The 144,179-nt window shown below is 50.7% G+C and overlaps 1 protein-coding gene across 2 annotated transcripts; it reads right to left on the reverse strand.

Moving 5' to 3' along the window:
* Positions 1 to 10,684: 10,684 nt before the first annotated feature.
* Positions 10,685 to 120,059, reverse strand: LOC138663453 (oocyte zinc finger protein XlCOF7.1-like). 2 transcript variants are annotated; one of them, XM_069749661.1, is made up of 7 exons: positions 120,017 to 120,059; positions 52,750 to 52,899; positions 52,441 to 52,620; positions 52,234 to 52,357; positions 52,054 to 52,151; positions 51,764 to 51,854; positions 10,685 to 11,715 (listed from the first exon to the last, which is right to left on the reverse strand). In XM_069749661.1, exons 1-7 carry the CDS (start codon positions 120,041 to 120,043, stop codon positions 10,865 to 10,867), a joined length of 1,521 nt encoding a protein of 506 aa, XP_069605762.1. In that variant the 5' UTR covers positions 120,044 to 120,059; the 3' UTR covers positions 10,685 to 10,864. The 2 variants fall into 2 exon arrangements, with proteins under 2 accessions (XP_069605762.1, XP_069605763.1); XM_069749662.1 differs by lacking the exon at positions 120,017 to 120,059 and adding an exon at positions 53,883 to 54,446.
* Between the last annotated feature and the right edge of the window lie 24,120 nt (positions 120,060 to 144,179).

Raw genomic sequence — 144,179 nt, forward strand, 5'->3', positions numbered from 1 at the left:
ACTAGTGAATAAATCTGGGCCACTGTATTAGAGTATATTTTCTGTGGCAGAAAGTGGCTTGAAGAGATATAACGAAACAAAAAAAAAAGGGACTGTCCTACAATTACTATCTCCCTGCAGTAATCTCAGCAAAGTATGGCAGGCAGCAATAACAAGGAGTGGACTGCTGCACAAAAAAGTCAAAAGTGTGGACAAACAAACAAGAAAGCTGTGCAGAAAGGAAGGAGCAACAGGATTTGTGCTTTGAAAAAAGCAGTTGGTTTGCACAGCGGCATACAAACAGCAATGCAGCTATCAGGGAGCCTTCTAGGGCAGCCCAATGAGCTACAGCGCTGAGGAAAAAAAATGTAGCCTCCACTGTCCCTGCAAACAAAAGGTGTTGTTGCACAGTGGAAATCGCTACAGCACAAGCGGTTTGGGGGTTAATGTACCCTGCCCAACGCTATCCCTGCTTCTGATGAAGCGGCAGCAACCTCTCCCTATGCTCAGATCAGCAGCAGTAAGATGGCGGTCGGCGGGAACGCCCCTGTGATGCCGCAGAAAGCAAGCCAATCACTGCAATGCCCTTCTCTAAGATGGTGGGGACTGAGACCTATGTCATCACGCTGCCCACACTCTGCGTCCACCTTCATTGGCTGAGAAATGGCGCTTTTCGCATCATTGAAACGCGACTTTGGCACGAAAGTCGCGTACCGTATGGCCGACCCCACACAGGGATCGGGTCGGGTTTCATGAAACCCGACTTTGCCAAAAGTCGGCGACTTATGAAAATGACCGACCCGTTTCGCTCAACCCTACTGGGGACTGGTCCTTCACATGTGGATTGTGAAGAAACCAGAAATTCATCAAACTCCAATACATGGCATGGTTATGTTTCGCAAACATTTTGAGGTGATTAATAAGTTTCTCCATTTTAGGGACAATACTGACATCCTTCCCCGCAGTGACCCAAATTTTGATAGACTGTTCAAAATTCGGCCGGTCATCGAACACTTTAGCAACAAGTTTGCTGAAGTGTACATTCCCCAAAGGGAAATTTTTGTGGATGATTCCCTCATCCACTTCAAAGGGAGGCTTCTATTCCGTCAGTACCTGCCCAGTAAGAGGGCGAGGTACGGGATAAAGCTCTATAAGATCTGTGAGAGTACCTCAGGGTACCCTCTCAGCTTTAGAGTTTACCAAGGAAAGGACAGCAGTATCCAGCCCCCAGAATGTCCACCTGCTCTGGGGGTGAGTGGGAAAATAGTGTAGGACTTGGTCCACCCACTGCTTGATAAAGGTTACCATCTGTACATTGATAACGTTTATACAAGCATCCCACTTTTTCAATCCCTCTCTGCCAGAGATACCGCAGCTTGCGGTACTGTGCGCAGAAACCAGAGTGGTCTCCCATTGTCGCTAATTGACCAGCCTCTTCCAAAGGGTGAGATCCGAGCACATTGTAGCGGCAACATGGTTGTGGTCAAGTTCAAAGACAAAAGGGACATCTTTTTCTTGACAACAATCCATGGTCCCGGCACCACGGCCACCACCGTTAGAGGTACCCCAGCACAGGTCCACAGGCTGTGCCCTGGGGTACAACAAACACATGGGGAGAGTTGATCTTTCTGATCAAGTCCTCCAGCCCTATAGTGCCATGCGGAAGGCGAAGGTGTGGTATAAAAAAACTGGCTGTGCACATCTTACAAATGGCACTGTATAACGCATACATGTTATCACGATGTGCAGGCCAGAAAAACATCTTCATTCAATTCCAGGAGGCGGTGATGAAGGCCTTGATGTTTGGAGATGAGGAAGGAGCGGGCTCCAGCACCCCTGGAACTCAAGTTTCCCGTATGGTACAGGTGCAGGAAAGGGGCCTTTATCACGACACAGATTCAGTTATGTTTGTGCAGAGGGAAGGGGAGTTGACTCGGACTTTAGGCGATTACCTGGGAGAATGCTTTAAACATCCTAAAAGGTAGAATTCCACTGAAAGAGCAACAAAAAAGTATACTAAAGAAGTACCCTAAAGCTATAAGAACCCTGAGTGATGGATCACAATCCAAAAAGAAAAAGCAGACCACAGGGATTATACGGCCTCTTTTAGGTTTTGCAATACCGATAATAACAAGTGTCCTCACAGGCAAATAATGGAGCATACAGCGAAAATGTATCTAGTCCTCAAACAAGATCTAACCAAACTAAGACCTCCTATTATAGATAACATATGACGGGGTATTATTCACAGACTTAATGAGATTACGGAGATTTTACAACCCTGTGACATGCCTGATGACATGAAAATTAAGACGTATAATGCCGTCCTACAGAGATACTTGGTTCATGCTAAACACGATGCAAAGGAACCAGCAACTTTACATCTCGCCAGCTCCTGAATCTGATCCACAACAACTGTTAAATTCAGACCCGAATAAAAATCAAGGGGTCACTGGAATTGTCAGCCATGTAAACCAGCGATATAAAAAGGATGAATTTTTACTAAACAGGTTACTGTAGAATGAGACTTTTACAGCATGGAAGGATAAAAGCGAATTTACTTTCAAAGGATCTGTAATACCAGGATCTAACATGCTGGAGTTGGTACGCAGTACAACACAGAGCTGTGCCCTGTCCCGCAGGAATCTACCTCGGGGTTGGGATTCATTTATGGAGGAAATGGCCGAGTTGAATATTCCATCTACAGTTGTGGGTAATCCGCTACTAGACAGCTTTTAGATGGATTCAAAATCTCCATCAATGAAGCCATTGCTGTATCTACACCCCAAACACTACCAAACCGCACTGTGACATTCAATCTTTACACTTTCCATCATTAGGTATCACACAAGGAACTCTGCTACCTAGAAAAAGGTCTCTTCCGATGCTCAAAATCCATGTGGCTCACAATGTAACTGATGTGTAGGATAAATTATTTAGCTGGATTGTAATGCTCTATATTATTCTGTAAGAAATGTAATGATGTATATCATTAATTGCAGTTGTAATGCTTTTTTATATTATTGGATTGTCTTGTGTCTACATAAAGTCTGTTTCTGTACCCATTCAGATGGAGACGTTTATTCTCAGCGAGGTAAGGCAAGTTTAGGACCTGGTATAAGAGAGATGCCATAAAGTGGCTACCAGGTACACATAAAATTGGCCATTTTTATGCGCTAAACGCTCTCGTTTTTCATATTTCTAGTGCAGTAATGCAGTTCAAATTTTGTATTTCAAGTTTGCATGTTCTAGCGCTGCAGTGTGCTGCCTTATTTACTTAACTATATACGAGTTGGCGACTCTAGGTTCAGCACCTGTTCACACTTAGTCTATGTTTGGATGTGCCGGTCAGGTTTTTGAAATGTATTCTTTAGCCTTCTGATCGTGCACTCCGCCTCCTAGCCACAGGTGTTTTAATTACAGCAGGTTCAATACCCCTCCACAGAGAGAGAGAATTTTAGTCTAGAAAGAGGTTTCACATGTACCCATTCAGATGGAGACGTTTATTCTCAGCGAGGTAAGGCAAGTTTAGGACCTGGTATAAGAGAGATGCCGTAAAGTGGCTACCAGGTACACATAAAATTGGCCATTTTTATGCGCTAAACGCTCTCATTTTTCATATTTCTAGTGCAGTAATGCAGTTCAAATTTCGTATTTCAAGTTTGCATGTTCTAGCGCTGCAGTGTGCTGCCTTATTTACTTAACTACATAAAATCTGTGACTGAATCATTCTGAGATGTATTTCCAGGACCATAAAATCTTTTAAAACTTTTAAAATATTGTATCTCTCCTTTTTACAAATGTACAAAACACACACTTGTCAAGGTGATTTGGAAGAGCTAAATAATAGGTTTATGGGCCATATACATAATATGCCCAATCAGTGAGAAACATACTATCAAATGAGAATGACAAATAAATGGTCTGATGGGGATATCAAACTCATATAAAATATTGCATGCATCCTGATTACAGACCCGATCAACGAGAAATATGCTATCAAATACAAATGAAAAATAAATCATCTGATGTGTATATTAAACTTAAAATATAGGGAGATATGAAATATCAAGGTCATATAAAATACAGGGAACAGATGGTCTGAGAGGGGAGGGGGAGTGTGTTTGGAGAGGGACGGGGGGCAGAACACACACTTTCCGATACACTTTGATAGGGGTACGGCACCTCTCAGATTAAGTTTGACTAGTAATATGTAAGCTACACTTATTTTTTTGCAGCCGGGGGTATGGACCCCTAAACTAGCATCCTGCAGAATGACAAATCTGTGTCCCTCTTGTTGGAGCCATGCTGTCTTATAAAGAGTCTCAAGGTTCTTTGGATGTAAATCTATATGGAGGTATATGTTACAGAGGCGCCTATATCCTCTTTTTATAGTTTACAAATATCGTTCAAGCCAGCATCCAGAAGTAAAGGGGAAGAATGGTAATGAGATCAACTCACATTATTTGATTATTTAATCCATTTGAGCTAGCTGGCCTGAGCAATGTGTAATTAACATATCAGCAAACATCATTATTCAATTATTCTGTATCTCTAGTCATCCAGGATAATAGTACAATATGTTACATCAAATGTGAACTTACAAGTCAATATCACAGGTTTATACGAACAAAAATCTGTGTTTTCTTGACCAACCAGAAAAACACAAATTCAAAAGTCAACATATACATAACAGTCAATGTCTCCTGGTAAAATTTATGTAATGCTACACTCCTAAAGGCTTTGCACAAGGTGCAAAGTCACAAAAAAAATATAAGGAGGAACAATCATACACCCTTGAAGGCAACAACTGGAGGGCTTCATTCAAATATTGAACATTAAAAAAACTTTATGTGCTGCTGTCATCTAGTAGTGTGGAAAAATGGGGGCTAAGCCAGGCTTTGTTAATTTTTGAGAGTGAGCCTGTCAGAATTCTCTGTTGACAAGCAAAAGCTCCTGTCTGTTATGACCCTTCCAGTCAGCACTAAGACCCTCTCAGACAAGACCCAAGCAGCAGGGCTGCACAATACCTCCAAGATATAGAGGGAGAGCTCATACCAGGTGTCCAGCTTTGAGACCCAATAATTGAAGGTCACAGAGGAATTATGGAGTATGCTGGTTTGGTCAGCCAGGTACTGCTAGATGATCTTTAAAAATGTTTCTCTGTTAAAAATGCTTGGTCATCAGGCCCTGGATGCTAGGATGGTGTAATGAAATTGGACCAGGCCTTTGACAGTGTACCCCTACCTCTGCTGTGTGTCTCTCTCGCCTCTCTTCCTTGGTTGAGCAAAGAAGCTTGCACCCTGCTGCTAGCATTGTTTGATGGGAATTTTTTCAACATATTTTCCACAATGGTCTTCTGGTATAGCAGCATTTTAGAAGACCTCTCCGCCTCAGGAAGGAAAGATGCAAGTTCTACTTGAAACATGGGTGTAGCAGAGAGAACAACCAGTACTCTTTTTTTGGCCATAAACGGGATTGGGAAGCAACTAGCACAGGAAAAGAGGCAGTGGTGTCAACCGCTTGCACCAATCCAGGCATCAGGTGCTTAGATGACGTGCTTGATCATGCTAATGGTGGTTAGGCTCTTAGTGGTTAGGTCTCAGAACTTTCTTTAAAAAAGTCCCAGACCGGGTAACTCCTAACTCTTTGATGGAGAAATTCACGAGAGTCAGTAATCTACGAAACGGTCGCCTGACTACTTTTTTATTATTTATTTATATAGCACTATTGATTCCATGGTGCTGTCCATGATAAGGGGTTACATACAAATTACAGGTATCACTTACAGGATGCAAACTAACAATTACAAACGGATACAGAGGGGTGAGGACCCTGCCCTTGCAGGCTTACATTCCATAGGATGGATAGGTTGAGGATTGCAGCAGCTTCGTTGTTGGTGAGGCAGTAGCTCCGCTAGTGGTGAGGAGGCAGCAGGGTTAATGCAAGCTGTAGTCTTTCCTGAAGAGGTGGGTTTTCATGTTCCTTCTGAAGGATCTGAATGTGGTTGATAGTCGGACATGTTGGAGCAAAGAATTCCAGAGGATGGGGGACATTCAGGAGAAGTCTTGGAGGCGGTTGGGTGAGGAGCGAATAAGTGTGGAGGAGAGAAGGAGGTCTTGGGAGGACCGGAGATTACATGAGGGAAGATATCAGGAGATTAGTTCAGAGATATATGGAGGAGACAGGTTATGGATGGCTTTGTAGGTCAGTATTAACCCCTTCATGACCTTGCGATTTTCCGTTTTTGTTTTTCGCTACCCTCCTTCCCAGAGCCATAACTTTTTTATTTTTCCGTCAATATGGTCATTTGAGGGCTTATTTTTTGCGGGTCGAGTTGTACTTTTAAACAACATTATTGGTTTTACCATGTCATGTACTAGAAAATGGGAAAAAAATTCCAAGTGCGGTGAAATTGCAAAAAAAAATGCAATCCCATGCGTGTTTTTTGTTTGGCTTTCTAGTTAGCTTCACTAAATGCTAAAACTGACCTGCCATTAGGATTCTCCAGGTCATTACGCATTCATAGACACCAAATATGTCTAGGTTACGTTTTATCTAAGCGGTGAAAAAAAATTCCAAGCTTTGTTAAAAAAAAAATAAAAAAATTGCGTCAATTTCCGATACCCGTAGCGTCTCCATTTTTTGTGATCTGGGGTCAGGTGAGGGCTCATTTTTGCATGCCGAGCTGATGTTTTAGTGATACCATTTTGGTGCAGATACGTTCTTTTGATCGCCCGTTATTGCATTTAATGCAATGTTGCGGTGACCAAAAAAACATAATTTGGGCGTTTAAAATTTTTTTCTCGCTGCGCCATTTAGCAATCAGGTTAATCCTTTTTTTATTGATAGATCGGGCGATTCTGACCGTGGCAATACCAAACATATATATATTTGATTTTATTTTTATTGTTTTATTTTGAATGGGGCAAAAGGGGGGTGATTTAAACTTTTATATTTTTTTTAACTTTTGTCATGCTTCAGTAGCCTAGAGGCTAGAAGCTGGCATAGCCTGATTGGCTCTGCTACATACAGTAGCAGCGATCATCAGATCGCTCCTATGTAGCTTAACTACAGGCTTGCTATGAGCGCCAACCACAGGGTGGCGCTCACATCAAGCCAGTATCAGTAACCATAGAGGTCTCAAGTAGACCTCTGGTTACTATGCCGATGCATCGCTCACACCCAATCATGTGACGGGGGTCTAAGATTGCCTTGTGCAGGCATGTACTACGGAGGACAGAGAATGAACTTCAATCCAATATTGCAGCCAGCATGCAGCCAGCGGGTAAGGAAAGGGTGAATCAAAAACCCCCAAACCCCGCCTCCATGGCTGAAGATTGTTCCCTCCAAATTCAGGTGACAGTGTCCCTTTAATTGCGATAGATAGGTCAGGTAAGGAAGATCTATGAGATGGAGGAAAGATGATGAGTTCAGATTTGTCCACATTGAGTTTGAGGAAGCGAGAGGAGAAGGAGGATATGGCTGATAGACACTCCAGGATTCTGGACAGCAGAGGTGTGACGTCTGGGCCAGAAAGTTAGATCTGAGTGTCATCAGCATAAAAGGTGGTACTGGAATCCATGAGACTTTGAGTTGTTCCAGGCCAAATGTATAGATTGAGAAGAGTAGGGGTCCTAGAAGAGAGCCTTCGGGGACTCCAACAGAGAGAGGGTGGGATGAGAAGGTAGTGTTGGAGTGGGAGACGCTGAATGTGCCGTTGGAAAGGTATGAGGAGATCCAGGTTAGGGAAAGGTCTTTGATAACAAAGGAGAGGATGTGTAGTAGGAGCCAGTGGTCAACTGTGTAGAAAGCAGAGGACAGGTCTAGAAGGAGTACAGAGTATTGTCCGTTCTTCATCTGGTCACCCCACTGCCTCTTTCTGCCTGTTTCAGTGTTGTCGAACTACCACCCTCAGCGCTTCTGGCCTCACTCTGCATGCCATCTTGGCATCCACCGCCTCGTCTTCCACCCTGCATCTTGGTCCGCCTGACTTGTCGACAGCTGTGCCTCATCATCTTCCTCTTTAGACAAAATGTGGGTGCTCTAAATTTTATGCATCACTAAACAGAATGTCCTCTTGTCTCTCTTGGAATATGCAGGTTGGGAGGTCACAATCAAGAAATTATGTTGTAAAGGGCTTCTCTGAGTGTCTTAGTGTGGGATCACTAATCTCCTGGGACTCAAAATGGAGAAAGGATCAGCATGCTAGAAGCATTATCTGCTATCCAACCGACCACCTGGTTGCACTGTTCCGTCTTCAGAAGTGGTGTACCTTACCTTCCTGCAAAGTGGGACAGGAAACTGATGTGGATGGGCGCGGTTCTTGTACTTCAGCAACAGGTGTAGTCACATCTGTCACACGTCCTCGGCATCTACGTGCACCATCATTAGCACCTCCACTTCCCTGTCTCTTACCTTATACGCTATGAATTTTCTAATTGCTAGGTATCTGGAAACCAAGTTTATTTTTGATTTAAAAATACAAAAAATTGGCCACCTGTTTGTATGGATGACAAACTCAATCCAGAAAAATTTCTCAACGCTTATTTGGAGTGTTATATACCACCGAAATGCCCCACAAAGTATGTAATACTTTAACCCTTTCCCGACCTCCGCCGTACTATTACTGCAGAGGTCGGGTCCCCTGCTTTGATGTGGGCTCCGGAGATGAGCCCACCTCAAAGCCGGGACATGTCAGCTGTTTTGAGCAGCTGACATGTGCCCGCAATAGCGGCGGGTGAAATCGCAATTCACCCGCCACTATAAACCAGTTAAATGCCACTGTCAAATGCTGACAGCGGCATTTAACCGGCGCTTCTGGCCGCACAGCCGGAAATGATCGCATCGCCGACCCCCGTCACATGATCGGGGGTCGGCCATGCGTCAGGATGGTAACCATAAAAGTCCTTGAGACCTCTATGGTTACTGATGCCAGCCTGCTGTGAGCGCCACCCTGTGGTCAACGTTCATAGCAAGTCTGCAATTCAGCTTCCTAGCAGCGATCTGATGATCGCTGCTATGTAGCAGAGGCGATCAAGTTGTGCCAGCTTCTAGCCTCCCATGGAGGCTATTGAAGTTGGCAAAAGTTAAAAAAATAAAAAGTTTAAATCACCCCCCTTTCGCCTCAATCAAAATAAAATAAAAAAAATAAAAATATCAAACCTACACATATTTGGCATCACGGCGTTCAGAATCGCCCGATCTATCAATAAAGAAAAGGATTAACTTGATCGCTAAACGGCGTATCAAGAAAAAAATTTGAAATGCCAGAATTCCTTTTTTTTTGTTGCCGCGACATTGCATTAAAATGTAATAACGGGCGATCAAAAGAACGTAACTGCACCAAAATGGTATCATTAAAAACGCCAGCTCGGCACGCAAAAAATAAGCCCTCACCTGAACCCATATCACGAAAAATGGAGACGCTACGGGTAGCGGAAAATTGCACATTTTATTTTTTTTTTTTAGCAAAGTTTAGAATTTTGTTTTACGACTTAGATAAAACGTAACCTAGACATGTTTGTTGTCTATGAACTCGTAATCACCTGGAGAATCAAAATGGCAGGTCAGTTTTAGCATTTAGTTAACCTAGCAAAAAAGCCAAACAAAAAACCAGTGTGGGATTGCACTTTTTTTGCAATTTCACGGAACTTGGAACTTTTTTCCCCGTTTTCTAGTACACGACATGATGTCGCTGAAAAGTGCAACTTGTCCCGCAAAATACAAGCCCTCTCAACCTGTACAACCACTCTCTTCCTCCAATAAGAACTGTCCCTGAACTATGCACTGGCATCAGTGTGCTGAGTGTGGCGACACCTCTTCTTTTATAACCCCTGATTATATAATATGGCCAGCCGATCACAAATCACAGTAATGCCACTGCCGAGATGGCTACAGCATTACAGTGACTGGCAGGCAATCCCATGCATACTTATTGGCTGTGTACCAGACACCAACCATGCAAGGTGGGGAATTTGACCTTCAGATCCGAACAGCAGCTAATGCTCACCGAGTATTTCCAAGCACCCAGATACTCACGTGATATCCAAGTATCACTGAGCACGTTCGCTCATCCCTAGTAATTATCCCCTCTCTTAATTATACGACTGTTATGTTTTTGTGCAATCTGTCAATAACATATGTAGTGTCTCCAAGTTATTTTTGATGGCCAACAAAATACAATTTTCTAGTTATTTTTCACACTTTACTGTAGGTATGATAATGGTTTCTCTCTGTGTGGGATTTTTGTTGTTTAAAGGTGATGCCCACTACTTGGACCAACCCTTCTCATTGGAATGGGAAAGATTGATCCAGCTTCTACTCTACAAATCCACGACATGTTTAAAATGATGAATTCTTTATTTTTTTAAAGTTAAAATATAGTCATATCAAACAGGCTTTTTTTTTTTATTTCTTGGTTGAAACCTGTAGGAAAATGTATTTAAAGATCATAGGGAAAAGACTAATAAAATACCAAATGTGTTTCGAAAGCAAGTGCGTTCTTAAACTTGGTTCACTGTCTCCACTTTTGAACATATCAAACAATAAAAGTCAGGGAGCAGCGGTGGCCCTAGCTTCCTGTTAATGTTCAATACATCCAAAGGCAGGAACAGTGAAGCCAGCGCTGATTTTGTAACAACCTCACGAGCCCCGGGAACGTGAGTGCAAAGACCACTGGAACGAAACTGGCACGGCAAGTGAGTGAGTATGAATATTTTTATTTCAAATAGGCCAAACATGGGGTTGTCCTAGTAATGGACAACCCTTTAAAAAATACATTTTTATGTTAAAACATTTACAACATTCTGAATATGAAAAGCTTCACCCCCTTTGGGACTTTTCTGATGTTAAAGAGTTATTTTAGTGTAAAACATTTCCTACATTAAGAACATGAGAAAAGCTTCTCTGTGTGAATTTTTTGGTGACTAAGAAGATATGATTTCCTTACAAAACATTTCTCACATTCTGAACATGAAAAAGGATTTTGCCCTGTGTGAGTTTTCTGGTGCCTAACCAAAGATGATTTATGGTTAAAACATTTCCCACATTCTGAACATGAAAACGGTTTCTCCCCTGTGTGGGTTCTTTGGTGTCTAACAAGATTGGATTTCTGTTTAAAACCTTTCCCACATTCTGAACATGAAAAAGGTTTCTCCCCTGTGTGGGTTTTTTGGTGTCTAACAAGACTGCTTTTCACACTAAAATAATTCCCACATTCTGAACATGAAAAAGGTTTCTCCCCTGTGTGGGTTCTTTGGTGTCTAACAAGATTGGATTTCTGTTTAAAACCTTTCCCACATTCTGAACATGAAAAAGATTTCTCCCCTGCGTGGATTCTCTGGTGTATAACAAGATGTGATTTGTATTTAAAACATTTTCCACACTTGGAGCAAGAAAATCTTTTCTCCACTGTGTGAATTTTTGGATGTTTAAGAAAAGACTTTTCGATGAGAAAACGGTTTCCATATTCTGGACATGAAAATGGCTTCTTTGATTTAGGAGTATTTCCGTTTTTATTGCTTATTTTGTGACTCTGATTTTCCTTAGTTGTCACTAATGAATCAGAAGACACGACCTGCTTCAAAGGATCAGATGAGATATCTTTGCTGCGAAGGGATGATGGTATATATGGAGTAATGGCATTAACTTCAATTGTATCCAGTGGGATCTCAAAATCATCTGATTTAAAAATTGAAGATGTGAGCTGTTCCTTTGATCTCTGGGTACAGTCATCTGCAAGATATAAACCAATTATTTTTTTTGAATATAACATCCTTAAATGTCATTTAACATTTCTACTTAAACGGTCTGCAAATATTGCAAGTTATGTAAAAATATTGAATTCTTCACCAAGACAATTACAGTTCACAGTCTAATAGAGAATCTCATATGATGAACCAGTGGAGCGTGGTATTTAACTGTTTGTTCATTCTGCCTACAAAACATGGAATAAAAAGCCACAAAGAAACATTAGGTTGACGAACATAATACCAATAAAAACTTCTATTCATCTAACAAAAAAACAAGTCCCCACTCAGGTCCATCAACTGCCAGAGGAAGAACAGGTCTCCACATTAGTGGCCCAAAAGGCTCTTTAAAAGCAAAATGGCTTCCATTAACCAATACAGCAATAACCACTCTGCCAAAGTCAAATTTCCCCCTCGCTTCTGAGCCTTTCAGTGTGCCCAAACCACATGTATTTGGCATTACTATAGTGAGAAGAACCCACTTAATTTATGGTGTGTGTGTGTCTCTCCTGGAGCAGAATCAGAGCACTATGTGTTGGGTAATAAAATGGCATATTTGCAATTTTTTTCTCCCACATACACCATGTGCTAATTTCCAGAAAGTGCCTGTAGAATCTAAAATAGTCACTACTCCAATAGATTAGTTCTCTGAGGGTTATAATTTCCAAAATGGAGTCATTATATGGGGATTTCTTCAGCTCTGCTTTTCTGAAATTTATTCATATTAGGGCTTCTGCAGATGGTGTGTCACATCTCTTCTGGGATCTGCTCCTATGACGTCACCAGGCGAGTCCTTATTCATATGGCAAGGGGCACTGGTAATGGAGTAGATGTTGGAACCAGAAGCTCTGGACGACATAGGCTCGATTCATCCACTAAGATTAGGGTGCCTGAGACAAGTAGTGCCATCCAGTCTGGCAGTATGGGTGCATGTACTGTCCAGCTGAAGTAATCTGCTCCCTGATTCAGCCAATTGGATAGCACCATATTCTACAAAAGCTCGAAGCATATTGAAGGAAGCTGCCAGATACAGCCTTGTTCTCCTTTGGTTCAGTCCTCTTTGCTCAGCTCACAGCTTGTGTATTTGTTTCCTGTTGTGATCCCGGCCTGTTTGCTGACTAATCTTACATCTTCTGATTTTGCATTTTCTCTGCCTTACTGGTTCTGACCCAGCTACCTGACTATTTTTCTTCTCATTTCACACCACCGAACACTGTGACCCAAGCCTAGGGGTCTCTGTGTCAGTCCAGATCCATGTAGAGGTGTTAAATGGTGACCCAAGACAATCCCAGGGATCAGGAAAATGGAGTAGATGGCGCCAAGCCTGTTCGTGGTGGCCATCTTTTGAGCTGCCAAGTGGCCGCAAACACTGCTCCTAATATATCGTGTCTGCAAGCTATTCCAGTTACATCAGTATTCCAATAGCTAAATGGAGATCCTTCCCTTCTCAATCTTGAAATGTGCCCAGAAGACAGTAATGTAAACCGTTTAAGGGTATTGTCGGATACAAGAGAAGTTGTAAAATAATTTGTGAGATCTGTTTGGTATTACCCTTTGTGAAAGTGAAAAAATGAGGCTTCTATTTTGTGAAGAATTCTAAAATTATAACCATATAAAGTGACACATGTCAGATTTGAAAAATGAGCCCTGATTAGGAACACAAAACTGGCTGCAGGTACTGGTTATCCGAGTATTTTGGGAACTAACTACTGTAGTCAAAAACTGTGACTATAGACAGTAACACATCTACTGAAATGAACAAACTCAACAATCTTCATCAGTAAAAAAATGAGTAACTAGTGGTGAAACCTCTCTGGAGTAGTTACAGTATGGGGCTTGGTGGTTCTTGGCAATCTAAATTATCGTAAGGGGCAGGGCCAATATTTTCTGTCAGATCAGTTTCAAAAATAAATATTACCGTATATACTTGAGTATAAGCTGAGATTTTCAGCCCAAATTCTTGGGCTGAAAGTGCCCTTCTCGGCTTATACTCGAGTCATGATCGGCGGTGGGGTTGGCGGGTGAGGGGGAGAGAGGACTGTCATATACTCACCTAGTCCCGGCGCTCCTGTCGCTGTCCCTGCTTGTCCCATGGTCTTCGGGTGCCGCAGCTCTTACTCTGTTCAGCGGTCACATGCTCCCGCTCATTAAAGTTATGAATATGGACACCACTCCCATAGGGGTGGAGCCGCATATTCATTCCTGTAATGAGCGGTGCCAGTGACCGTTGACAGAGGAAGAAGCTGCGGCACCCGAAGACCATCTGTCCGGGATAACGATCCAGGGACGCCGGGAGCAGGTAAGTATCTCATATTTACCTGTCCACGTTCCACCTGCCGGGCGCTGCTCCGTCTTCAGCGTCCTCTTGCAGTGACTGTGCAGGTCAGAGGGCGCGATGACGTACTAATCTGCGCGCCGCCCTCTGCCTGAACAGTCAGTGCGGAGAGACGCCGAGACAGGACGCTGAGGAGCTGCGGGCAGCAAGAGAGGGGAGTATGTCTTTTTTTTATTGCACCAGCAGCATTATATATTGCGCAGCTTTATATGGAGCGTCTATGGGGCCATAATGAACAGTGCAGAGCATTATATATGGTACAGCTTTATATGGAGCATCTATGGGGCCATAAGGAACGGTATGGAGCATCTATTTTTATTTTTGAAATTCACCGGTAGGTGCTGTATTTTCCACCCTAGGCTTATATTAGAGTCAATAAGTTTTCCCAGTTTTTTGTGGCAAAATTAGGGGGGGGGTGGCTTATACTCGAGTATATACGGTAGGTAGTCAAAGATAAGAGTAGAGAATGTATTCGTGCTCCCCATTTCAGTAGAGATTGTCCAGTAATCTGAATTCCTTAGAATTGAAAACATAATGGAATTTATGATGTGGAGTGAATCCATGAAACCAGGGCTTGAGTCATGCCAACATTTTCTGTAGGCATAAATAAATGTATGAGTGGGTACACACTAGCGCTTCACTGGATAAAAAAACAGGGTAGATTAAAATTGCACTAGGGAGAGGGAGCTGGGGGTAAAATAGGGTAAAAATAAGGATACAGCTGCTGGTGAGATGGCAGGGTCTGTGTAACACCCTGTCTATAAATGCAAATGTATAATTAGATGGTTACCACCTGCGCTGAAGAATGTTACTCCTACAAAGGAGTGTATATGTAAATACCAGATTATCACCTGTACTGGGGAAAAAAAAAAAAATTAAAAATTCAATTCAGGGGGTTAAGTGCAGAGCTGACACTTAGAGGCTGTATTAATTACTGTGTGCAGTACTAGTAACCGGGATTAATATCCTCCAATGCAAGAACAATTACGTATATGCAGTCGTGCACTTACTCTTTGTGAAGACGATGATACCCCGGAATAGCAGCATGTGTTAGTCCTCTTCAAGGATAGTTAGTGGGCTCCATAGTACAGGTTTGGGGGTTCCTGCGGAAACGTTTTCCCCAAAAGGGCTCTCCTGGCTTGGTGCTCGGAGCTGAAAAGAACCGCCAGCCTCTAGCATTCCCATATGCGCCCGCCCATTAGCTGTGACGTCACACTACCTGCCACGCCCCCTCTACACTCCGCCACTGCTTCGGCGTCGCTTCCGGCCGGGGCACGCTAGAGGCTGGCGGTTTTTTTCAGCTCCGAACGCCCAGGCAGGAGAGCCCTTTAGGGGAAAATGTTCCCGCAGGAACCCCCAAACTAAGCGATCCTGTACTACGGAGCCCACTACACCTAACTATCATTGAAGAGGACTAACACATCTTGCTATTCCGGGGTATCATCGTCTTCACAAAGAGTAAGTGCACGACTGCATATACGTAATTGTTCTTGCATTGGAGGATATTAATCCCGGTTACTAGTACCGCACACAGTAATACAGCCTCTAAGCAAGTGTCAGCTCTGCACTCAACCCCCTGAATTGAATTTTTTAAATAATTTTTTTTCCCAGTACAGGTGATAATCTGGTATTTACATACACACTCCTTTGTAGGAGTAACATTCTTCAGCGCAGGTAATAACCATCTAATTATAAATAAATGTATATTACAGCCATCAGTCATGCACTGCTTAGAGATATATCATGGGACAAGTGTAATTTTTTTTATGTCGTTTATCACAATCCTCTTTGAAGTTAGTCGTTAGGTTTTAAAAGAAATTGAAAAGTCAGGACAAAGAGAAACTCTGTTATTGTACAGAAATTCACACTTGGCCCTGACTGCACATTTACTGTTGTCGTTCATAAAAGCGACGTTTGGCCAGAAAGACTGGACCTGGTCTTGTAGGGACCATATGAGCACATTCAGCAGCACAGAAGGGGGAGAAGGTAGATTCATCTAATAAGATATCAGGGATCTAGGAAGCCAACAGCTTTGTCTTAGGCCAGGTTCCCATTGCGTTAGGGCAATCCGTTTAGCGCATAGCGCTAACGCAATGTATTTTTTTAGGGGTCGCGTTTAACGTCCCCGCTAGCGCAGATCCCCGATCTGCGAGAGCAGGGAACGGACGCAAGCAGCGTCCGAGGCGCGTCACAAAAGAACGGCACATCGCTAGCGCGTGTCGAAAATGGCACGTGCTAGCGATGCGCGTTAACATTGCTGCCAATGGGTGCGCTAACGGACGCGTTGCACGGCGTTAATTTCGCCGTGCAACGCTCTCCGTTAGCGCTGTCCCATTAACGCAATGGGTACCTAGCCTTACAGGCCCATCATAATTTTTTTATTCAAGTGATTTTCTACGTCATTTGGCTTTCTAGTTTACAGATCTCGGCAGGTAACGGTCAGCGTCTTCTAATCCCAGGGGGAGGTGGATCCTCCAGGTTGTAAGTTCTATAGAAAAGGATTTAACAATTTCACAAAGTAATTTCAACATTTCCAGATGGAGCAGAATGTTGTGGTCTAGAGGCAAAATGGTGATCACACAATTGGGATACGACCGGAAAAGACGATCGATAAAGCAGCCACAGCAGATGACTAGGAAGAATCTGTGACTTCTAAAAATGCGGGAAAATATTTGTGTTGCCACAAAAATATTTTCAGCACGTTAGCAATGATAATGGTAGTACATCATGAGCATTTGGCAGGTGTTTGATGAGGGGAGGGGGTTTGCAGAGCTCAGAAGCGCAGCGTTCTTGTAAGCACAGCATAGCAGTCTCTTTTTTTTTCTTCCTAACTTTATGTGTGCACATTGCAGCTAGCCAACAAATGGGCAGGAAACATCCACAATGTCCTGACACCACGACTTGTGTCATTGCTGCTCAAATCACATGTCCCTCTCCATATAAATAGACCTTTTTTTTTGCGCAATTTTGACACTAACAGTGCAGAGATGCTGCTCCTGACACTGCCACAGTTAACACCAAGATTTCAGCCAGTTAGTTAGGCGATTGTATATTAAACAGATAGTGTTCAGTTTGGCTGTAAAATTAACCTTCTGGATTTTTTTTTTTTTTTTCATTTCGGGGGGGGGGGGGGGGGGGGGAGGGCGGGGGGGAATTACTGAGGTTCACAGACAAAGTCAGCAGGGCCCATGTTGTACAAGTGTGTTGTGCATGGAGCACAATAGGAGCAGTGCACAAGTATAGCATTCTAAATAATATTTTTTGTAGCTAAATGTGAAACGGCCTGCTGTATCCACATTTTAGATAGTTAGCTAGGTGGTTGTATACAAGTCAGATACTGTAGGTAGCTACTCTCGAGTGTGGCTGTTAAATTTACCTTCCAGCCCTTTTTAGTTTTTGGCCATACTGAGGTGCACAAGGAAAGACAGCAAGTCACATGTTGTGCACTGCTTCTATTGTGATCCATGCACAAGTATAGCATTCTAATTAACATTTAGCTAGTGAAAAAATATTAAACAGTCTGCTGTATACCACCTTGTCATTTAGTGCTGTGGTGAAATAAAACTGTCTACAGACCTAAGGCACATTATAGAAAAAATTTATAATATGTCCATTGCAAAAAGTTAGACAACCCGCCGTATCACACTTTGTCATTTGTTTGGGTTGAAATTAAGCTGTAGAGGCCTGATCCAGAGGCCAGAAACAAATTCTTCTGTTGTTAACGTCATACAGTAAGGGTTCTGACTTTAAAATTGTTTGTAGCATAACTTCTTTGTCATACAGGCCTCATCCACACTCCATTCTTTTTTTCTGTGACTAACACGATACAGCACGCCATATTTCAACTTTGAATTTACTGTCGCTGAAATTCAGCTGTTTGCAAAGGTGGTGCAGAGTTCAAAATCTAATTTTTTGTTGCTAATACTGTGCTCCTACCACATTATCTGAACAACATAACTGGGAAAGTCTTAGTTACTCACCGGTTAACGGTGTTTTTCGGAGTCCATGACAGCACCACAGAGAGAGGGGATCCGCCCTTCAGGAACAGGAAACCTACAGATACATAAGGGCGGCACCTCTCCCACGCATCAGTTGGTTTACAGAGCACAAGAGGACCACCAAGGTTAACAGCATAATTTATATACAACGATACTACTGCTAACTATTCACCACGAGTGGATTATATAAAAAAAAAAAAGGGAAGAGGTGTACACCCAGAACTTAAGAAGACGAGAGGGTATGTACGGGTGCTGTCATGGACTCCGAAAAACACCGTTAACCGGTGAGTAACTAAGACTTTATCAGTCGTCCATGACAGCACCACTGAGAGAATTAGAGAGTAAATGTTTAGGGAGGGACTACAGCTTGCAGTACCGTTACACCAAAAGAGAGGTCCGAGGAAGCACCCAGGTTTAATCTATAATGGTTATAGAATGTGTTTGGAGAAGACCAAGTAGCAGCCTTACATATTTGGTCGATCGACACCTCTAACCTATCCGCCCACGAGGCAGCCATAGCTCTAGTGGAATGCGCTCTTGGACCTTCAGGCACCGGCTTGCCCTTTGAGATGTATGCCAGCGAAATAGCCTCCCTGATCCACCTAGCTAGCGTAGATTTTGATGCTCTATGACCTTTCCTACTACCCTGATAGATAACACCCTATTCGTGTCCTATCTTCCAAGGATCAGTCACTGCTAGATACTCTAGGACAGGGGTCCCCAACTCCAGTCTTCAAGGCCCACCAACATTTCATGTTTTCAGGATTTCCTTAGTCTTGCCCAGGTAATAATTGCATCACCTGTGCAATGCAAATGAAATCCTGAAAACATGACCTGTTGGTGGGCCTTGAGGACTGGAGTTGGGGACCTCTGCTCTAGGATACATCTTCTTACGTCTAAAGTGTGTAGTTTCTTTATCATTAATAGGATTAGGGAGGAAAGATGGAAGCACTATCTCCTGTGTTCTATGGAACCTAGACACTACTTTAGAAAGATATGCTGATCAGGGGAAAGTATCACTCTATCATCTCTAAGTTACGTGTAAGGGGGAAGCCTGGATAATGCCTGGATGTCACCTATCCTACGAGCTGACGTTAGGGCCACCAGGAAAGCTACTTTAAGAGATACAAAAGTTATCATGGGTGAGATACAAAAGGTTCCGAATGGAATCTATCCGGTCAGCAGTTCACCTGATAGATCAGAATGCCGTGATGTGCACGCTCAACCTAAAAAGTGCTTACTATCAGGTTCCGGTGCATCCCTCATCAAAGAATCTTCTGAGGTTTGCAGTGGCACTGCCAACCTGGACCTGCCACTATCAGTTTCAGGGCCTCCCCTTTGGGCTGGCATCTGCCCCTCGTATTTTCACAAAACTGGTATCAGATGGTGGCCTTCTTGAGAAGTCAAGGCGTTATAATAATTCCGTACCTGGACGACTTTCTTCTTGTGGCAGGTTCAGTGGAGATCCTAGAGGATCACAGGACTCGGACGATTGCAGTAAGGGAACATCTAGGATGGGTAATAAACTGGCAGAAGTCCGACCTGATACCAGAACAAATTAAGATCTTCCTGGGAGTATGTATGGACTCCAGATGCAAAATATCCCTGCTACCAGAGGTCAAACAAGAGACAATTCGAACGCGAGTCAGGTACCTACTGGAACATCAAATTTCCATAAGGATCGCAATGAAAGTACTAGGCCTGATGACGGCCTGTATTTCCTGTGTCAGATGGGCACAGTCACACTCAAGACCCCTGCAGAGACAAATCCTGTCTGTTTGGGATCGCCGTCAGACATCTATAGATGCCCCCTTGAAGCTGGCGGGTCCTGTTCAGAGATCTCTCCACTGGTGGACACAGGCAGAAAACCTAAGGGTGGGCGTCTTATGGTCCACCTCCCCCTACGTAGTGGTCACCATGGATGCCAGCGCATGGGGCTGGGGAGCCCATCTTCAGGGCAGAATCTTCCAGGGCAAGTGGCCAGCAAGTATCAGAAACAGATCTTTCAACTTCAGAGAACTATATGCCGTATGGGAAGCGTTAAAGCTAAATCGGATCACGCTCTCAGGTCATCATGTCAAAATTTTTTCTGACAATGTGACAACGGTCTCATTCCTGAATCATCAGGGCGGCCCCAGATATCGTCCACTGCAGGATCTAGCGGAAACGATTTTCAACTGGGCAGAAGACTCGGTTCTATCCATAACGGCTTTCACTTAGAGGGTTCTCAGAACGTGATTGTGGACTATCTGAGCAGATGGCAAGTCCAACAGAGTGGGAGCTGAATCAGAATATCTTCCTAAGGTTATGTCATTGGTGGGGAACCCCCAATATAGACCTATTTGCAAACAGAAGAAACTCGAAGGTCTCAAGGTTCTTCTCTCTGAACCCCTCGGAGCTTCCAGACGGGGTAGAAGCACTGAGTCAGCGGTGGGTGGAACCCCTCTCATATGCTTTTCCACCCCTGGCTTTGATTCCAGCCGTTCTATGAAAGATCAAGGAGGATCGAGCAAGGGTCATCTTGATCGTTCCATACTGGCCAAGGAGAAGCTGGTTTCCCCTACTGGGAACCTTAGCGATCGACAACCCAATCGAGTTACCCCTTCAGGGTAGTGAAGTCTGAACGGCGCGCAGTGTGACTTCTTTGCGCCTGATGCAGCTGGTACTCCATTACTGCTGGCTGCTGCTCACACAACCGCTCCAACATATGTAACGTTGTTCCGGAAGGCGGAATCGGCACTGCAGAGCTGCAATGCACGATCTTGCCATGCTGGAACGCCGCAAGTGAGCACACTCTAGGTGGACCTTGTGCAGCAGTGCATCAAGATCCGGATAGTCCCTCAAAAAACTCTGCACGACCAAGTTGAGCACATGTGCCAGACATGGGATGTGAGTGAGGTTGCCTAGGCCCAGAGCTGCCACCAGATTTCGGCCATTATCACACACTACCATGCCTGGCTGGAGATTCGCTGGCACAAACCACACGTCGCTCTCCTGCTTGATGGCATTCCAGAGCTCCTGCGCTGTGTGGCTTCGATTCCCCAAAGAAATTAATTTCGATACGGCCTGTTGAAGTTTGGCCACGGCTGTGCTCATTTCAGTCGGAACAGGTAAGCGTTCACGGGTCCAGGTGGACCGTGACGGCTCCTGCAGCGATGCTTCAGGGGAACTGGAGTATGAGGAGTCAATGTGTACAGACTGGATTCCTGTAATCCTTGGAGTTGGCAGAACACGTAGAGCGCCACTCATGATCTGTACCCGGCTCCACAACATTGGCCCAATGGGCTGTGAGGGAAAGGTATCGTCCCTGTCCATGGTGACTGGTCCACGCATCGGTGGTGAGGTGGACCTTGCTACTGACGGCGTTTAGTAGCGCATGTTTAATGTTTCCTTCCACATGCTTTTGCAGGGCAGGGACGGTTTGCCTGCTGAAATAAAAGCGGCTGGGCACGTTGTATTGTGGGACTGCCAATGCCATCAAGTTATGGAAGCTGTCAGTCTCCACCAGCCTGAATGACAGCATTTCAAGGGACAGTAGTTTTGCAATGCCAGCATTCAGAGCCTGTGCTCGTGGGTGGTTTGCCGAGAATGGCCGCCTTTTCTCCCATGCCTGTGCTACCGATGGCTGTAGACTGGGCTGGGAATGTGAGTGGGCAGATGACTTGGAACGTGGTGCTGTGGGTGGAATTACACTGGGTCTCTGGACAACAATGCCAGAGGTTCTTCCATGGCGATCCTGTGAGGAAGCCGAACCAGCTGTGTGTTAGCTGGAGGAAGAGGCTCCAACACGAGCTGAAGAGGTGGTAGGTGCCGCTGTAGGTTGGCCTAGGTCTTCAGTGTGTTTTTGAAACTCCACCGCGTGCTTGGTCCACACGTTTCCACATATTTGTGGTATTGAGGTTGCTGACACTTTTCCCTCTTTTGACTTTCTGATGACACAGCTTGCATTTGACTAAGCAAATGTCAGCTGCAACTGTGTCAAAAAAGGACCAGGCAGTGCAAGTCTTGGGAGCACCCGTTTTGGCTTTTGGAAGGGGCATGCTCCTAATGGGTGCTGAAGTGGAGGCTACAGGCAACGCAGTCTTCCCCCTCCCTCTTTGGGCCGTTCGGGGAATCCTTTCCTCAGAGCTGCTCCCACCACCTTCCTGTACCTCACGCCATGATGGGTCAAGGATCTCATCATCTACACTACCCTCTTCCAACAACTGCTTCTCCTGGGTAGTCTCGGCAGCACAGTACACACTAGAAAGTGGCACCTGAGTCTCATCATCAGATGCGTACTGAGGTGTGCTGACCGGAGGCACTGGCCCACCCGCCTCTTCAGATTCAGAGAGACAAAGCTGCTGGGCATCACTGCATACTGCCTCTTCTTCAGATTCTAGAATGCTGCTTGGCTGGCCCCCTCTTTCCAAACCAAGAGTTCAGAGAACAGAAGTAGAGATGGCTCCTGTCCTGGGCTCTTTGACTGCCTGGGCAATTTGGCAGGTGGTGAAGAGACAGATGGGTGCTCTTCAGTGCTCTGTGCCTGAGAAGATGTGGCACTAATTGAAGTCGATGCATTAGCTGCCGTTCATCCGACAACGGCTTCAATTTGTTCGTCCTGCAGCAGCGGGGTACGGTGAGCTCCTACAAAGCTGCGCATGAAGGATTGTTCCCTGCTATAACTGTGGGATGATGAGTCACCGGTGCCCGCAGCAGGCACAGAATCCCCACGTCCTCTCCCTGCTCCACGCCCATGCGCCTTACTCCCTGCCTTCTTTATCTTGGTAGACTGATAAAGAGAGGCAGAAAAGTAGTAAGGGCTTAGTGTGCTTATTCCTGAACAGCTGCTAACAGGTATAAGGAACACTAATTTGATAAAGTGTGGACTACACTTTAATATGAGCTAATGTGGCCTACACAACTGCAAAGTGGAGTGTATGGTGAACTTTATTAACTTTTTGTTTGTTTCGCAGAACAGACTACAGAGTGAGCTGCACTCACACAGAGACAGTGCAGACAGCCGTGAACGGCGCTGCAAGGCCAAAAAAAGCTCCTCTATGTACACCTATATAGTGTTTTTCCACAATCTAGCAGGATATGGATGGAAACTCACCAATAGGCTAAAATTTGAAAAAATGTGCAGCAGGCTGAACTAATGCAAAATAGGACAATTGAACAGTAGGAGGCAGTGATGCACCCTGAGCTGACTACAACCGGCTGTGGCAGCAGAACAGACTACGGAGTGAGCTGCACTCACGCACAGACCGTGCAGACAGCCATGAACGGCGCTGCAAGGCCAAGAAAAGCTCCTCTATCTAATCCTATATAGTGTTTTTCCACAGTCTAGCAGGAAACGGATGGAAAACCACTAATAGGATAAATTTGAAAAAATGTGCAGCAGGCTGCACTAATTGCAATAAAGGACAATGGATTCAGCAGTATGAGGCAGTGATGCACCCTGAGCTGACCACAACCGGCTGTGGCTGCAGACAGACTACAGAGTGAGCTGCACTCACACACACACACACAGAGACTTTGCAGACAGCTGTGAACATCGCTGCAAGGCAAAAACAAGGTTCTCACACAGTGGTTGCTAAATTAGCCTGGGTAAAGCACAATGAAGCAAATCGCTATCTCAAAACTGGCCCTCAGTCAGAACACAGCGTCCTGTCCCTAACTAAATTTACAGCAGAGTGAACCCAAAATGGCGGCGGCTTTTACAGGGCATCATGACATCATTTCAGCAGCCAATCACAGCCATGCCAGTAGTTACATGCCTACCATGCAGAACAGGATGTGCCCACATTTCTAATCATTCCTCATTGGCTGAATTAAATGAAACCGGGATTTTGCATTATGGGAACTTCCAATTCCGGTATCCGATATACTGAAAGTATCGGAACTCTGTATCGGAATTCTGATACCGCAAATATCAGCCGATACCCGATACTTGCGGTATCGGAATGCTCAACACTAGTGTTCACACAAATCGTGGAGACGGGATTTCATAAAATCCCCTCCACTATGCTGTAACATATGGACGCTGAGGGTTGAACGCTGCGGTTGTACGCAGCTGATCCAGATGTAATCCGGCCCGTGGACACATACCCTAAAACTAATCCCAAACTGTTCAACTATATCAATAGTAAAAGAATCATAAGTGAAAGTGTAGACCCCTTAAAAAATTGTGAGGAAAGAATGGTTGTAGATGATGAGGAAAAAGCTAATATATTAAACACCTTCTTCTCCACGGTATTAACAGTGGAAAATAAAATGCTAGGTGAAATGCCAAGAGACAAGGAAGCCTTATATTAAGGGCCACCAATCTAACCCAAGAAGAGGTGCAAAAGCGGCTAAATAAGATTAAAATATATAAATCTCCGGGTCCGGATGGCATACACCCATGAGCGCTAAGAGAACTAAGTAATGCAATACACAAACCATTATTTCTTATATTTAGGGACTCTATAGCAACGGGGTCTGTTCCACAGGACTGGCGCATAGCAATTGTGGTACCAATATACAAAAAGGGCTCTAAAAGTGAACCTGGAAATTATAGGCCAGTAAATCTAACCTCTATTGTTGGTAAAATATTTGAAGGATTTCTGAGGGATGTTATTCTGGATTATCTCAATGAAATACATAAGCTACTTACCGGTAGCAGTGTTTTTCAGGAGCCCATGCCAGCACCACGAGAGGGGATCCACCCTTCAGGGACAGGAAACCTACAGACATAAAAGAGCGGCACCTCTCTCCCGCATCAGTTGGTTTACAGAGCATTAGAGGGCCTCCTAGGTTAGTAGCATAAAATCAACTTAATATATGGTACAATTCACCATCTGAGTGAGCTTAGCACTTAAAGAAAAAGAAAGGTGTTGACCCATACGAGAAAATAGGGTAGGGAATATAAGGGTGCTGTCATGGGCTCCTGAAAAACACTGCTACCGGTAAGTAGCTTACGTATTTATTCAGTCGCCATGACAGCACCACGACTTTCAGAAAAGTAAAAAGGACTAGGGAGGGACAACTGCTTCAAGCACCCTTCTCCCAAATGTGAGATCAGAGGAGCTACCAAGATCTAGTCTATAGTGTTTAAAGAAAGTATATGGAGAAGACCATGTGGCCGCCTTACAAATGTCTTCAATCAACACTTCAGATCTCTCCGCCCAGGATGTTGCCACGGCTCGAGTGGAATGAGCTTTAACACCTTCTGAGATCTCCATGCCACCTGCTGTATAAGCCAGAGATATTGCCTCCCTGATCCATCTAGCTAGTGTGTTTTTAGATACTATAAGTCCCTTTCTAACTCCCTGGAAGGATGTAAATAGGGAATTATCTTTTTTCTTTTTTTTTTTCTTAAGCGTTTGTAGCTGAAATATATTTAAGAAGACATCTTTTTTTTTACATCCAAAGTATGAAATTTATGTTCCTTATCATTAGTGGGATTAGGACAAAATGAGGGAAGGACAACCTCTTCTAACCTATGAAATTTTGAGGCTACCTTTGGAAGATAAAGAGGATGAGGTCTCATAATAACTATCTTCCCTAAACTGCATGTACGGAGGCTGTCTGGACAAAGCTTGTATATCACTAATCCTTCTCGCGGATGTAAGCGCAACTAAGAGAGCAGTTTTCAGGGATAGGATTTTAATCGGGGCATCATCAATAAGCTCAAATGGAGCTTGCGTTAAAGCTGAGAGAACAAGATTTAGGTCCCATGGAACTACTTTTTGTTTAATGATTGGTCTAGATCTCGTAACTGCCTTGAAGAATCTGACTATCCAATGATTGCTGGCCAAATTTCTATTGTATAGTGCACCTAGAGCCGATACTTGAACCCTAAGCGTACTTGTGGCTAGGCCCATATCTAACCCTTTTTGCAGGAATTCTAAAATTTGGTTAATACAGGGTTCCTGATCAATCTGTGTTTCTGAAACTGATAAGACTTTTCTCCAAATCCTAACGTAAATGTTTGTTGTAGAGATTTTCCTACATTTGAGTAATGTATTTACCAGGTCCTGCGAAAAACCCCTCCCCCTTAGTAACGATCTTTCAAATTCCACGCCGCTAGATGTAAATTGGCCACTCGTGGATGGAGGATTGGGCCCTGGGAGAGGAGATTTGATATTTCTGGAAGAATCCATGGCTGAGAAATGGACATCTCCCTCAGCCAAGGAAACCATGACCTTCTGGGCCAAAACGGGGCTATCAGGATTATTCAGGCACCGTCTTCCCGTATTTTCCTCAGAACTATTGGGATTAAGTTCAGAGGGGGAAACGCATAGGCGAGATTGAAGTGCCATGGGATTAGAAGAGCGTCTACTGCATACGGATTGTCTCTGGGGTTTAAGGAGCAGAATCAATGTAGCTTTCTCTTTCCTCAGTTGGCAAAGAGATCTATGTCTGGACAACCCCACAATTGTATGATCTGATTGAAGATGGATGAGTTTAGTGTGCAATCTCCCTGTCTGAGTTGGTTGCGGTTTAGATAGTCAGCCATGATATTGTACTTCCCTTTTATGTGAAGAGCCGTGAGTGAGAGGTTTTTCGGCCATCTGAAAAATACGATCCGCGACCTCCATTAATGAACCGGACCGAGTACCTCCTTGATGGTTAATGTAGGCTACGGTTACCTGGTTGTCGGAAAAAGTCTGACATTTCGACCCTGTAGGGGTATAAGAAAACTACTTAAAGCGCGTTCTACTGCTAATAACTCCTTTAGATTGGATGGCAAACTCTGTTCGGACTCAGACCACAGCCCTAGGACCCAACTACTTTCCAAGTGTGCGCCCCATCCCCTGGGGCTAGCATCTGTAGTTATTATCCGAGTTATATGATTTGTCCAGGGTACCCAAATTTGGTACGTGTGTCCACCAATGTAGTGATTGAATAAATTCAATGGACAATGAAAATTTACTGTCAAGATGAGCTTTCAGGCAACGGGAATTTTGTAAAAAGGTCCCACTGTAGTGTGCTGGTATGATATTGAACCCAGAGAACCGCCGGAATACACGATTTGAGTGAATCCAATAGTGACATAACCCCTCTTACAGAGACTGATGGATTATTAAATCATTCTGGTTGCTAGTCGCTGGATACCATCCACTTTTGAATCCGGGAGACTACATTCCTGCCAAATGGAGTCTATGGTAAGACCCAGAAACTCCTGAACTTTTAAAGGTTGTAGACGAGATTTTTTTAAATTAATAATCCATCCTGTTTTGTGTGACACGTATGTCACCTTCTCCAATTGGTTTTTGCAATGTGACTCTGAATGTCCCACAATCAATAAGTCATCTAGGTTGGGAACTATTAATATGTCCTGTTCGAGAAGGTGTGCCATAACTTTAGTAAAAACCCGGGGTGCAACCGCGACTCCTTAGGGTAGTGCACGATATTGTAAGTGCTGTACTGAGCAGTTTAGTGAAACCACCACCTTAAGGAACTGTTGGTGATCTACGTGTATCGGGACGTGATAATAGGCGTCTTTCAGATCTAGGACAACCATAAAGCAATTGTTAAAGAGAAGTTTTATTGCCGTCTTTACAGATTCCATTTTAAAAGATGGGACCAGCAAAAAATTATTCAGGCCTTTCAAATTAATGATGGTACGAAAAGATCCGTCAGGTTTTTTGACAAGAAAGAGACGGGAGTAGAACCCTTTACCTCTTTGTACCGCGGGCACTTTGATCAGAACCCCTTTTTTCTGAAGTTCCTGAACTTCCGACTCTAGTGCCATTTATTCTACAGAAGAAGAACGGATGGGTGTTAAAGTAAATTTATCATGAGGAATCCTTTGGAACTCAACCTTTAGTCCAATTTCAATAACGCTGAGAATCCATGGACAGTTGAAAATTTGTAACCAGGCAGGATAGAAGGCTGAAAGCCTACCCCCTACCTGGTCCGGCAGTCATTGAGGTTTTTTCTAGTCCTGAGAGGTAACATAGTAACATAGTTAGTAAGGCCGAAAAAAGACATTTGTCCATCCAGTTCAGCCTATATTCCATCATAATAAATACCCAGATCTACGTCCTTCTACAGAACCTAATAATTGTATGATACAATATTGTTCTGCTCCAGGAAGACATCCAGGCCTCTCTTGAACCCCTCGACTGAGTTCGCCATCACCACCTCCTCAGGCAAGCAATTCCAGATTCTCACTGCCCTAACAGTAAAGAATCCTCTTCTATGTTGGTGGAAAAACCTTCTCTTCTCCAGACGCAAAGAATGCCCCCTTGTGCCCGTCACCTTCCTTGGTATAAACAGATCCTCAGCGAGATATTTGTATTGTCCCCTTATATACTTATACATGGTTATTACATCGCCCCTCAGTCGTCTTTTTTCTAGACTAAATAATCCTAATTTCGCTAATCTATCTGGGTATTGTAGTTCTCCCATCCCCTTTATTAATTTTGTTGCCCTCCTTTGTACTCTCTCTAGTTCCATTATATCCTTCCTGAGCACCGGTGCCCAAAACTGGACACAGTACTCCATGTGCGGTCTAACTAGGGATTTGTACAGAGGCAGTATAATGCTCTCATCATGTGTTTCCAGACCTCTTTTAATGCACCCCATGATCCTGTTTGCCTTGGCAGCTGCTGCCTGGCACTGGCTGCTCCAGGTAAGTTTATCATTAACTAGGATCCCCAAGTCCTTCTCCCTGTCAGATTTACCCAGTGGTTTCCCGTTCAGTGTGTAATGGTGATATTGATTCCCTCTTCCCATGTGTATAACCTTACATTTATCATTGTTAAACCTCATCTGCCACCTTTCAGCCCAAGTTTCCAACTTATCCAGATCCATCTGTAGCAGAATACTATCTTCTCTTGTATTAACTGCTTTACATAGTTTTGTATCATCTGCAAATATCGATATTTTACTGTGTAAACCTTCTACCAGATCATTAATGAATATGTTGAAGAGAACAGGTCCCAATACTGACCCCTGCGGTACCCCACTGGTCACAGCGACCCAGTTAGAGACTATACCATTTATAACCACCCTCTGCTTTCTATCACTAAGCCAGTTACTAACCCATTTACACACATTTTCCCCCAGACCAAGCATTCTCATTTTGTGTACCAACCTCTTGTGCGGCACGGTATCAAACGCTTTGGAAAAATCGAGATATACCACGTCCAATGACTCACCGTGGTCCAGCCTATAGCTTACCTCTTCATAAAAACGGATTAGATTGGTTTGACAGGAGCGATTTCTCATAAACCCATGCTGATATGGAGTTAAACAGTTATTCTCATTGAGATAATCCAGAATAACATCCCTCAGAAACCCTTCAAATATTTTACCAACAATAGAGGTTAGACTTACTGGCCTATAATTTCCAGGTTCACTTTTAGAGCCCTTTTTGAATATTGGCACCACATTTGCTATGCGCCAGTCCTGCGGAACAGACCCTGTCGCTATAGAGTCACTAAAAATAAGAAATAGTGGTTTATCTATTACATTACTTAGTTCTCTTAGTACTCGTGGGTGTATGCCATCCGGACCCGGAGATTTATCTATTTTAATCTTATTTAGCCGGTTTCGCACCTCTTCTTGGGTTAGATTGGTGACCCTTAGTATAGGGTTTTCATTGTTTCTTGGGATTTCACCTAGCATTTCATTTTCCACCGTGAATATCGTGGAGAAGAAGGTGTTTAATATGTTAGCTTTTTCCTCGTCATCTACAACCATTCTTTCCTCACTATTTTTTAAGGGGCCTACATTTTCAGTTTTTATTCTTTTACTATTGATATAGTTGAAGAACAGTTTGGGATTAGTTTTACTCTCCTTAGCAATGTGCTTCTCTGTTTCCTTTTTGGCAGCTTTAATTAGTTTTTTAGATAAAGTATTTTTCTCCCTATAGTTTTTTAGAGCTTCAATGGTGCCATCCTGCTTTAGTAGTGCAAATGCTTTCTTTTTACTGTTAATTGCCTGTCTTACTTCTTTGTTTAGCCACATTGGGTTTTTCCTATTTCTAGTCCTTTTATTCCCACAAGGTATAAACCGCTTACACTGCCTATTTAGGATGTTCTTAAACATTTCCCATTTATTATCTGTATTCTCATTTCTGAGGATATTGTCCCAGTCTACCAGATTAAGGGCATCTCTAAGCTGTTCAAACTTTGCCTTCCTAAAGTTCAATGTTTTTGTGACTCCCTGACAAGTCCCCCTAGTGAAAGACAGGTGAAACTGCACAATATTGTGGTCGCTATTTCCTAAATGCCCAACCACCTGCAGATTTGTTATTCTGTCAGGTCTATTAGATAGTATTAGGTCTAAAAGTGCTGCTCCTCTGGTTGGATTCTGCACCAATTGTGAAAGATAATTTTTCTTGGTTATTAGCAGAAACCTGTTGCCTTTATGGGTTTCACAGGTTTCTGTTTCCCAGTTAATATCCGGGTAGTTAAAGTCCCCCATAACCAGGACCTCATTATGGGTTGCAGCTTCATCTATCTGCTTTAGAAGTAGACTTTCCATGCTTTCTGTTATATTTGGGGGTTTGTAACAGACCCCAATGAGAATTTTGTTACCATTTTTCCCTCCATGAATTTCAACCCATATGGACTCGACATCCTCATTCCCTTCGCTAATATCCTCCCTTAAAGTGGACTTTAGACAAGACTTTACATAGAGACAAACCCCTCCTCCTCTCCGATTTTTACGATCCTTTCTAAACAGACTGTAACCCTGTAAGTTAACTGCCCAGTCATAGCTTTCATCTAACCATGTCTCGGTTATTCCCACTATGTCAAAGTTACCTGTAGATATTTCTGCTTCTAGTTCTTCCATCTTGTTTGTCAGGCTTCTGGCGTTTGCGAGCATGCAGTTTAGAGGATTTTGTTTTGTTCCAATCTCCTCACTGTGGATTGTTTTAGAAATGTTCTTACCTCCCTTCAGAGTATGTTTTCCTGGGTCGTCTTTGTTCGAGTCTAATGTTTTTCTTCCCGTCCCCTCTTCTTCTAGTTTAACGCCCTCCTGATGAGTGTAGCGAGTCTTCTGGCGAATGTGTGTTTCCCAGGTTTGTTGAGGTGTAGTCCGTCTCTGGCGAGGAGTCCATCATACCAGGTATTAAACATATATCCTCTACCTTTCCTTCTATTATCATATCTGGGTCTCTCTCTATTCGACCTTCTGCAGCTAAACCATTCTTTATTTTAATCCCGTCTATAAGAGGGTCTTCGTAGGTAAGGGAACCGTTTCTTATTATCGCCCGCCTTTTCCAATAGTTCATAAAGATCTGGTCCAAATAAATGTGCCCCTTCACAGGGAATTCTACACAGTTTTGATCTGGTTTGCAAATCTCCTGGCCAACATTTAATCCATAGAGGTCTACGGGCTGCGTTAGAAAGGGCTGCAGATCTGGCGGCTAATTTAACAGAATCTGCTGACACGTCTGACAGAAAAGCTGTTGCCTCCTGAATTATAGGTAGGGAGGATAGGATCTCATTCCTGGGAGCCTTATTCTTGAGTTGATCCTCTAAGCGGTCAAGCCACACTATCAATGACCGTGCTGTGCAAGTGGCTGCAATCGCTGGTCTTAGGGATCTTGCTGATGTTCCCCCTTTCAGGAAAAACTTCATCTTTCCTATATAGTGGATCTTTTAGATTTCCTAGATCTTCAAATGGAAGAGAGGTCCTTTTACACGCCTTAGCCACTGCTGCGTCTAGTTTCGGAGCCTTGTCCCATGAGGATGAAGCTTCCTCCTCGAATGGATATCTCCTCTTAAATGCCGGTGGAAGTGAACCTTCCCTTTCGGGTTTTTTCCACTCCTTTGTAATCAATGTATTTATCTTATCCACCACCGGAAAAGACCTTTGGGATTTTCGATCTAGGCCTTTAAACATAATGTCCTGCATGGAGCATTCTGCCTGGGTCTCCTCAATCCCCATTGTGTTGTTTACCGCTTTAACAAAATGGTTCACTCTCTCCAGCGGCAAGCAGGAGTGACCGGACTCGGTCTCTATAGATGAAGAGGATGACGGAAAGGAATCAGAGCTCAGTTCACCCGAGTCCGACCCCAAATCTGAAATTGGGGACCTAATATGTTTGCTTCTCCTGACATCCGTTTTCTTGCGACATGGATTTAATAGAACCTTTAACTTCCTGTCTAACCATATCCCTTAGAGTGGAAGTAAGTCAGGGGGCTTCTTCCTCAATTAAGCGTTGTATGCAGGGTTTACATAGCTTTCTGTCATGGCCATCTGGGAGTGGCTCCCCACATTCGGCGCACTCCCTATGTTTGGCTTTGGCGGAACATTTTCTCCTCTAACAAGGAGAGGGAATATAAGGAGGAACAGGAAATCACCAAGTGAACTTTCACGTAGATCACTTACCCAAACGTGCAGTGATTGGTACCGTAATCAGTGGGGGGGGGGGGGGGTCCTTCCTAGCTGGCGATGTTTTACAGCTTGAGGACTTGCTTTGCCTCGATTTTTGGGTATTCTTGCCTCCACCAGCGGAACTACTGCCACTAGATCACCGCTGGGATATAATTCGAGGCTCCTCAATGGGCTGAATCTGCTGCGGCTTGTCAGGCAGTGGTGCTCCCTGCTCCAGCGACTCCATCATTACAATGAGTCAGAAGCACTCAGCAGTCGTCAGACTCCTCATTAAATACCCCCAAGGTACCGCCCCTTGATGGGGGTCAGCAGGCTCCAGGTGATCTGCCCGCTACCATGATTAAATGTTGGAGTGCCTCCCCTATGGCCGCGCCCCGGACCGACCATAAACAGACCTCCGCCCCCCGGAAGGCCCATCCGCAAACCTGTCCCCCATCGCATAATCGTCGGGTACCAGGATCAGGTGAGGACGTGATAGTGATGTCATCGGCCGGCGCGGTCCCACTGCGCATATCCCGCCGCGTCATCAGGCCGCGCCACCAGCCACGTGGTCCGGACACGCCTCTTCCGGTCGCGACCGCGGTGAGCGAGCCGACGCGCGGTCGAGGAAGTCAGCGCCGCCAGGCCGACTTGCACATCACCACCAGGCCGCGGACAGACCCCGGGAGGACCCCCGGGTGCAGCCATGGCAGAAGACCCCATATACTCACCTGGTACCTGACGGTGATGGATCACTTAAGAGGCAAGCATTTAGATAAAAGCTGCCCCTCTCTGCTGACACCGACACCAGCAGTTCTCCTGCCGTGTGGTGCTTCCGGCGTCCTGGACAGACCGAGGTAGGGGACCCCTGCTACCTGAATCGGCTTGCCAGGACTAGGTTATCTTTGTTTCTTCATCCTTCTTCATAAGGCCTGTCTGAAGAGGTTCCCCTGTCAGGGACAGGAAACCAACTGATGCAGGAGAGAGGTGCCACCCTTTTATGTAGGTTTCCTGTCCCTGAAGGGCGGATCCCCTCTCGTGGTGCAGTCATGGTGACTGAATAAAATATCTGTGTAACTCCATATCAGCATGGGTTTATGAGGAATCGCTCCTGTCAAACCAATCTAATCAGTTTTTATGAAGAGGTAAGCTATAGACTGGACCAAGGTGAGTAATTGGACGTGGTATATCTTGATTTTTCCAAAGCGTTTGATACCGTGCCACACAAGAGGTTGGTACACAAAATGAGAATGCTGGGTATGGGGGAAAATGTGAGTAAATGGGTAAGTAACTGGCTTAGTGATAGAAAGCAGAGGGTGGTTATAAATGGTATATTCTCTAACTGGGTTGCTGTGACCAGTGGGGTACCACAGGGGTCAGTGTTGGGACCTGTTGTCTCCAACATATTTATTAACGATCTGGTAGAAGGTTTAGGCCACATTCACACGTTCCTTTTTGTCCCGCGGGTTTTCCCGCAGTGGATTTGATAAATCTGCAGGGCAAACCCGCTGCGGTTATCCCTGCAGATTTATCGCGGTTTGTCCTGCGGGTTCCGCTGCGGGATTTACCCCTACTATTGATTCTGCATATGCAGCAATATGCAGCATCAATAGTAGTGTTAAAAATAATAAAATCATGGTATACTCACCCTCTGACGTCCCGATCTCCTGGGCGCTGCAGGCGGCGGTCCGGTTCCAAAGATGCTGTGCGACCAGGACCTTCGGTGACGTCACGGTCATGTGACCGCGACGTCACCGAAGGTCCTGGTCGCATAGCAAACCTGAGACCGGACGGCCGCGTGCAGCGCTGAGACTTCCGAGGTGAGTATACATGATTTTTTATTTTAATTCTTTTTTTTTTAATACAAATATGGTTCCCGGGGCCTGGAGGAGAGTCTCCTCTCCTCCACCCCGGGTATAACCCGCACATTATCCGCTTACTTCCCGCATGGTGTGCACAGCCCCATGCGGGAAGTAAGCGGATCAATGCATTTCTATGGGTGCAGAATCGCTGCGATTCTGCACAAAGAAGTGACATGGTCCTTCTTTTTTTCCGCAGCAATTCTGCGCGGTTTTTTTTCGGGGTTTTCCGCATCATGTGCACTGCGGTTTCTGTTTTCCATAGGGTAACATTGTACTGTACCCTGCATGGAAAACAGCTGCGGACCCGCAGCGGCAAAATCGCCGCGGTTCCGCAGTAAAAACCGCATAGTGTGAACATGGCCTTACACAGCAAAATATCGTTATTTGCAGATGATACAAAACTATGTAAAGCAGTCAATACAAGAGAAGATAGTATTCTGCTACAGATGGATCTGGATAAATTGGAAACTTGGGCCGAGATGTGGCAGATGAGGTTTAACAATGATAAATGTAAGGTTATACACATGGGAAGAAGGAATCCATATCACCATTACACACTGAACGGGAAACCACTGGGTAAATCTGACATGTAGAAGTCATTGGGGATCCTAGTTAATGATAAACTTACCTGAAGCAGCCAGTGCCAGGCAGCGGCTGCCAAGGCAAACAGGATCATGGGGTGCATTAAAAGAGGTTTGGATACACATGATGAGACCATTATACTGTCTTTGTACAAATCCCTGGTTAGACCGCACATGGAGTACTGTGTACAGTTTTGGGCACAGTGCTCAGGAAGGATATAATGGAACTAGAGCGAGTACAAAGGAGGGCAACAAAATTAATAAAGGAGGATGGGGAAAGTACAATACCCAGAGAGATTACCAAAATACCGAATTACTTACCGGTAATGGTCTTTTATAGAGCCCACGACAGTACCCACTTGAGAGAGGGGATCTGCCCCTAGGAACAGGAAACCTACAGAGAGATAAAAGGGGCGGCCCCCTCGCTCCTCTGTTGCATTACAGAGAATAGAAGGAACCGCCGCCAGGCTTTAGTTAAAAAGCTCAATAATATATACATATTTACAATCTTATCCTATATCGTTCTACTAATACCTCCCCACCAAGGCACCTCGTGCAATTATATAATAATGGAGGGATGTGAGTGGGTGCTGTCGTGGGCTCTATAAAAGAGCATTACCGGTAAGTAATCCACTTGAGAGATTTACAGAGACTATAACTTGGGTGGGTTCACCGTGTCAAGGACCGATATTCCAAAGGTTAGATCAGAGGAGGGAGATAAGCACTATAGGTTAGACCTATAAAAAGTACTAGGTGAAGACCAGGTTGCGGCCTTACTTATAAGGTCTATTGGAACATCTACCATCTCCGCCCAGGAAGCTGACAAAGCCCTTGTAGAGTGTGCTCCCACATGTGGTGGTGGATCTCTTCCTTTAGCCTTATATGCCAGGATTATGGCATCTCTAATCCAGCGGGATAACGTATTCTGTGACTCTGGAGCCTTTCTTTTTACCCTGGAAAGATACAAAGAAAGCCCTACTCTTTCTCTAGTCTCTGGTCCTGTCTAAGTAGGCCAGAACAGTCCCCTTTACATCCAAGGCATGAAGTTTCTCTTCTTCTGGGGTCGAGTGGTCTTCATAAAAAGTAGATAGGAAGATCTCTTGGGATCTATAAAATTTAGTAGCCACTTTGGGAATTAGGACGGGTCCATTTTTAAAATTCTGTCAGGTCTTACTGATAAAAAAACGGAGGGTCTATCGACAAAACTTGGAGATCGCTCACTCTCCTAGCAGATACCAAAGCTACTAATTATACTGTATTTAATGAGATATGTTTTAAAGAGGCTGTATGAAGAGGCTTAAAAGGGTTTTTTGTTAATGCGCCCAGGACTAAACTTAGATCCCATTGTGGGACCTGTGGTATATGGACCAGTTTTGACCATTCACATGCAGACATAAAACGGGATATCCATCTATTGCCCGCTATATCATAATTGAAGAGAGCTCCTAGGGCTGAAATTTGAACTTTTAGAGTGCTTTCAGAGAGACCTAACTCAAGTCCCTTCTGCAGAAACTCTAATATTGGAAATATGGGTATTTCAGAAGAAAACTGTGCTGTGTGGAACTCGAGAAACTTTCTCCAGAGTCTGGCATAAATTTTTGTAGTGGATGGCTTTCTACTTTTCATGAGGGCATCTATCAACCCTTTAGAGAATCCTCTAAGATTCAATAATTGCCTCTCAAATTCCAAACTGTCAAGTTCATACCCTTTACCTGAGGGTGGAAGTAGGGCCCCTGAGACAGTAGGTCTTTGGTCTGAGGAAGTATCCAATGGTCGGTAATCGACATTGCCCTGAGCCATGAAAACCATGGCCTTTTGGGCCAAAATGGAGCGATCAACAATACTCTTGCCCCATCTTCTCTTATCTTTCTGATCACTATGGGAAGAAGATTCCATGGAGGAAAGGAATAACCCAGACTGAATGTCCATGGAACCTGTAGGGCATCGAATACGTCTGGATTGTCCTGTCTGAACAACGAGGCAAATGTCGGTTAGACCTTGTTGAAAATAAGTCTGAGGTACTCCCCATCGGGCAGCTATCAGTCTGAAAATCCGTTTGTTGAGCATCAATTCTCCTTGATGAAGGGTGCGGCGGCTGAGAAAATCGGCACAAAAATGGTCTATACCCCTGATATGTACTGCTGACAGGGGCAAAAGATGATTTTCGGCTAGATTCATGATGTCTGATGTAACGCTCATGAGAGTGTCTGACCGCGTACCTCCCTGATGGTTTAGGTAGGCTACAGAGGTGTTGTCAGAAAAGATCCTTGTATGTGAGCCTCGCGGCTGCGGAAGAAAGTGGAGTATGGCATAATATATTGCCTTTAATTCTTTTACATTAGAAGAGTCGCTAGATTCTGATCTAGACCAAAGACCCTGTACCATCTGCTCCTGAAAATGTGCACCCCAACCCCCCGGACTAGCGTCTGTGGTCACTATGTTCGAAGGAGTTATCACCCAAAGAACTCCGCCCAAGAGATTTGTATGGTCCAGCAACCATGTAAGGGAGCGAACTACATCTAATGTTAGAGATATTGTCCGATCTAAATGTCCCTGTTTTCTAATGTCCTCCTCTAATACGAATCTCTGCAGTTGTCTAGTATGAAACTGTGCCCATTGTACCTCAGGAATACACGAAGTTAATGAACTTAGCAAGGGCATGGCGCTTATTAATGACATATTACGCTTCTCAACCTCTAGGCTCACTTATTAATTATGGATGATTTCTTATCCTCAGGAAGCAGACATTTCTGGCTTACTGAGTTTAGAAGAAATCCAAGAAAGCTTTGACACGTTACCGGTTGGAGTCTGGATTTTTCCCAATTGATAATCCAGCCAAGTTTTTGCAGAGAAACAACAACTTCCTCCAACCTCTGCTCATACTGCATGGGGGATCTCCCTACTATTAGTAGGTCATCTAGGTACGGAATAACCAGTGTGTATCTTTTACCCGTAGATAGGATATCACCTCCAATAATAATTTGGTAAAAACTCTGGGAGCCATAGACAACCCAAAGGGCATTGCTCTAAATTGCAGATGACAAATCTGGCCATTCATTACTACCGCCACCCTGAGGAATTGCTGGTGTGATTGGTGTATAGGAAGATGATAATATGCATCTTTAAGATCCAAGACCACCATATAGCAACCAGGAAACAGATTTTTTTATAGCTGAATGTATAGACTCCATCTTAAAGGTCTTGGATCTTAAAATGGTGTTTAAATTTATTATAGTCCTGAATGATTCATCAGGTTTGGTAATCAGAAACAAGGGGGAGTAAAATCCCTTCCCTATTTGAGATGACGGAACTTCTATTAACACCTGTTTGGTTAAGAGAGACTTAATTTCAAGCTCTAGTGCCGCCTGCTGTGGTTTAGATTTTAAAGAAGTCAAAAGGAAGGAATCCGGAGGTTTTCGGATAAGGTCTAAGGTCAGGCCTGATGACACTTTATCTATGGCCCAAGAATTAGTTATTTCCTTCCATTGTTTAGTGAAATTTAGCAATCTACCTCCTACTGGCAGAATAGGACTAGCAGGATCTATCAGCCGATTTGAAGGGACGTTTATTAAATAGGTTCCCCTTTTGTCTGAACTCCTTGTTATTCCAACGGTCCTAAAAGTCTTTTCTCCTGCCAAATGGTGGCCTTCTGAATGCCCTTCTGTAAGAAGGAATAAAAGGATTAGAAAGCCCTTTTTTCCTCTCACCTGCTTTGGTTAGGATATGATCCAGAACAGTCCCAAAAAGGTACTCACCCTGACAGGGTATGGCACACAGCTTAGATCTGGACTGAGCATCCCCCTTCCAATTTTTTAACCATAATGCTCGCCGAGCTGTATTGGTTAGATTAGCCGTTCTGGCTGCCAAAAGGAGAGAGTCTATTGAGGCATCCGACAAAAAGGCCGCAGCACCTTTATCGAGGGAATAGAGGTACGCAATTTTTCTCTAGACATACCATTCTTAATATTCTGGTCCAGCTGGTCTAGCCAAACCAGCATAGACCTGCCAGTACATGTGGCCGAAATCGCTGGCTTGAATGCAGTGATACAAGCTTCCCATGACCTCTTTAGAAGCACATCGGATTTCCTATCCATTGGATCAGATAGAGTTCTTGCGTCCTCTACAGGCAAGAAGGAACAGCGAGAAGTGGAGGCTACAGCCGCATCTACTTTAGGCACCTTAGCCCAGGTGCCCAAGTCCTCGTCATCAAAAGGGTGACGCCTTTTACAAGATATGGGCACAAACCCCTTCTGACCCTGCTTATTCCATTCCTTTTACCAAGGTCTTTAAAGGGACACTGTCACCTGGATTTGGAGGGAACAATCTTCAGCCACGGAGGCGGGGTTTTTGGGTTTGTGATTCACCCTTTTCTTACCCGCTGGCTGCATGCTGGCTGCAATATTGGATTGAAGTTCATTCTCTGTCCTCCATAGTACACACCTGCGCTGTGCAAGATTGCCTTGTGCAGGCATGTACTACAGAGGACAGAGAATGAGCTTCAATCCAATATTGCAGCCAGCATGCAGCCAGCGGGTAAGAAAAGGGTGAATCAAAAACCCCAAAACCCCGCCTCCGTGGCTGAAGAGTCTTCCCTCCAAATTCAGGTGACAGTGTCCCTTTAATGGTCTGAATTACAGGGAATACATGACCTTTTTGCTGGGAGAGACCTGCAAACATAACCTCTTGCGGCGTCTGAGGTTCTTTGGATTCAGATAACCCTATTGTGTTTCTTACAGATTTTACCAAATTATAAACTCCATCAGTAGGAAAACATACACAGTCCCCTTCTTCTGAGGAACCCGAAGCCTGTGAAACATCAGAATCAATTTCCCCACTTTCCGCAGACGTGTCTGCTCTAGGTGAGGGTGCTCTTCTGCCTCTCCTCTCTATATTCATAGAAGGGCCACCACTTAAGGACTGAAGCTCCTGACGGATAATTAGACAAATATCGACCATTTTGACAGATCCCTTTGTATAGGAATCAGGCAGGGGTTCAGTACATACTGCCTAGGTTTAGTTTTTCCATTTTTTTCCCTATAAAAATAGAAACAGAAGAGACTACCATGAGCTTCAGTGAAGCTTTAATAAAACTCACCCAGATTTATGATCATATACCGGCTGTAGGGTTGTTTGGCTGGCCTGGGGTGCAGAACGGGTCGATCCTGTTTTTCCCTGATTTTTCAGTGGAGTCACTCACTTTTGAGTGTCCACTACCTTTTCTCCTAGTATCACCAACTGGTAATATTACCTCCTTCAGTGGGCACTCAACAATATCTTCTTGGGACGACATGTTTGCGCACACTCTACCCACTACAAATGCATTATATAGTGGAGGCATTCATACACCCCGCACAAACACACCCCTCTTTTTTTTTTTTACCTGTGATTCCCTCCAAGGGGGAAAGGCATTGCAGACAGGAACGCGCCAGACCCCACCGATCACAGCACAAATGGCGTCCAAAGAAGGAAACGCCATCCCCCAACCTCGCGCTCCTGGAAGTACAGCTAACAGTTTCCGGGACGCTGCTGCTATCGCGCATGCGCGCATCCACGCTGTCTCTCCGGCCATGCCGAGGATGTAAGCGCTGCTCCCGCAGCCCACTGCGGCTGATACTGCAGCCACTTACCGGCTTTTGTGAGGAATGCTGTAACTGTTCGGTGGACCATGCAAACAGTGTCCCAGCCGGGAGACTGTTGGCAACATAAGGCATCCATTCTAATGTGACCAGAGGAGGGGGGAGCCAGCAGGAACATTCCCCCGACTGTTACCCGCTCTGGAGCCCCTGCCGCTCAGCAGTCGTACAGGCGGCAATCCAGGCGGGTGTTCCTCTTCAACATAAGTCTTCAGAGAATCTTCTCTGTAGGTTCCCATCTAGGAACAGGAAACCAACTGAGGAGCGAGCGGGGGAGCCGCCCCTTTTCTTTCTCTGTAGGTTTCCTGTTCCTAGGGGCGGATCCCCTCTCTCAAGTGGGTGCCGTCGTGGCGAATAGAAAATTAGGATTATTTAGTCTAGAAAAAAGAAGACGGAGGGGCGATCTAATAACCATGTATAAGTATATAAGGGGACAATACAAATATCTCTAAGAGGATCTGTTTAAACCAAGGAAGGTGACGGTCACAAGGGAGCATTCTCTCCGTCTGGAGAGAAGGTTTTTCCACCAACATAGAAGAGGATTCTTTACTGTTAGGCCAGTGAGAATCTGGAATTCCTTGCCTGAGGAGGGGGTGATGGCGAACTCAGTCAAGGGTTTCAGGAGAGGCCTGGATGTCTTCCTGGATAGTAACAACAATCCAAACAGAACCAAGGACTCAGGATAAACAATAATTAAGAAAATACTCAAATATGAGGACAAAGGGAAGTATAAAAATGATGCCTTTATTAAAGTATATATGGCAATGGCACCCACTTGGAAACAAACGATGTATGAATAAAATACTAGAATTGATATAAAAACATATATGTTTACTGGAGGACGGACTAGTAAAATAGGACTTAAATAGACTAGGGCACACAAAGAACCAGAGGGAAGAAATACAAAAAAGCACAAATATATAGGCTAAATACCGACCAGAAGTATTAGTTCACTATGCAAAAAAAGTGCATAGTGCATATAAAATAATAATCATATCCCCTTCATAGAGGGACCACATAAAAGAAAAAAATGTGCAAAAATATGCAAAAATTATTAACATTAAAGTGCAATATATATCTGCAACTGTACAAAAAAAGAGAAAAAGGAAGTGAGGGTGAAAATATTCAAAAGAAAATACACTCACAAAAATATAATGTGTTATATATGAATAAAATGTGTATAACAAAGTTGTGTGAATAATGTAAGGTGATAACAACAAATAGGGAGATACTAAAAACTAACACTGGTGGAAGGCATGAAGGTATGACGCTTCAGAGTAAAGACTAATAGGGTCTGCCCCTAAGGGTGAAATAACGCTAGACACCTATATGAGAGAACGCTAGACACCTTTATGCGGTATCAAGAGACTGTGTGCCAGAGAAAGGTGAGGCTGAAAATCGCCATGTATAAAAAACAATAGGTACCTGAACCAGTCCGTCCACACCAAGATACAGGACACCCCGACACGTGTTTCGGACGTTAGTCCTTCGTCAGGGGGTGATGTATCCGTGGAACCGAAGCGGTTTAAATAAGACGCCGATTAGAGGAGGCAGGAGCGCTGGCGGCGCATGCGCCGTCAGGAGGAACCGGAAGTAAACATAACCCGCGTCATACGCCAGAGGACAGAATATTGTCATGGCAACACTGACGCGAGATGTACAACTCCCGGGACACAGACTACGCAGGCGCACCGCCCCAGCAACCTCGAATAGACGAGCAGAACGGAGAGTGTAAGTAAGGGGAGGGGATGAATGAGAAAGTGAGATACGGAGACAAAAATGAAAAAAGATCAGTAATGCGTAAATGCAGGGGATGAATGATGAAGAAAAAAATAAGACGGGGAAGGTAAAAATAATAATTAGGGGAGGACAATATTCTATAAATATATATAGGCATGTGTATATATACTGATAAGTGTAACGCACAAAAGAAGATAGAAATAAAAAAACAGTGCACTAAACATTATTAAAGTACATTAAAAATTTAAGTGCGCAAAATATATAAATATATAATATATACAATATACATATATATACGTACATACATGGTACAGGTATGTTACAAAGAACAAATAGCACATTTGGTGTGAATGAATGAACAAAAATTATAAATATATTTACCCGCTCTGGAGCCCCTGCCGCTCAGCAGTCGTACAGGCGGCAATCCAGGCGGGTGTTCCTCTTCAACATAAGTCTTCAGAGAATCTTCTCTGTAGGTTCCCATCTAGAAACAGGAGACCAACTGAGGAGCGAGCGGGGAGCCGCCCCTTTTCTTTCTCTGTAGGTTTCCTGTTCCTAGGGGCGGATCCCCTCTCTCAAGTGGGTGCAGTCGTGGCGAATAGAAAATTAGGATTATTTAGTCTAGAAAAAAGAAGACTGAGGGGCGATCTAATAACCATGTATAAGTATATAAGGGGACAATACAAATATCTCTAAGAGGATCTGTTTAAACCAAGGAAGGTGACGGTCACAAGGGAGCATTCTTTGCGTCTGGAGGAGAGAAGGTTTTTCCACCAACATAGAAGAGGATTCTTTACTGTTAGGCCAGTGAGAATCTGGAATTCCTTGCCTGAGGAGGTGGTGATGGCGAACTCAGTCAAGGGTTTCAGGAGAGGCCTGGATGTCTTCCTGGAGCAGAACAATATTGTATCATACAGTTATTAGGTTCTGTAGAAGGACGTAGATCTGGGGATTTATTATGATGGAATATAGGCTGAACTGGATGGACAAATGCCTTTTTTTTGCCACCTGAGTGTGCCTCAGTATGAAAGCAGCTAAATATAAATTTCACCGCACTCTCACAGGGAATATAATGCAAAATTTTTATAAATTTATTCAATATGTTCTGGGAGCATAACAGAATATTTTTTTGTATAAATCATTTTATTGGTCACAGCAATAAAGATTAAAGGTAAACATTACAAACTGGTAAATCTGTGCAATGGTAGGCGGTAATTACAAGTCGAACAAGAGGAGCAATGTTGCATCAATTAAATCTTATACTTTAACTGTCTGGTTAATAATGCTATTGGCTGTCCCGAGAATATGAGATAATAATAATAGAAAACATCCGGGATAGTTGGTAACCATTGATATGTTCTTTTGTATTCATTTAAAATTATATATATATATATATATATATATATATATATATATATATATATATATATATATATATATATATATATATATATATATATATATATATATATATATATATAATCAAACTGGATATGGGGAAGACAAACATAGAAAGTCAGAAAAGGGGAAAGGAAGAAGGACAAGAAGAAGAAGGGAGGGATGGAAGAGGGTGGGGGAAATTCGGGGAAGGAGTGTGGCTGCCTCCGTACCCCAGCGGACAGAACACACGTCAAGAAACGGCCCGGATGTACACGAGAACAAGCTATACAATGTGTCGGGTTCTGGAAACCCAGAGGTCTAGTTCAGGAGTTTCCCTAAAAGCGATCCAGGGGGCCCATATGTTGAAGGTTTTTTCTGCGTTACCTGGTGACTGGTTTATCAACTGCTCCATTCTATAGATGTTATTAAGTTCTGCCACAAATTCTGTACGGGAAGGAAATTTTTCTTGTTTCCAAAACCGAGGAATTAGATTTCTGACTGCAGTAAGATTTCTGACTGCAGTAAGAAAGTGTCTAAGGATACCCTTCTTGAACCTAGATATTGACAAGTCGCATAGAGACAACAATGCTATACTTGGTGAAGGTTGGATCTGTATGATAGACAGCTTGTTATGAAGTTCAAAGACAGCCAACCACAAATCCTTTATGGGGGGGCAGTCCCACCAGATATGCATGTAAGAGCCAGTCTCCTTTAGACATCTCCAGCAGGTGTCAGGGGTCGTGGGGAACACCGCATGCACCATGGAGGGGCATCTGTACCATCTTGCTAGAATCTTATAGCTCCTCTCCTGTGATACCGCGCACAATGACGATCTAGACGAGAAGAGAAGAATTTTTCCCCTGTCTTCAGATGACAAGGGCCTTCCCAGATCGCCCTCCCATTTCGAGAAAAACAATGGCCAAACCCTGCAGTGGAGCCCTCCCCTCTTGGAAGATTTTATACAGCAGCGAGACAGTATGATCCGGGGGATTTGCTGAAATACAAAGCATCTCAAAGGGAGTTAGCGGCCTGCTAATATTGGCTTGTTTAGAGATTGAGTGGCTATAACTTTTTAGTTGTTCATAGAAGAACCAATCAACAGAGTGTGATTCCTCCTCTGGGAATAATTCCCGAAGGGACTTCATCCCAGTTTCTTTTAAGTATTCATGGATGATGGGATTGGAATCTTTTCTCTTATGTAGAAATGTCTCTCTATTCAGCCCCGCCGGAAAAGCAGAATTGTCATAAATTGGAATTAAGGGGCCCGGGAGAGTTGTGATCTGAAGGTCTTTGTTTCGGTTTTTAATAAGAAGCAGAATGTTTCGTGTGAGGAAGGGTATGTAAGTGCCTGATCCTAGCCCCCTGCCTCCTGTCCAAAGAACAACTCGGGAGTCGCATCTGTTAACCCCTTAATGACCGCCAATACGCCTTTTAACTGACCTGACATATAAGAGAATGGCCTCCCCATACAGGTAACAATCCAGCATCTGTTGGTTGTACACTATAGCTGACAACTTGCTGTATCAGCCATGATCAGTATTTGCACCGTCCAAATCTGTTTAACCCCTTAGATGCTGATGTCAATAGTGACTACTTCATTATAAATGGTTAACAGAGTGTGGGGGCTTCTTCTTTATCCCAATTGGTGCACTTAGATCATGATTTTGTGGTCTTGATGTTTGCGATGGCAATTCATGACCAAATAGTGGCCTTAGAGTCTGACGGCTGTAGTAATCTGTTTAGAAGTTAGCAACATTTAGGTGGTAAAAATACACATTTTCATTTCTGTCATGTCACTTTGCATTAATTCCTGTAAAGCACCTGAAGGGTTAATAAACTACCTGACAGCAGTTTTCAATATGTTTAGGGGTGCTGTTTTTAAAATGGTATCACGTTTGGGGGTTTCCCAATATATGGGACCCCTACAGTCACTTCAAACATGGATAAGTCCCTAAAAAAATAAATGTGGTAAATTTCTTTGAAAAAATGAAAAATTGCTGCTACATTTTTAAACCTCCTAAAATGCTAACAAAATAAAATAACATTTTACAAATGGTGCTGATGTAAAGCCGACATGTGGGAAATGTTATTTATTAATGGTTTGCTGTTGTATGACTATCTGGATTAAAGGGATTATCATTCAAATTTAGAAAATTGCTAATTTTTTAACATTTTTCTCAAATTTTTTATATTTTTTATAAATAAACACAAAAAATGTTGAACTAAATTTACCATTATCATAAAGTATAATGTGTCACGAAAAAACAATCTCAAAATCACTGGGATTTGTTGAAGCATTGCAGAGTTATTACCACATAAAGTGACACTGGTCAGATTTCAAAAATTTGGCTCGGTCACTAAGGGGTTAAGATCGTTTTCTAGGTTTACCCATTTTTTGTTGTTTTTACTGTGATAAAGGTCTAGAATACAAGTTCCCATTGATGCGTAACTATAAATTGCGAGATCCGGGAGACCCAATCCACCCGTCAGTTTAGATCTACTTAATGTTGTATATGAAATACGTGCCCGATTATGAGACCAAATAAAACGAGTAATCATTTGTTTGAGGCGGGAAAAGAAAGAGGCCGGTAGGTATAGGGGGATTGTTTGAAAAAAATATAAGAGGCGAGGCAGGAGGTCCATCTTAACTGCATTGATCCTACCCAGCCAGGACAATTGGAGCCTGTGCCATTTCTCTAAATCTGAGTTTGTTTTCTGTAGGGTTGGTGCCAGGTTGGTTTCGAACAGCTTAGATGTTTTGCTTGTAATTTTGATACCTAAATAAGTAAGGGAATCAAAGCACCATTTAAATGGGAAGGTCTTCCTAAGATGATCTACCAAAGGGAGTTGGAGTGAAATGTTTAGGATTTCGGATTTATGAGAATTTATTTTGAAGTTGCTTAGAAATCCGAATTTATGTAGCTCCGAAATGATGTTTGGTAGACTCGTAGAGGGGGCCATAATATATAACAGGATGTCATCTGCAAAAAGCGCTAGCTTATGTTCTTCGGAACGAAGTTTTATACCAGTGATTGATGGGTTGTTTCTCAAGGCCACAGCTAAATGCTCCATTGTTAGAATATATAAGAGGGGAGAGAGAGGGCACCCCTGCCTTGTACCATTCCTGACCGGGAACATTTCCGATAATGTGCCATTTACCTTGACCTGAGCACTAGGGGAAGAATACAGGGCGGAGATCCTACGCAGCATGTTCTCTTTTAGGCCAATTTCCTCTAGAGTCTGAGAAATAAATTCCCAATGGACCCAGTCAAAAGCCTTTTCAGCGTCAATTGACATGATACACAGGGGGTCCCCCTCTCTGCCCGCTCTGTCAATTAGAGAGATGGTTCGGATTGTGTTGTCTCTCGCCTCTCGCCCTGGAACGAAGCCTACCTGGTCCTGGTTTATTAGTTTCGGTAAAAGGGGACATATTCTATTGGCTAACATTTTTGCATATATTTTAATGTCTAGGTTTATTAAGGAAATCGGACGGTAGTTGTCGCATGTAGAAGGATCCTTGCCCGGCTTAGGGAGAACTGTTATGTGAGCGATGAGTGCCTGTGTAGGGAACGAGCCCCCAAGAGAGACATAATTACATGCCTTCAGGAATATTGGACTAAGCAGTGAGTTGAATGACTTGTAAAAGCCTGCTGAGTATCCATCAGGGCCCCGGCTCTTGCCCTGTTTCAGGGCGCTGATGGTTTCAGACACCTCCTCCACTGAGAATTCCTTTTCAAGATCAAGTAGATCACCTTCAGGCAGAGTGGGTAGTTTATGTTCCTGTAAATATGATTTGATTTTATTACGGAGAAAATGTAATGGAGCCTCTTTATAGTGTCCTGCTATGTTATATAGAGATTTGTAGTATTCGCTGAAGTTGGAAAGAATATCTCTGGTATTAAAAACTTTCTTCCCCTCTTTGTTTTTAATAAAAGGGATGTAAGTATTGGGATTGCGTTGATTGAGAGCTCTGGCCAAGAGTCTACCACTTTTATTGCCGAGCTGGTAGAAGCGGCTTTTAAGTCTTTCTCTGAGGCATTTGGATTTTTGGTCTATTATAGATAGCAGTTTTTGTCTGGCCGAGGAGAGCCTAGCAAATGTGCTGGCCTCAAGGTCTCGTTTATGTTTGTTTTCTAATTGGTGTATTTGTTCTGTTAAGCTAAGTATTTCCGCCGCTCTTTCTTTTTTTAGCCTAGCGCCATGAGAAATGAGGACGCCTCTTATTACACTTTTCAACGCCTCCCATTTTACAGTGGGGGACGTGGTGTCTTCCTCGTGGTCAGACAGGAAATCTGTGATTGTTTGATCAATCTTGGATTTACATATGGGATCTTGTAACAGGTTTTCATTCAAGCGCCAAGAGAAACCTGGTCTTGAGGCAGAATGAAGTGAGATTGTTAAGTAAATAGGAGCGTGATCCGACCACAATATCGACCCCACGTCCGCCTTTACCTGCATGTCAAGCAACCTATGAGAAACGAAAAAGTAATCTATTCTACTGTAGGTGTTATGTATTTTTGAGAAGAAACTATACTCCTTGGTTGTTGGATTAAGAACCCTCCAGACATCTACCAGTCTCATGCTGCGCAGCTGGGATCTTATTTTTTTAATAGAAGATGCAGGATATGAAGACTTACCCGAAGAGACATCCACCGCAGGGTTCATAGGAATATTAAAGTCGCCCCCAAGTATCACAGGAGAGGACCAGCAAACTCCTCGAGGCGTCTTTTGCATTCGGCTCCAAACTTCTGTTGCCCTTGGTTTGGAAAATAAAACGTTAGCGATTACAAGTTTATGAGCTGCCCATGTGATGAGTAGGAAGATATATCTGCCATTTTTGTCAATTTGTGAATCTAAGATCTCAGGCACAAAGGACTTGTGGAAGGCTATTGAGACACCTTTTGACTTTGAAAATGGGTTTGGGCAGTGATACCATTTAGGGTAATTTTTGTGATACAGTGTGGTACCACACCAGTTTTGAAATGTGTCTCTTGGAGCAGTAACACAGATACCCTCTGTTTGTGACTATCAAATAGGACCCGTCTTCTTTTTTCCGGTATGTTTAGCCCCTTAACGTTGAAGGAGCAAAATGTAATTTCATCCATTATCAAATACCTTTACGCCATTCCGTAATACCATGCGCCCCATCCGCCAGAACACTCGACAGCCATGGGAAGTAGGGAGGAAACAATAGGAAGGAAGGGAAAAAGGCAGGGTAGAGAAGAGATAATAGAACATGGAAAACATAAAAAGAAGGTGCGTTGGGATTGACGCACCGGGTCATACTTTACATCTGTGTAGTTAGGGCAAAAGAATGGAGGAGAGGTCTCCTCCTCTCCCTTCACCCGTGCACCTTAGGTGAGTAAGGGAAGCCAAGGGAAACACTAACCCCCCCAGCCCCCCCGAACCTGGTAGGTCCCATAAACGAGAACTTGTAAACACGTAACGTTTGGTTAAACATAGTAATAGTCTCTGCACCGGCGAGATGTCCCGCATGCCATCAGCGAATACAAAAAAAAAAAAAAAGAAAAAAAAAAAAAGGAAGGGGGGGGGGGGGGGGGAAGGGAGGGAAGGGGTGGGAATTTAGGGGGGAGGGAAGGACAAATTCACCGATGACAGGCAGGACACCACGCGCCCAGGTGCTTAAAGAATAGAATCAAACCTCCAAGGCGAGCCCATGGTAAGACAAGCCGCCCCACCAGGAGACTCATCCGTTTAACAATAAATGTTCATGAGACTACTCAACTGCAGTAGAGTATCTAGATGCATTGCAGCAATGAATAAAAACTACTTGGAACTAAGAAGAAACTGAAACAAGAAAAGGGAAAAAAACTTCATGGAGGCTCTGAGGAGCCTTCGGTAGTATGACGATTCTTGGAACGGGGAACCTTGAGCTTATGGGTTGCCCAGAAGTCTTCTTAGTTTTACCCATATATGTCTGCTGCTATTAATCGCCCGTGGTAGAGTTCAGGGGAACATGGGGGTGCAGCGATCACCGCATCAGGCAGAGCCCCCCATTGGCAAGCCCCCTCCGAGGTGCATTTAATTATAATCTTTAAGTTAGTGGGGCATATACAATGTCCCGAGCCAGAAAAAGGAACCTTCCCTCTCCTAGTGTATCCTCACCCACCCCCTGCAGACTGTGAGCCCTCGCGGGCAGGGTCCTCCCTCCTTATGTACTCGTGTGCCTTGTTATCTGCTAATGTATTTGTCTATATTTGCCCCGTATTCACATGTAAAGCGCCATGGAATAAATGGCGCTATAAAAATGGATAATAATAATAATAATAGATGTGATAAACAGTTCCAGCACTAGGTGTCACCAGAGGTCTAAGTTCGTAAATTATAAGCTTGTTAGGTAGAGTGCTGAGGTTCTGTTTTCTGATGTAATGTAGCTAAGGCACAATGACAGCCCAGTAAGGGGCTATGGTAGAGTGACTGCTCCGCTTCTGCAGCAAGGATGGTATGCAGGGTAAGATGCAGCAGTGCCGAGTATCTTAGGTGTGCCTGCCCTGATATGGTGCTTCTCTATGAGGTGCTCCGTCCCCAAGATGGCGTCTACCCTCCCAGTGGCGGGAAAACAGTCGGCACTGACGGAGCAAAGGCGCACTCGCAGCAATCTCACTGATGGTGCTTCAGGGGATCAAAGGATGGGACTGCCTCTCCCTCAACACCCCCGTGGCTCGGCGGGGGGTCTGCAGACTTTTTACTGCCGCCGCTCTCCTCACCACGCGCCGCCTGCCTGCAGGGGTTCCGGGTAAGCACACCTGCGATGCTCTCTCTGTGGGTGTCGCGGGGAATGCAGGGGCGGGAGGGTCTCTCCTTCACTACCCCCTTAGCTTGGCGGGGGGTCCGCAGACTTTTTGCTGCCGCCACTCTCCTCACCACGCGCCGCCTGCCTGCAGGGGATCCGGGTGTGCACGCTCGCGGTGTTCTCTCTGTGGGTGCCGCGGGGAATACAGGGGCGGGAGGGTCTCCCCTTCACTACCCCCTTAGCTCGGCGGGGGTCCGCAAACTGCTTGCTGCCGCCGCTCACCTCGTCACACGTCGCCCGCCGGGCCTCCCTGAGCCGTTAGCTGAGCCTGGGGAGTCTTCTCTGTGCCGGCCTATGCTCGATGCGCTGTGCTGCAGAGCCTCTCTGTGCCTGCGGATCCGGTGTAACTTCTCCGGGGCACAGCTGGGGGTCTCTCTTAATCCAGGCTCGTTGCTAGGGAATTTCGGGTGGTCTGTGATGGATTAAGGTCTAGGGGAAGACCTTTTATCTCCTTTTTACTGGAGGAGCTCTCCACCATGCGTCCTTCTTCTTCGGCTGTTAGACACGCCCCCCATAACAGAATATTTTAACAAGCGATAAGAGACGTTTTGGCTCCACCGGAGCCTTCATCATACTCGCTTATTCACATAGATAGAACGTATAGGGAAGATAGGGATAAGGATCCCGGTGATGCTATAGTTACGTGGTGCCCAGGCGTAATTGCGCAATATGGGAATAGCTGTCGATCTGTGTAGGTAACGTGGATAGCGGCGCTCCCGTGCCTAGCTGCAGTGATGAACATATTGAATAAATTTATAAAAATTTTGCATTATATTCCCTGTGAGAGTGCGGTGAAATTTATATTTGGCTGTTTACGTGACCATATGATCCGTTACACCTGCACCCCAAACCTCTGACAGAGTGCACGCTATATTTATTACCTCAGTATGAAAGCAGGTAGACGTGTAGCATGTGGCATCAGGGCTCCAAGCAAAGGGGCTCTACACCGATCCCTAACCCACCTCGTCTTACAGTGACGTTCAATTGCAAAGACATGCTGGAAGGGAATTTAGATTGTGAGCCCCAACGTGGACAGCGATGATGTGTGCAAATTGTAAAGCACTGTGGAATATGTTAGCGCTATATACTATTAAGATGATTATTATTATTATTATAAAGCTGTAAATGCTGTCCCAGACCACGACACCTCATGCCTGGCTGATACAGTAGCTGCAGTTTGTACTGTGGTTGAATTGATGCAACTTTCCTGGTTTCTGTCACTCATTTGATGTGTTTTGGCAGCCGTTATAAGGTGTTGTGCATGCGTTTATTTTTGCCTCCCATTGATGAGAATGGCGTTCGGTAATGTTCGGCGAATATTCCAAATTCGGCGAATGTAATCCGAACCGAACATTGAAATATTCATTCATCTCTAGTCACTACTCACCTGGGTAGTCATATGTAGGAATCTCCTCTTTACACCACTCATCACCCCTCACATATTTCTCTGTAGTATTAATATGGGTCAGATCTTCATCCTGAAACAAATATTGTAAAAGTCACAGACAGATGGAGAAAGTCACATCTATGATCAGCTCTAATCCTGCCATCTCCACCGTTCTCATGAAACCAGTATGAAACATATAATACTGGGGGATAAAACAAGACTGAGTACAAGACCTTCACAGCCATCTACACATCATAGGGGAGATCTCATGACACCTTCTCTCCATCTACCTGATGATCCTGAGGAACATCAAGATTTTCTTGCTTACAGCCCTGTGGAAGAAGAGGATAGGGACATCTGTCTGGTGTTGTCCTCTTACTGCATAGATCTGGAGGAAACACATACAGGGACTGAATTCATTTTTTACATACAGATAATTATAGGTCGTGTGTATTTAGTCCTGTCTATACCTGGTGATGTGAGCGGCTGGAGAACCTCCATCTTGATGCCCTTGTACAGATCTTTATGTCCTTCTAAATACTCCCACTCCTCCATGGAGAAATAGACAGTGACATCCTGACACCTTATAGGAACCTGACACATACAATGATGCCATCATCCCCCCGATCCCTTCATAGTGTTACTGTATAATGTCCCAGCATTCCCAGCAGTGTCACCTCTCCAGTCAGCAGCTCAATCATCTTGTAGGTGAGTTCTAGGATCTTCTGGTCATTGATGTCCTCATATACCAGGGGGTTACCTGAAGGACTTGAGACTGGGCTCAGGGGTATTCCCCACCCTTCAGACACAGGGTCCTGACAGCGTTCACTAGAGGTCTTCTTCACTACTGTGTAATCCTGGTTATGGAGAGACACATTAATAAATCTCTCTACAGACATTTCCAGAGTCCTCACCTCTCCAGTTCTGTCCATCTGTTATTCCCATAGATTAGAATGATGTAATGTGACGTCATCAGAATCTCTCACCTCTCCAGTAAGGTGGAAGAGGATCTCTAGGGTGAGGTGTAATATCCTCTCCGCCATCTTGTCTCTGGCCATATCCATCTTTGATGGGTAAATCTGGAAAATTCTCTTAAACAGAAAATCTTCACTGAGAGGATCTGATATTGTAGAAACCTGAATGAGAAGATGAGCCGATGTAACATCATAAAAATCCTGTGTAATAATACAATTACTGGAGATATTAAGGTAAACATATGAGGAAATAGATCGTGTAGATGTTGTATTCGATTGTATGGACTGGAACACAAGATGAATTGTTGACTAAGACATCTCCTCCATGCTCCAATCTCTAGCTATGTTACTCACTGCTTCATCAACTGAGTGACTATAGTAATTACAAGTTCGTTGGGAATCACCAAGAAATACAGAGACCGGTGGGGACCCAAGCAGTAATGGTATTTTTATTATTTTACTACATACCACGTTCTTCCCTGACATCTACTAATAAAACCTATATGTTTAGGCCACAGACAACAAGCAGTTTCTTCCTCGGAGTCGGCAGCTGAATACGTTTCTCATAGACTCATCTTCCATAACGCTAATTCTCGTCTCATTTACCGACCCTGGAATCGGCATTAGCAATACTGCAGGAGATATTCATTACACGTGACAGGAGAAATAACTACTTCATGATGAGGATGACATCTTCATCTTCTACTACGGCTCTAGAAACAGATTTGTCCATCACTGACTCCATCACCACCGGCCGTCTGTATGAAGATTTCCCGACAATACTGTGTACAAGCCCAGTGTACTATGAGAGTAATACATGTTTCTTGGTTCCCGTCTTTCATAGTTGGGTCGTTTGTATTTATCAGCGGAAAAGGAACAAAACCATTGTGATTCTTATAAGGAGACAACACAAACCCCCTAAATATAACATTTTATAACAACCCCACAATCTGTGACTCTTCAGGGGAAATCGCTCTCTCCCCATTGGATTAGAGCTGATACTATGAAGCTAAAGGGACTAAACAGACTTTCTGTCACCTCCATAAAGGGGCACTTTACTGTGTTTGTCAGAACTGTCCGAGGATTATTAGAGGTGATAGTTTCCCCCAATTAGAAGGGACACCTGTGGATATTGGGTTCTTTACCTGCTACAGTTCTGGTGTGTGGACCCTTCACCTGCAGAGCCGCACTCCACATAGAGAATAATGGAGTCTCCAGCACCGAGATCCACCCGCAGAGCCGCACTCCACATAGATATACCTTCAAAAAGAACCTGAAGACTCATCTCTTCCGACAAGCCTACAGCCTGCAGTGATCCTCAACCTACTGAACAGCCGTACAGCCAGCTCTTCCCTCTCCTAGTGTATCCTCACCCACCCCCTGCAGACTGTGAGCCCTCGCGGGCAGGGTCCTCCCTCCTTATGTACTCGTGTGCCTTGTTATCTGCTCATGTTTAATGTATTTGTCTATATTTGCCCCGTATTCACATGTAAAGCGCCATGGAATAAATGGCGCTATAAAAATGTATAATAATAATAATAATAGAGAATAATGGAGCCTCCAGCACCGACCTCCACCCGCAGAGCCGCACTCCACATAGAGAATAATGGAGTCTCCAGCACCGACCTCCACCCGCAGAGCCGCACTCCACATAGAGAATAATGGAGTCTCCAGCACCGAGATCCACCCGCAGAGCCGCACTCCACATAGAGAATAATGGAGCCTCCAGCACCGACCTCCACCCGCAGAGCCGCACTCCACATAGAGAATAATGGAGCCTCCAGCACCGACCTCCACCCGCAGAGCCGCACTCCACATAGAGAATAATGGAGCCTCCAGCACCGACCTCCACCCGCAGAGCCACACTCCACATAGAGAATAATGGAGCCTCCAGCACAGACCTCCACCCGCAGAGCCGCACTCCACATAGAGAATAATGGAGCCTCCAGCACCTACCTCCACCCGCAGAGCCGCACTCCACATAGAGAATAATGGAGCCTCCAGCACCGACCTCCACCCGCAGAGCTGCACTCCACATAGAGAATAATGGAGCCTCCAGCACCTACCTCCACCCGCAGAGCCGCACTCCACATAGAGAATAATGGAGCCTCCAGCACCGACCTCCACCCACAGAGCCACACTCCACATAGAGAATAATGGAGCCTCCAGCACCGACCTCCACCCGCAGAGCCGCACTCCACAGAGAATAATGGAGCCTCCAGCACCGACCTCCACCCGCAGAGCCGCACTCCACATAGAGAATAATGGAGCCTCCAGCACCGACCTCCACCCACAGAGCCGCACTCCACAGAGAATAATGGAGCCTCCAGCACCGACCTCCACCCGCAGAGCCGCACTCCACATAGAGAATAATGGAGCCTCCAGCACCGACCTCCACCCGCAGAGCCCCACTCCACATAGAGAATAATGGAGCCTCCAGCACCGACCTCCACCCGCAGAGCCGCAATCCACATAGAGAATAATGGAGCCTCCAGCACCGACCTCCACCCCCAGAGCCGCACTCCACATAGAGAATAATGGAGTCTCCAGCACCTACCTCCACCCCCAGAGCCGCACTCCACATAGAGAATAATGGAGCCTCCAGCACCGACCTCCACCCGCAGAGCCGCACTCCACATAGAGAATAATGGAGCCTCCAGCACCGACCTCCACCCGCAGAGCCGCACTCCACATAGAGAATAATGGAGCCTCCAGCACCGACCTCCACCCCCAGAGCCGCACTCCACATAGAGAATAATGGGGCCTCCAGCACCGACCTCCACCCGCAGAGCCGCACTCCACATAGAGAATAATGGAGCCTCAGGCACCGACCTCCACCCGCAGAGCCGCACTCCACATAGAGAATAATGGAGCCTCCAGCAACGACCTCCACCCGCAGAGCCGCACTCCACATAGAGAATGGAGCCTCCAGCACCGACCTCCACCCGCACTCCACATAGAGAATAATGGAGCCTCCAGCACCGACCTCCAGCCACAGAGCCACACTCCACATAGAGAATAATGGAGCCTCTGGCACCGACCTCCACCCGCAGAGCCACACTCCACATAGAGAATAATGGGGCCTCCAGCACCGACCTCCACCCGCAGAGCCGCACTCCACATAGAGAATAATGGGGCCTCCAGCACCGACCTCCACATAGAGAATAATGGAGCCTCCAGCACCGACCTCCACCCGAAGAGCCGCACTCCACATAGGGAATAATGGAGCCTCCAGCACCGACCTCCACCCACAGAGCTGCACTCCACATAGAGAATAATGGAGCCTCCAGCACCGACCTCCACCCGCAGAGCCGCACTCCACATAGAGAATAATGGAGCCTCCAGCACCGACCTCCACCCGCACAGCCGCACTCCACATAGAGAATGGAGCCTCCAGCACCGACCTCCACCCGCAGAGCCGCACTCCACATAGAGAATAATTGAGCCTCCAGCACCGACCTCCACCCCCAGAGCCGCACTCCACATAGAGAATAATGGAGCCTCCAGCACCGACCTCCACCCGCAGAGCCGCACACCACATAGAGAATAATGGAGCCTCCAGCACCGACCTCCACCCCCAGAGCCGCACTCCACAAAGAGAATAATGGAGCCTCCAGCACCGACCTCCACCCGCAGAGCCGCACTCCACATAGAGAATAATGGAGCCTCCAGCACCGACCTCCACCCGCAGAGCCGCACTCCACATAGAGAATAATGGAGCCTCCAGCACCGACCTCCACCCCCAGAGCCGCACTCCACATAGAGAATAATGGAGCCTCAGGCACCGACCTCCACCCGCAGAGCCGCACTCCACATAGAGAATAATGGAGCCTCCAGCAACGACCTCCACCCGCAGAGCCGCACTCCACATAGAGAATGGAGCCTCCAGCACCGACCTCCACCCGCACTCCACATAGAGAATAATGGAGCCTCCAGCACCGACCTCCAGCCACAGAGCCACACTCCACATAGAGAATAATGGAGCCTCTGGCACCGACCTCCACCCGCAGAGCCACACTCCACATAGAGAATAATGGGGCCTCCAGCACCGACCTCCACCCGCAGAGCCGCACTCCACATAGAGAATAATGGGGCCTCCAGCACCGACCTCCACATAGAGAATAATGGAGCCTCCAGCACCGACCTCCACCCGAAGAGCCGCACTCCACATAGGGAATAATGGAGCCTCCAGCACCGACCTCCACCCACAGAGCTGCACTCCACATAGAGAATAATGGAGCCTCCAGCACCGACCTCCACCCACAGAGCCGCACTCCACATAGAGAATAATGGAGCCTCCAGCACCGACCTCCACCCGCAGAGCCGCACTCCACAGAGAATAATGGAGCCTCCAGCACCGACCCCACCTGCAGAGCCGCACTCCACATAGAGAATAATGGAGCCTCCAGCACCGAGCTCCACATAGAGTATAATGGAGCCTCCAGCACCGACCTCCACCCGCACTCCACATAGAGAATAATGGAGCCTCCAGCACCGACCTCCACCCACAGAGCCGCACTCCACATAGAGAATAATGGAGCCTCCAGCACCGACCTCCACCCACAGAGCCGCACTCCACATAGAGAATAATGGAGCCTCCAGCACCGACCTCCACCCGCAGAGCCGCACTCCACATAGAGAATAATGGGGCCTCCAGCACCGACCTCCACATAGAGAATAATGGAGCCTCCAGCACCGACCTCCACCCGCACTCCACATAGAGAATAATGGAGCCTCCAGCACCGACCTCCACCCACAGAGCCGCACTCCACATAGAGAATAATGGAGCCTCCAACACCTACCTCCACCCACAGAGCCGCACTCCACATAGAGAATAATGGGGCCTCCAGCACCGACCTCCACCCGCACTCCACATTTAGAATAATGGAGCCTCCAGCACCGATCTCCACCCGCAGAGCCGCACTCCACATAGAGAATAATGGGGCCTCCAGCACCGACCTCCACCCGCAGAGCCGCACTCCACATAGAGAATAATGGAGCCTCCAGCACCGACCTCCACCCGCAGAGCCGCACTCCACATAGAGAATAATGGGGCCTCCAGCACCGACCTCCACCCGCAGAGCCGCACTCCACATAGAGAATAATGGAGCCTCCAGCACCGACCTCCACCCGCAGAGCCGCACTCCACATAGAGAATAATGGGGCCTCCAGCACCGACCTCCACCCGCAGAGCCGCACTCCACATAGAGAATAATGGGGCCTCCAGCACCGACCTCCACCCCCAGAACCGCACTCCACATAGAGAATAATGGAGCCTCAAGCACCGACCTTCACCCACAGAGCCGCACTCCACATAGAGAATAATGGAGCCTCCAGCACCGATCTCCACCCGCAGAGCCGCACTCCACATAGAGAATAATGGAACCTCCAGCACCGACCTCCACCCGCAGAGCCGCACTCCACATAGAGAATAATGGAGCCTCCAGCACCGACCTCCACCCGCAGAGCCGCACTCCACATAGAGAATAATGGAGCCTCCAGCACCGACCTCCACCCGCAGAGCCACACTCCACATAGAGAATAATGAAGCCTCCAGCACCGACCTCCACCCGCAGAGCCGCACTCCACATAGAGAATAATGGAGCTTCCAGCGCCGACCTCCACCCGCAGAGCCACACTCCACATAGAGAATAATGGAACCTCAGGCACCGACCTCCACCCGCAGAGCCGCACTCCACATAGAGAATAATGGAGCCTCAGGCACCGACCTCCACCCGCAGAGCCGCACTCCACATAGAGAATAATGGGGCCTCCAGCACCGACCTCCACCCGCAGAGCCGCACTTCACATAGAGAATAATGGAGCCTCCAGCACCGACCTCCACCCGCAGAGCCGCACTCCACATAGAGAATGGAGCCTCCAGCACCGACCTCCACCCGCAGAGCCGCACTCCACATAGAGAATAATGGAGCCTCCAGCACCGACCTCCACCCGCACTCCACATAGAGAATAATGGAGCCTCCAGCACCGACCTCCACCCCCAGAACCGCACTCCTCATAGAGAATAATGGAGCCTCCAGCACCGACCTCCACCCGCAGAGCCGCACTCCTCATAGAGAATAATGGAGCCTCCAGCACCGACCTCCACCCGCCCGCAGAGCCACACTCCACATAGAGCATAATGGAGCCTCCAGCACCGACCTCCACCCCCAGAACCGCACTCCACATAGAGAATAATGGAGCCTCCAGCGCCGACCTCCACCCGCAGAGCCACACTCCACATAGAGAATAATGGAGCCTCAGGCACCGACCTCCACCCGCAGAGCCGCACTCCACATAGAGAATAATGGAGCCTCAGGCACCGACCTCCACCCGCAGAGCCGCACTCCACATAGAGAATAATGGAGCCTCCATCACCGACCTCCACCCGCACTCCACATAGAGAATAATGGAGCCTCCAGCACCAACCTCCAGCCGCAGAGCCGCACTCCACATAGAGAATAATGGAGCCTCCAGCACCGACCTCCACCCGCAGAGCCACACACCACATAGAAAATAATGGAGCCTCCAGCACCGACCTCCACCCCCAGAGCCGCCCTCCACATAGAGAATAATGGAGCCTTCGGCACCGACCTCCACCCCCAGAGCCGCCCTCCACAGAGGATAATGGAGCCTCCAGCGTCGACCTCCACCCCCAGAACCGCACTCCACATAGAGAATAATGGAGCCTCCAGCACCGACCTCCACCCGCAGAGCCGCACTCCACATAGAGAATAATGGAGCCTCCAGCACCTACCTCCACCCGCAGAGCCGCACTCCACATAGTGAATAATGGAGCCTCCAGCACCGACCTCCACCCGCAGAGCCGCACTCCACATAGAGAATAATGGAGCCTCCAGCACCGACCTCCACCCCCAGAACCGCACTCCACATAGAGAATAATGGAGCCTCCAGCACCGACCTCCACCCGTAGAGCCGCACTCCACATAGAGAATAATGGGGCCTCCAGCACCGACCTCCACCCGCAGAGCCGCACTCCACATAGAGAATAATGGAGCCTCCAGCACCAACCTCCACCCGAAGAGCCGCACTCCACATAGGGAATAATGGAGCCTCCAGCACCGACCTCCACCCACAGAGCCGCACTCCACATAGAGAATAATGGAGCCTCCAGCACCGACCTCCACCCGCAGAGCCGCACTCCACATAGAGAATAATGGAGCCTCCAGCACCGACCTCCACCTGCACAGCCGCACTCCACATAGAGAATAATGGGGCCTCCAGCACCGACCTCCACCCGCACTCCACATAGAGAATAATGGAGCCTCCAGCACCGACCTCCACCCACAGAGCCGCACTCCACATAGAGAATAATGGAGCCTCCAGCACCGACCTCGACCCACAGAGCCGCACTCCACATAGAGAATAATGGAGCCTCCAGCACCGACCTCCACCCACAGAGCCGCAATCCACATAGAGAATAATGGAGCCTCCAACACCTACCTCCACCCGCAGAGCCGCACTCCACATAGAGAATAATGGAGCCTCCAGCACCGACCTCCACCCTCACTCCACATAGAGAATAATTGAGCCTCCAGCACCGACCTCCACCCGCAGAGCCGCACTCCACATAGAGAATAATGGAGCCTCCAGCACCGACCTCCACCCGCAGAGCCGCACTCCACATAGAGAATAATGGAGCCTTCAGCACTGACCTCCACCCGCAGAGCCGCACTCCACATAGAGAATAATGGAGCCTCCAGCACCGACCTCCACCCGCAGAGCCGCACTCCACATAGAGAATAATGGAGCCTTCAGCACTGACCTCCACCCGCAGAGCCGCACTCCACATAAAGAATAATGGAGCCTCCAGCACCGACCTCCACATAGAGAATAATGGAGCCTCCAGCACCGACCTCCACCCACAGAGCCGCACTCCACATAGAGAATAATGGAGCCTCCAGCACCGACCTCCACCCACAGAGCCGCACTCCACATAGAGAATAATGGAGCCTCCAGCACCGACCTCCACCCACAGAGCCGCACTCCACATAGAGAATAATGAAGCCTCCAGCACCGACCTCCACCCGCAGAGCCGCACTCCACATAGAGAATAATGGAGCTTCCAGCGCCGACCTCCACCCGCAGAGCCACACTCCACATAGAGAATAATGGAACCTCAGGCACCGACCTCCACCCGCAGAGCCGCACTCCACATAGAGAATAATGGAGCCTCAGGCACCGACCTCCACCCGCAGAGCCGCACTCCACATAGAGAATAATGGGGCCTCCAGCACCGACCTCCACCCGCAGAGCCGCACTTCACATAGAGAATAATGGAGCCTCCAGCACCGACCTCCACCCGCAGAGCCGCACTCCACATAGAGAATGGAGCCTCCAGCACCGACCTCCACCCGCAGAGCCGCACTCCACATAGAGAATAATGGAGCCTCCAGCACCGACCTCCACCCGCACTCCACATAGAGAATAATGGAGCCTCCAGCACCGACCTCCACCCCCAGAACCGCACTCCTCATAGAGAATAATGGAGCCTCCAGCACCGACCTCCACCCGCAGAGCCGCACTCCACATAGAGAATAATGGAGCCTCCAGCACCGACCTCCACCCGCACTCCACATAGAGAATAATGGAGCCTCCAGCACTGACCTCCACCCGCAGAGCCACACTCCACATAGAGAATAATGGGGCCTCCAGCACCGACCTCCACCCGCAGAGCCGCACTCCACATAGAGAATAATGGGGCCTCCAGCACCGACCTCCACATAGAGAATAATGGAGCCTCCAGCACCGACCTCCACCCGAAGAGCCGCACTCCACATAGGGAATAATGGAGCCTCCAGCACCGACCTCCACCCACAGAGCTGCACTCCACATAGAGAATAATGGAGCCTCCAGCACCGACCTCCACCCGCAGAGCCGCACTCCACATAGAGAATAATGGAGCCTCCAGCACCGACCTCCACCCGCACAGCCGCACTCCACATAGAGAATGGAGCCTCCAGCACCGACCTCCACCCGCAGAGCCGCACTCCACATAGAGAATAATTGAGCCTCCAGCACCGACCTCCACCCCCAGAGCCGCACTCCACATAGAGAATAATGGATTCTCCAGCACCTACCTCCACCCCCAGAGCCGCACTCCACATAGAGAATAATGGAGCCTCCAGCACCGACCTCCACCCGCAGAGCCGCACACCACATAGAGAATAATGGAGCCTCCAGCACCGACCTCCACCCCCAGAGCCGCACTCCACATAGAGAATAATGGAGCCTCCAGCACCGACCTCCACCCGCAGAGCCGCACTCCACATAGAGAATAATGGAGCCTCCAGCACCGACCTCCACCCGCAGAGCCGCACTCCACATAGAGAATAATGGAGCCTCCAGCACCGACCTCCACCCCCAGAGCCGCACTCCACATAGAGAATAATGGAGCCTCAGGCACCGACCTCCACCCGCAGAGCCGCACTCCACATAGAGAATAATGGAGCCTCCAGCAACGACCTCCACCCGCAGAGCCGCACTCCACATAGAGAATGGAGCCTCCAGCACCGACCTCCACCCGCACTCCACATAGAGAATAATGGAGCCTCCAGCACCGACCTCCAGCCACAGAGCCACACTCCACATAGAGAATAATGGAGCCTCTGGCACCGACCTCCACCCGCAGAGCCACACTCCACATAGAGAATAATGGGGCCTCCAGCACCGACCTCCACCCGCAGAGCCGCACTCCACATAGAGAATAATGGGGCCTCCAGCACCGACCTCCACATAGAGAATAATGGAGCCTCCAGCACCGACCTCCACCCGAAGAGCCGCACTCCACATAGGGAATAATGGAGCCTCCAGCACCGACCTCCACCCACAGAGCTGCACTCCACATAGAGAATAATGGAGCCTCCAGCACCGACCTCCACCCACAGAGCCGCACTCCACATAGAGAATAATGGAGCCTCCAGCACCGACCTCCACCCGCAGAGCCGCACTCCACAGAGAATAATGGAGCCTCCAGCACCGACCCCACCTGCAGAGCCGCACTCCACATAGAGAATAATGGAGCCTCCAGCACCGAGCTCCACATAGAGTATAATGGAGCCTCCAGCACCGACCTCCACCCGCACTCCACATTTAGAATAATGGAGCCTCCAGCACCGATCTCCACCCGCAGAGCCGCACTCCACATAGAGAATAATGGGGCCTCCAGCACCGACCTCCACCCGCAGAGCCGCACTCCACATAGAGAATAATGGAGCCTCCAGCACCGACCTCCACCCGCAGAGCCGCACTCCACATAGAGAATAATGGGGCCTCCAGCACCGACCTCCACCCGCAGAGCCGCACTCCACATAGAGAATAATGGAGCCTCCAGCACCGACCTCCACCCGCAGAGCCGCACTCCACATAGAGAATAATGGGGCCTCCAGCACCGACCTCCACCCGCAGAGCCGCACTCCACATAGAGAATAATGGGGCCTCCAGCACCGACCTCCACCCCCAGAACCGCACTCCACATAGAGAATAATGGAGCCTCAAGCACCGACCATCACCCACAGAGCCGCACTCCACATAGAGAATAATGGAGCCTCCAGCACCGATCTCCACCCGCAGAGCCGCACTCCACATAGAGAATAATGGAACCTCCAGCACCGACCTCCACCCGCAGAGCCGCACTCCACATAGAGAATAATGGAGCCTCCAGCACCGACCTCCACCCGCAGAGCCGCACTCCACATAGAGAATAATGGAGCCTCCAGCACCGACCTCCACCCGCAGAGCCACACTCCACATAGAGAATAATGAAGCCTCCAGCACCGACCTCCACCCGCAGAGCCGCACTCCACATAGAGAATAATGGAGCTTCCAGCGCCGACCTCCACCCGCAGAGCCACACTCCACATAGAGAATAATGGAACCTCAGGCACCGACCTCCACCCGCAGAGCCGCACTCCACATAGAGAATAATGGAGCCTCAGGCACCGACCTCCACCCGCAGAGCCGCACTCCACATAGAGAATAATGGGGCCTCCAGCACCGACCTCCACCCGCAGAGCCGCACTTCACATAGAGAATAATGGAGCCTCCAGCACCGACCTCCACCCGCAGAGCCGCACTCCACATAGAGAATGGAGCCTCCAGCACCGACCTCCACCCGCAGAGCCGCACTCCACATAGAGAATAATGGAGCCTCCAGCACCGACCTCCACCCGCAGAGCCACACTCCACATAGAAAATAATGGAGCCTCCAGCACCGACCTCCACCCGCAGAGCCACACTCCACATAGAGAATAATGGAGCCTCCAGCACTGACCTCCACCCCCAGAACCGCACTCCTCATAGAGAATAATGGAGCCTCCAGCACCGACCTCCACCCGCAGAGCCGCACTCCTCATAGAGAATAATGGAGCCTCCAGCACCGACCTCCACCCCCAGAACCGCACTCCTCATAGAGAATAATGGAGCCTCCAGCACCGACCTCCACCCGCAGAGCCGCACTCCTCATAGAGAATAATGGAGCCTCCAGCACCGACCTCCACCCGCCCGCAGAGCCACACTCCACATAGAGAATAATGGAGCCTCCAGCACCGACCTCCACCCCCAGAACCGCACTCCACATAGAGAATAATGGAGCCTCCAGCGCCGACCTCCACCCGCAGAGCCACACTCCACATAGAGAATAATGGAGCCTCAGGCACCGACCTCCACCCGCAGAGCCGCACTCCACATAGAGAATAATGGAGCCTCAGGCACCGACCTCCACCCGCAGAGCCGCACTCCACATAGAGAATAATGGAGCCTCCATCACCGACCTCCACCCGCAGAGCCACACACCACATAGAAAATAATGGAGCCTCCAGCACCGACCTCCACCCCCAGAGCCGCCCTCCACATAGAGAATAATGGAGCCTTCGGCACCGACCTCCACCCCCAGAGCCGCCCTCCACAGAGGATAATGGAGCCTCCAGCGTCGACCTCCACCCCCAGAACCGCACTCCACATAGAGAATAATGGAGCCTCCAGCACCGACCTCCACCCGCAGAGCCGCACTCCACATAGAGAATAATGGAGCCTCCAGCACCTACCTCCACCCGCAGAGCCGCACTCCACATAGTGAATAATGGAGCCTCCAGCACCGACCTCCACCCGCAGAGCCGCACTCCACATAGAGAATAATGGAGCCTCCAGCACCGACCTCCACCCCCAGAACCGCACTCCACATAGAGAATAATGGAGCCTCCAGCACCGACCTCCACCCGTAGAGCCGCACTCCACATAGAGAATAATGGGGCCTCCAGCACCGACCTCCACCCGCAGAGCCGCACTCCACATAGAGAATAATGGAGCCTCCAGCACCAACCTCCACCCGAAGAGCCGCACTCCACATAGGGAATAATGGAGCCTCCAGCACCGACCTCCACCCACAGAGCCGCACTCCACATAGAGAATAATGGAGCCTCCAGCACCGACCTCCACCCGCAGAGCCGCACTCCACATAGAGAATAATGGAGCCTCCAGCACCGACCTCCACCTGCACAGCCGCACTCCACATAGAGAATAATGGGGCCTCCAGCACCGACCTCCACCCGCACTCCACATAGAGAATAATGGAGCCTCCAGCACCGACCTCCACCCACAGAGCCGCACTCCACATAGAGAATAATGGAGCCTCCAGCACCGACCTCGACCCACAGAGCCGCACTCCACATAGAGAATAATGGAGCCTCCAGCACCGACCTCCACCCACAGAGCCGCAATCCACATAGAGAATAATGGAGCCTCCAACACCTACCTCCACCCGCAGAGCCGCACTCCACATAGAGAATAATGGAGCCTCCAGCACCGACCTCCACCCGCAGAGCCGCACTCCACATAGAGAATAATGGAGCCTTCAGCACTGACCTCCACCCGCAGAGCCGCACTCCACATAGAGAATAATGGAGCCTCCAGCACCGACCTCGACCCACAGAGCCGCACTCCACATAGAGAATAATGGAGCCTCCAGCACCGACCTCCACCCACAGAGCCGCAATCCACATAGAGAATAATGGAGCCTCCAACACCTACCTCCACCCGCAGAGCCGCACTCCACATAGAGAATAATGGAGCCTCCAGCACCGACCTCCACCCTCACTCCACATAGAGAATAATTGAGCCTCCAGCACCGACCTCCACCCGCAGAGCCGCACTCCACATAGAGAATAATGGAGCCTCCAGCACCGACCTCCACCCGCAGAGCCGCACTCCACATAGAGAATAATGGAGCCTTCAGCACTGACCTCCACCCGCAGAGCCGCACTCCACATAGAGAATAATGGAGCCTCCAGCACCGACCTCCACCCGCAGAGCCGCACTCCACATAGAGAATAATGGAGCCTTCAGCACTGACCTCCACCCGCAGAGCCGCACTCCACATAAAGAATAATGGAGCCTCCAGCACCGACCTCCACATAGAGAATAATGGAGCCTCCAGCACCGACCTCCACCCACAGAGCCGCACTCCACATAGAGAATAATGGAGCCTCCAGCACCGACCTCCACCCACAGAGCCGCACTCCACATAGAAAATAATGGAGCCTCCAGCACCGACCTCCACCCACAGAGCCGCACTCCACATAGAGAATAATGAAGCCTCCAGCACCGACCTCCACCCGCAGAGCCGCACTCCACATAGAGAATAATGGAGCCTCCAGCAACGACCTCCACCCGCAGAGCCACACTCCACATAGAGAATAATGGAGCCTCCAGCACCGACCTCCACCCCCAGAACCGCACTCCACATAGAGAATAATGGAGCCTCCAGCGCCGACCTCCACCCGCAGAGCCACACTCCACATAGAGAATAATGGAGCCTCAGGCACCGACCTCCACCCGCAGAGCCGCACTCCACATAGAGAATAATGGAGCCTCAGGCACCGACCTCCACCCGCAGAGCCGCACTCCACATAGAGAATAATGGAGCCTCCATCACCGACCTCCACCCGCACTCCACATAGAGAATAATGGAGCCTCCAGCACCAACCTCCAGCCGCAGAGCCGCACTCCACATAGAGAATAATGGAGCCTCCAGCACCGACCTCCACCCGCAGAGCCACACACCACATAGAAAATAATGGAGCCTCCAGCACCGACCTCCACCCCCAGAGCCGCCCTCCACATAGAGAATAATGGAGCCTTCGGCACCGACCTCCACCCCCAGAGCCGCCCTCCACAGAGGATAATGGAGCCTCCAGCGTCGACCTCCACCCCCAGAACCGCACTCCACATAGAGAATAATGGAGCCTCCAGCACCGACCTCCACCCGCAGAGCCGCACTCCACATAGAGAATAATGGAGCCTCCAGCACCTACCTCCACCCGCAGAGCCGCACTCCACATAGTGAATAATGGAGCCTCCAGCACCGACCTCCACCCGCAGAGCCGCACTCCACATAGAGAATAATGGAGCCTCCAGCACCGACCTCCACCCCCAGAACCGCACTCCACATAGAGAATAATGGAGCCTCCAGCACCGACCTCCACCCGTAGAGCCGCACTCCACATAGAGAATAATGGGGCCTCCAGCACCGACCTCCACCCGCAGAGCCGCACTCCACATAGAGAATAATGGAGCCTCCAGCACCAACCTCCACCCGCAGAGCCGCACTCCACATAGAGAATAATGGAGCCTCCAGCACCAACCTCCACCCGAAGAGCCGCACTCCACATAGGGAATAATGGAGCCTCCAGCACCGACCTCCACCCACAGAGCCGCACTCCACATAGAGAATAATGGAGCCTCCAGCACCGACCTCCACTCGCAGAGCCACACTCCACATAGAGAATAATGGAGCCTCCAGCACCGACCTCCACCCGCAGAGCCGCACTCCACATAGAGAATAATGGAGCCTCCAGCACCGACCTCCACCTGCACAGCCGCACTCCACATAGAGAATAATGGGGCCTCCAGCACCGACCTCCACCCGCACTCCACATAGAGAATAATGGAGCCTCCAGCACCGACCTCCACCCACAGAGCCGCACTCCACATAGAGAATAATGGAGCCTCCAGCACCGACCTCGACCCACAGAGCAGCACTCCACATAGAGAATAATGGAGCCTCCAGCACCGACCTCCACCCACAGAGCCGCACTCCACATAGAGAATAATGGAGCCTCCAACACCTACCTCCACCCGCAGAGCCGCACTCCACATAGAGAATAATGGAGCCTCCAGCACCGACCTCCACCCTCACTCCACATAGAGAATAATTGAGCCTCCAGCACCGACCTCCACCCGCAGAGCCGCACTCCACATAGAGAATAATGGAGCCTCCAGCACCGACCTCCACCCGCAGAGCCGCACTCCACATAGAGAATAATGGAGCCTTCAGCACTGACCTCCACCCGCAGAGCCGCACTCCACATAGAGAATAATGGAGCCTCCAGCACCGACCTCCACCCGCAGAGCCGCACTCCACATAGAGAATAATGGAGCCTTCAGCACTGACCTCCACCCGCAGAGCAGCACTCCACATAAAGAATAATGGAGCCTCCAGCACCGACCTCCACATAGAGAATAATGGAGCCTCCAGCACCGACCTCCACCCACAGAGCCGCACTCCACATAGAGAATAATGGAGCCTCCAGCACCGACCTCCACCCACAGAGCCGCACTCCACATAGAGAATAATGGAGCCTCCAGCACCGACCTCCACCCACAGAGCCGCACTCCACATAGAGAATAATGGAGCCTCCAACACGTACCTCCACCCGCAGAGCCGCACTCCACATAGAGAATAATGGAGCCTCCAGCACCGACCTCCACCCTCACTCCACATAGAGAATAATGGAGCCTCCAGCACTGACCTCCACCAGTAGAGCCGCACTCCACATAGAGAATAATGGAGCCTCCAGCACTGACCTCCACCAGTAGAGCCGCACTCCACATAGAGAATAATGGAGCCTCCAGCACCGACCTCCACCCGCAGAGCCGCACTCCACATAGAGAATAATGGAGCCTCCAGCACCGACCTCCACCCGCAGAGCCGCACTCCACATAGAGAATAATGGGGCCCCCAGCACCGACCTCCACCCGCAGAGCCGCACTCCACATAGAGAATAATGGAGCCTTCAGCACTGACCTCCACCCGAAGAGCCGCACTCCACATAGAGAATAATGGAGCCTCCAGCACCGACCTCCACCCGCAGAGCCGCACTCCACATAGAGAATAATGGAGCCTTCAGCACCGATCTCCACCCGTAGAGCCGCACTCCACATAGAGAATAATGGAGCCTCCAGCACCGACCTCCACCCGCACTCCACATTTAGAATAATGGAGCCTCCAGCACCGACCTCCACCCGCAGAGCCGCACTCCACATAGAGAATAATGGAGCCTCCAGCACCGATCTCCACCCGTAGAGCCGCACTCCACATAGAGAATAATGGAGCCTCCAGCACCGACCTCCACCCGCAGAGCCGCACTCCACATAGTGAATAATGGAGCCTCCAGCACCGATCTCCACCCGTAGAGCCGCACTCCACATAGAGAATAATGGGGCCTCCAGCACCGACCTCCACTCGCAGAGCCGCACTCCACATAGAGAATAATGGAGCCTCCAGCACCGACCTCCACCCGCAGAGCCGCACTCCACATAGAGAATAAATGGGCCTCCAGCACCGACCTCCACCCGCAGAGCCGCACTCCACATAGAGAATAATTGAGCCTCCAGCACCGACCTCCACCCGCAGAGCCACACTCCACATAGAGAATAATGGAGCCTCCAGCACCGACCTCCACCCGCAGAGCCGCACTCCACATAGAGAATAATGGAGCCTCCAGCACCGACCTCCACCCGCAGAGCCGCACTCCACATAGAGAATAATGGAGCCTCCAGCACCGACCTCCACCCCCAGAACCGCACTCCTCATAGAGAATAATGGAGCCTCCAGCACCGACCTCCACCCGCAGAGCCACACTCCACATAGAGAATAATGGAGCCTCCAGCACCGACCTCCACCCGCAGAGCCAAACTCCACATAGAGAATAATGGAGCCTCCAGCACCGACCTCCACCCCCAGAACCGCACTCCTCATAGAGAATAATGGAGCCTCCAGCACCGACCTCCACCCGCAGAGCCGCACTCCACATAGAGAATAATGGAGCCTCAGGCACCGACCTCCACCCCCAGAACCGCACTCCACATAGAGAATAATGGGGCCTCCAGCACCTACCTCCACCCGCACTCCACATAGAGAATAATGGAGCCTCAGGCACCGACCTCCACCCGCAGAGCCGCACTCCACATAGAGAATAATGGAGCCTCAGGCACCGACCTCCACCCGCAGAGCCGCACTCCACAGAGAATAATGGAGCCTCGGGCACCGACCTCCACCCGCAGAGCCGCACTCCACATAGAGAATAATGGAGCCTCCAGCACCGACCTCCACCCCCAGAACCGCACTCTACATAGAGAATAATGGAGCCTCCAGCGCCGACCTCCACCCGCAGAGCCACACTCCACATAGAGAATAATGGAGCCTCAGGCACCGACCTCCACCCGCAGAGCCGCACTCCACATAGAGAATAATGGAGCCTCAGGCACCGACCTCCACCCGCAAAGCCGCACTCCACATAGAGAATAATGGGGCCTCCAGCACCTACCTCCACCCGCACTCCACATAGAGAATAATGGAGCCTCAGGCACCGACCTCCACCCGCAGAGCCGCACTCCACATAGAGAATAATGGAGCCTCAGGCACCGACCTCCACCCGCAGAGCCGCACTCCACAGAGAATAATGGAGCCTCGGGCACCGACCTCCACCCGCAGAGCCACACTCCACATAGAGAATAATGGAGCCTCCGGCACCGACCTCCACCCGCAGAGCCGCACTCCACATAGAGAATAATGGAACCTCCAGCACCGACCTCCACCCGCAGAGCCGCACTCCACATAGAGAATAATGGAGCCTCCAGCACCGACCTCCACCCGCAGAGCCACACTCCACATAGAGAATAATGGAGCCTCCAGCACCGACCTCCACCCGCAGAGCCGCACTCCACATAGAGAATAATGGAGCCTCCAGCACCGACCTCCACCCGCAGAGCCGCACTCCACATAGAGAATAATGGAGCCTCCGGCACCTACCTCCACCCGCAGAGCCACACTCCACATAGAGAATAATGGAGCCTCCGGCACCGACCTCCACCCGCAGAGCAGCACTCCACATAGAGAATAATGGAGCCTCCGGCACCGACCTCCACCCGCAGAGCAGCACTCCACATAGAGAATAATGGAGCCTCCCTCACCGACCTCCACCCGCAGAACCACTCTCCACAGAGAATAATGGAGCCTCCAGCACCGACCTCCAGCCACAGAGGCACACTCCACATAGAGAATAATGGAGCCTCCGGCACCAACCTCCACCCGCAGAGCCGCACTCCACATAGAGAATAATGGAGCCTCAGGCACCGACCTCCACCCGCAGAGCCGCACTCCACATAGAGAATAATGGAGCCTCCAGCACCGACCTCCACCCCCAGAGCCGCCCTCCACATAGAGAATAATGGAGCCTTCGGCACCGACCTCCACCCCCAGAGCCGCACTCCACATACAGAATAATGGAGCCTCCAGCACCGAGCTCCACCCGCACTCCACATAGAGAATAATGGAGCCTCCACCACCGACCTCCACCCACAGAGCCGCACTCCACATAGAGAATAATGGAGCCTCCAGCACCGACCTCCACCCGCAGAGCCGCACTCCACATAGAGAATAATGGGGCCTCCAGCACCGACCTCCACATAGAGAATAATGGAGCCTCCAGCACCGACCTCCACCCGCACTCCACATAGAGAATAATGGAGCCTCCAGCACCGACCTCCACCCACAGAGCCGCACTCCACATAGAGAATAATGGAGCCTCCAGCACCGACCTCCACCCGCAGAGCCGCACTCCACATAGAGAATAATGGAGCCTCCAGCACCGACCTCCACCCGCAGAGCCGCACTCCACATAGAGAATAATGGAGCCTCCAGCACCTACCTCCACCCGCAGAGCCGCACTCCACATAGAGAATAATGGAGCCTCCAGCACCGACCTCCACCCGCACTCCACATAGAGAATAATGGAGCCTCCAGCACCGACCTCCACCCACAGAGCCGCACTCCACATAGAGAATAATGGAGCCTCCAACACCTACCTCCACCCACAGAGCCGCACTCCACATAGAGAATAATGGGGCCTCCAGCACCGACCTCCACCCGCACTCCACATTTAGAATAATGGAGCCTCCAGCACCGACCTCCACCCGCACTCCACATAGAGAATAATGGAGCCTCCAGCACCGACCTCCACCCACAGAGCCGCACTCCACATAGAGAATAATGGAGCTTCCAGCGCCGACCTCCACCCGCAGAGCCACACTCCACATAGAGAATAATGGAACCTCAGGCACCGACCTCCACCCGCAGAGCCGCACTCCACATAGAGAATAATGGAGCCTCAGGCACCGACCTCCACCCGCAGAGCCGCACTCCACATAGAGAATAATGGGGCCTCCAGCACCGACCTCCACCCGCAGAGCCGCACTTCACATAGAGAATAATGGAGCCTCCAGCACCGACCTCCACCCGCAGAGCCGCACTCCACATAGAGAATGGAGCCTCCAGCACCGACCTCCACCCGCAGAGCCGCACTCCACATAGAGAATAATGGAGCCTCCATCACCGACCTCCACCCGCACTCCACATAGAGAATAATGGAGCCTCCAGCACCGACCTCCACCCCCAGAACCGCACTCCTCATAGAGAATAATGAAGCCTCCAGCACCGACCTCCACCCGCAGAGCCGCACTCCTCAGAGAATAATGGAGCCTCCAGCACTGACCTCCACCCGCCCGCAGAGCCACACTCCACATAGAGAATAATGGAGCCTCCAGCACCGACCTCCACCCGCAGAGCCGCACTCCACATAGAGAATGGAGCCTCCAGCTCCGACCTCCACCCGCAGAGCCGCACTCCACATAGAGAATAATGGAGCCTCCATCACCGACCTCCACCCGCACTCCACATAGAGAATAATGGAGCCTCCAGCACCGACCTCCACCCCCAGAACCGCACTCCTCATAGAGAATAATGGAGCCTCCAGCACCGACCTCCACCCGCAGAGCCGCACTCCTCATAGAGAATAATGGAGCCTCCAGCACCGACCTCCACCCGCCCGCAGAGCCACACTCCACATAGAGAATAATGGAGCCTCCAGCGCCGACCTCCACCCGCAGAGCCACACTCCACATAGAGAATAATGGAGCCTCAGGCACCGAGCTCCACCCGCAGAGCCGCACTCCACATAGAGAATAATGGAGCCTCAGGCACCGACCTCCACCCGCAGAGCCGCACTCCACATAGAGAATAATGGAGCCTCCATCACCGACCTCCACCCGCACTCCACATAGAGAATAATGGAGCCTCCAGCACCAACCTCCAGCCGCAGAGCCGCACTCCACATAGAGAATAATGGAGCCTCCAGCACCGACCTCCACCCGCAGAGCCACACACCACATAGAGAATAATGGAGCCTTCGGCACCAACCTCCACCCCCAGAGCCGCACTCCACAGAGGATAATGGAGCCTCCAGCGTCGACCTCCACCCCCAGAACCGCACTCCACATAGAGAATAATGGAGCCTCCAGCACCGACCTCCACCCGCAGAGCCGCACTCCACATAGAGAATAATGGAGCCTCCAGCACCTACCTCCACCCGCAGAGCCGCACTCCACATAGTGAATAATGGAGCCTCCAGCACCGACCTCCACCCGCAGAGCCGCACTCCACATAGAGAATAATGGAGCCTCCAGCACCGACCTCCACCCCCAGAACCGCACTCCACATAGAGAATAATGGAGCCTCCAGCACCGACCTCCACCCGTAGAGCCGCACTCCACATAGAGAATGGGGCCTCCAGCACCGACCTCCACCCGCAGAGCCGCACTCCACATAGAGAATAATGGAGTCTCCAGCACCGACCTCCACCCGCAGAGCCGCACTCCACATAGAGAACAATGGAGCCTCCAGCACCGACCTCCACCCGCAGAGCCGCACTCCACATAGAGAATAATGGAGCCTCCAGCACCGACCTCCACCCGCAGAGCCACACTCCACATAGAGAATAATGGAGCCTCCAGCACAGACCTTCACCCGCAGAGCCGCACTCCACATAGAGAATAATGGAGCCTCCAGCACCTACCTCCACCCGCAGAGCCGCACTCCACATAGAGAATAATGGAGCCTCCAGCACCGACCTCCACCCGCAGAGCCGCGCTCCACATAGAGAATAATGGAGCCTCCAGCACCGACCTCCACCCACAGAGCCACACTCCACATAGAGAATAATGGAGCCTCCAGCACCGACCTCCACCCGCAGAGCCGCACTCCACATAGAGAATAATGGAGCCTCCAGCACCGACCTCCACCCGCAGAGCCGCACTCCACATAGAGAATAATGGAGCCTCCAGCACCGACCTCCACCCGCAGAGCCGCACTCCACATAGAGAATAATGGAGCCTCCAGCACCGACCTCCACCCCCAGAGCCGCACTCCACATAGAGAATAATGGAGTCTCCAGCACCTACCTCCACCCCCAGAGCCGCACTCCACATAGAGAATAATGGAGCCTCCAGCACCGACCTCCACCCGCAGAGCCGCACACCACATAGAGAATAATGGAGCCTCCAGCACCGACCTCCACCCCCAGAGCCGCACTCCACATAGAGAATAATGGAGCCTCCAGCACCGACCTCCACCCGCAGAGCCACACTCCACATAGAGAATAATGGAGCCTCCAGCACAGACCTTCACCCGCAGAGCCGCACTCCACATAGAGAATAATGGAGCCTCCAGCACCTACCTCCACCCGCAGAGCCGCACTCCACATAGAGAATAATGGAGCCTCCAGCACCGACCTCCACCCGCAGAGCCGCGCTCCACATAGAGAATAATGGAGCCTCCAGCACCGACCTCCACCCACAGAGCCACACTCCACATAGAGAATAATGGAGCCTCCAGCACCGACCTCCACCCGCAGAGCCGCACTCCACATAGAGAATAATGGAGCCTCCAGCACCGACCTCCACCCGCAGAGCCGCACTCCACATAGAGAATAATGGAGCCTCCAGCACCGACCTCCACCCGCAGAGCCGCACTCCACATAGAGAATAATGGAGCCTCCAGCACCGACCTCCACCCCCAGAGCCGCACTCCACATAGAGAATAATGGGGCCTCCAGCACCGACCTCCACCCGCAGAGCCGCACTCCACATAGAGAATAATGGAGCCTCAGGCACCGACCTCCACCCGCAGAGCCGCACTCCACATAGAGAATAATGGAGCCTCCAGCAACGACCTCCACCCGCAGAGCCGCACTCCACATAGAGAATGGAGCCTCCAGTACCGACCTCCACCCGCACTCCACATAGAGAATAATGGAGCCTCCAGCACCGACCTCCAGCCACAGAGCCACACTCCACATAGAGAATAATGGAGCCTCTGGCACCGACCTCCACCCGCAGAGCCACACTCCACATAGAGAATAATGGGGCCTCCAGCACCGACCTCCACCCGCAGAGCCGCACTCCACATAGAGAATAATGGGGCCTCCAGCACCGACCTCCACATAGAGAATAATGGAGCCTCCAGCACCGACCTCCACCCGAAGAGCCGCACTCCACATAGGGAATAATGGAGCCTCCAGCACCGACCTCCACCCACAGAGCTGCACTCCACATAGAGAATAATGGAGCCTCCAGCACCGACCTCCACCCGCAGAGCCACACTCCACATAGAGAATAATGGAGCCTCCAGCACCGACCTCCACCCGCAGAGCCGCACTCCACATAGAGAATAATGGAGCCTCCAGCACCGACCTCCACCCGCACAGCCGCACTCCACATAGAGAATGGAGCCTCCAGCACCGACCTCCACCCGCAGAGCCGCACTCCACATAGAGAATAATGGAGCCTCCAGCACCGACCTCCACCCCCAGAGCCGCACTCCACATAGAGAATAATGGATTCTCCAGCACCTACCTCCACCCCCAGAGCCGCACTCCACATAGAGAATAATGGAGCCTCCAGCACCGACCTCCACCCGCAGAGCCGCACACCACATAGAGAATAATGGAGCCTCCAGCACCGACCTCCACCCCCAGAGCCGCACTCCACATAGAGAATAATGGGGCCTCCAGCACCGACCTCCACCCGCAGAGCCGCACTCCACATAGAGAATAATGGAGCCTCCAGCACCGACCTCCACCCGCAGAGCCGCACTCCACATAGAGAATAATGGAGCCTCCAGCACCGACCTCCACCCGCAGAGCCGCACTCCACATAGAGAATAATGGAGCCTCCAGCACCGACCTCCACCCCCAGAGCCGCACTCCACATAGAGAATAATGGAGCCTCCAGCAACGACCTCCACCCGCAGAGCCGCACTCCACATAGAGAATGGAGCCTCCAGCACCGACCTCCACCCGCACTCCACATAGAGAATAATGGAGCCTCCAGTACCGACCTCCAGCCACAGAGCCACACTCCACATAGAGAATAATGGAGCCTCTGGCACCGACCTCCACCCGCAGAGCCACACTCCACATAGAGAATAATGGGGCCTCCAGCACCGACCTCCACCCGCAGAGCCGCACTCCACATAGGGAATAATGGAGCCTCCAGCACCGACCTCCACCCACAGAGCTGCACTCCACATAGAGAATAATGGAGCCTCCAGCACCGACCTCCACCCACAGAGCCGCACTCCACATAGAGAATAATGGAGCCTCCAGCACCGATCTCCACATAGAGAATAATGGAGCCTCCAGCACCGACCTCCACCCGAAGAGCCGCACTCCACATAGGGAATAATGGAGCCTCCAGCACCGACCTCCACCCACAGAGCTGCACTCCACATAGAGAATAATGGAGCCTCCAGCACCGACCTCCACCCACAGAGCCGCACTCCACATAGAGAATAATGGAGCCTCCAGCACCGACCTCCACCCACAGAGCTGCACTCCACATAGAGAATAATGGAGCCTCCAGCACCGACCTCCACCCGCAGAGCCGCACTCCACAGAGAATAATGGAGCCTCCAGCACCGACCCCACCTGCAGAGCCGCACTCCACATAGAGAATAATGGAGCCTCCAGCACCGAGCTCCACATAGAGTATAATGGAGCCTCCAGCACCGACCTCCACCCGCACTCCACATAGAGAATAATGGAGCCTCCAGCACCGACCTCCACCCACAGAGCCGCACTCCACATAGAGAATAATGGAGCCTCCAGCACCGACCTCCACCCACAGAGCCGCACTCCACATAGAGAATAATGGAGCCTCCAGCACCGACCTCCACCCGCAGAGCCGCACTCCACATAGAGAATAATGGGGCCTCCAGCACCGACCTCCACATAGAGAATAATGGAGCCTCCAGCACCGACCTCCACCCGCACTCCACATAGAGAATAATGGAGCCTCCAGCACCGACCTCCACCCACAGAGCCGCACTCCACATAGAGAATAATGGAGCCTCCAACACCTACCTCCACCCACAGAGCCGCACTCCACATAGAGAATAATGGGGCCTCCAGCACCGACCTCCACCCGCACTCCACATTTAGAATAATGGAGCCTCCAGCACCGATCTCCACCCGCAGAGCCGCACTCCACATAGAGAATAATGGGGCCTCCAGCACCGACCTCCACCCGCAGAGCCGCACTCCACATAGAGAATAATGGAGCCTCCAGCACCGACCTCCACCCTCAGAGCCGCACTCCACATAGAGAATAATGGAGCCTCCAGCACCGACCTCCACCCGCAGAGCCGCACTCCACATAGAGAATAATGGGGCCTCCAGCACCGACCTCCACCCGCAGAGCCGCACTCCACATAGAGAATAATGGAGCCTCCAGCACCGACCTCCACCCCCAGAACCGCACTCCACATAGAGAATAATGGAGCCTCCAGCACCGACCTCCACCCGCAGAGCCACACTCCACATAGAGAATAATGAAGCCTCCAGCACCGACCTCCACCCGCAGAGCCGCACTCCACATAGAGAATAATGGAGCTTCCAGCGCCGACCTCCACCCGCAGAGCCACACTCCACATAGAGAATAATGGAACCTCAGGCACCGACCTCCACCCGCAGAGCCGCACTCCACATAGAGAATAATGGAGCCTCAGGCACCGACCTCCACCCGCAGAGCCGCACTCCACATAGAGAATAATGGGGCCTCCAGCACCGACCTCTACCCGCAGAGCCGCACTTCACATAGAGAATAATGGAGCCTCCAGCACCGACCTCCACCCGCAGAGCCGCACTCCACATAGAGAATGGAGCCTCCAGCACCGACCTCCACCCGCAGAGCCGCACTCCTCATAGAGAATAATGGAGCCTCCAGCACCGACCTCCACCCGCACTCCACATAGAGAATAATGGAGCCTCCAGCACCGACCTCCACCCCCAGAACCGCACTCCTCATAGAGAATAATGGAGCCTCCAGCACCGACCTCCACCCGCAGAGCCGCACTCCTCATAGAGAATAATGGAGCCTCCAGCACCGACCTCCACCCGCCCGCAGAGCCACACTCCACATAGAGAATAATGGAGCCTCCAGCACCGACCTCCACCCCCAGAACCGCACTCCACATAGAGAATAATGGAGCCTCCAGCGCCGACCTCCACCCGCAGAGCCACACTCCACATAGAGAATAATGGAGCCTCAGGCACCGACCTCCACCCGCAGAGCCGCACTCCACATAGAGAATAATGGAGCCTCAGGCACCGACCTCCACCCGCAGAGCCGCACTCCACATAGAGAATAATGGAGCCTCCATCACCGACCTCCACCCGCACTCCACATAGAGAATAATGGAGCCTCCAGCACCGACCTCCACCCGTAGAGCCGCACTCCACATAGAGAATAATGGAGCCTCCAGCACCAACCTCCAGCCGCAGAGCCGCACTCCACATAGAGAATAATGGAGCCTCCAGCACCGACCTCCACCCGCAGAGCCACACACCACATAGAAAATAATGGAGCCTCCAGCACCGACCTCCACCCCCAGAGCCGCCCTCCACATAGAGAATAATGGAGCCTTCGGCACCGACCTCCACCCCCAGAGCCGCCCTCCACATAGAGAATAATGGAGCCTTCGGCACCAACCTCCACCCCCAGAGCCGCACTCCACAGAGGATAATGGAGCCTCCAGCGTCGACCTCCACCCCCAGAACCGCACTCCACATAGAGAATAATGGAGCCTCCAGCACCGACCTCCACCCGCAGAGCCGCACTCCACATAGAGAATAATGCAGCCTCCAGCACCTACCTCCACCCGCAGAGCCGCACTCCACATAGTGAATAATGGAGCCTCCAGCACCGACCTCCACCCGCAGAGCCGCACTCCACATAGAGAATAATGGAGCCTCCAGCACCTACCTCCACCCGCAGAGCCGCACTCCACATAGTGAATAATGGAGCCTCCAGCACCGACCTCCACCCGCAGAGCCGCACTCCACATAGAGAATAATGGAGCCTCCAGCACCGACCTCCACCCCCAGAACCGCACTCCACATAGAGAATAATGGAGCCTCCAGCACCGACCTCCACCCGTAGAGCCGCACTCCACATAGAGAATGGGGCCTCCAGCACCGACCTCCACCCGCAGAGCCGCACTCCACATAGAGAATAATGGAGTCTCCAGCACCGACCTCCACCCGCAGAGCCGCACTCCACATAGAGAACAATGGAGCCTCCAGCACCGACCTCCACCCGCAGAGCCGCACTCCACATAGAGAATAATGGAGCCTCCAGCACCGACCTCCACCCGCAGAGCCACACTCCACATAGAGAATAATGGAGCCTCCAGCACAGACCTTCACCCGCAGAGCCGCACTCCACATAGAGAATAATGGAGCCTCCAGCACCTACCTCCACCCGCAGAGCCGCACTCCACATAGAGAATAATGGAGCCTCCAGCACCGACCTCCACCCGCAGAGCCGCGCTCCACATAGAGAATAATGGAGCCTCCAGCACCGACCTCCACCCACAGAGCCACACTCCACATAGAGAATAATGGAGCCTCCAGCACCGACCTCCACCCGCAGAGCCGCACTCCACATAGAGAATAATGGAGCCTCCAGCACCGACCTCCACCCGCAGAGCCGCACTCCACATAGAGAATAATGGAGCCTCCAGCACCGACCTCCACCCGCAGAGCCGCACTCCACATAGAGAATAATGGAGCCTCCAGCACCGACCTCCACCCCCAGAGCCGCACTCCACATAGAGAATAATGGAGTCTCCAGCACCTACCTCCACCCCCAGAGCCGCACTCCACATAGAGAATAATGGAGCCTCCAGCACCGACCTCCACCCGCAGAGCCGCACACCACATAGAGAATAATGGAGCCTCCAGCACCGACCTCCACCCCCAGAGCCGCACTCCACATAGAGAATAATGGAGCCTCCAGCACCGACCTCCACCCGCAGAGCCGCACTCCACATAGAGAATAATGGAGCCTCCAGCACCGACCTCCACCCGCAGAGCCGCACTCCACATAGAGAATAATGGAGCCTCCAGCACCGACCTCCACCCCCAGAGCCGCACTACACATAGAGAATAATGGGGCCTCCAGCACCGACCTCCACCCGCAGAGCCGCACTCCACATAGAGAATAATGGAGCCTCAGGCACCGACCTCCACCCGCAGAGCCGCACTCCACATAGAGAATAATGGAGCCTCCAGCAACGACCTCCACCCGCAGAGCCGCACTCCACATAGAGAATGGAGCCTCCAGCACCGACCTCCACCCGCACTCCACATAGAGAATAATGGAGCCTCCAGCACCGACCTCCAGCCACAGAGCCACACTCCACATAGAGAATAATGGAGCCTCTGGCACCGACCTCCACCCGCAGAGCCACACTCCACATAGAGAATAATGGGGCCTCCAGCACCGACCTCCACCCGCAGAGCCGCACTCCACATAGAGAATAATGGGGCCTCCAGCACCGACCTCCACATAGAGAATAATGGAGCCTCCAGCACCGACCTCCACCCGAAGAGCCGCACTCCACATAGGGAATAATGGAGCCTCCAGCACCGACCTCCACCCACAGAGCTGCACTCCACATAGAGAATAATGGAGCCTCCAGCACCGACCTCCACCCGCAGAGCCACACTCCACATAGAGAATAATGGAGCCTCCAGCACCGACCTCCACCCGCAGAGCCGCACTCCACATAGAGAATAATGGAGCCTCCAGCACCGACCTCCACCCGCACAGCCGCACTCCACATAGAGAATGGAGCCTCCAGCACCGACCTCCACCCGCAGAGCCGCACTCCACATAGAGAATAATGGAGCCTCCAGCACCGACCTCCACCCCCAGAGCCGCACTCCACATAGAGAATAATGGATTCTCCAGCACCTACCTCCACCCCCAGAGCCGCACTCCACATAGAGAATAATGGAGCCTCCAGCACCGACCTCCACCCGCAGAGCCGCACACCACATAGAGAATAATGGAGCCTCCAGCACCGACCTCCACCCCCAGAGCCGCACTCCACATAGAGAATAATGGAGCCTCCAGCACCGACCTCCACCCGCAGAGCCGCACTCCACATAGAGAATAATGGAGCCTCCAGCACCGACCTCCACCCCCAGAGCCGCACTCCACATAGAGAATAATGGAGCCTCCAGCAACGACCTCCACCCGCAGAGCCGCACTCCACATAGAGAATGGAGCCTCCAGCACCGACCTCCACCCGCACTCCACATAGAGAATAATGGAGCCTCCAGTACCGACCTCCAGCCACAGAGCCACACTCCACATAGAGAATAATGGAGCCTCTGGCACCGACCTCCACCCGCAGAGCCACACTCCACATAGAGAATAATGGGGCCTCCAGCACCGACCTCCACCCGCAGAGCCGCACTCCACATAGAGAATAATGGGGCCTCCAGCACCGACCTCCACATAGAGAATAATGGAGCCTCCAGCACCGACCTCCACCCGAAGAGCCGCACTCCACATAGGGAATAATGGAGCCTCCAGCACCGACCTCCACCCACAGAGCTGCACTCCACATAGAGAATAATGGAGCCTCCAGCACCGACCTCCACCCACAGAGCCGCACTCCACATAGAGAATAATGGAGCCTCCAGCACCGACCTCCACCCACAGAGCTGCACTCCACATAGAGAATAATGGAGCCTCCAGCACCGACCTCCACCCGCAGAGCCGCACTCCACAGAGAATAATGGAGCCTCCAGCACCGACCCCACCTGCAGAGCCGCACTCCACATAGAGAATAATGGAGCCTCCAGCACCGAGCTCCACATAGAGTATAATGGAGCCTCCAGCACCGACCTCCACCCGCACTCCACATAGAGAATAATGGAGCCTCCAGCACCGACCTCCACCCACAGAGCCGCACTCCACATAGAGAATAATGGAGCCTCCAGCACCGACCTCCACCCACAGAGCCGCACTCCACATAGAGAATAATGGAGCCTCCAGCACCGACCTCCACCCGCAGAGCCGCACTCCACATAGAGAATAATGGGGCCTCCAGCACCGACCTCCACATAGAGAATAATGGAGCCTCCAGCACCGACCTCCACCCGCACTCCACATAGAGAATAATGGAGCCTCCAGCACCGACCTCCACCCACAGAGCCGCACTCCACATAGAGAATAATGGAGCCTCCAACACCTACCTCCACCCACAGAGCCGCACTCCACATAGAGAATAATGGGGCCTCCAGCACCGACCTCCACCCGCACTCCACATTTAGAATAATGGAGCCTCCAGCACCGATCTCCACCCGCAGAGCCGCACTCCACATAGAGAATAATGGGGCCTCCAGCACCGACCTCCACCCGCAGAGCCGCACTCCACATAGAGAATAATGGAGCCTCCAGCACCGACCTCCACCCGCAGAGCCGCACTCCACATAGAGAATAATGGAGCCTCCAGCACCGACCTCCACCCGCAGAGCCGCACTCCACATAGAGAATAATGGGGCCTCCAGCACCGACCTCCACCCGCAGAGCCGCACTCCACATAGAGAATAATGGAGCCTCCAGCACCGACCTCCACCCCCAGAACCGCACTCCACATAGAGAATAATGGAGCCTCCAGCACCGACCTCCACCCGCAGAGCCACACTCCACATAGAGAATAATGAAGCCTCCAGCACCGACCTCCACCCGCAGAGCCGCACTCCACATAGAGAATAATGGAGCTTCCAGCGCCGACCTCCACCCGCAGAGCCACACTCCACATAGAGAATAATGGAACCTCAGGCACCGACCTCCACCCGCAGAGCCGCACTCCACATAGAGAATAATGGAGCCTCAGGCACCGACCTCCACCCGCAGAGCCGCACTCCACATAGAGAATAATGGGGCCTCCAGCACCGACCTCCACCCGCAGAGCCGCACTTCACATAGAGAATAATGGAGCCTCCAGCACCGACCTCCACCCGCAGAGCCGCACTCCACATAGAGAATGGAGCCTCCAGCACCGACCTCCACCCGCAGAGCCGCACTCCTCATAGAGAATAATGGAGCCTCCAGCACCGACCTCCACCCGCACTCCACATAGAGAATAATGGAGCCTCCACCACCGACCTCCACCCCCAGAACCGCACTCCTCATAGAGAATAATGGAGCCTCCAGCACCGACCTCCACCCGCAGAGCCGCACTCCTCATAGAGAATAATGGAGCCTCCAGCACCGACCTCCACCCGCCCGCAGAGCCACACTCCACATAGAGAATAATGGAGCCTCCAGCACCGACCTCCACCCCCAGAACCGCACTCCACATAGAGAATAATGGAGCCTCCAGCGCCGACCTCCACCCGCAGAGCCACACTCCACATAGAGAATAATGGAGCCTCAGGCACCGACCTCCACCCGCAGAGCCGCACTCCACATAGAGAATAATGGAGCCTCAGGCACCGACCTCCACCCGCAGAGCCGCACTCCACATAGAGAATAATGGAGCCTCCATCACCGACCTCCACCCGCACTCCACATAGAGAATAATGGAGCCTCCAGCACCAACCTCCAGCCGCAGAGCCGCACTCCACATAGAGAATAATGGAGCCTCCAGCACCGACCTCCACCCGCAGAGCCACACACCACATAGAAAATAATGGAGCCTCCAGCACCGACCTCCACCCCCAGAGCCGCCCTCCACATAGAGAATAATGGAGCCTTCGGCACCGACCTCCACCCCCAGAGCCGCCCTCCACATAGAGAATAATGGAGCCTTCGGCACCAACCTCCACCCCCAGAGCCGCACTCCACAGAGGATAATGGAGCCTCCAGCGTCGACCTCCACCCCCAGAACCGCACTCCACATAGAGAATAATGGAGCCTCCAGCACCGACCTCCACCCGCAGAGCCGCACTCCACATAGAGAATAATGCAGCCTCCAGCACCTACCTCCACCCGCAGAGCCGCACTCCACATAGTGAATAATGGAGCCTCCAGCACCGACCTCCACCCGCAGAGCCGCACTCCACATAGAGAATAATGGAGCCTCCAGCACCGACCTCCACCCCCAGAACCGCACTCCACATAGAGAATAATGGAGCCTCCAGCACCGACCTCCACCCGTAGAGCCGCACTCCACATAGAGAATAATGGGGCCTCCAGCACCGACCTCCACCCGCAGAGCCGCACTCCACATAGAGAATAATGGAGCCTCCAGCACCAACCTCCACCCGAAGAGCCGCACTCCACATAGGGAATAATGGAGCCTCCAGCACCGACCTCCACCCACAGAGCCGCACTCCACATAGAGAATAATGGAGCCTCCAGCACCGACCTCCACTCGCAGAGCCACACTCCACATAGAGAATAATGGAGCCTCCAGCACCGACCTCCACCCGCAGAGCCGCACTCCACATAGAGAATAATGGAGCCTCCAGCACCGACCTCCACCTGCACAGCCGCACTCCACATAGAGAATAATGGGGCCTCCAGCACCGACCTCCACCCGCACTCCACATAGAGAATAATGGAGCCTCCAGCACCGACCTCCACCCACAGAGCCGCACTCCACATAGAGAATAATGGAGCCTCCAGCACCGACCTCGACCCACAGAGCCGCACTCCACATAGAGAATAATGGAGCCTCCAGCACCGACCTCCACCCACAGAGCCGCACTCCACATAGAGAATAATGGAGCCTCTAACACCTACCTCCACCCGCAGAGCCGCACTCCACATAGAGAATAATGGAGCTTCCAGCGCCGACCTCCACCCGCAGAGCCACACTCCACATAGAGAATAATGGAACCTCAGGCACCGACCTCCACCCGCAGAGCCGCACTCCACATAGAGAATAATGGAGCCTCAGGCACCGACCTCCACCCGCAGAGCCGCACTCCACATAGAGAATAATGGGGCCTCCAGCACCGACCTCCACCCGCAGAGCCGCACTTCACATAGAGAATAATGGAGCCTCCAGCACCGACCTCCACCCGCAGAGCCGCACTCCACATAGAGAATGGAGCCTCCAGCACCGACCTCCACCCGCAGAGCCGCACTCCTCATAGAGAATAATGGAGCCTCCAGCACCGACCTCCACCCGCACTCCACATAGAGAATAATGGAGCCTCCACCACCGACCTCCACCCCCAGAACCGCACTCCTCATAGAGAATAATGGAGCCTCCAGCACCGACCTCCACCCGCAGAGCCGCACTCCTCATAGAGAATAATGGAGCCTCCAGCACCGACCTCCACCCGCCCGCAGAGCCACACTCCACATAGAGAATAATGGAGCCTCCAGCACCGACCTCCACCCCCAGAACCGCACTCCACATAGAGAATAATGGAGCCTCCAGCGCCGACCTCCACCCGCAGAGCCACACTCCACATAGAGAATAATGGAGCCTCAGGCACCGACCTCCACCCGCAGAGCCGCACTCCACATAGAGAATAATGGAGCCTCAGGCACCGACCTCCACCCGCAGAGCCGCACTCCACATAGAGAATAATGGAGCCTCCATCACCGACCTCCACCCGCACTCCACATAGAGAATAATGGAGCCTCCAGCACCAACCTCCAGCCGCAGAGCCGCACTCCACATAGAGAATAATGGAGCCTCCAGCACCGACCTCCACCCGCAGAGCCACACACCACATAGAAAATAATGGAGCCTCCAGCACCGACCTCCACCCCCAGAGCCGCCCTCCACATAGAGAATAATGGAGCCTTCGGCACCGACCTCCACCCCCAGAGCCGCCCTCCACATAGAGAATAATGGAGCCTTCGGCACCAACCTCCACCCCCAGAGCCGCACTCCACAGAGGATAATGGAGCCTCCAGCGTCGACCTCCACCCCCAGAACCGCACTCCACATAGAGAATAATGGAGCCTCCAGCACCGACCTCCACCCGCAGAGCCGCACTCCACATAGAGAATAATGCAGCCTCCAGCACCTACCTCCACCCGCAGAGCCGCACTCCACATAGTGAATAATGGAGCCTCCAGCACCGACCTCCACCCGCAGAGCCGCACTCCACATAGAGAATAATGGAGCCTCCAGCACCGACCTCCACCCCCAGAACCGCACTCCACATAGAGAATAATGGAGCCTCCAGCACCGACCTCCACCCGTAGAGCCGCACTCCACATAGAGAATAATGGGGCCTCCAGCACCGACCTCCACCCGCAGAGCCGCACTCCACATAGAGAATAATGGAGCCTCCAGCACCAACCTCCACCCGAAGAGCCGCACTCCACATAGGGAATAATGGAGCCTCCAGCACCGACCTCCACCCACAGAGCCGCACTCCACATAGAGAATAATGGAGCCTCCAGCACCGACCTCCACTCGCAGAGCCACACTCCACATAGAGAATAATGGAGCCTCCAGCACCGACCTCCACCCGCAGAGCCGCACTCCACATAGAGAATAATGGAGCCTCCAGCACCGACCTCCACCTGCACAGCCGCACTCCACATAGAGAATAATGGGGCCTCCAGCACCGACCTCCACCCGCACTCCACATAGAGAATAATGGAGCCTCCAGCACCGACCTCCACCCACAGAGCCGCACTCCACATAGAGAATAATGGAGCCTCCAGCACCGACCTCGACCCACAGAGCCGCACTCCACATAGAGAATAATGGAGCCTCCAGCACCGACCTCCACCCACAGAGCCGCACTCCACATAGAGAATAATGGAGCCTCTAACACCTACCTCCACCCGCAGAGCCGCACTCCACATAGAGAATAATGGAGCCTCCAGCACCGACCTCCACCCTCACTCCACATAGAGAATAATGGAGCCTCCAGCACCGACCTCCACCCGCAGAGCCGCACTCCACATAGAGAATAATGGAGCCTCCAGCACCGACCTCCACCCGCAGAGCCGCACTCCACATAGAGAATAATGGAGCCTTCAGCACTGACCTCCACCCGCAGAGCCGCACTCCACATAGAGAATAATGGAGCCTCCAGCACCGACCTCCACATAGAGAATAATGGAGCCTCCAGCACCGACCTCCACCCACAGAGCCGCACTCCACATAGAGAATAATGGAGCCTCCAGCACCGACCTCCACCCACAGAGCCGCACTCCACATAGAGAATAATGGAGCCTCCAGCACCGACCTCCACCCACAGAGCCGCACTCCACATAGAGAATAATGGAGCCTCCAACACGTACCTCCACCCGCAGAGCCGCACTCCACATAGAGAATAATGGAGCCTCCAGCACCGACCTCCACCCTCACTCCACATAGAGAATAATGGAGCCTCCAGCACTGACCTCCACCAGTAGAGCCGCACTCCACATAGAGAATAATGGAGCCTCCAGCACTGACCTCCACCAGTAGAGCCGCACTCCACATAGAGAATAATGGAGCCTCCAGCACCGACCTCCACCCGCAGAGCCGCACTCCACATAGAGAATAATGGAGCCTCCAGCACCGACCTCCACCCGCAGAGCCGCACTCCACATAGAGAATAATGGGGCCCCCAGCACCGACCTCCACCCGCAGAGCCGCACTCCACATAGAGAATAATGGAGCCTTCAGCACTGACCTCCACCCGCAGAGCCGCACTCCACATAGAGAATAATGGAGCCTCCAGCACCGACCTCCACCCGCAGAGCCGCACTCCACATAGAGAATAATGGAGCCTTCAGCACCGATCTCCACCCGTAGAGCAGCACTCCACATAGAGAATAATGGAGCCTCCAGCACCGACCTCCACCCGCACTCCACATTTAGAATAATGGAGCCTCCAGCACCGACCTCCACCCGCAGAGCCGCACTCCACATAGAGAATAAATGGGCCTCCAGCACCGACCTCCACCCGCAGAGCCACACTCCACATAGAGAATAATGGAGCCTCCAGCACCGACCTCCACCCCCAGAACCGCACTCCACATAGAGAATAATGGAGCCTCCAGCACCGACCTCCACCCGCAGAGCCACACTCCACATAGAGAATAATGGAGCCTCCAGCACCGACCTCCACCCCCAGAACCGCACTCCACATAGAGAATAATGGAGCCTCAAGCACCGACCTTCACCCACAGAGCCGCACTCCACATAGAGAATAATGGAGCCTCCAGCACCGACCTCCACCCACAGAGCCGCACTCCACATAGAGAATAATGGAACCTCCAGCACCGATCTCCACCCGCAGAGCCGCACTCCACATAGAGAATAATGGAACCTCCAGCACCGACCTCCACCCGCAGAGCCGCACTCCACATAGAGAATAATGGAGCCTCCAGCACCGACCTCCACCCGCAGAGCCACACTCCACATAGAGAATAATGGAGCCTCCAGTACCGACCTCCACCCGCAGAGCCGCACTCCACATAGAGAATAATGGAGCCTCCAGCACCGACCTCCACCCGCAGAGCCGCACTCCACATAGAGAATAATGGAGCCTCCAGCACCGACCTCCACCCGCAGAGCCGCACTCCACATAGAGAATAATGGAGCCTCCAGCACCGACCTCCACCCCCAGAACCGCACTCCTCATAGAGAATAATGGAGCCTCCAGCACCGACCTCCACCCGCAGAGCCACACTCCACATAGAGAATAATGGAGCCTCCAGCACCGACCTCCACCCGCAGAGCCGCACTCCACATAGAGAATAATGGAGCCTCCAGCACCGACCTCCACCCCCAGAACCGCACTCCTCATAGAGAATAATGGAGCCTCCAGCACCGACCTCCACCCGCAGAGCCGCACTCCACATAGAGAATAATGGAGCCTCAGGCACCGACCTCCACCCCCAGAACCGCACTCCACATAGAGAATAATGGGGCCTCCAGCACCTACCTCCACCCGCACTCCACATAGAGAATAATGGAGCCTCAGGCACCGACCTCCACCCGCAGAGCCGCACTCCACATAGAGAATAATGGAGCCTCAGGCACCGACCTCCACCCGCAGAGCCGCACTCCACAGAGAATAATGGAGCCTCGGGCACCGACCTCCACCCGCAGAGCCGCACTCCACAGAGGATAATGGAGCCTCCAGCGTCGACCTCCACCCCCAGAACCGCACTCCACATAGAGAATAATGGAGCCTCCAGCACCGACCTCCACCCGCAGAGCCGCACTCCACATAGAGAATAATGCAGCCTCCAGCACCTACCTCCACCCGCAGAGCCGCACTCCACATAGTGAATAATGGAGCCTCCAGCACCGACCTCCACCCGCAGAGCCGCACTCCACATAGAGAATAATGGAGCCTCCAGCACCGACCTCCACCCCCAGAACCGCACTCCACATAGAGAATAATGGAGCCTCCAGCACCGACCTCCACCCGTAGAGCCGCACTCCACATAGAGAATAATGGGGCCTCCAGCACCGACCTCCACCCGCAGAGCCGCACTCCACATAGAGAATAATGGAGCCTCCAGCACCAACCTCCACCCGAAGAGCCGCACTCCACATAGGGAATAATGGAGCCTCCAGCACCGACCTCCACCCACAGAGCCGCACTCCACATAGAGAATAATGGAGCCTCCAGCACCGACCTCCACTCGCAGAGCCACACTCCACATAGAGAATAATGGAGCCTCCAGCACCGACCTCCACCCGCAGAGCCGCACTCCACATAGAGAATAATGGAGCCTCCAGCACCGACCTCCACCTGCACAGCCGCACTCCACATAGAGAATAATGGGGCCTCCAGCACCGACCTCCACCCGCACTCCACATAGAGAATAATGGAGCCTCCAGCACCGACCTCCACCCACAGAGCCGCACTCCACATAGAGAATAATGGAGCCTCCAGCACCGACCTCGACCCACAGAGCCGCACTCCACATAGAGAATAATGGAGCCTCCAGCACCGACCTCCACCCACAGAGCCGCACTCCACATAGAGAATAATGGAGCCTCTAACACCTACCTCCACCCGCAGAGCCGCACTCCACATAGAGAATAATGGAGCCTCCAGCACCGACCTCCACCCTCACTCCACATAGAGAATAATGGAGCCTCCAGCACCGACCTCCACCCGCAGAGCCGCACTCCACATAGAGAATAATGGAGCCTCCAGCACCGACCTCCACCCGCAGAGCCGCACTCCACATAGAGAATAATGGAGCCTTCAGCACTGACCTCCACCCGCAGAGCCGCACTCCACATAGAGAATAATGGAGCCTCCAGCACCGACCTCCACATAGAGAATAATGGAGCCTCCAGCACCGACCTCCACCCACAGAGCCGCACTCCACATAGAGAATAATGGAGCCTCCAGCACCGACCTCCACCCACAGAGCCGCACTCCACATAGAGAATAATGGAGCCTCCAGCACCGACCTCCACCCACAGAGCCGCACTCCACATAGAGAATAATGGAGCCTCCAACACGTACCTCCACCCGCAGAGCCGCACTCCACATAGAGAATAATGGAGCCTCCAGCACCGACCTCCACCCTCACTCCACATAGAGAATAATGGAGCCTCCAGCACTGACCTCCACCAGTAGAGCCGCACTCCACATAGAGAATAATGGAGCCTCCAGCACTGACCTCCACCAGTAGAGCCGCACTCCACATAGAGAATAATGGAGCCTCCAGCACCGACCTCCACCCGCAGAGCCGCACTCCACATAGAGAATAATGGAGCCTCCAGCACCGACCTCCACCCGCAGAGCCGCACTCCACATAGAGAATAATGGGGCCCCCAGCACCGACCTCCACCCGCAGAGCCGCACTCCACATAGAGAATAATGGAGCCTTCAGCACTGACCTCCACCCGCAGAGCCGCACTCCACATAGAGAATAATGGAGCCTCCAGCACCGACCTCCACCCGCAGAGCCGCACTCCACATAGAGAATAATGGAGCCTTCAGCACCGATCTCCACCCGTAGAGCAGCACTCCACATAGAGAATAATGGAGCCTCCAGCACCGACCTCCACCCGCACTCCACATTTAGAATAATGGAGCCTCCAGCACCGACCTCCACCCGCAGAGCCGCACTCCACATAGAGAATAAATGGGCCTCCAGCACCGACCTCCACCCGCAGAGCCACACTCCACATAGAGAATAATGGAGCCTCCAGCACCGACCTCCACCCCCAGAACCGCACTCCACATAGAGAATAATGGAGCCTCCAGCACCGACCTCCACCCGCAGAGCCACACTCCACATAGAGAATAATGGAGCCTCCAGCACCGACCTCCACCCCCAGAACCGCACTCCACATAGAGAATAATGGAGCCTCAAGCACCGACCTTCACCCACAGAGCCGCACTCCACATAGAGAATAATGGAGCCTCCAGCACCGACCTCCACCCACAGAGCCGCACTCCACATAGAGAATAATGGAACCTCCAGCACCGATCTCCACCCGCAGAGCCGCACTCCACATAGAGAATAATGGAACCTCCAGCACCGACCTCCACCCGCAGAGCCGCACTCCACATAGAGAATAATGGAGCCTCCAGCACCGACCTCCACCCGCAGAGCCACACTCCACATAGAGAATAATGGAGCCTCCAGTACCGACCTCCACCCGCAGAGCCGCACTCCACATAGAGAATAATGGAGCCTCCAGCACCGACCTCCACCCGCAGAGCCGCACTCCACATAGAGAATAATGGAGCCTCCAGCACCGACCTCCACCCGCAGAGCCGCACTCCACATAGAGAATAATGGAGCCTCCAGCACCGACCTCCACCCCCAGAACCGCACTCCTCATAGAGAATAATGGAGCCTCCAGCACCGACCTCCACCCGCAGAGCCACACTCCACATAGAGAATAATGGAGCCTCCAGCACCGACCTCCACCCGCAGAGCCGCACTCCACATAGAGAATAATGGAGCCTCCAGCACCGACCTCCACCCCCAGAACCGCACTCCTCATAGAGAATAATGGAGCCTCCAGCACCGACCTCCACCCGCAGAGCCGCACTCCACATAGAGAATAATGGAGCCTCAGGCACCGACCTCCACCCCCAGAACCGCACTCCACATAGAGAATAATGGGGCCTCCAGCACCTACCTCCACCCGCACTCCACATAGAGAATAATGGAGCCTCAGGCACCGACCTCCACCCGCAGAGCCGCACTCCACATAGAGAATAATGGAGCCTCAGGCACCGACCTCCACCCGCAGAGCCGCACTCCACAGAGAATAATGGAGCCTCGGGCACCGACCTCCACCCGCAGAGCCGCACTCCACAGAGGATAATGGAGCCTCCAGCGTCGACCTCCACCCCCAGAACCGCACTCCACATAGAGAATAATGGAGCCTCCAGCACCGACCTCCACCCGCAGAGCCGCACTCCACATAGAGAATAATGCAGCCTCCAGCACCTACCTCCACCCGCAGAGCCGCACTCCACATAGTGAATAATGGAGCCTCCAGCACCGACCTCCACCCGCAGAGCCGCACTCCACATAGAGAATAATGGAGCCTCCAGCACCGACCTCCACCCCCAGAACCGCACTCCACATAGAGAATAATGGAGCCTCCAGCACCGACCTCCACCCGTAGAGCCGCACTCCACATAGAGAATAATGGGGCCTCCAGCACCGACCTCCACCCGCAGAGCCGCACTCCACATAGAGAATAATGGAGCCTCCAGCACCAACCTCCACCCGAAGAGCCGCACTCCACATAGGGAATAATGGAGCCTCCAGCACCGACCTCCACCCACAGAGCCGCACTCCACATAGAGAATAATGGAGCCTCCAGCACCGACCTCCACTCGCAGAGCCACACTCCACATAGAGAATAATGGAGCCTCCAGCACCGACCTCCACCCGCAGAGCCGCACTCCACATAGAGAATAATGGAGCCTCCAGCACCGACCTCCACCTGCACAGCCGCACTCCACATAGAGAATAATGGGGCCTCCAGCACCGACCTCCACCCGCACTCCACATAGAGAATAATGGAGCCTCCAGCACCGACCTCCACCCACAGAGCCGCACTCCACATAGAGAATAATGGAGCCTCCAGCACCGACCTCGACCCACAGAGCCGCACTCCACATAGAGAATAATGGAGCCTCCAGCACCGACCTCCACCCACAGAGCCGCACTCCACATAGAGAATAATGGAGCCTCTAACACCTACCTCCACCCGCAGAGCCGCACTCCACATAGAGAATAATGGAGCCTCCAGCACCGACCTCCACCCTCACTCCACATAGAGAATAATGGAGCCTCCAGCACCGACCTCCACCCGCAGAGCCGCACTCCACATAGAGAATAATGGAGCCTCCAGCACCGACCTCCACCCGCAGAGCCGCACTCCACATAGAGAATAATGGAGCCTTCAGCACTGACCTCCACCCGCAGAGCCGCACTCCACATAGAGAATAATGGAGCCTCCAGCACCGACCTCCACATAGAGAATAATGGAGCCTCCAGCACCGACCTCCACCCACAGAGCCGCACTCCACATAGAGAATAATGGAGCCTCCAGCACCGACCTCCACCCACAGAGCCGCACTCCACATAGAGAATAATGGAGCCTCCAGCACCGACCTCCACCCACAGAGCCGCACTCCACATAGAGAATAATGGAGCCTCCAACACGTACCTCCACCCGCAGAGCCGCACTCCACATAGAGAATAATGGAGCCTCCAGCACCGACCTCCACCCTCACTCCACATAGAGAATAATGGAGCCTCCAGCACTGACCTCCACCAGTAGAGCCGCACTCCACATAGAGAATAATGGAGCCTCCAGCACTGACCTCCACCAGTAGAGCCGCACTCCACATAGAGAATAATGGAGCCTCCAGCACCGACCTCCACCCGCAGAGCCGCACTCCACATAGAGAATAATGGAGCCTCCAGCACCGACCTCCACCCGCAGAGCCGCACTCCACATAGAGAATAATGGGGCCCCCAGCACCGACCTCCACCCGCAGAGCCGCACTCCACATAGAGAATAATGGAGCCTTCAGCACTGACCTCCACCCGCAGAGCCGCACTCCACATAGAGAATAATGGAGCCTCCAGCACCGACCTCCACCCGCAGAGCCGCACTCCACATAGAGAATAATGGAGCCTTCAGCACCGATCTCCACCCGTAGAGCAGCACTCCACATAGAGAATAATGGAGCCTCCAGCACCGACCTCCACCCGCACTCCACATTTAGAATAATGGAGCCTCCAGCACCGACCTCCACCCGCAGAGCCGCACTCCACATAGAGAATAAATGGGCCTCCAGCACCGACCTCCACCCGCAGAGCCACACTCCACATAGAGAATAATTGAGCCTCCAGCACCGACCTCCACCCGCAGAGCCACTCTCCACATAGAGAATAATGGAGCCTCCAGCACCGACCTCCACCCCCAGAACCGCACTCCACATAGAGAATAATGGAGCCTCAAGCACCGACCTTCACCCACAGAGCCGCACTCCACATAGAGAATAATGGAGCCTCCAGCACCGACCTCCACCCACAGAGCCGCACTCCACATAGAGAATAATGGAACCTCCAGCACCGATCTCCACCCGCAGAGCCGCACTCCACATAGAGAATAATGGAACCTCCAGCACCGACCTCCACCCGCAGAGCCGCACTCCACATAGAGAATAATGGAGCCTCCAGCACCGACCTCCACCCGCAGAGCCACACTCCACATAGAGAATAATGGAGCCTCCAGTACCGACCTCCACCCGCAGAGCCGCACTCCACATAGAGAATAATGGAGCCTCCAGCACCGACCTCCACCCGCAGAGCCGCACTCCACATAGAGAATAATGGAGCCTCCAGCACCGACCTCCACCCGCAGAGCCGCACTCCACATAGAGAATAATGGAGCCTCCAGCACCGACCTCCACCCCCAGAACCGCACTCCTCATAGAGAATAATGGAGCCTCCAGCACCGACCTCCACCCGCAGAGCCACACTCCACATAGAGAATAATGGAGCCTCCAGCACCGACCTCCACCCGCAGAGCCGCACTCCACATAGAGAATAATGGAGCCTCCAGCACCGACCTCCACCCGCAGAGCCGCACTCCACATAGAGAATAATGGAGCCTCCAGCACCGACCTCCACCCCCAGAACCGCACTCCTCATAGAGAATAATGGAGCCTCCAGCACCGACCTCCACCCGCAGAGCCACACTCCACATAGAGAATAATGGAGCCTCAGGCACCGACCTCCACCCGCAGAGCCGCACTCCACATAGAGAATAATGGAGCCTCAGGCACCGACCTCCACCCGCAGAGCCGCACTCCACATAGAGAATAATGGAGCCTCCATCACCGACCTCCACCCGCACTCCACATAGAGAATAATGGAGCCTCCAGCACCAACCTCCAGCCGCAGAGCCGCACTCCACATAGAGAATAATGGAGCCTCCAGCACCGACCTCCACCCGCAGAGCCACACACCACAGAAAATAATGGAGCCTCCAGCACCGACCTCCACCCCCAGAGCCGCCCTCCACATAGAGAATAATGGAGCCTTCGGCACCGACCTCCACCCCCAGAGCCGCCCTCCACATAGAGAATAATGGAGCCTTCGGCACCAACCTCCACCCCCAGAGCCGCACTCCACAGAGGATAATGGAGCCTCCAGCGTCGACCTCCACCCCCAGAACCGCACTCCACATAGAGAATAATGGAGCCTCCAGCACCGACCTCCACCCGCAGAGCCGCACTCCACATAGAGAATAATGCAGCCTCCAGCACCTACCTCCACCCGCAGAGCCGCACTCCACATAGTGAATAATGGAGCCTCCAGCACCGACCTCCACCCGCAGAGCCGCACTCCACATAGAGAATAATGGAGCCTCCAGCACCGACCTCCACCCCCAGAACCGCACTCCACATAGAGAATAATGGAGCCTCCAGCACCGACCTCCACCCGTAGAGCCGCACTCCACATAGAGAATAATGGGGCCTCCAGCACCGACCTCCACCCGCAGAGCCGCACTCCACATAGAGAATAATGGAGCCTCCAGCACCAACCTCCACCCGAAGAGCCGCACTCCACATAGGGAATAATGGAGCCTCCAGCACCGACCTCCACCCACAGAGCCGCACTCCACATAGAGAATAATGGAGCCTCCAGCACCGACCTCCACTCGCAGAGCCACACTCCACATAGAGAATAATGGAGCCTCCAGCACCGACCTCCACCCGCAGAGCCGCACTCCACATAGAGAATAATGGAGCCTCCAGCACCGACCTCCACCTGCACAGCCGCACTCCACATAGAGAATAATGGGGCCTCCAGCACCGACCTCCACCCGCACTCCACATAGAGAATAATGGAGCCTCCAGCACCGACCTCGACCCACAGAGCCGCACTCCACATAGAGAATAATGGAGCCTCCAGCACCGACCTCCACCCACAGAGCCGCACTCCACATAGAGAATAATGGAGCCTCTAACACCTACCTCCACCCGCAGAGCCGCACTCCACATAGAGAATAATGGAGCCTCCAGCACCGACCTCCACCCTCACTCCACATAGAGAATAATGGAGCCTCCAGCACCGACCTCCACCCGCAGAGCCGCACTCCACATAGAGAATAATGGAGCCTCCAGCACCGACCTCCACCCGCAGAGCCGCACTCCACATAGAGAATAATGGAGCCTTCAGCACTGACCTCCACCCGCAGAGCCGCACTCCACATAGAGAATAATGGAGCCTCCAGCACCGACCTCCACATAGAGAATAATGGAGCCTCCAGCACCGACCTCCACCCACAGAGCCGCACTCCACATAGAGAATAATGGAGCCTCCAGCACCGACCTCCACCCACAGAGCCGCACTCCACATAGAGAATAATGGAGCCTCCAGCACCGACCTCCACCCACAGAGCCGCACTCCACATAGAGAATAATGGAGCCTCCAACACGTACCTCCACCCGCAGAGCCGCACTCCACATAGAGAATAATGGAGCCTCCAGCACCGACCTCCACCCTCACTCCACATAGAGAATAATGGAGCCTCCAGCACTGACCTCCACCAGTAGAGCCGCACTCCACATAGAGAATAATGGAGCCTCCAGCACTGACCTCCACCAGTAGAGCCGCACTCCACATAGAGAATAATGGAGCCTCCAGCACCGACCTCCACCCGCAGAGCCGCACTCCACATAGAGAATAATGGAGCCTCCAGCACCGACCTCCACCCGCAGAGCCGCACTCCACATAGAGAATAATGGGGCCCCCAGCACCGACCTCCACCCGCAGAGCCGCACTCCACATAGAGAATAATGGAGCCTTCAGCACTGACCTCCACCCGCAGAGCCGCACTCCACATAGAGAATAATGGAGCCTCCAGCACCGACCTCCACCCGCAGAGCCGCACTCCACATAGAGAATAATGGAGCCTTCAGCACCGATCTCCACCCGTAGAGCAGCACTCCACATAGAGAATAATGGAGCCTCCAGCACCGACCTCCACCCGCACTCCACATTTAGAATAATGGAGCCTCCAGCACCGACCTCCACCCGCAGAGCCGCACTCCACATAGAGAATAAATGGGCCTCCAGCACCGACCTCCACCCGCAGAGCCACACTCCACATAGAGAATAATTGAGCCTCCAGCACCGACCTCCACCCGCAGAGCCACACTCCACATAGAGAATAATGGAGCCTCCAGCACCGACCTCCACCCCCAGAACCGCACTCCACATAGAGAATAATGGAGCCTCAAGCACCGACCTTCACCCACAGAGCCGCACTCCACATAGAGAATAATGGAGCCTCCAGCACCGACCTCCACCCACAGAGCCGCACTCCACATAGAGAATAATGGAACCTCCAGCACCGATCTCCACCCGCAGAGCCGCACTCCACATAGAGAATAATGGAACCTCCAGCACCGACCTCCACCCGCAGAGCCGCACTCCACATAGAGAATAATGGAGCCTCCAGCACCGACCTCCACCCGCAGAGCCACACTCCACATAGAGAATAATGGAGCCTCCAGTACCGACCTCCACCCGCAGAGCCGCACTCCACATAGAGAATAATGGAGCCTCCAGCACCGACCTCCACCCGCAGAGCCGCACTCCACATAGAGAATAATGGAGCCTCCAGCACCGACCTCCACCCGCAGAGCCGCACTCCACATAGAGAATAATGGAGCCTCCAGCACCGACCTCCACCCCCAGAACCGCACTCCACATAGAGAATAATGGAGCCTCCAGCACTGACCTCCACCCGCAGAGCCGCACTCCACATAGAGAATAATGGAGCCTCCAGCACCGACCTCCACCCGCAGAGCCGCACTCCACATAGAGAATAATGGAGCCTCCAGCACCGACCTCCACCCCCAGAACCGCACTCCACATAGAGAATAATGGAGCCTCCAGCACCGACCTCCACCCGCAGAGCCGCACTCCTCATAGAGAATAATGGAGCCTCCAGCACCGACCTCCACCCGCAGAGCCACACTCCACATAGAGAATAATGGAGCCTCCAGCACCGACCTCCACCCGCAGAGCCGCACTCCACATAGAGAATAATGGAGCCTCCAGCACCGACCTCCACCCCCAGAACCGCACTCCTCATAGAGAATAATGGAGCCTCCAGCACCGACCTCCACCCGCAGAGCCGCACTCCACATAGAGAATAATGGAGCCTCAGGCACCGACCTCCACCCCCAGAACCGCACTCCACATAGAGAATAATGGGGCCTCCAGCACCTACCTCCACCCGCACTCCACATAGAGAATAATGGAGCCTCAGGCACCGACCTCCACCCGCAGAGCCGCACTCCACATAGAGAATAATGGAGCCTCAGGCACCGACCTCCACCCGCAGAGCCGCACTCCACAGAGAATAATGGAGCCTCGGGCACCGACCTCCACCCGCAGAGCCGCACTCCACATAGAGAATAATGGAGCCTCCAGCACCGACCTCCACCCGCAGAGCCACACTCCACATAGAGAATAATGAAGCCTCCAGCACCGACCTCCACCCGCAGAGCCGCACTCCACATAGAGAATAATGGAGCTTCCAGCGCCGACCTCCACCCGCAGAGCCACACTCCACATAGAGAATAATGGAACCTCAGGCACCGACCTCCACCCGCAGAGCCGCACTCCACATAGAGAATAATGGAGCCTCAGGCACCGACCTCCACCCGCAGAGCCGCACTCCACATAGAGAATAATGGGGCCTCCAGCACCGACCTCCACCCGCAGAGCCGCACTTCACATAGAGAATAATGGAGCCTCCAGCACCGACCTCCACCCGCAGAGCCGCACTCCACATAGAGAATGGAGCCTCCAGCACCGACCTCCACCCGCAGAGCCGCACTCCTCATTGAGAATAATGGAGCCTCCAGCACCGACCTCCACCCGCACTCCACATAGAGAATAATGGAGCCTCCAGCACCGACCTCCACCCCCAGAACCGCACTCCTCATAGAGAATAATGGAGCCTCCAGCACCGACCTCCACCCGCAGAGCCGCACTCCTCATAGAGAATAATGGAGCCTCCAGCACCGACCTCCACCCGCCCGCAGAGCCACACTCCACATAGAGAATAATGGAGCCTCCAGCACCGACCTCCACCCCCAGAACCGCACTCCACATAGAGAATAATGGAGCCTCCAGCGCCGACCTCCACCCGCAGAGCCACACTCCACATAGAGAATAATGGAGCCTCAGGCACCGACCTCCACCCGCAGAGCCGCACTCCACATAGAGAATAATGGAGCCTCAGGCACCGACCTCCACCCGCAGAGCCGCACTCCACATAGAGAATAATGGAGCCTCCATCACCGACCTCCACCCGCACTCCACATAGAGAATAATGGAGCCTCCAGCACCAACCTCCAGCCGCAGAGCCGCACTCCACATAGAGAATAATGGAGCCTCCAGCACCGACCTCCACCCGCAGAGCCACACACCACATAGAAAATAATGGAGCCTCCAGCACCGACCTCCACCCCCAGAGCCGCCCTCCACATAGAGAATAATGGAGCCTTCGGCACCGACCTCCACCCCCAGAGCCGCCCTCCACATAGAGAATAATGGAGCCTTCGGCACCAACCTCCACCCCCAGAGCCGCACTCCACAGAGGATAATGGAGCCTCCAGCGTCGACCTCCACCCCCAGAACCGCACTCCACATAGAGAATAATGGAGCCTCCAGCACCGACCTCCACCCGCAGAGCCGCACTCCACATAGAGAATAATGCAGCCTCCAGCACCTACCTCCACCCGCAGAGCCGCACTCCACATAGTGAATAATGGAGCCTCCAGCACCGACCTCCACCCGCAGAGCCGCACTCCACATAGAGAATAATGGAGCCTCCAGCACCTACCTCCACCCGCAGAGCCGCACTCCACATAGTGAATAATGGAGCCTCCAGCACCGACCTCCACCCGCAGAGCCGCACTCCACATAGAGAATAATGGAGCCTCCAGCACCGACCTCCACCCCCAGAACCGCACTCCACATAGAGAATAATGGAGCCTCCAGCACCGACCTCCACCCGTAGAGCCGCACTCCACATAGAGAATGGGGCCTCCAGCACCGACCTCCACCCGCAGAGCCGCACTCCACATAGAGAATAATGGAGTCTCCAGCACCGACCTCCACCCGCAGAGCCGCACTCCACATAGAGAACAATGGAGCCTCCAGCACCGACCTCCACCCGCAGAGCCGCACTCCACATAGAGAATAATGGAGCCTCCAGCACCGACCTCCACCCGCAGAGCCACACTCCACATAGAGAATAATGGAGCCTCCAGCACAGACCTTCACCCGCAGAGCCGCACTCCACATAGAGAATAATGGAGCCTCCAGCACCTACCTCCACCCGCAGAGCCGCACTCCACATAGAGAATAATGGAGCCTCCAGCACCGACCTCCACCCGCAGAGCCGCGCTCCACATAGAGAATAATGGAGCCTCCAGCACCGACCTCCACCCACAGAGCCACACTCCACATAGAGAATAATGGAGCCTCCAGCACCGACCTCCACCCGCAGAGCCGCACTCCACATAGAGAATAATGGAGCCTCCAGCACCGACCTCCACCCGCAGAGCCGCACTCCACATAGAGAATAATGGAGCCTCCAGCACCGACCTCCACCCGCAGAGCCGCACTCCACATAGAGAATAATGGAGCCTCCAGCACCGACCTCCACCCCCAGAGCCGCACTCCACATAGAGAATAATGGAGTCTCCAGCACCTACCTCCACCCCCAGAGCCGCACTCCACATAGAGAATAATGGAGCCTCCAGCACCGACCTCCACCCGCAGAGCCGCACACCACATAGAGAATAATGGAGCCTCCAGCACCGACCTCCACCCCCAGAGCCGCACTCCACATAGAGAATAATGGAGCCTCCAGCACCGACCTCCACCCGCAGAGCCGCACTCCACATAGAGAATAATGGAGCCTCCAGCACCGACCTCCACCCGCAGAGCCGCACTCCACATAGAGAATAATGGAGCCTCCAGCACCGACCTCCACCCGCAGAGCCGCACTCCACATAGAGAATAATGGAGCCTCCAGCACCGACCTCCACCCCCAGAGCCGCACTCCACATAGAGAATAATGGAGCCTCCAGCAACGACCTCCACCCGCAGAGCCGCACTCCACATAGAGAATAATGGAGCCTCCAGCACCGACCTCCACCCGCACAGCCGCACTCCACATAGAGAATGGAGCCTCCAGCACCGACCTCCACCCGCAGAGCCGCACTCCACATAGAGAATAATGGAGCCTCCAGCACCGACCTCCACCCCCAGAGCCGCACTCCACATAGAGAATAATGGATTCTCCAGCACCTACCTCCACCCCCAGAGCCGCACTCCACATAGAGAATAATGGAGCCTCCAGCACCGACCTCCACCCGCACAGCCGCACTCCACATAGAGAATGGAGCCTCCAGCACCGACCTCCACCCGCAGAGCCGCACTCCACATAGAGAATAATGGAGCCTCCAGCACCGACCTCCACCCCCAGAGCCGCACTCCACATAGAGAATAATGGATTCTCCAGCACCTACCTCCACCCCCAGAGCCGCACTCCACATAGAGAATAATGGAGCCTCCAGCACCGACCTCCACCCGCAGAGCCGCACACCACATAGAGAATAATGGAGCCTCCAGCACCGACCTCCACCCCCAGAGCCGCACTCCACATAGAGAATAATGGGGCCTCCAGCACCGACCTCCACCCGCAGAGCCGCACTCCACATAGAGAATAATGGAGCCTCCAGCACCGACCTCCACCCGCAGAGCCGCACTCCACATAGAGAATAATGGAGCCTCCAGCACCGACCTCCACCCGCAGAGCCGCACTCCACATAGAGAATAATGGAGCCTCCAGCACCGACCTCCACCCCCAGAGCCGCACTCCACATAGAGAATAATGGAGCCTCCAGCAACGACCTCCACCCGCAGAGCCGCACTCCACATAGAGAATGGAGCCTCCAGCACCGACCTCCACCCGCACTCCACATAGAGAATAATGGAGCCTCCAGTACCGACCTCCAGCCACAGAGCCACACTCCACATAGAGAATAATGGAGCCTCTGGCACCGACCTCCACCCGCAGAGCCACACTCCACATAGAGAATAATGGGGCCTCCAGCACCGACCTCCACCCGCAGAGCCGCACTCCACATAGAGAATAATGGAGCCTCTGGCACCGACCTCCACCCGCAGAGCCACACTCCACATAGAGAATAATGGGGCCTCCAGCACCGACCTCCACCCGCAGAGCCGCACTCCACATAGAGAATAATGGGGCCTCCAGCACCGACCTCCACATAGAGAATAATGGAGCCTCCAGCACCGACCTCCACCCGAAGAGCCGCACTCCACATAGGGAATAATGGAGCCTCCAGCACCGACCTCCACCCACAGAGCTGCACTCCACATAGAGAATAATGGAGCCTCCAGCACCGACCTCCACCCACAGAGCCGCACTCCACATAGAGAATAATGGAGCCTCCAGCACCGACCTCCACCCACAGAGCTGCACTCCACATAGAGAATAATGGAGCCTCCAGCACCGACCTCCACCCGCAGAGCCGCACTCCACAGAGAATAATGGAGCCTCCAGCACCGACCCCACCTGCAGAGCCGCACTCCACATAGAGAATAATGGAGCCTCCAGCACCGAGCTCCACATAGAGTATAATGGAGCCTCCAGCACCGACCTCCACCCGCACTCCACATAGAGAATAATGGAGCCTCCAGCACCGACCTCCACCCACAGAGCCGCACTCCACATAGAGAATAATGGAGCCTCCAGCACCGACCTCCACCCACAGAGCCGCACTCCACATAGAGAATAATGGAGCCTCCAGCACCGACCTCCACCCGCAGAGCCGCACTCCACATAGAGAATAATGGGGCCTCCAGCACCGACCTCCACATAGAGAATAATGGAGCCTCCAGCACCGACCTCCACCCGCACTCCACATAGAGAATAATGGAGCCTCCAGCACCGACCTCCACCCGCACAGCCGCACTCCACATAGAGAATGGAGCCTCCAGCACCGACCTCCACCCGCAGAGCCGCACTCCACATAGAGAATAATGGAGCCTCCAGCACCGACCTCCACCCGCAGAGCCACACTCCACATAGAGAATAATGGAGCCTCCAGCACCGACCTCCACCCCCAGAGCCGCACTCCACATAGAGAATAATGGAGCCTCCAGCACCGACCTCCACCCGCACAGCCGCACTCCACATAGAGAATGGAGCCTCCAGCACCGACCTCCACCCGCAGAGCCGCACTCCACATAGAGAATAATGGAGCCTCCAGCACCGACCTCCACCCCCAGAGCCGCACTCCACATAGAGAATAATGGATTCTCCAGCACCTACCTCCACCCCCAGAGCCGCACTCCACATAGAGAATAATGGAGCCTCCAGCACCGACCTCCACCCGCACTCCACATAGAGAATAATGGAGCCTCCAGTACCGACCTCCAGCCACAGAGCCACACTCCACATAGAGAATAATGGAGCCTCTGGCACCGACCTCCACCCGCAGAGCCACACTCCACATAGAGAATAATGGGGCCTCCAGCACCGACCTCCACCCGCAGAGCCGCACTCCACATAGAGAATAATGGGGCCTCCAGCACCGACCTCCACATAGAGAATAATGGAGCCTCCAGCACCGACCTCCACCCGAAGAGCCGCACTCCACATAGGGAATAATGGAGCCTCCAGCACCGACCTCCACCCACAGAGCTGCACTCCACATAGAGAATAATGGAGCCTCCAGCACCGACCTCCACCCACAGAGCCGCACTCCACATAGAGAATAATGGAGCCTCCAGCACCGACCTCCACCCACAGAGCTGCACTCCACATAGAGAATAATGGAGCCTCCAGCACCGACCTCCACCCGCAGAGCCGCACTCCACAGAGAATAATGGAGCCTCCAGCACCGACCCCACCTGCAGAGCCGCACTCCACATAGAGAATAATGGAGCCTCCAGCACCGAGCTCCACATAGAGTATAATGGAGCCTCCAGCACCGACCTCCACCCGCACTCCACATAGAGAATAATGGAGCCTCCAGCACCGACCTCCACCCACAGAGCCGCACTCCACATAGAGAATAATGGAGCCTCCAGCACCGACCTCCACCCACAGAGCCGCACTCCACATAGAGAATAATGGAGCCTCCAGCACCGACCTCCACCCGCAGAGCCGCACTCCACATAGAGAATAATGGGGCCTCCAGCACCGACCTCCACATAGAGAATAATGGAGCCTCCAGCACCGACCTCCACCCGCACTCCACATAGAGAATAATGGAGCCTCCAGCACCGACCTCCACCCACAGAGCCGCACTCCACATAGAGAATAATGGAGCCTCCAACACCTACCTCCACCCACAGAGCCGCACTCCACATAGAGAATAATGGGGCCTCCAGCACCGACCTCCACCCGCACTCCACATTTAGAATAATGGAGCCTCCAGCACCGATCTCCACCCGCAGAGCCGCACTCCACATAGAGAATAATGGGGCCTCCAGCACCGACCTCCACCCGCAGAGCCGCACTCCACATAGAGAATAATGGAGCCTCCAGCACCGACCTCCACCCGCAGAGCCGCACTCCACATAGAGAATAATGGAGCCTCCAGCACCGACCTCCACCCGCAGAGCCGCACTCCACATAGAGAATAATGGGGCCTCCAGCACCGACCTCCACCCGCAGAGCCGCACTCCACATAGAGAATAATGGAGCCTCCAGCACCGACCTCCACCCCCAGAACCGCACTCCACATAGAGAATAATGGAGCCTCCAGCACCGACCTCCACCCGCAGAGCCACACTCCACATAGAGAATAATGAAGCCTCCAGCACCGACCTCCACCCGCAGAGCCGCACTCCACATAGAGAATAATGGAGCTTCCAGCGCCGACCTCCACCCGCAGAGCCACACTCCACATAGAGAATAATGGAACCTCAGGCACCGACCTCCACCCGCAGAGCCGCACTCCACATAGAGAATAATGGAGCCTCAGGCACCGACCTCCACCCGCAGAGCCGCACTCCACATAGAGAATAATGGGGCCTCCAGCACCGACCTCCACCCGCAGAGCCGCACTTCACATAGAGAATAATGGAGCCTCCAGCACCGACCTCCACCCGCAGAGCCGCACTCCACATAGAGAATGGAGCCTCCAGCACCGACCTCCACCCGCAGAGCCGCACTCCTCATAGAGAATAATGGAGCCTCCAGCACCGACCTCCACCCGCACTCCACATAGAGAATAATGGAGCCTCCAGCACCGACCTCCACCCCCAGAACCGCACTCCTCATAGAGAATAATGGAGCCTCCAGCACCGACCTCCACCCGCAGAGCCGCACTCCTCATAGAGAATAATGGAGCCTCCAGCACCGACCTCCACCCGCCCGCAGAGCCACACTCCACATAGAGAATAATGGAGCCTCCAGCACCGACCTCCACCCCCAGAACCGCACTCCACATAGAGAATAATGGAGCCTCCAGCGCCGACCTCCACCCGCAGAGCCACACTCCACATAGAGAATAATGGAGCCTCAGGCACCGACCTCCACCCGCAGAGCCGCACTCCACATAGAGAATAATGGAGCCTCAGGCACCGACCTCCACCCGCAGAGCCGCACTCCACATAGAGAATAATGGAGCCTCCATCACCGACCTCCACCCGCACTCCACATAGAGAATAATGGAGCCTCCAGCACCAACCTCCAGCCGCAGAGCCGCACTCCACATAGAGAATAATGGAGCCTCCAGCACCGACCTCCACCCGCAGAGCCACACACCACATAGAAAATAATGGAGCCTCCAGCACCGACCTCCACCCCCAGAGCCGCCCTCCACATAGAGAATAATGGAGCCTTCGGCACCGACCTCCACCCCCAGAGCCGCCCTCCACATAGAGAATAATGGAGCCTTCGGCACCAACCTCCACCCCCAGAGCCGCACTCCACAGAGGATAATGGAGCCTCCAGCGTCGACCTCCACCCCCAGAACCGCACTCCACATAGAGAATAATGGAGCCTCCAGCACCGACCTCCACCCGCAGAGCCGCACTCCACATAGAGAATAATGCAGCCTCCAGCACCTACCTCCACCCGCAGAGCCGCACTCCACATAGTGAATAATGGAGCCTCCAGCACCGACCTCCACCCGCAGAGCCGCACTCCACATAGAGAATAATGGAGCCTCCAGCACCGACCTCCACCCCCAGAACCGCACTCCACATAGAGAATAATGGAGCCTCCAGCACCGACCTCCACCCGTAGAGCCGCACTCCACATAGAGAATAATGGGGCCTCCAGCACCGACCTCCACCCGCAGAGCCGCACTCCACATAGAGAATAATGGAGCCTCCAGCACCAACCTCCACCCGAAGAGCCGCACTCCACATAGGGAATAATGGAGCCTCCAGCACCGACCTCCACCCACAGAGCCGCACTCCACATAGAGAATAATGGAGCCTCCAGCACCGACCTCCACCTGCACAGCCGCACTCCACATAGAGAATAATGGGGCCTCCAGCACCGACCTCCACCCGCACTCCACATAGAGAATAATGGAGCCTCCAGCACCGACCTCCACCCACAGAGCCGCACTCCACATAGAGAATAATGGAGCCTCCAGCACCGACCTCGACCCACAGAGCCGCACTCCACATAGAGAATAATGGAGCCTCCAGCACCGACCTCCACCCACAGAGCCGCACTCCACATAGAGAATAATGGAGCCTCTAACACCTACCTCCACCCGCAGAGCCGCACTCCACATAGAGAATAATGGAGCCTCCAGCACCGACCTCCACCCTCACTCCACATAGAGAATAATGGAGCCTCCAGCACCGACCTCCACCCGCAGAGCCGCACTCCACATAGAGAATAATGGAGCCTCCAGCACCGACCTCCACCCGCAGAGCCGCACTCCACATAGAGAATAATGGAGCCTTCAGCACTGACCTCCACCCGCAGAGCCGCACTCCACATAGAGAATAATGGAGCCTCCAGCACCGACCTCCACATAGAGAATAATGGAGCCTCCAGCACCGACCTCCACCCACAGAGCCGCACTCCACATAGAGAATAATGGAGCCTCCAGCACCGACCTCCACCCACAGAGCCGCACTCCACATAGAGAATAATGGAGCCTCCAGCACCGACCTCCACCCACAGAGCCGCACTCCACATAGAGAATAATGGAGCCTCCAACACGTACCTCCACCCGCAGAGCCGCACTCCACATAGAGAATAATGGAGCCTCCAGCACCGACCTCCACCCTCACTCCACATAGAGAATAATGGAGCCTCCAGCACTGACCTCCACCAGTAGAGCCGCACTCCACATAGAGAATAATGGAGCCTCCAGCACTGACCTCCACCAGTAGAGCCGCACTCCACATAGAGAATAATGGAGCCTCCAGCACCGACCTCCACCCGCAGAGCCGCACTCCACATAGAGAATAATGGAGCCTCCAGCACCGACCTCCACCCGCAGAGCCGCACTCCACATAGAGAATAATGGGGCCCCCAGCACCGACCTCCACCCGCAGAGCCGCACTCCACATAGAGAATAATGGAGCCTTCAGCACTGACCTCCACCCGCAGAGCCGCACTCCACATAGAGAATAATGGAGCCTCCAGCACCGACCTCCACCCGCAGAGCCGCACTCCACATAGAGAATAATGGAGCCTTCAGCACCGATCTCCACCCGTAGAGCAGCACTCCACATAGAGAATAATGGAGCCTCCAGCACCGACCTCCACCCGCACTCCACATTTAGAATAATGGAGCCTCCAGCACCGACCTCCACCCGCAGAGCCGCACTCCACATAGAGAATAAATGGGCCTCCAGCACCGACCTCCACCCGCAGAGCCACACTCCACATAGAGAATAATTGAGCCTCCAGCACCGACCTCCACCCGCAGAGCCACACTCCACATAGAGAATAATGGAGCCTCCAGCACCGACCTCCACCCCCAGAACCGCACTCCACATAGAGAATAATGGAGCCTCAAGCACCGACCTTCACCCACAGAGCCGCACTCCACATAGAGAATAATGGAGCCTCCAGCACCGACCTCCACCCACAGAGCCGCACTCCACATAGAGAATAATGGAACCTCCAGCACCGATCTCCACCCGCAGAGCCGCACTCCACATAGAGAATAATGGAACCTCCAGCACCGACCTCCACCCGCAGAGCCGCACTCCACATAGAGAATAATGGAGCCTCCAGCACCGAGCTCCACCCGCAGAGCCACACTCCACATAGAGAATAATGGAGCCTCCAGTACCGACCTCCACCCGCAGAGCCGCACTCCACATAGAGAATAATGGAGCCTCCAGCACCGACCTCCACCCGCAGAGCCGCACTCCACATAGAGAATAATGGAGCCTCCAGCACCGACCTCCACCCGCAGAGCCGCACTCCACATAGAGAATAATGGAGCCTCCAGCACCGACCTCCACCCCCAGAACCGCACTCCTCATAGAGAATAATGGAGCCTCCAGCACCGACCTCCACCCGCAGAGCCACACTCCACATAGAGAATAATGGAGCCTCCAGCACCGACCTCCACCCGCAGAGCCGCACTCCACATAGAGAATAATGGAGCCTCCAGCACCGACCTCCACCCCCAGAACCGCACTCCTCATAGAGAATAATGGAGCCTCCAGCACCGACCTCCACCCGCAGAGCCGCACTCCACATAGAGAATAATGGAGCCTCAGGCACCGACCTCCACCCCCAGAACCGCACTCCACATAGAGAATAATGGGGCCTCCAGCACCTACCTCCACCCGCACTCCACATAGAGAATAATGGAGCCTCAGGCACCGACCTCCACCCGCAGAGCCGCACTCCACATAGAGAATAATGGAGCCTCAGGCACCGACCTCCACCCGCAGAGCCGCACTCCACAGAGAATAATGGAGCCTCGGGCACCGACCTCCACCCGCAGAGCCGCACTCCACATAGAGAATAATGGAGCCTCCAGCACCGACCTCCACCCCCAGAACCGCACTCCACATAGAGAATAATGGAGCCTCCAGCGCCGACCTCCACCCGCAGAGCCACACTCCACATAGAGAATAATGGAGCCTCAGGCACCGACCTCCACCCGCAGAGCCGCACTCCACATAGAGAATAATGGAGCCTCAGGCACCGACCTTCACCCACAGAGCCGCACTCCACATAGAGAATAATGGAGCCTCCAGCACCGACCTCCACCCACAGAGCCACACTCCACATAGAGAATAATGGAGCCTCAGGCACCGACCTCCACCCGCAGAGCCGCACTCCACATAGAGAATAATGGAGCCTCAGGCACCGACCTTCACCCACAGAGCCGCACTCCACATAGAGAATAATGGAGCCTCCAGCACCGACCTCCACCCACAGAGCCGCACTCCACATAGAGAATAATGGAACCTCCAGCACCGATCTCCACCCGCAGAGCCGCACTCCACATAGAGAATAATGGAACCTCCAGCACCGACCTCCACCCGCAGAGCCGCACTCCACATAGAGAATAATGGAGCCTCCAGCACCGACCTCCACCCGCAGAGCCACACTCCACATAGAGAATAATGGAGCCTCCAGTACCGACCTCCACCCGCAGAGCCGCACTCCACATAGAGAATAATGGAGCCTCCAGCACCGACCTCCACCCGCAGAGCCGCACTCCACATAGAGAATAATGGAGCCTCCAGCACCGACCTCCACCCGCAGAGCCGCACTCCACATAGAGAATAATGGAGCCTCCAGCACCGACCTCCACCCCCAGAACCGCACTCCTCATAGAGAATAATGGAGCCTCCAGCACCGACCTCCACCCGCAGAGCCACACTCCACATAGAGAATAATGGAGCCTCCAGCACCGACCTCCACCCGCAGAGCCGCACTCCACATAGAGAATAATGGAGCCTCCAGCACCGACCTCCACCCCCAGAACCGCACTCCTCATAGAGAATAATGGAGCCTCCAGCACCGACCTCCACCCGCAGAGCCGCACTCCACATAGAGAATAATGGAGCCTCAGGCACCGACCTCCACCCCCAGAACCGCACTCCACATAGAGAATAATGGGGCCTCCAGCACCTACCTCCACCCGCACTCCACATAGAGAATAATGGAGCCTCAGGCACCGACCTCCACCCGCAGAGCCGCACTCCACATAGAGAATAATGGAGCCTCAGGCACCGACCTCCACCCGCAGAGCCGCACTCCACAGAGAATAATGGAGCCTCGGGCACCGACCTCCACCCGCAGAGCCACACTCCACATAGAGAATAATGGAGCCTCCGGCACCGACCTCCACCCGCAGAGCCGCACTCCACATAGAGAATAATGGAGCCTCCGGCACCAACCTCCACCCGCAGAGCCGCACTCCACATAGAGAATAATGGAGCCTCCGGCACCTACCTCCACCCGCAGAGCCACACTCCACATAGAGAATAATGGAGCCTCCGGCACCGACCTCCACCCGCAGAGCAGCACTCCACATAGAGAATAATGGAGCCTCCGGCACCGACCTCCACCCGCAGAGCAGCACTCCACATAGAGAATAATGGAGCCTCCCTCACCGACCTCCACCCGCAGAACCACTCTCCACAGAGAATAATGGAGCCTCCAGCACCGACCTCCAGCCACAGAGGCACACTCCACATAGAGAATAATGGAGCCTCCGGCACCAACCTCCACCCGCAGAGCCGCACTCCACATAGAGAATAATGGAGCCTCAGGCACCGACCTCCACCCGCAGAGCCGCACTCCACATAGAGAATAATGGAGCCTCCAGCACCGACCTCCACCCCCAGAGCCGCCCTCCACATAGAGAATAATGGAGCCTTCGGCACCGACCTCCACCCCCAGAGCAGCACTCCACATACAGAATAATGGAGCCTCCAGCACCGAGCTCCACATAGAGTATAATGGAGCCTCCAGCACCGACCTCCACCCGCACTCCACATAGAGAATAATGGAGCCTCCAGCACCGACCTCCACCCACAGAGCCGCACTCCACATAGAGAATAATGGAGCCTCCAGCATCGACCTCCACCCACAGAGCCGCACTCCACATAGAGAATAATGGAGCCTCCAGCACCGACCTCCACCCGCAGAGCCGCACTCCACATAGAGAATAATGGGGCCTCCAGCACCGACCTCCACATAGAGAATAATGGAGCCTCCAGCACCGACCTCCACCCGCACTCCACATAGAGAATAATGGAGCCTCCAGCACCGACCTCCACCCACAGAGCCGCACTCCACATAGAGAATAATGGAGCCTCCAGCACCGACCTCCACCCGCAGAGCCGCACTCCACATAGAGAATAATGGAGCCTCCAGCACCGACCTCCACCCGCAGAGCCGCACTCCACATAGAGAATAATGGAGCCTCCAGCACCTACCTCCACCCGCAGAGCTGCACTCCACATAGAGAATAATGGAGCCTCCAGCACCGACCTCCACCCGCACTCCACATAGAGAATAATGGGGCCTCCAGCACCGACCTCCACATAGAGAATAATGGAGCCTCCAGCACCGACCTCCACCCGCACTCCACATAGAGAATAATGGAGCCTCCAGCACCGACCTCCACCCACAGAGCCGCACTCCACATAGAGAATAATGGAGCCTCCAACACCTACCTCCACCCACAGAGCCGCACTCCACATAGAGAATAATGGGGCCTCCAGCACCGACCTCCACCCGCACTCCACATTTAGAATAATGGAGCCTCCAGCACCGACCTCCACCCGCACTCCACATAGAGAATAATGGAGCCTCCAGCACCGACCTCCACCCACAGAGCCGCACTCCACATAGAGAATAATGGAGCCTCCAACACCTACCTCCACCCACAGAGCCGCACTCCACATAGAGAATAATGGAGCTTCCAGCGCCGACCTCCACCCGCAGAGCCACACTCCACATAGAGAATAATGGAACCTCAGGCACCGACCTCCACCCGCAGAGCCGCACTCCACATAGAGAATAATGGAGCCTCAGGCACCGACCTCCACCCGCAGAGCCGCACTCCACATAGAGAATAATGGGGCCTCCAGCACCGACCTCCACCCGCAGAGCCGCACTTCACATAGAGAATAATGGAGCCTCCAGCACCGACCTCCACCCGCAGAGCCGCACTCCACATAGAGAATGGAGCCTCCAGCACCGACCTCCACCCGCAGAGCCGCACTCCACATAGAGAATAATGGAGCCTCCATCACCGACCTCCACCCGCACTCCACATAGAGAATAATGGAGCCTCCAGCACCGACCTCCACCCCCAGAACCGCACTCCTCATAGAGAATAATGGAGCCTCCAGCACCGACCTCCACCCGCAGAGCCGCACTCCTCATAGAGAATAATGGAGCCTCCAGCACCGACCTCCACCCGCCCGCAGAGCCACACTCCACATAGAGAATAATGGAGCCTCCAGCACCGACCTCCACCCGCAGAGCCGCACTCCACATAGAGAATGGAGCCTCCAGCACCGACCTCCACCCGCAGAGCCGCACTCCACATAGAGAATAATGGAGCCTCCATCACCGACCTCCACCCGCACTCCACATAGAGAATAATGGAGCCTCCAGCACCGACCTCCACCCCCAGAACCGCACTCCTCATAGAGAATAATGGAGCCTCCAGCACCGACCTCCACCCGCAGAGCCGCACTCCTCATAGAGAATAATGGAGCCTCCAGCACCGACCTCCACCCGCCCGCAGAGCCACACTCCACATAGAGAATAATGGAGCCTCCAGCGCCGACCTCCACCCGCAGAGCCACACTCCACATAGAGAATAATGGAGCCTCAGGCACCGACCTCCACCCGCAGAGCCGCACTCCACATAGAGAATAATGGAGCCTCAGGCACCGACCTCCACCCGCAGAGCCGCACTCCACATAGAGAATAATGGAGCCTCCATCACCGACCTCCACCCGCACTCCACATAGAGAATAATGGAGCCTCCAGCACCAACCTCCAGCCGCAGAACCGCACTCCACATAGAGAATAATGGAGCCTCCAGCACCGACCTCCACCCGCAGAGCCACACACCACATAGAAAATAATGGAGCCTCCAGCACCGACCTCCACCCCCAGAGCCGCCCTCCACATAGAGAATAATGGAGCCTTCGGCACCAACCTCCACCCCCAGAGCCGCACTCCACAGAGGATAATGGAGCCTCCAGCGTCGACCTCCACCCCCAGAACCGCACTCCACATAGAGAATAATGGAGCCTCCAGCACCGACCTCCACCCGCAGAGCCGCACTCCACATAGAGAATAATGGAGCCTCCAGCACCTACCTCCACCCGCAGAGCCGCACTCCACATAGTGAATAATGGAGCCTCCAGCACCGAGCTCCACCCGCAGAGCTGCACTCCACATAGAGAATAATGGAGCCTCCAGCACCGACCTCCACCCCCAGAACCGCACTCCACATAGAGAATAATGGAGCCTCCAGCACCGACCTCCACCCGTAGAGCCGCACTCCACATAGAGAATGGGGCCTCCAGCACCGACCTCCACCCGCAGAGCCGCACTCCACATAGAGAATAATGGAGCCTCCAGCACCGACCTCCACCCGAAGAGCCGCACTCCACATAGGGAATAATGGAGCCTCCAGCACCGACCTCCACCCACAGAGCTGCACTCCACATAGAGAATAATGGAGCCTCCAGCACCGACCTCCACTCGCAGAGCCGCACTCCACATAGAGAATAATGGAGCCTCCAGCACCGACCTCCACCCGCAGAGCCGCACTCCACATAGAGAATAATGGAGCCTCCAGCACCGACCTCCACCTGCACAGCCGCACTCCACATAGAGAATAATGGGGCCTCCAGCACCGACCTCCACCCGCACTCCACATAGAGAATAATGGAGCCTCCAGCACCGACCTCCACCCACAGAGCCGCACTCCACATAGAGAATAATGGAGCCTCCAGCACCGACCTCGACCCACAGAGCCGCACTCCACATAGAGAATAATGGAGCCTCCAGCACCGACCTCCACCCACAGAGCCGCACTCCACATAGAGAATAATGGAGCCTCCAGCACCGACCTCCACCCACAGAGCCGCACTCCACATAGAGAATAATGGAGCCTCCAGCACCGACCTCCACCCACAGAGCCGCACTCCACATAGAGAATAATGGAGCCTCCAACACCTACCTCCACCCGCAGAGCCGCACTCCACATAGAGAATAATGGAGCCTCCAGCACCGACCTCCACCCTCACTCCACATAGAGAATAATGGAGCCTCCAGCACCGACCTCCACCCGCAGAGCCGCACTCCACATAGAGAATAATGGAGACTCCAGCACCGACCTCCACCCGCAGAGCCGCACTCCACATAGAGAATAATGGAGCCTCCAGCACCGACCTCCACCCGCAGAGCCGCACTCCACATAGAGAATAATGGAGCCTCCAGCACCGACCTCCACATAGAGAATAATGGAGCCTCCAGCACCGACCTCCACCCACAGAGCCGCACTCCACATAGAGAATAATGGAGACTCCAGCACCGACCTCCACCCGCAGAGCCGCACTCCACATAGAGAATAATGGAGCCTCCAGCACCGACCTCCACATAGAGAATAATGGAGCCTCCAGCACCGACCTCCACCCACAGAGCCGCACTCCACATAGAGAATAATGGAGCCTCCAGCACCGACCTCCACCCACAGAGCCGCACTCCACATAGAGAATAATGGAGCCTCCAGCACCGACCTCCACCCACAGAGCCGCACTCCACATAGAGAATAATGGAGCCTCCAACACCTACCTCCACCCGCAGAGCCGCACTCCACATAGAGAATAATGGAGCCTCCAGCACCGACCTCCACCCTCACTCCACATAGAGAATAATGGAGCCTCCAGCACTGACCTCCACCAGTAGAGCCGCACTCCACATAGAGAATAATGGAGCCTCCAGCACCGACCTCCACCCGCAGAGCCGCACTCCACATAGAGAATAATGGAGCCTCCAGCATCGACCTCCACCCGCAGAGCCGCACTCCACATAGAGAATAATGGAGCCTTCAGCACTGACCTCCACCCGCAGAGCCGCACTCCACATAGAGAATAATGGAGCCTCAGGCACCGACCTCCACCCGCAGAGCCGCACTCCACATAGAGAATAATGGAGCCTCAGGCACCGACCTCCACCCGCAGAGCCGCACTCCACATAGGGAATAATGGGGCCTCCAGCACCGACCTCCACCCGCACTCCACATTTAGAATAATGGAGCCTCCAGCACCGACCTCCACCCGCAGAGCCGCACTCCACATAGAGAATAATGGAGCCTCCAGCACCGATCTCCACCCGTAGAGCCGCACTCCACATAGAGAATAATGGAGCCTCCAGCACCGACCTCCACCCGCAGAGCCGCACTCCACATAGTGAATAATGGAGCCTCCAGCACCGATCTCCACCCGTAGAGCCGCACTCCACATAGAGAATAATGGGGCCTCCAGCACCGACCTCCACCCGCAGAGCCGCACTCCACATAGAGAATAATGGAGCCTCCAGCACCGACCTCCACCCGCAGAGCCGCACTCCACATAGAGAATAAATGGGCCTCCAGCACCGACCTCCACCCGCAGAGCCGCACTCCACATAGAGAATAATGGAGCCTCCAGCACCGACCTCCACCCGCAGAGCCACACTCCACATAGAGAATATTGGAGCCTCCAGCACCGACCTCCACCCCCAGAACCGCACTCCACATAGAGAATAATGGAGCCTCAAGCACCGACCTTCACCCACAGAGCCGCACTCCACATAGAGAATAATGGAGCCTCCAGCACCGACCTCCACCCACAGAGCCGCACTCCACATAGAGAATAATGGAGCCTCCAGCACCGACCTCCACCCGCAGAGCCGCACTCCACATAGAGAATAATGGAGCCTTCAGCACTGACCTCCACCCGCAGAGCCGCACTCCACATAAAGAATAATGGAGCCTCCAGCACCGACCTCCACATAGAGAATAATGGAGCCTCCAGCACCGACCTCCACCCACAGAGCCGCACTCCACATAGAGAATAATGGGGCCTCCAGCACCGACCTCCACCCGCAGAGCCGCACTCCACATAGAGAATAATGGAGCCTCCAGCACCGACCTCCACCCGCAGAGCCGCACTCCACATAGAGAATAAATGGGCCTCCAGCACCGACCTCCACCCGCAGAGCCGCACTCCACATAGAGAATAATGGAGCCTCCAGCACCGACCTCCACCCGCAGAGCCACACTCCACATAGAGAATAATGGAGCCTCCAGCACCGACCTCCACCCCCAGAACCGCACTCCACATAGAGAATAATGGAGCCTCAAGCACCGACCTTCACCCACAGAGCCGCACTCCACATAGAGAATAAATGGGCCTCCAGCACCGACCTCCACCCGCAGAGCCGCACTCCACATAGAGAATAATGGAGCCTCCAGCACCGACCTCCACCCGCAGAGCCACACTCCACATAGAGAATAATGGAGCCTCCAGCACCGACCTCCACCCGCAGAGCCGCACTCCACATAGAGAATAATGGAGCCTCCAGCACCGACCTGCACCCACAGAGCCGCACTCCACATAGAGAATAATGGAGCCTCCAGCACCGACCTCCACCCACAGAGCCGCACTCCACATAGAGAATAATGGAGCCTCCAACACCTACCTCCACCCACAGAGCCGCACTCCACATAGAGAATAATGGAGCCTCCAGCACCGACCTCTACCCTCACTCCACATAGAGAATAATGGAACCTCCAGCACCGACCTCCACCCGCAGAGCCACACTCCACATAGAGAATAATGGAGCCTCCAGCACCGACCTCCACCCGCAGAGCCGCACTCCACATAGAGAATAATGGAGCCTCCAGCACCGACCTCCACCCGCAGAGCCGCACTCCACATAGAGAATAATGGAGCCTCCAGCACCGACCTCCACCCGCAGAGCCGCACTCCACATAGAGAATAATGGAGCCTCCAGCACCGACCTCCACCCCCAGAACCGCACTCCTCATAGAGAATAATGGAGCCTCCAGCACCGACCTCCACCCGCAGAGCCACACTCCACATAGAGAATAATGGAGCCTCCAGCACCGACCTCCACCCGCAGAGCTGCACTCCACATAGAGAATAATGGAGCCTCCAGCACCGACCTCCACCCCCAGAACCGCACTCCTCATAGAGAATAATGGAGCCTCCAGCACCGACCTCCACCCGCAGAGCCGCACTCCACATAGAGAATAATGGAGCCTCAGGCACCGACCTCCACCCCCAGAACCGCACTCCACATAGAGAATAATGGGGCCTCCAGCACCTACCTCCACCCGCACTCCACATAGAGAATAATGGAGCCTCAGGCACCGACCTCCACCCCCAGAACCGCACTCCACATAGAGAATAATGGGGCCTCCAGCACCTACCTCCACCCGCACTCCACATAGAGAATAATGGAGCCTCCAGCACCGACCTCCACCCGCAAAGCCGCACTCCACATAGAGAATAATGGAGCCTCAGGCACCGACCTCCACCCGCAGAGCCGCACTCCACAGAGAATAATGGAGCCTCCGGCACCGACCTCCACCCGCAGAGCCGCACTCCACATAGAGAATAATGGAGCCTCCGGCACCAACCTCCACCCGCAGAGCCGCACTCCACATAGAGAATAATGGAGCCTCCAGCACCGACCTCCACCCGCAGAGCCACACTCCACATAGAGAATAATGGAGCCTCCGGCACCGACCTCCACCCGCAGAGCAGCACTCCACATAGAGAATAATGGAGCCTCGGGCTCCGACCTCCACCCGCAGAGCAGCACTCCACATAGAGAATAATGGAGCCTCCCTCACCGACCTCCACCCGCAGAACCACTCTCCACAGAGAATAATGGAGCCTCCAGCACCGACCTCCAGCCACAGAGGCACACTCCACATAGAGAATAATGGAGCCTCCGGCACCAACCTCCACCCGCAGAGCCGCACTCCACATAGAGAATAATGGAGCCTCAGGCACCGACCTCCACCCGCAGAGCCGCACTCCACATAGAGAATAATGGAGCCTCCGGCACCGACCTCCACCCCCAGAGCCGCCCTCCACATAGAGAATAATGGAGCCTTCGGCACCGACCTCCACCCCCAGAGCCGCACTCCACATAGAGAATAATGGAGCCTCCGGCACCGACCTCCACCCCCCGAGCCGCCCTCCACATAGAGAATAATGGAGCCTCCAGCACCGACCTCCACCCGCAGAGCCGCACTCCACAGAGAATAATGGGGCCTCCAGCACCGACCTCCACCCGCAGAGCCGCACTCCACATAGAGAATAATGGAGCCTCCAGCACCGACCTCCACCCGCAGAGCCACACTCCACATAGAGAATAATGGAGCCTCCAGGACCGACCTCCACCCGCAGAGCCACACTCCACATAGAGAATAACGGAGCCTCGAGCACCGACCTCCACTCGCAGAGCCGCACTCCACATAGAGAATAATGGGGCCTTCAGCACCGACCTCCACCCGCAGAGCCGCACTCCACATAGAGAATAATGGGGCCTCCAGCCTCGACCTCCACCCACAGAGCCGCACTCCACATAGAGAATAATGAAGCCTCCAGCACCGACCTCCACCCGCAGAGCCGCACTCCACATAGAGAATAATGGAGCCTCCAGCACCGACCTCCACCCGCAGAGCCGCACTTCACATAGAGAATAATGGAGCCTCCAGCACCGACCTCCACCCCCAGAGCCGCACTCCACATAGAGAATAAAGGAGCTTCCAGCACCGACCTTCACCCGCAGAGCCGCACTCCACATAGAGAATAATGGAGCCTCCAGCACCGACCTCCACCCGCAGAGCCGCACTCCACATAGAGAATAATGGAGCCTCCAGCACCGACCTCCACCCCCAGAGCCGCACTCCACATAGAGAATAATGGAGCTTCCAGCACCGACCTCCACCCGCAGAGCCGCACTCCACATAGAGAATAATGGAGCCTCCAGCACCTACCTCCACCCGCAGAGCCGCACTCCACATAGAGAATAATGGAGCCTCCAGCACCGACCTCCACCCGCAGAGCCGCACTCCACATAGAGAATAATGGAGCCTCCAGCACCGACCTCCACCCGCAGAGCCGCACTCCACATAGAGAATAATGGAGCCTCCAGCATCGACCTCCACCCGCAGAGCCGCACTCCACATATAGAATAATGGAGCCTCCAGCACCGACCTCCACCCGCAGAGCCGCACTCCACATATAGAATAATGGAGCCTCCAGCACCTACCACGACCCGCAGAGTCGCATTCCACATATATGGCAGTTCTGTGCGCACAGGACCTGTGATGAGGTCACATGAGGGGAGGAGTCAGGGGTCACATGATCAGGGGCCTCAGTGTATGCAGGACTCTGCTGTGCTGGTTGTCATGGTGCTGGATGAGGGGAAGTTAAGTGTGAGGTCAGGAGAGGTTTACAGTGTGAATGTAGCAGAGCCGTTTGTGTACGAGGTGTACGGAGCGGAGCCATGATTATAATCAGCCTTTGGGGGATAAATGGTTTTCTATCCTTGACCTTAGAGGGATTTTTCCATCAACTGTAGTGGTGATAAGCAGCTGTGAGGGTGACATCCCTGGGGATGCCTCAACATCTGAGATGCTGTATAACAGGAAGCGCCCCCTGCGGCGCACAGGTGAGGCAGCTCATTGCTGAGGTAAAACAGTTTACCTCAGGTCTGATTTACTTGCATTTAAAACATATATTTTCTGACTTTCACGCTGCATTCGAGTGCGGGAAACACTTCCACATGGAGCAGTACGTAGAAGCCATTCCTTGACCGCATATATTTGAAGTTATCTACTGTTAAAAGTTTGTGTTTAGAGCTCGGTATGGATGTACCTTTTAGCGGGATTTTATGACTGCAGCAGGAGTGACATTTATATTTCTGTTGCCCCCATAGCCACAAATGGACACCACTTACTTGCCCCAAATGCCACAGAGTAACCAAATATATGTCCACGCATTTGAAAAGCGTATGCCTGAGAACCAAGAGTGATTCTGAGATACAACATGCCTTAGCTACCGCCAAGGATACCCTTAAATGTATTGCGGAAAAGGGCACAAAAAATCCAGTTCAGCAAGCTCAAGCCTCTCAAATCCCTGTGGGAGACTGTCTCATTTGTGGAAGGTCGCGGCTTCTTAAGGCCGGCGTCACACTAGCGAGTTTTACGGACGTAAGAGCGCAGAAACTACGTCCGTAAAACTCGCAAAAAATACGGCACAATTATTCTCTATGCCCCTGCTCCTATCTGCCGTATTTTACTGATCAGTATTATACGGCTTTCTAGGGCTGTACAAAATCGCAGCATGCTGCGTTTGTCACCGTACTGCGCAAGAAATACGCCAATGAAAGTCTATGGAAGCGTGAAAAATACGGATTACACACGGACAAGCAGTGTGACTTGCGAGAAATACGCAGCGCTGTTAGAGAGAAAAGCCGGTAATTCAGTGCGGTGTACAGTAAAATCACACTGACAGCTTACAGTAGAATAGGTAGAATAAATGTGTACACATAGAATAGGTATATATATATATATGTCAGTAGACACATATATGTATATATATTATTATTTATTCCAGCGCTATACAGCTTGAAAGCCGGTAATTCAATTACCGGCTTTTTCTTTCTCCTTCCTAAAACCCGACATGATTTGAGACCTGGTTTACATACAGTAAACCATGTCTTCTCTCCATTTTTTTTGCAGATTCCACACTACTAATGTCAGTAGAGTGTATCTGCAAAATTTGGCCGTTCTAGCTCTTAAAATAAAGGGTTAAATGGCGGAAAAAATTGGCGTGGGCTCCCGCGCAATTTTCTCCGCCAGAGTAGTAAAGCCAGTGACTGAGGGCAGATATTAATAGCCTGGAGAGGGTCCATGGTTATTGGCCCCCCCCTGGCTAAAAACACCTGCCCCCAGCCACCCCAGAACAGGCACATCTGGAAGATGCGCCTATTCTGGCACTTGGCCACTCTCTTCCCATTCCCGTGTAGCGGTGGGATATGGGGTAATGAAGGGTTAATGCCACCTTGCTATTGTAAGGTGACATTAAGCCTAATTAATAATGGAGAGGCGTCAATTATGACACCTATCCATTATTAATCCAATTGTAGTAAAGGGTTAAATAAAACACAAACACATTATTTAAAATTATTTTAATGAAATAAAAACAATGGTTGTTGGAGTATTTTATTCTACGCCCAATCCAGTCACTGAAGACCCTCGTTCTGTGAAAGAAAAAACATAATAAACCAACAATATACTTACCCTCCGCAGATCTGTAACGTCTAACGATGTAAATCCTTCTGAAGGGGTTAAAACATTTTGCAGCAAGGAGCTTTGCTAATGCAGGCTGCTCCTCGCTGCAAAACCCCGGGGAATGAGTCTAAATATAGATCAATGAGCTATATTTAGCTTCATTTGGGGTGAGGCGCCCTCTGCTGGATGTTCATAGATCGTGGGAACTTTCCTAGAAAGCCTGGGAGCTTTCTAGGTAAGTTCCCACGATCTATGAACATCCAGCAGAGGGCGCCTCACCGCAAATGAAGCTAAATATAGCTCATTGATCTATATTTAGACTCATTCCCCGGGGTTTTGCAGCGAGGAGCAGCCTGCATTAGCAAAGCTCCTTGCTGCAAAATGTTTTAACCCCTTCAGAAGGATTTACATCGTTGGACGTTACAGATCTGCGGAGGGTAAGTATATTGTTGGTTTATTATGTTTTTTCTTTCACAGAACGAGGGTCTTCAGTGACTGGATTGGGCGTAGAATAAAATACTCCAACAACCATTGTTTTTATTTCATTAAAATAATTTTAAATAATGTGTTTGTGTTTTATTTAACCCTTTACTACAATTGGATTAATAATGGATAGGTGTCATAATTGACGCCTCTCCATTATTAATTAGGCTTAATGTCACCTTACAATAGCAAGGTGGCATTAACCCTTCATTACCCCATATCCCACCGCTACACGGGAATGGGAAGAGAGTGGCCAAGTGCCAGAATAGGTGCATCTTCCAGATGTGCCTGTTCTGGGGTGGCTGGGGGCAGGTGTTTTTAGCCAGGGGGGGGCCAATAACCATGGACCCTCTCCAGGCTATTAATATCTGCCCTCAGTCACTGGCTTTACTACTCTGGCGGAGAAAATTGCGCGGGAGCCCACGCCAATTTTTTCCGCCATTTAACCCTTTATTTTAAGAGCTAGAACGGCCAAATTTTGCAGATACACACTACTGACATTAGTAGTGTGGAATCTGCAAAAAAAATGGAGAGAAGACATGGTTTACTGTATGTAAACCATGTCTCAAATCATGTCGGGTTTTAGGAAGGAGAAAGAAAAAGCCGGTAATTGAATTACCGGCTTTCAAGCTGTATAGCGCTGGAAAAAATATTAATATATATACATATATGTGTCTAATGACATATATATATATATATATATATATATATATATATATATATATATATATATAGACAGTATATATATATTTTTTTTTTCTTTTTGGGACACATGGATCATTTCTATAGCGGTATGTTGGTTTTGCAAGCCTGCGAGAAAACCACGCAGTACGGATGCCATACGGATTACATACGGAGGATGCCATGCGCAAAAAACGCTGACACACCCTGCCTACGGAGGAGCTACGGACTACGATTTTCGGGACTTTTCAGCGTATTACGGCCGTAATATACGGACCGTATTGTTTTACGCTGTGTGTGACGCCGGCCTAACAGTAAAGAAGCCGAGTTTTGAGTCGCACGACACGCCATTAACCTCTGAAGGGCCCGCTCAGGAACAAACAGACAGTTTGGAGCCCTGCGCCATGCCCCTGGTGGAGCCAGATACACATTTGGCGGACACGCCTGTTCCTTTACAGCCAGCAGGCGGGTTTAAGGGAGACCCATGCCCAGAGCCTGAACACACAGGGAGCTTATCTGATCACAGACGATGAGGAGATCGTGGATAGCAGTGCTTTAAGGATTCAGGCTACGCAGTGGAAAATCATACAATGCCTGGCTACAAAGACCGTCGGCTTGTATAAGTGCCATTCGATGGATCCCCCCCTACTGAAGGGGTTCCAGTCTTATCTTTCGGTTACACTTGGGGTCCCCGACTGCCAACAGGAGGTATCGAACTTGGCCTGTTCTTTATCAACCCAAAAGCTCTTACTCTGGAGTATGTTACAAGGCCTAGCAGAGTAAATGAATATTTTGAAAAGCTTAGAAGCCTTCGACTATCGAGCCAGTCCTCCCTCAGGATACTGAAGCATATTCGGAGATTCACCACCTATCAGATGAGAGGCACACGGCTGAGCACACAGGAACCTCAACTGTACCGAGCCTGCGAGGTTTTCATGGAGTTTACAACAGACCTACAAAAGTCACTGTACAGGGGAGTCTGCAGGGAGTCGGTCACCAAAAGGTACCCGATTGAAATGATCCACATATGTGCATGAATATTACTCACAATAACCGTGAATTTCTTCTTCCCACACAGGTACGAAACACTGATGGAGCCCTCAAAGACACCGAAGGACTACCAGAGAATACTGGAGAAGGCAAGGCCTAGATTTCTGGCGTGCATAGCGGCTGTGCAAGATGGGGGATCAGACCTGCAGTGAAATCCTACTGTACCTCCAGGCCCTTCTAATTCTAAGAAATCTCAAAAGACCGAGCGTTGTTCGTAACATGACGGTAAGCCGTCAGACTCAGTGGGTCAGCGGTCTTGGCTGAACCAGTACAATTTTTTCCACATTTTCATTTCTTAGGTTTCAGAGTGGGATAGGAGGACCCATCACCTGTACTTCGGCAGTCGCAGGACTATTGTCGGTGTGAAGACACACAAGTGTGCCTCAACTCAAGTAGCATCGTTCATGCTTTCAGACGAAGAGGAATCGGTAAGTTTTCACCAAGCCAGGGTACCCAGGCAACCCCACTCCACATGGGAACAAACCCCTCTCTTGTCCCCATGTTAAATCTGTTGGAGAGGTGCACTCTGGCTTGAGATAAACATGTCTTTTTTTTCCTTTTTCAGTGGTTCAAAGTGTATATAACATATGTCAGACCTGCCCTTACCGCTGGCCAACAGATCTCAAACTTTTTTGTGACATCTACCGGGAAGGTCGTTGTTAATCCATCCACTGCCCTCAGACAGTACCACAATCAGTAAGACAGTATCCACATCAAGCGATGTGTAGTAATAGGTACTGACAATATTATACTCTCCACAGTTACAGACTACCAGATCGCACAACGTGTATGCGAGACATGGACTCTGTCACAATACTCCGATTCCGAAAAGCACCCCTTTGCCCGATACTTGGCACATACGAACGACATGGCTGAGAGAGTTTACCGAGAGAAGACCCTGACAGATATGTGTCATGCCCACAAGTTGGTAGTGAATACAGGCAAGGCTGACGAGGCTGACTGCCAGCTACCAGCATTGGCTAAACCCCGTCTTTCGGAGAACCATCAGGGAGACAACACGGAAAGGGCCCCAGTCAGTAGAACCAGGTCCGCCACCACGTAGAACCAGTGCTGCTGCGAAACTGGCAAACATGTACACTCATTAATAACATCATTCAACTGCACGTATGACTCTGCATATCTGTTCAGGCATGTGGGGTACAAAGTCAGAAAAGTATCCACCCTCCTGGAGCCTCTCTCCGCCCGAGGCCTGCAGTCACCCTCCACCGACTTCCACAGGCTGACTATTAAGCCCTCCGCCAACCTCCACAGGCCGACTATTAAGCCCTCCGCCGACTTCCACAGGGGCAACTATTAAGCTCCCCTCCGACTATTAAGCCCCCCTCGGAGTCCACTCAGCCAGTGACTGAGCCGTGGCGGGTGGGGTGTGCGCACCCCGGCTGCGCCCAAAGTGCTCTGCCACAGTCATGGCTGTCGCCACTGAAGAAGGTCCATGTTTGTTCTGGCCAGGCCTCCGGATCCTCTCCCTGACTCGGGACACACGACCAGCCAATGTCCGCAGGGAATGCCCGACAGAGAAACACCAAGCCTGCTCTAGGGGGACAAAGGCAGAAGGGCGTCCGCCTTTCGAGAGCCCTCCTCTGTGTGAGGACTCAAGATATGCCCTTCTGACAGCCATCGCTTCCAGAGAACCAGGACCCGCGTGGGGAGGGTCCTTTCAGGCTCAACTAAACCAGAATCACCTCTCACTTGGGACGCACGACCAGCCCATGCCCGCAGGGGACTTCCGACAGGGAAACACCGAGCCTGCTCTGTTGGGACAAAGGTAGAAGGGCGTCCGCCTTCCGAGAGCCCTCCTCCTCTGGGTGAGGACTCCAGATTTGCCCTTCTGACACCCATCGCCTCCAGAGAACCAGAACCTGCGTGTGGAGGGTCCTTTCAGGCTCAGGTAACCCAGGAAATGCGTCTCTGACTTGGGACAGACGACCGGCAAAAGTCCCCCCTGGAGCCGCGGAAGCTTGGTCTCGACACAAATGCGAACTTCCATGCAAACTGTGTACTCGCCAAACCGCCTACTCGACTCGAGGAACCACGACAACAACAGATATTAGTCGGGGCCGAGAGATAGCGCTCTCCCATATATCTTAATGCATTAACCTAACGATCCCTGTGTGGCCTATTTAGAAAAAAAAAAAAATCAGGTTCCTCGCATTATGTTCTCATTCACTTTATGCAGTTAATAGCCCTCTGTATCTGTACTGATACATACTTAGGCAGTTAACTGGTTCATGCAGCTTTACATGAACACCCGAGCCTTACACTATGGCCGGTCCGAATAACTAAAGCAATTGTTACCATCCACCTCTCGTGTCTCCCCTTTTCCTCATAGTTTGTAAGCTTGCGAGCAGGGCCCTCATTCCTCCTGGTATCTGTTTTGAACTGTATTTTTGTTATGCTGTAATTTCTGTTATGCTGTAATGTCTATTGTCTGTACAAGTCCCCTCTATAATTTGTAAAGCGCTGCGGAATATGTTGGCGCTATATAAATAAAAATTATTATTATTATTATTATCTTGCAGCTGGTGTGCAAAACTGGGTATTTGCATGGTGAAACACTGACCCCCACTTTAAGGGACCAAAGTCAAAAAGTGTCCGACCTCCTGGAGCTATGCGGCAGCCAGAAATTCCCTCATTCCGGTTCTATTTTTTTTTTTTTTTTCAATTTTGCAAAATTTGGCGGCTAGGCGGCGTAGCTGAGACCTGGAATAACTCTAAACACCTCTAACTGGTGAGCGGAATGAATTTCCCAAAGTTCTACGGCTCCTGGAAGCCAAAACACCTCCCTGGAAAATTTCAAAGTCCCAAGGACTCTTTCTTGAAAATCAGTCCGGGGGCCAAGGTAGTGTCCTCGGTACAGCTTTAGAGCTTTCCCCCGCCTGGAAGTCTGAAAGTTCTGTGTTTGTTCTCAAAGTTTATAAAAAAAACAAACGCTTTTTTTCAGTTTTCCACCCGTCAGACCAAAACTTCACCCACACTTAGGTCACTGTCTTGGGGTACTTTACAACATATTGATGCCCCCCTGGGGTGGAGGTAGAGGAAAGGCGATTGTTACCATCCACCTCTCGTGTCTCCCCTTTTCCTCATAGTTTATAAGCTTGCGAGCAGGGCCCTTACTCCTCTTGGTATCTATTTTGAACTGTGATTTCTGTTATGCTGTAATGTCTATTGTCTGTACAAGTCCCCTCTATAATTTGTAAAGCGCTGCGGAATATGTTGGCGCTATATAAATAAAATTATTATTATTATTATTAAGGCGAGATTTTTCACAAAATCGGAATTTTCTCAAAATTTGTCAAGGACACTTCCAGAAAAGCTTCCCCAGGCTCCTGGAAGCCTCCTCGGTACAGCTCCAGCGGTTTCCCCCGCCTGGAAGTCTGACACAAGTCAGAAAATTTCTAAGTCCAAAAATTCCAGAAAAAAACGACTAAGTCCCAAGGACTCATTCTGAAAATCGCACCCGGGGCCCTGGAAGTGTGCTTGGTACAGCTGATGAGCTGTTAAACATATTTTTCCCTTTCAGCAACACTCACTGGTCCTGTGTGGTCTGAGTCTTTATTTAGAAGATTACAACCATCGTATCTTCACGGCGTCGGGATACAAACGAAGGGGGAAACGGCCGTCGTCACATCCTGCTCACCTCCCCCTTCGTTTGTATCCCGACGCCATGAAGATACGATGGTTGTAATCTTCTAAATAAAGACTCAGACCACACAGGACCGGTGAGTGTTGCCGCTTCTTTCTACACAGTAACAGTGGTTTGACTTGTCTCCTGCGTGCACCTCTACCTGGCGGTTGGATCCAAGATAAGTGATACATGCATCGCTTACATCGCCCATGTGTAAGGAACAGCTGTGCGGCGGTTTCGTTCTAGATTGCGATATTTTTCCCTTTCTATGTCTTTCCTCATGTATGTAGTGGTGTAAGAAATACATCTATGACGGGATAGAGTGCGTCTATTAGATGAGTGACAAGTATATTCCTTCATCTTAGGATGACGCAGCCTCCATAGATCTAGCCACCTACTACCCTTTATGAACAGTGCTAGCTGAGATGAAGATGGAGAAGGGGTCCCTCCATCCAGCCTAAGTCTGTCAACACAATTGTCCATGACTAAATTAGTCTACCATGCATATAACGTGCGCATCCGGATAATTTAAAGCAAAGCTCATTGCCATTTGAAGAACTGAGACATTGGCTGGGGGACGATTATAAACACACAATATAACGTACCTACTTGAATTTATCAATGTATATACAAAAATAAAGCGGCCCTCAGGGTCTTTCTGAGCCTCCTTGACCTCCCACCTAACATCTCTATGTATCAATAATGATACCCCCCTTGAATAACTAGTATGGTATGTGTGAATGAACCATTGCACCCATGGCTTCTGTACGCGCCGAGCTGAATCTCTGGTTAGGTGCGTTTCAACCAAAGCCACAATATAAGGGTGATAACGCTTAATCTGGGAAAATACCTTAACTCTCTTTCGAGATTTGAGACCCCTCACATTCCAAGTCATACATATAATTTCAGAACCTGTTTTCTCATCCAAATATGATATACATTATAGCACATGTAAAATTTAAAGGCAAAGTGCATTTTGTTCCAAAAAGCACTTTCCAGTAAACTCATTAGTAACACAAGCTGGTGTTGGGACCTGCATCTTCTCTTCTGTGAAGAAGTGCATTTTCACTGTCAGATCCCTGACAAATTTATTAATGTATTTTAAAGTAGAAAAAATATTTAGATCTGTGTTTGTCGGAGCAAAGTTCAGACCTAATGATAACACTCTAGTTTCAGTTTGTGATAAAACAACAGAAGATAAATTTATTACGTCTAACGAGGCGTCTTGGAATAACTTCTCAGTCGGTTCTTGAATATAGAGGGAATGTTTGCGGTGTTTCCTGCCGCTTCTACTGGTACGTTTTTTGACACATTATTAAATCTTTTTTGCTTGTGATAATAACTAATTTGAGATTTATTTCCATGAGTTGCTTAGTGCATGTTATCATCAGGATTATTAGAAGACTTTGCAAAAACATCTGATTCCAGGTCCAAAGAAGAAAAAGTTAGTTGATTTCCATGTGCAGAATAAAAAAAAGTGCGAGTGCATTTCTTTAATATCGATCTGGGTGGAGTAGGTTGCCTTTCCCATCTTCCCCATTCATAAACTTGATTGTTCGTGTAGTCAAATACATCCCTACTAAATTTCTTTTTCTTTATTACGATAATGGATTTTTCTAGGGAATGTATCTTAGATTTTAGATCTTTTTGAAATTTTTTATATTCCTCCACAATGACAGTAGATTTTAAAGACAATAGATCCTTATTCAGGTTAATTTTAATAGTAGACAATTCTTTATTTTCATACTTTACTATAAGTTGCCTCATTTTTTTGGAGTACTCAGATAATATGGTGTTCCAGTCAGACACAAAATCATCATTATATACCGTGGTTGGGATTTTCTTTATTTTTAGTCCTCTTGGTATGATGTCCTGTGAGATAAAATTCTCAAGAGTAGTTTGATCCCACCAGATGCGTGTCTCATTAAAGGGAACCTCTCACCCCGTTTTTTGAGATTGAGCTATAAATACTCTTAAATAGGGCCTGCGCTGTGTGTTCCTATAGTGTATGTAGTGTACCCCGATTCCCCACCTATGCTGAGAAATAACTTACCAAAGTCGCCGTTTTCGCCTGTCAATCAGGCTGGTCAGGTCGGGAGGGCGTGGTGACATCGCTGGTTCTTCCTCAGCTTTACGTTGGTGGCGTAGTGGCGTAGTGGTGAACAAGCAGCGCGCGATCTGCGCTGTCATCCCTTTCGTCGGTGGGGGCGGCCATCTTCCTGGGGCCGCGCGTGCGCAGATCGAGTGCTCTGCTGCACGGGGCTTCAGGAAAATGGCCACGGGATGCCGCGCGTGCGCATTAGAGATCGCGGCAGCCATTTTCCCAAAGCCGAGTTTGCATCTCATACAATTGGATTAATAATGGATAGGTGTCAGAATTGACACCTCTCCATTATTAATCTGGCTTTATGTCACCTTACAATAGCAAGGTGACATTAACCCTTCATTACCCCATATCCCACCGCTACACGGGAATGGTAAGAGAGTGGCCAAGTGCCAGAATAGGCGCATCTTCCAGATGTGCCTTTTCTGGGGTGGCTGGGGGCAGATGTTTTTAGCCAGGGGGGGCCAATAACCATGGACCCTCTCCAGGCTATTAATATCTGCCCTCAGTCACTGGCTTTACTACTCTGGCGGAGAAAATTGCGCGGGAGCCCACGCCAATTTTTTTCCGCCAATTAACCCTTTAATGTAATAGCTAGACAGCCCAAATTTTGCACATACACACTACTAACATTAGTAGTGTGGAATATGCAAAGAAAAATGGGGATATGAGATGGTTTACTGTATGTAAACCATGTCTCATATCCTGTCGGGTTTGTGAAGGAGATATCAAAAGCCGGCAATTGAATTACCGGCCTTAAAGCGATCTAGCGCTGTATTAAATATTAATATATATACATATATGTGTACACATTTATTCTACATATTCTATTGTAAGCTGTCAGTGTGATTTTACTGTACACCGCACTGAATTGCCGGCTTTTCTCTCTAACACCGCTGCGTATTTCTCGCAAGTCACACTGCTGGTCCGTGTGTAATCCGTATTTTTCTGGCCCCCATAGACTTTCATTGGTGCAATACGGTGACAAACGCAGCATGCTGCGATTTTCTACGGCCGTAGAAGACCGTATAATATGGATCAGTAAAATACGGCTAATAGGAGCTGGGCCATAGAGAATCATTGTACCGTATGCAATCCGTATTTTCAGCACCTCTCTTACGTCCGTAAAACTCGCTAGTGTGAGGCCGGCCTTATGATGATATTCTCACAGCCTATGAGAATTTTGATCCGAGCACGGAAACGTCTCTGCTTGATGCCAGGTACTTGGGCATGAAAATGAAGGTATCCTTCTCAGGAAATAAAATCAAAAGTCTTTATTTGGACAAATTTAAAAAGTAAGCTGCTTGACAAACCAGTGCATACCGGGGGAAGGAATGTGTTGAATAACTGGACTCGTTTCGAACACGTGTAGTGTTCTTAGTCCTCAGTTTTACAATGAGCAGTCTTGCCACAAGTTAAAGTACGCCCCATACAGGTGGGGAACAGAGTGAAATAATTGCTCCACAGAATGAAATTAACACTTGAATAACATGACATGCAATGAAAAGTGCCCCCCCCCCCCAAAAAAAAAAAAAAACAATTATGAATGTGCATAACATACAGTGGGGCAAAAAAGTATTTAGTCAGCAATAGTGCAAGTTCCACCACTTAAAAAGATGAGAGGCGTCTGTAATTTACATCATAGGTAGACCTCAACTATGGGAGACAAACTGAGTAAAAAAAATCCAGAAAATCACATTGTCTGTTTTTTAACATTTTATTTGCATATTATGGTGGAAAATAAGTATTTGGTCAGAAACAAAATTTCATCTCAATACTTTGTAATATATCCTTTGTTGGCAATGACAGAGGTCAAACGTTTTCTGTAAGTCTTCACAAGGTTGCCACACACTGTTGTTGGTATGTTGGCCCATTCCTCCATGCAGATCTCCTCTAGAGCAGTGATGTTTTTGGCTTTTCGCTTGGCAACACGGACTTTCAACTCCCTCCAAAGGTTTTCTATAGGGTTGAGATCTGGAGACTGGCTAGGCCACTCCAGGACCTTGAAATGCTTCTTACGAAGCCACTCCTTCGTTGCCCTGGCGGTGTGCTTTGGATCATTGTCATGTTGAAAGACCCAGCCACGTTTCATCTTCAATGCCCTTGCTGATGGAAGGAGGTTTGAACTCAAAATCTCACGATACATGGCCCCATTCATTCTTTCATGTACCTGGATCAGTCGTCCTGGCCCCTTTGCAGAGAAACAGCCCCAAAGCATGATGATTCCACCACCATGCTTTACAGTAGGCATGGTGTTTGATGGATGCAACTCAGTATTCTTTTTCCTCCAAACACGACAAGTTGTGTTTCTACCAAACAGTTCCAGTTTGGTTTCATCAGACCATAGGACATTCTCCCAAAACTCCTCTGGATCATCCAAATGCTCTCTAGCAAACTTCAGACGGGCCCGGACATGTACTGGCTTAAGCAGTGGGACACGTCTGGCACTGCAGGATCTGAGTCCATGGTGGCGTAGTGTGTTACTTATGGTAGGCCTTGTTACATTGGTCCCAGCTCTCTGCAGTTCATTCACTAGGTCCCCCGCGTAGTTCTGGGATTTTTGCTCACCGTTCTTGTGATCATTCTGACCCCACGGGGTGGGATTTTGCGTGGAGCCCCAGATCGAGGGAGATTATCAGTGGTCTTGTATGTCTTCCATTTTCTAATTATTGCTCCCACTGTTGATTTCTTCACTCCAAGCTGGTTGGCTATTGCAGATACAGTCTTCCCAGCCTGGTGCAGGGCTACAATTTTGTTTCTGGTGTCCTTTGACAGCTCTTTGGTCTTCACCATAGTGGAGTTTGGAGTCAGACTGTTTGAGGGTATGCACAGGTGTCTTTTTATACTGATAACAAGTTTAAACAGGTGCCATTACTACAGGTAATGAGTGGAGGAAAGAGGAGACTCTTAAAGAAGAAGTTACAGGTCTGTGAGAGCCAGAAATCTTGATTGTTTGTTTCTGACCAAATACTTATTTTCCACCATAAAATGCAAAAAAAATGATAAAAAAACAGACAATGTGATTTTCTGGATTTTTTTTCCTCAGTTTGTCTCCCATAGTTGAGGTCTACCTATGATGTAAATTACAGACGCCTCTCATCTTTTTAAGTGGTGGAACTTGCACTATTGCTGACTGACTAAATACTTTTTTGCCCCACTGTATACAAATAATATTGTCTATAGACAATCAATAATGCAACATAATTTCCTTCTTCAAGTTCAAACCTAGAGGTACTCGAGTATTTAATAGGTAAACCAAAAGTCTTCCCTTGGTACTTTTGGCAGTGTTGACGGGTGCAAAGTCCTGCTGGAGAAGGAAATTTCCATCTCCAAAAAAGCTTGTGAGCAGAGAAAAGCATAAAGTGCTCTAAAATTTTCTGGTAGATGGCTGCACTGACTTTGGTTTTGATAAAACACAGTGGACCTACACCAACAGATGACATGGCTCCCCAAACCATCACTGATTGTGGAAACTTCACAATAGACCTCCAGCAGCTTGGATTGTGGCCTCTCCATTGTTCTTCCATGATTTCCAAATAAAATGCAAAATTTACTTTCATCTTAAAACAACACCTTGGACCACGGAGCAACAGTTCAGTTCTTTCTCTCCTTGGCCCAGGTAAGACGCTTCTGGCGTTGTCTATTGGTCATGAGTGGCTTGACACAAGCAATGCGACACTTGTAGCCCATGTCCTGGATATGTCTGTGTGTGGTAGCTCTTGAACCAATTACTCCAGCAGCAGTCCACTCCTTGTGAATCTCCCCCAAATTTTTAAATGGCCTTTTAACAATCCATCAAGGCTGTGGTTATCCCGATTTTTTTTGTGCACCTTTTTCTACTGCACTTTTTCCTTCCACTCAACTTTCCATTAATATGCTTAGATACAGCACTCTGTGAACAGCCAGCTTCTTTAGCAATGACCTTTTGTGGCTTACCCTCCTTGTGGAGTGTGTCAATGACTGCCTTCTGCACATCTGTCAAGTCAGCAATCTTCCCCATGATTGTGGAGCCTACTGAAACAGACTAAGGGACAACATAAACCAGTGTTTCTCAACTCCAATCCTCAAGACCCACCAACAGGTCATGTTTTCAGGATTTCCTAAGCATTACCCAGGTGATGGAATTAATGCTTGAGCAGGTAATGAAATGATCACCTGTGCAATACTAAGGAAATCCTGTTTTTTGTTGACCCTAATGAAGCCATGGAGGGGGTGAAGAGCTCCTCCTGAGCCTCTCCTCCGGCCAGTTGATTTCAATTTCATGATTTTTGTAATTTTTTCTAGTTGATAGCCATGTTACACCTCTGTTTAGATATACCTGCATGACTAATCTGTCGATATCTACTTAATGCACGTTGTTTGTTATTTTTTACTGCATAATGATTATGGGAGGTCTTAGTCGAGATACTGTTATATAATGTTTATTGTATCTTAGATTTTAGATCTTTTTGAAATTCCTCCACAGTGACAGTAGATTTTAAAGACAATAGATCCTTATTCAGGTTAATTTTAATAGTAGACAATTCTTTATTTTCATACTTTACTATAAGTTGCCTCATTTTTTTGGAGTACTCAGATAATATGGTGTTCCAGTCAGACACAAAATCATCATTATATACCGTGGTTGGGATTTTCTTTATTTTTAGTCCTCTTGGTATGATGTCCTGTGAGATAAAATTCTCAAGAGTAGTTTGATCCCACCAGATGCGTGTCTCATTAAAGGGAACCTGTCACCCCGTTTTTTGAGATTGAGCTATAAATACTGTTAAATAGGGCCTGCGCTGTGTGTTCCTATAGTGTATGTAGTGTACCCCGATTCCCCACCTATGCTGAGAAATAACTTACCAAAGTCGCCGTTTTCGCCTGCCAATCAGGCTGGTCAGGTCGGGAGGGCGTGGTGACATCGCTGGTTCTTCCTCAGCTTTACGTTGGTGGCGTAGTGGCGTAGTGGTGAACAAGCAGCGCGCGATCTGCGCTGTCATCCCTTTCGTCGGTGGGGGCGGCCATCTTCCTGGGGCCGCGCGTGCGCAGATCGAGTGCTCTGCTGCACGGGGCTTCAGGAAAATGGCCGCGGGATGCCGCGTGTGCGCATTAGAGATCGCGGCGGCCATTTTCCCAAAGCCGAGTTTGCATCTCATACAATTGGATTAATAATGGATAGGTGTCAGAATTGACACCTCTCCATTATTAATCTGGCTTTATGTCACCTTACAATAGCAAGGTGACATTAACCCTTCATTACCCCATATCCCACCGCTACACGGGAATGGTAAGAGAGTGGCCAAGTGCCAGAATAGGCGCATCTTCCAGATGTGCCTTTTCTGGGGTTGCTGGGGGCAGATGTTTTTAGCCAGGGGGGGCCAATAACCATGGACCCTCTCCAGGCTATTAATATCTGCCCTCAGTCACTGGCTTTACTACTCTGGCGGAGAAAATTGCGCGGGAGCCCACGCCAATTTTTTCCCGCCAATTAACCCTTTAATGTAATAGCTAGACAGCCCAAATTTTGCACATACACACTACTAACATTAGTAGTGTGGAATATGCAAAGAAAAATGGGGATATGAGATGGTTTACTGTATGTAAACCATGTCTCATATCCTGTCGGGTTTGTGAAGGAGATATCAAAAGCCGGCAATTGAATTACCGGATTTAAAGCGATCTAGTGCTGTATTAAATATTAATATATATACATATATGTGTACACATTTATTCTACATATTCTATTGTAAGCTGTCAGTGTGATTTTACTGTACACCGCACTGAATTGCCGGCTTTTCTCTCTAACACCGCTGAGTATTTCTCGCAAGTCACACTGCTGGTCCGTGTGTAATCCGTATTTTTCTGGCCCCCATAGACTTTCATTGGCGCAATACGGTGACAAACGCAGCATGCTGCGATTTTCTACGGCCGTAGAAGACCGTATAATATGGATCAGTAAAATACGGCTAATAGGAGCTGGGCCATAGAGAATCATTGTACCGTATGCAATCCGTATTTTCAGCACCTCTCTTACGTCCGTAAAACTCGCTAGTTTGAGGCCGGCCTTATGATGATATTCTCACAGCCTATGAGAATTTTGATCCGAGCACGGAAACGTCTCTGCTTGATGCCAGGTACTTGGGCATGAAAATGAAGGTATCCTTCTCAGGAAATAAAATCAAAAGTCTTTATTTGGACAAATTTAGAAAGTAAGCTGCTTGACAAACCAGTGCATACCGGGGGAAGAAATGTCTTGAATAACTGGACTCGTTTCGAACACGTGTAGTGTTCTTAGTCCTCAGTTTTACAATGAGCAGTCTTGCCACAAGTTAAAGTACGCCCCATACAGGTGGGGAACAGAGTGAAATAATTGCTCCACAGAATGAAATTAACACTTGAATAACATGACATGCAATGAAAAGTGCCCCCCCCAAAAAAAAAAAAAAACAATTATGAATGTGCATAACATATACAAATAATATTGTCTATAGACAATCAATAATGCAACATAATTTCCTTCTTCAAGTTCAAACCTAGAGGTACTCGAGTATTTAATAGGTAAATCCAAAAGTCTTCCCTTGGTACTTTTGGCAGTGTTGACGGGTGCAAAGTCCTGCTGGAGAAGGAAATTTCCATCTCCAAAAAAGCTTGTGAGCAGAGAAAAGCATAAAGTGCTCTAAAATTTTCTGGTAGATGGCTGCGCTGACTTTGGTTTTGATAAAACACAGTGGACCTACACCAACAGATGACATGGCTCCCCAAACCATCACTGATTGTGGAAACTTCACAATAGACCTCCAGCAGCTTGGATTGTGGCCTCTCCATTGTTCTTCCATGATTTCCAAATAAAATGCAAAATTTACTTTCATCTTAAAACAACACCTTGGACCACGGAGCAACAGTTCAGTTCTTTCTCTCCTTGGCCCAGGTAAGACGCTTCTGGCGTTGTCTATTGGTCATGAGTGGCTTGACACAAGCAATGCGACACTTGTAGCCCATGTCCTGGATATGTCGGTGAGTGGTATCTCTTGAACCAATTACTCCAGCAGCAGTCCACTCCTTGTGAATCTCCCCCAAATTTTTAAATGGCCTTTTAACAATCCATCAAGGCTGTGGTTATCCCGATTTTTTTTGTGCACTTTTTCCTTCCACTCAACTTTCCATTAATATGCTTAGATACAGCACTCTGTGAACAGCCAGCTTCTTTAGCAATGACCTTTTGTGGCTTACCCTCCTTGTGGAGTGTGTCAATGACTGCCTTCTGCACATCTGTCAAGTCAGCAATCTTCCCCATGATTGTGGAGCCTACTGACACAGACTAAGGGACAACATAAACCAGTGTTTCTCAACTCCAATCCTCAAGACCCACCAACAGGTCATGTTTTCAGGATTTCCTTAGCATTACCCAGGTGATGGAATTAATGCTTGAGCAGGTAATGAAATGATCACCTGTGCAATACTAAGGAAATCCTGTTTTTTGTTGACCCTAATGAAGCCATGGAGGGGGTGAAGAGCTCCTCCTGAGCCTCTCCTCCGGCCAGTTGATTTCAATTTCATGATTTTTGTAATTTTTTCTAGTTGATAGCCATGTTACACCTCTGTTTAGATATACCTGCATGACTAATCTGTCGATATCTACTTAATGCACGTTGTTTGTTATTTTTTACTGCATAATGATTATGGGAGGTCTTAGTCGAGATACTGTTATATAATGTTTATTGTAGTTTCTCTATTGCTTGTGGGTTTGTGGGGGGTATGCTCTTCCTCCCTAGGTACGATTTTTTTTTCTGGGTGTTAGGGTTTGCTTGCTGGGACAGACCTTTGCCCAGTTGTTTCTTCTCTGATATTACTCTTTCATGGCCTCAATGTGGCATAGGCTAATATGGCTGACTCTAATACTGTAGCTCCTCACATTAATGTAGACTCTCTCAAATTGTTATCTTGGAACGTGGCTGAGCTCATAACTCCAGTGAAACACGGGAAAGTTTTAGACCATGTTACCCCTATACGCCCACACATTGTGTTTTTGCAGGAAACTCGCTGGAATCGTGGAAAACATCCTCTGCTCTGTAACAAGCATTACCTAGACTGCATAGAGGCTTTTTTTTTCAAGGAAGAAACATGGGGTTGCCGTCCTGTTCCATAGAGACCTTGAATACTCCATTCAAGATGTGGTAAGAGACAAGGCGGGACGATATTTGCTGATTATGATCCTTGCTGAGCAGAGGGAATACTACCTTATTAATGTTTGCACACCTAATACGGCTAGCCCTACCTTTTTTTCTAAGCTTGTAGAAGTCATCAATAGCTGGCATCCTACTAATATTTTATTAGGTGGAGATTTAAATGCTCTTCATCATATTTTTTTTAGATAGGTCTACTCCCCCGCCTGCATCCCTCTCCTCAGTTGGAATGGTTCCCATCTTATTAGATAGGCTTGACTTATTGGATTCCTGGAGATGCTGCCATTCTACGGAAAAAGAATATACCTTTTACTCTAGGGTTTATGATGTACACACTCGCAATGATTACTGGCTAATATCTAACCTTTTTTTCATCTTTAAAATTGGTTGAGATTCTTCCAATGGTTATTTCAGATCACTCTTCTGTCCTACTTACCCTAAACCTTTCCACAAGGAAAACTCGCTCCTTTTGTTGGCGTTTTCCCTCATATCTTTATACATCGGGTGATTTAAAAAAATGTTTGACTAGCTGGTGGGAGACATACATGGATGATAACTTGGAACACTTAGAAGACATCAGTTTATTCTGGGTTACCGCTAAAACAGTGCTCAGAAGACATATTATCTCTTATGTGTCTCAGAAAAAGAAGAAATTGTTGTCCTCCTTGCAGACTCTTCTTGACCAGCTCACTCAAACCTATAGAGATTTCCGGCTACACAATACCTCCTCATCCAAGGAGGCATACCTCACTGCTAAACTTGATCTAGACACCTTACTGCATGAACAAGCTGTCACGAATCCCATCGTGCTGCCACCAATATGTCACGGATCAGGGTGACCTTTGGCTGGTACACGGCTATCACATGTGCAGGGGGGCTTATCTTAGTTATCCCTCCACTGCTGCAATGTGATGAAAACACACACAAGGCTATTGACCTATCAATTTATCGCAGTAGCTTATTTTAGTTATCCCACGGCTGCTACAATATAACACGAACTGCAGGGATTTATGTATATCCCACTTTACGGTTCTGCTTGAGAACTTGTAGCTCTCTGGTGCCCCCTTACCCTCAAGTCAGATTAGGTACTGCACCTAGGGTAATTAGTCGCCGGAAAGGCTGCCTGCTATGTATTGGCTATTGGGCATGCTGCAGCGAGGGCAATATAACTACTCCCACTCAGGCAGGAACAATAATTATCAACGCCGCCGTCGCTACAACAACTCCCAAATGCACAGAACAAGTATGCTGCCACCAGCTCCATTTAAACAGGTCCAAAGCAATCCAAATCAGTAGCGCAATTCCCTTCAGAAGATTTAGGGTATGTTTTAGAGCAAGAGAACGAAGCTAGTAATTTATATATTTTACTCCATAAAAGATCAGGCAGTGTTTATAAAAGGTATATAAAGATGTTACAATATGAGACAATTTAAAGTATGTACAGCAATTATAAAAAAAACAGGGATTGAAACAGAAAGTAACACTTACATGTGCTTAGATAATTTCAGGCTAACCATGCTGGTGGGCGGAGCCCCAAATGTCCCAATTCATCAGAAGGTCTGGATAGTATGGAATCCCAGGCAAGAATGAAGGTGGGGTTAAGTGCCGTGCCTTATAGTTGCAGGTTCGTGACATCACTAAAGGGGCTGGTTTCCCTGTACCCTCCCCTTTCCTCAGACTTACAGATTGTACCAGCAATACTTATTGTTACAGAACCCCCAGCACCAAGAATATGTAATGCAGTATATATTATGTATAATAGGTTCCATGTGAAATGCATCAGTCCACAGGCTGCATCCCTGGGCAGAGGGGACAAGATATTCTCCTTCTGACCTCCCCCACCTTTGTAATTCCCACAGTAAATACCAGCAGGCTCCGGCCCCCTGCGGCTATTGTAATGTATGTCTGGCCTGTTTTTTCTATTGGCCCGCCCTGTGTATCTGTGTTATATATTATGTGTACTGTGAATAAAGTGTGTTCTTTTTAGACTGGAAATACGTGGAGTAGCAGTCAGCTTTTATATGCTCTCACGTAATCAAGGAATTCCAGCCAGCGTCCTTCATTCAGAATCCAGCAAAAGCAGAGTGGACCTCCTGAAACACGGGGGGTGCTAAAAGAGGTACTACAGCACAGTAGACCCCGTTACACTTATAATTCTCATATCTTCCCTGGACAGCCTAGCAGAGTAATGGCACACACATAATTCCTCTTATATTAAAATTAGCTTTCTATTGGATCCAAACGTGGTCTGGTTATTCCGCTTTATTTAGGAGAAATCCATTTCTCTGGTTCTGTTAGAGCTAGAGTTTACCAAGAGGCGCCTTAATGACGCTCGATCAATGCATTTTCTAATTATGTTCCTGGCATATCTCTATCATACACTGATGGCTAGCTATGGCTCATGTAATATCTCCCCCCTTTTCAGCAAACCTCATGGAGTTTAGACAAAGAAGTTTGCACACACTCCTGGCTAATTAGCATTCATGGCTTGGAGGAGGGGAAGAGCAGAAAGGAATTTGAAGGCCCCAGGCCGCATCAAGTTAAGGTACCGTCACATTAAGCGACGCTGCAGCGATCTAGACAACGATGCCGATCGCTGCAGCGTCGCTGTTTGGTTGCTGGATAGCTGTTACACAGACAGCTCTCCAGCGACCAACGATCCCGAAGTCCCCGGGTAACCAGGGTAAACATCGGGTTACTAAGCGCAGGGCCATGCTTAGTAACCCGATGTTTACTCTGGTTACCATTGTAAATGTAAAAAAAAAAACACTACATACTTACATTCCGGTGTCTGGTCACGTCCCTCGCCTTCAGCTTCCCGCACTGACTGAGCACCGGCTGTAAAGCAGAGCGGTGACGTCACCGCTGTGCTCTGCTTTACGGCCGGCCGGCGCTCACAGTCAGTGCGGGAAGCTGAAGGCGAGGGATGTGACCAGACACCGGAATGTAAGTATGTAGTGTTTTTTTTTTTACATTTACAATGGTAACCAAGGTAAACATCGGGTTACTAAGGGCGGCCCTGCGCTTAGTAACCCGATGTTTACCCTGGTTACCAGTGAAGACATCGCTGAATCGGCGTCACACACGCCGATTCAGCGATGTTAGCGGGTGATCCAGCGACGAAATAAAGTCCTGGACTTTCCCCAGCGACCAACGATCTCCCAGCAGGGGCCTGATCGTTGGTCGCTGTCACGCATAACGATTTCGGTAACGATATCGTTGCTACGTCACAAAAAGCAACGATATCGTTAACGATATCGTTATGTGTGACGGTACCTTTACAAGAGCCAGGGATTGTGCTTGCCAAGTGAAGGTTTGAGAAAAGAGAAAGGGGGGATGGAGCCCACAGTGTGAGTGCTAACAAGGGGAAAATTAAGAGAAAAATCATACACTATTTTACACATTATCGTGACAAAAGCGCATAACCAACTTGCTTACCAACGTAACCGCTTCTTTCGTTGGGGCAATAAACCTGGGCGCCTTTTGGCATCACTAATGAAACCCTTCAAAACGGCTACTAAAATCACCAACATCAAACATCCTAATGGTCCCATTATCCATGACCCAGTTCAAATATGCGCGGTTTTCAGAGATTTTTATGCAGATCTCTATGGCCCACCCAACAATTCTCAGGAAGAAGGCTATAATTTCCTTCACAAGGTTGATCCACCAAAACTTTCCATCTCTCAAAGAGAAATTTTAAGTAAACCTATCTCTCTTGGGAAAGTTGGATTGGTCATCCAGTCTCTTAAATTGCTTAAAACCCCTGGCCTGGACGGTTACTCATCAGAATTCTATAAAATATTGTGACCGTTACTCATACCCCACCTTACTTCTCTTTTTAATCATATTATAGATTCAAGTTCCCTTCCTGACCGCTTCAATGAAACGAGCCTTTCTTTACTACCAAAGCCAGGTAAAGACCTCCTTCTCCCTGCCTCGTACCACCCAATCTCACTTTTAAAACGTAGATTTCAAATTGCTCACCAAAATTATGGGCAACAGATTACAATCTATACTTCCTAATATCCTCACCACATCCCAAACGGGCTTTGTCCATGGCCTATCCATCACCTACAATATTAGAACGGCATTATCCGCTGTTATTCATAGTCATCAAACCAAAGCTAAAAGAAACATCTCAGTTAGCCTTGATGCCGATAAGGCTTTTGACCGGGTATCTTGGTCCCACCTCATCCTAACTCTTAAATACAGAATGTTTGGATTTTCCTTTTTCAATTTTATCCGGATGATTTACACCATTCCTCAGTCCTCAGTTTGGCTCCATGGTACCAAGTCATCCCCTTTCTCAATTTTCAGAGCTATGAGGCAGGGATGTCCTTTTTCTGTTATGATCTGGTGACCTTGGAGCTGCATGAGAACTTTCACTGGAGAAGATGGCCACTATACTGACCGCAATCCTGAACTTAACACCGTAACTAGAAGTAGCCGTGGAGTGTACCTAACACACCTAGACACCTCGTCACAGCCGGAGGACTAAATACCCCTAAAGATGGAAATTGGAATACTATCTTGCCTCAGAGAAAATCCCCAAAGGATAGACAGCCCCACACAAATATTGGCGGTGAGTCGGAGAGGGAAAAACATACACAGGCAGAAAAACAGGATTTAGCACAGCAGGCCACTCTAGCTAGATAGGACAGGATAGGACAGAGTTCTGTGCGGTCATTTTTAAATCCTTCAAAACATCCACAGCAGAATATACAAAAAAACTTCCTACATCTAACTAAAAGATGTAGGAGCGTAAATCTGCAACTCCAGTGAATCCTACAATCAGAGCAGGAATAAAACTGAAACAAGCACACAGCAGTGTGCCACAGACACAAAAAAAACAAACACTTATCTTTGCTGAATTTGGCAGCAAGCAGGAGAAGCCAGAAAGTGATCCAACACTTCACAAGGATCATTGACAACTGGCAAGGGCTAAAGGATCCTGCACACCTAAATATCCCAGTCAGAATTGTAATCATCCGATACACCTGGCCAGGACTGCGAGTCAGAGACAACTGCATTCCCACCTACAACCACTGGAGGGAACCCAAGAGCAGAATTCACAACATTTGTCCCCCTTATTGTTAAATATTGCCCTAGACCCTCTACTTAGATATCTGGGGATAATTCCTTCCTTTGAGGGAATTGGGATAGGCCACCTTACACTCAAGTCCTTGGCATCCGCCGACAACATATTACTCATGATAGCCAATCCTAAGGCCATTCCTTTCATAATGGAGGCTTTCCATGAGTTTGGAGAAATCTTGGGATTCTGCATAAATTTTAACAAATCCAAGGCTTTAGCGATCATCAGTGATGCTCGACAAAGGTGGCCCTTCCCTTTTCCATTTCAGTGGGGGCATGATTCTTTATGATATCTTGGTATTCTTCTACCCTCCAACCCACATACTATTTACCAACTTAATATCCGACCCTTAATATCTGCCATTACTCGGGAAATACAATCTTGGACGTCTTTTAAATTGTCTTTGGCGGGTAAAGCTCACCTTATTAAAATGGTTTCCTTCCCTAAAATACTCTTCCCTTTACAAACGCTACCTATTCTATTATCTAAAGCTGATGATCAACTCCTAAGATTTTTCGACAATTTATATGGGGTACGAGGGTGAGATCTAGGATCAGATTTTTAAATTGCAACAGGCTAAATCTTTGGGGGGGGGGGGCCCAATTTTCCAAAGTTAAGATTGTATAGCCTTTCACCCATTTTCAGACATTGTCTTGATTGGATTTGGGCCCATACTAAATTTACCAACACCCCATTAGATGAAGCAATGTCTGGACCGATCAGTCTTCCTGCCTTGCTCCATCTACAACAAAATAAAGTTCCCGCTGCTATCAGGGATAATAGTCTGCTATGGTCCGTGGTATTGGCATGGTGTCATGCTAGAAGGATCAATGGACTAGACCCTTATACCTCAGTTTCCCTTTCAAGGTAACCCTTTCTTTTTACAAGGCAGACCACCCCCAATTTACCA

The sequence above is a fragment of the Ranitomeya imitator genome, chromosome 2 (assembly GCF_032444005.1).
Source record: "Ranitomeya imitator isolate aRanImi1 chromosome 2, aRanImi1.pri, whole genome shotgun sequence".
Lineage (NCBI taxonomy): Eukaryota > Metazoa > Chordata > Amphibia > Anura > Dendrobatidae > Ranitomeya > Ranitomeya imitator.

Coding starts and splice junctions, on each gene's coding strand:
- LOC138663453 (XM_069749661.1), bottom strand. CDS start 120,043: ATGTGGAATGCGACTCTGCGGGTCGTG. Junction 52,621..52,749: donor TCTTCCACCTTACTGGAGAG/GTGAGAGATTCT, acceptor CTCCATAACCAG/GATTACACAGTAGTGAAGAA. Junction 52,358..52,440: donor TTGAGCTGCTGACTGGAGAG/GTGACACTGCTG, acceptor TGTATGTGTCAG/GTTCCTATAAGGTGTCAGGA.